At 39.7% G+C, this 144179-nt stretch overlaps 1 protein-coding gene and 1 long non-coding RNA gene across 6 annotated transcripts; one reads left to right on the top strand and one right to left on the bottom strand.

Moving 5' to 3' along the window:
- On the bottom strand, positions 45536-53160 carry LOC110398186. Its single transcript, XR_002438253.1, has 3 exons — positions 47608-53160; positions 46660-46725; positions 45536-46557 (listed from the first exon to the last, which is right to left on the bottom strand). It is a non-coding gene; the product is annotated as an uncharacterized LOC110398186 (long non-coding RNA).
- Positions 47398-133403, top strand: SPSB4 (splA/ryanodine receptor domain and SOCS box containing 4). 5 transcript variants are annotated; one of them, XM_021395619.1, is made up of 6 exons: positions 47398-47683; positions 53183-57436; positions 57673-57832; positions 65777-65965; positions 66211-67058; positions 132092-133403. In XM_021395619.1, exons 5-6 carry the CDS (start codon positions 66365-66367, stop codon positions 132217-132219), a joined length of 822 nt encoding a protein of 273 aa, XP_021251294.1. In that variant the 5' UTR covers positions 47398-47683; positions 53183-57436; positions 57673-57832; positions 65777-65965; positions 66211-66364; the 3' UTR covers positions 132220-133403. The 5 variants fall into 5 exon arrangements, with proteins under 5 accessions (XP_021251294.1, XP_021251293.1, XP_021251290.1 ...); XM_021395618.1 differs by lacking the exon at positions 65777-65965 and having other exon boundaries at positions 57673-57828; XM_021395615.1 differs by lacking the exon at positions 65777-65965.

Below are 144179 nucleotides of genomic sequence, written 5' to 3'. Positions count from 1 at the left end.
CTGTGCTGCAAACCTAATGCTGGTAAGCGTCCTCTTCAGGAGTGAATGAACAAGATTTTCATGTTAGATGGGAAAAACAAAACAGAACCGTCACTTCTACTAGTATACTGTACTATACAACTGTATAAAATACACATGACTCATTCTCTTACATTTGTTGGTTGATTTGGGAGAAAATAGGAGACTTCTGTCTGTTTTAAAAAACAAAACTCTACCACCAGCAAAGAAAAAGCAGCAATAATTTCTCCTTGCTGAGATGTTGAACATTGTATTTTATGTTTGGGTTAATCACTTAAATACAAGAATGAATGTATATTTATATTCTACCCTAAAAAGTAGGATCCCATTTGCTAGTTAAATACTGTGTTTCAGTAAGGAACGCTGAAGCATCATTTCTTCCCAACAGATGTTATAGCTCCTTTCTGATGCAGTGCAACTGGGACTCATACTAAAACATCACTGAAGGTGAGGCCTCCGAAGTCTCACAAAGTATAAAATTGGAGTAACTGCCAAGGTTGGAAGGTTGGTCTGTATTTTCCTACTCACGTTCAAAATGGAATTTGGGAAAGCTTGTACATACTGGAGCCTTCTAATATATTATTAGTATTAAAATTTCTAGGTAATACTGGTTAGAGAAATAGGTAGGTGTATTCATTGGAAGGGTTTTTAACATGGAGAATAAGATAGGTTAGCAACCACTTGTAAAAACTGTAGATTTTATGCAAGTATATGTCTGAAATAACTGTTTTACATTGACGATAGATGTGTAATTCAAACATAAGCTACCTGCACAAAATACATAAACTCTATGCATTATTCCACGATCCAAGGAAAATTGATGTAATTTTATAATTTAAGTTATTAAAAAACGCTTAGCATTTTTAATTGCTACAATTTAATTTCCATAAATCCAATCAGCAAGAAGATTGTTCTTTAGTGATGATAATTGATGTGTCTTTAAAACATTTTCTTAAAAATACCTTAGAAGTATGTTTAAAGCTAAGTCACTACTGAAGACCAAATTTGCTGAAAATAGGTAAAGTGAAATTACTGTCTTTGACCTGATATTTGGCAGAGAAAATGCCATTTTTTTAAAATAGAAATGTTTGAAGACATAAACCTTGAATATAATAAAGTATCTACAGTATCTGCTGTCAAATTTGTATTCTAGACAGCTAAACAGTTCAGAGCTTATATCTATACATGTTTTTTTCCTCAGTTTTCACTTTTTTTCCCCTTGCTTTCAGCAACTACTGTTGTCAATGAAGTGCTTATGATATTTTTCTTTTTGCACAGAAGTGTTGATAGGTTGTAAATACTGCTTTAGGGTTAATTTTCTAAAGAGATGTTTTGAACTGTAGTTATTTTTGTAAGTCACTAGGCAGTATAAACCCGACAAGCTAACAAAATGTGAAATATTATGGCTGCTGGGCATAGATTGAAGGCTAAATATAATTAAATTGAAACAACAGGATGAACAATGTCAGACTCAAAATAGAATCCACATAACTTACAGTCTAGTTTGAAGCACTCAGTCTTACTCTTGCAGCTCTAGGACAGCGAGCAACGGACGTTTAGTGGTTATTATTTTCACTATTACTAGAAAGAGGAGTTCAGTAACAGAATTTATTGCTTTCTTAAATGTAAATGATACAGTTTAGTATAGAAGCTAATTACTGTGGAGCTTTACTTGCTAAACATGGGGTAAAAGTTAAGTATATTTGGGCCAAAGACATAGGGAGTAGCTTGTCCCTTTCAGTATAAATCTCTCTGGGAGAAGATCAGGAAAGCAAAGTGGAATTCTGATTTCTGATGTAATTTCCCTAAAGCATAAATCTTAGTGGTGCAAGGAGACATATGGTTGTAGGTTAGTTTTTTTGTTTGATTGTTTGTTTAAAGCAAAGCGTGTGTGTGACTTCTCTGGGCCTTCATCTGATCTGGGTTTCTTTACTCTGTGGTAAATGGCTTTCTCAGAAGTGGCAACCTGCCTGTAGTCAAAGGGAATCTCAGCTGTAGAGGAAATGGTAGAGAACGTAGTACCTGAATCTAGTCGCCCTCTATCAATCAGAAATGTAGGAGATGGAGATAACTTATTGTTTTGCCCAATCTCACATGAGGACAGCGCTTCCCATTCAGTCCTTCGACTGTCATCGTCACTGTAGTGCCTTCTTCTGTTCTGAATGAGGCATCTTACTGCTAGAGAATTGCAAAAAATGAGCCTCATCTATGGAGACTCCCATGAGCTCCATGATTCTTCCCTTAGGAATGGAGGCTTGTCAGTGTGACTCCCATCTACAAGAAGGGTTATAAGGAGAATCTGGGGAGCTACAGGTCCATCAGCCTGACCTCAGTGCCAGGAAAGGTTATGGAGCAGATCATCTTGAGGGAGACCACATGACATGTGCAGGACAACTGGGGAATCAAATCCAGCCAGCATGGCTTCACGAAAGGCCGGTCCTGCTTGACCAACCTGATCTTGGATTGTCTCCTCTCTAGTCTGATTACATCCATAGCTGTGAACCAAGTTCACAGATACTTATCACGGTGGCTTGATTTTTGCTGAGTTGTATGAAGAATTCAGGTTCATCTCTACCTATCCAAAATGCATTTGCCTGTAGCTATTAAAAGTGACCAGTATAAGATATTTGAAGATAAATACGAAGCCATTTGCCCACAGTTCCAAAAAGTGAGAAATCTGATGGTTTTTATATATGCATCAATATGCAGGTATACACAGACACACACATACACTTAATCATTGCTTTTTATGGACATTTGACTGTATATTTGTGTGTATATATGTGTTTGTATATATACATTTCTATTTTTTACTTGTTTTTTATTTGTTCTTATTGTAGAAAGATAGTTCTTATACTAGAAAGATAGTTTGCTAGCTTTTTTTAAAAAAGAAAACATATGGAGAAAGCTCTAGAAAGCCAGAAAGATTTGTTTAGCTTTCAGCTAGAATAAACATGTTAAGTTAAACATCCTAATATAGGCAATTTGGTTCAGCTCTGACATTTTTGCCTTTGGCAGTGATTGGAGAATTGTGGTTTATGTCACAACCAACCACCTAAACTGCCTAATTTTGACCATGTAATTTCCAAAATCAACATGTTTTACTTTGTTTTGTCTTTGAAATGGAAACCTCCTTTTTGATTGTTTTTTAGCTAATTAATATTTTCCACTCTTCTAAAATGTTTATACTTAGCTTGAAGTAATGAGAAATTGTCCCTTCTGAGAGGCAAATGTAATTTACATTGAACTCTTTGAGATAATTCTTTTAAAAATATTGCAGTCTCTATCCATAGTTCCTCTTCTCAATTAAGACCGCTCCCAGAAACCTGTCCTGTATTTTACTAACCATTCACAAACTCCTAGGAAAACCAGTATGTCATTCGCTATGAGGCATCAGGCTATAAACAGTGGTCCAGGGTGAAAGGATGAGAAACAATGAGCATAAATTTAAAGAAGAGAGGGTCAAAATGGATTCAATGTTTTTATTTATGTATTTTTATTATTATTGTTGTTTATTTTCCTTTACAACCTGGAAAACAGTGAAGCTATGGCACAGGTTGCCTAGGATGACTAAGCAATCTCCACCCTTTGAGAGTTTCAAGATCCAACTGCCTATAGTTTAAGCAAAGTGAGCTGACTGTGCTTTGAGCGGGAGTTTGGACCAGGAACTTGCTGAGGTCCCTTCCATCTTGATCATTCTGTGACAAGTCAACCAAGTGAACTTACTGATGTGCGAAATCAAACTTTTTTTTTATTTGTAAGGAATGTGCACACATGTTGTGTATGAAACACTTGATCTGAAATTTAATATTGTTGGTAACAAAGCCGTACCTGAGACATATCAGTATAATGGGCAATTAAAATTGTACCTACTTATAAAATATACAACATTTATAAAAAAGCAGGCACTTTCTTCCCTTTACAGTTATTCACTTTTGGGAGCTTTTCTGCTTTTCCTGCCGTAAAGGCCTGTTGCCTTCTTTCTTCTTTCTTGTTTGCTTAATCAGATGTGGAAGCATCCTTCTCAGAATTGGTTGTATTTGACAGCACACTGCAACTTAATGCTCCTTTCTCATTGTACGAGTATGTTAAAATATGCATTCTGGGATATTGACAAATTAAATTTGTGTTGAAGCTGTTTTTTTTTTTTTTTTTCTGTGAATGTAAAAGCCTGTTTGTCTTAGGAAAAGAAAGTAAAATTTTAATAGCAGAGATTTGACAACTGCTTATAGGGTGCAGTACTATTAAGTTTTTTGATTTAGGACCTAAGAAGGCATGCATTTACATGCACTTTTAAGGAATATTCTTTAGTCTCATTTAGGGCTAAACAAGATGAATGAGGATGGGTTTAGGAATGTACAGACCACTTAACTTGCTGTGAAATGGCTATATCACGGGTGTCCAACCTTTTGGCTTGCCTGGGCCAGATTAAGTAAAGAGGTATTGTCTTGGGCTGCATTTACATAAGTTGCTCTGAAAGTAATGCCTCCTATTTATTTCCATGGAAACTAGAACCAATACAAAGAGCACAATAGCACTATTTGATAGAGTGCATTCTCAGCTACAAAACACTCCTTTTCAACATAGTCACCATCATTAGCTATGCATTTTTGCCAGTGATTAACAAGAGCCTGCAAGCCATGCTCACAAAAATCTGCACCAGCAGAGGTGACCCACTGTTGCCAATGCTGAAATGCACCACCCACCACCTCACTGTGTTCATATCCACTGTTTGGTCTCCAGAAACATTCAGCAAGTATCCATGAATGTCAGTGGGTACAATTTTTTCTGCACGGAGGAATTCAGTTCCACACCTTTGCTTCATACACACTTCCATGTCAGATGCCATTTTGTCAGACTGCCATCCCACCAACATCCACCTCTGATGTCATGGGCCTACATAATAAAACCAGAGGCATTACTTTCTGAGCAGTCCTTGTAAAATACATGACATCATTAGTATATAAGTAATAAAACATTTGAATTTTTAGTATTTTTCTTAAAGCATTGAAAAGAGAGGAACAAAACCATTTAACTAGTGGCATACTTGACCATGTTTTTGTGAAACTAACATATCAGCCTTGTTCAGTGGCAATAGTTGCAGTCCTTAGTGAGCTCTCAAGGTGTTCATCAGAAATTTTTGATGAAATTTTGCTCTTCCTATGCTTCATCCTTGACAATTGTTCAGAAGTGTATGTGCTACCAAAAAGTGATGACATGAATAAGGTGTGATTGTGAAGCAAAGGATATTTCTCTCTGGTAGGAGAGGTCTTAGAAAAGTCTGGTAAAGAGACATGATCAAATTTTTGAGTTGAATATTTGATTGCAACTCTGTACATTCCATTTGAAAATTTGCAGGTAATGTACTTATATCAACTGAAAATGGTGACACAGACATAAAATGGTGATTTTTTTTGCAATCTTGAAACCTATTCTCAAAAATCCTTTATCAAAATGGAAAGCACAGCTGCATATTCTTCTCTGTTCAGGGTGCTGTATTCAGCCAGTGTAACAAAATACATGCAATTACTTGCAATCACTTGAGTCAGCACTGCACAGCTCTGCCCTCCCCATGCCCTGGTTTCAGTCAGTACAGTGTTAATAGTGCACTGATGGTTTGATTGCTGAGGAGAGATGGGTGTGTGCCTGGGGCCACTGCAGTGAAGAGCCAGCACTTTTATAGCACGAAGCAGGGTGTTAGCTGTGTGTGGGCCATGGGTTGGACATGCCTGGCCACCATACCATACATTATAAGCACTAAATGCTTGGAGTTTCTGTTAGTGTGAATTGATGGAGGGGAGTAGCAGTAGTATAACCAAGAATAATCTTGAGTGCTGAGTGGCGTCCTGCAGGACAGAACTGCAGCTGTCTTCAAGCAACCTTTTTTTTCCCACTTTTTTTTTTTTTATTATTTCTTCTCTCTTTCCCCTTCCCTTGGTCTGTTGTACACATCTAGAGTTTGCTGCTTCTGGCATTGGAGGTCTAGAACAGCAACAAAGCAGCAGTGTCAAGCTGCAGATACATATACTGTGGGCACCAACACACAGGAGTGGGAAGTGGGGACAAAAAGTGAGACTCGGTGTGTGAAAAAGTGGACAGAGACAGCATTTCAAGCTCTTTTTAACTTGTATGCATGTTAGTGTATACCCAGGCCAGCTGATAACAAAATGGTACCCAGTTTGCCTCTAAATGTGCAGCTGGTAATATAAGAACTATTGAACTCAAGGAGAAAGATGAGAGATATAATTGTGTGAGAGGATGATTACAGAACAGAAAAGGAAGCAAACTGAAACTGAAGAAAAATCATCTCTTTGCTAGAAAGGATGTGGTCTCACTACCGTAGAAGGGTTTAATTCTAATTCTCAAAGCTTTGCACTTCTTGGCTTCCTTGAAAATGAATCCTGCTCTGTTCATGCAGACCCTTTTTCCTTCCTCTTCACTTGAATTCCATTCAGACTTTTGTCTGTTAGTCTGATGAATTTTCCTCTTCCCCGGATGATTATACTTTTTAATGTAATTGTTGTATTATTTCTTTTTGAAGTCTGGCTTATGATTTAAATTACTTAAGAAAAGCTCAGAGAGATTTCCCTGAGCTTTAAACTTCAACTGACAAGACAAGAAGTGCAGCCACACCATTTTCTCTCTCATGATATAATCAAGTTTTGTCAAGTTTTAAATAAATTGAATCTTACCTTCTTTTTGAAATTAAAATAAATGAATAGATTCCCTGTTTTGCCCTAGGATCTTTAAAGAAGTGTAATAATGATATCAAAACAAGCTTAAACTTAATTTGTAGCTTTCTCAGCTCTCACTTCTGGGTACAGGAATGTGAAGTCTTTAGCTAATGAATGTATAAATATGTATGTGGGAGTCTGTGTATATAAATACATTTACAAAGTATGTATATATAATGAATATATGTATTTTTCCCCTGAAAGGGTAACCACAAAATAAAATTTCTGTTGTGAACAGATTTTATTTACTTAGCTTATTTTATTTGTTTTCACTTACCAAAGGGAAGAACTGAATTAAATTGTAGTTCACTCATCAGTAAGGTTTGTCTGAAGGGTTTCACGGGACAAAAGTTTTTTGGGCATTACACCTCTCCAGTCATCATTTACCACCAAGGTCGTACTGGCCCTTCATTTAGTTGTTCTGGTCCTGCTGCTACCAGGAGAGTTGAGCTAAGGGATGCTGCTGTGAGAAATTCCGTTTTGTAATTTTCTGTGACGTAGGCAAAACAAGTATATTTATGAACAGAAAAGAAGGGGCATAGGGGGAATAACACATTGTGGCAATTAGTTTCCAAGGCCGTTTGTTTGCAGCGCACACTTGGCAACTTATTTCTCCAATTAAAAAAAAAAACAAAAAAAACTTGTAAACAAGAATTTTCCAACAGTCAACACAAAACCAAGTATCCAAACAAAAAAAAAGACCAATTAACAAAAAATTTTAAATATCATGCTTCTTAGTGCTGGTTTTACCTGGAGCAGCTGCAGTGGTAATGAGAAGGCTCTGTGAATGCTTGGCCTCTGACTTTCGTGAATATTCGCTGCAAAGTAAATAATACTGGAGGAAACCTATTCCTCTATCTGTCTCTGAAATCTCTTTTTTAAATTTTGTTTTAGTGTTACACTTTTAGATAGATACTCTCAAACTCAAAGTTCATCCTGGAAAGAAATCTAGTTTTCTCTTGCTCTATGAATGCCCTCAAATGGTGTTAGCATCCCCAAGTAGAATCTGTTCTGTGAGCTATACATGCTTTAAATTATTTTTACATGAATTAAGACTTTGATTTACATTGTTTTGAGAAAATCCTGCCCTTCCTCTCATATGCGTGTGTAAAGATATTCTGAACTCTGTAATTGCTGAGCATACCCAGACTGACATGGATCAGGGTCAGTTGCATTGCTTAAACTTGTTATAGAAAACTTTGTTAGCCTGCAAAAAGAAATGTGAAGGCTACACACACAGTTACACAACAGAGCTTTTCTCAGGGAGGCAGGCTGACATGGCTGTTGCGATGTGACTGTTGTGACATTACTTGTTTCTGCCCATTCCCATGCTGACCCTCAATTATGGACTAATTGATCTGCTCTCACAGCAGAGTAATTACTCCCTAATGAAAATTTACTTCTGTTTTCCCAGAATAGAGTGCTTGTATGAATGCTTGGGAAAGAGGGGCTCTTGCATTATTGCTGAAATAGTATTGTAATAGGCAGTCTCCAGCATGTATAATACATACAGCACATACTAGTGCTGTACCTGAAGGACTGAGTGAGACTCATTAAATTGAAGAACCAGTTTTGAAGAAAGCGAGTATTCAAGGGATTGGAGCTCTGCTGAAAACATTAACCATACCATACCATAAATTAGTTAAAATAAAGCAACATCAATAGTATGGAAAGGGAATGTACGTATTGGTTGAAATAGAGTTCAGGTTCCCATATTTCTTAAAATATACAAAAATATCCAAATTATTACTAATATGTAGCCATATTTGACATCTCAGCATCTTTGTGCTTAGATGGGACCTATTCTTACACTGCAAAAATGTATAGGTCTGTATATAGCATTCGCATAAAACATAAAGCTGTATTAATAGAGATGTAGAAAGCAGTTATATCTGAATTGTCTTCCAGCGTCTGGAAAGAGTAGATCTAGTTTCTCACACTAATGCTGTTGTCTGTGTTTACCTGAACATGTCAGATCCTGTGCCTTGTGTTTTGCTATAGCTTCGGGGGGCGAGAATCACGCTGTTCCTTCAGTTTCATGGTGGTGAGCACTCTTGTCACAGCCTTTCTTCATTATCCTTCTTTTTTTGCCTTTCTTTGGCTGAAGTATTTGTTTTTTATAACCTTTAACTTAAAAGAACACATTTTATAGAGAATAAGTTATGTAAAGCCCAACTGAAAATGTGTACAAAAGTTTTATGACCACCACACCACTTCTGTCTTTCTTTTAAGAGATCTTTTTGGTCTTAAGAAGGTCAGCCCTTCTTATCTGTGTTTGCGAAGCACCTATGGAGTCTCTTAACATAAGGCTGGGACTCCTAGATATACTAGGTCCGAAATTTTTATAACATACCATACTTCTGGGCCTGGCAGGTGGATTGATGTACAGAGTTTGTGCTTTGTCTGCTTGTGGGAGAACATTCTTTATACTCACATTTAACTTGTCAGTAGTGATTAGACATCTTGTGGGATCTCAGCCACACCTTCTATATTTCTGTCACTACTGCAAACGTGACTGCATGGAAGTGTGAAGAAAAAAAATATGATTTGAGGATAACTTGATGGAACTTGATTCAAACACAGTTGATGCTGTGTTTTCCTTATAAGGTTCCTTAAACAGTCCACAGTATTCTTTGGGAATCACAGAATGCAACACTGAGTGTGCCTGAAAAACACAAAAAGAAAATAAGTTATGAATCCTGAGAAAAAAGAGTTTCCAGCATAGAAACTTTCTTCTATGCTGCTTCTTCAGAGTAATTTTAGCACTGGATGAGGTGACGCTTCTAGCAAACTACTTCACTCCATGTTTTGTTTTCATCTTTTTCATGTCTGATTGACAGTCCCAACAAAAAATAACAATAAAAAATTCATGAGGTAAATCCCCAAGTGATTCAGAAAGGACTTTCATGGGATTGGACAGTGGCAGTTAAATTTCCTGGGACACAAGTGTGTTTTGAAGAAAGGGGTAAAAAACATTATTCTCAAGATAATCCTGACTGAAATATAAAGGATCATTCTTGGTGAATAATTAGAAAAAATGTCCTAAAACTGTCTTTAATGGGATAGCATAAAAAGCAGTATTAATAGAGATGAGAGAAATATTTTTGTTTTGTCTACAGATAAGTGAAGGTTCTATCTTCTCTTACTTACACAGGATGATAGCTTCTATTTTTGGCTCCCTTTAGTGAGAATGATCCAGTAACTTTGGCTCATTGAGTGAGGAGAGCACAGAACTATTAACTAAGTCTTAAGATATTTTTGTGTTATGATATAATGGTTAATTCTTGTATTTTCCTTCATTTTCTCCTAGGGAAGAGTGTTTTCTTTCCCTTTTCTGTTTTTGTTTTATTAAACAATTGACAGGGAAATACCAGAATAATGTCTGTGACTGATATTAATTTGTATCTGTGATCTGCACTGCCAGGAGATAAAGAGCTCTTCGTTCCTATCTATTGCAAATCATGCAGACGTATAGTTACAGAAGAATGAGGCTGCATTCACTTCCTGCCTACAATTCATTGTTTCGTGCTGCAATCAAGTACTAGGCTTGCACTAGCAGGAGGTAAACACATGTCAGGAAACCAAATTTCTGTGACAATCTGCTGGTGCTTTTGGAGGAACTTTCTGATGAAGGCTGTGGCAATGGAAATTCAATTGTAATGACATCACATACCCAGAGAAAAGCTGGTTTGTGGGCTCCAGGAATAACCACACAATCTTTCTCATGATGCATGGGAAAACGATTCTGTTTTCAGCCTCTGTTTTCAGATACTGAGAGACGAGCAGCACAAAAACATGCGTGCCCAAGGGGTCTGGCCAGAATCCTTGCATGTGGCAATGGTGCTGGGTATTGAGTCTTCACTGCATCTTTTGGGTTTCTCTTGGATGGTGGGAATTAACTGAGTTTTGGCAGGTCTTTTATGTCTTTGAGGTGTCAACAGTTACGGTGTGAGATTTGTCTTAATCTCACTTATTTGTCCTGCATAAATCTTGAATTGTCCATTTTCTTTTTTTCTGTTTGTAGTCACTTTATGGCTGCAGTATGCCTTCCTGCTGGGCTAACAGGATGAGAAGTGATACAGATTGCTTCATCTTGATGCAAACATCATGCTCTGGTGCTCGCCACTTTGATTGATGGCAGTCAGATTATCAGCACTTGCCACTGTTCTGACTCCCAGCATTTGTTCTGGTGCTTTTACACGCAGAAGTTTCTATTCATGCTTCATTCAGACCAATCTTAATGTTTCTGTTGCGGCTATTTCCATTAATGTTTGTTGCTCATTGGTGCTATATTCTGCTTTCTGTCACTAAATATCTTTTTTCACTGGGAGCAGGTGAATTATTCATTAAGAGTGCTTAGAAGAAATGTGTGTTTGACAACAGGATTTGTTGAGTTGTTAGGTTAAAATGGCATTTACCTCTTGGAGCGCTGTCCATCCTGTTGGCACTTGCTAGCAATGTTTTCTTCATTCCTAGTAGCTTTGGAGAAGTTCTGTTGAAGTCTGTTGTAGTGAGTTGGGCAGCTGCTTCCACGGAGTCCTGCGGGTCCTTTTTGCTCAGCACGCAGTAAGCTTCCAATTCTCACAAAGTGAAGGAGCATTAGTAACTGTGAAGAATCACTCCACTGCCGACAAGTTCTCTTTCATCTTCTTGCCTTCATTCATCTCAGTGTCATATTTTGTTTTTATGGTGTAGGTGAGATCTTTTTAAACAGGAAGTTGAATTTGGTACTTCAGAATCACTGTGATTAGAGAACTTACTACCATGGTGGCTGTAAACCTTTAGAAACTGCTTTGTCCAGAGGAAGAATGTAACTTTTATGTGGATAATTCATGTGGGAACTAAGTTTTGTGTTTTCTTGGAATTGTTTTGGGTTTTGTGTTGTTGTTGTTGTTTTTTTTAAGATCTCTAGTATTTATGATAGTTGTTCAAACTAATTTTGAACAGTTAGGACATTATCAAAGCAATTACCTGAATGTTAGTGCTTTCTTTGTGTTTTGCTTCTCTGTCTATCTACATTTACCTATGGTTCTGTTACAGCACAAAAAGGTTTTGTATCTTTAAAGTTTTGATTTTATAAAATAAAGTATTTCCTTCTGTGGGAGAAAAAAAATGCTCCCTTCTCCTGGTATCTTGGCAGTGTGTATTCTCTGCCCATGTACTTCTCTCTGACAATCATCCTTGCTCTTCAGCATGGCTATTTTGGGTCTGCTGAGATTGCCTTTTTCAAATAACTGATGTATAAATAACACAGAACAGACTTGCTGTGTTTAGTTTGCTTTGGGAAAGCTTGGAATATACTCAAAGAGAAAGGTTGCAAAACCAATTCCCTGTTATCATTCATGTGGCACTTACTGTTTCTACTACTGCTTGGTTTATTTAGGTCTGCAGCTATCAAAAAATGATTTTTATGATTAGCTTAGTCTTGAATGTTCTCAGAGCATCTGGATTGCCTGCTGTTGTTTCATCCAAATTCACTTTCTGCCTTTCAGCTTGCTCTTCATCTCATTCATTACAGACAAGAGCTGAATTCTTTAAAATGAGAGGAAGCAGAGGGTATGAGCACTTTGATACTTTGAGCATGAACTCAGCTATTTCACAGAAAGTCTCTGGAGAGATGTTGGTGGTCTGAGGGGTCCCACAGTTGGGTGGTCTGCAAAACAGCCCACCTCGAGTCTGGGTGAGGTACAAGAGGAAAGAATGCAATTACAGGCTAATTAGAAATCCAGATACTCTTCTGCAAAATGTGAAGTTTCCTTTTCTGCCTCAGAAGTGAAACAGACCTTACAAGCACTTAAAAACCAACTTACCAGCAAAGAAATGACATAGGCCAAAATAGCCGGTAACGAGGGAATCTATTTTCTCTTTGATTCACATCTGCAATCTCTAACTACTCGCCTGTAGCTACTCTGGTGGGAAAATAGGGCCCTGTCACAAAGATTTTCTCCCACAAAACCTTCTTTAAAAAGGATCCATTCCAAGAAAAAGGTTCTCTTTCCCCTTTGCCTACTAAGTTTTTTTTTTTTTTTTTTTTTTTTCCCTGTTCGTTTTTTTTTCTGGTTTTGCTTCACTGCTAAGAAGTGAGATAGTGTGCTCTGGGCAATATGGCAACTGTACTTTCTAGAGAAAAGACAGTTGCTTACAAACATGATTAATGACAAATCCATGCTGTGAGGCTGGCTTTGTACTTGCTTTGAGTGTTGTCTAAGGATTTTAGTAGTGCGTAGAAACAGTTTGTAGAAAGATCAGCTTACGAAATGTGTCTGGCAGAGGTTTTCTCCAGATTTATTACATATTTTTGGATTGTAGGAAAGCATCTCTCTTCAAATGTGTCATCAGATTCCTAGGGGAAATATTTGTCAGATGTTCACAGTCAGCTTTTATATTTAATGTCTACATAAATGTTAAGTAAATTTTATTGATTATGTATGTTAATTCTAGCTGTAGATGTCTCTGTTCATTACAGGGGAGTTGGACTAGATGACATTTAAGCGTCCCTTCCAACTCAAAAGATTCTATTTACTCTAATTATACAATCAATAACCTTTTAAAATGTCAATTCCCAAATTGCACAGTTCTCAGATCATTTAGAAGCTGAATTGTTGTCCCATTAATTTGAAAATATTTCCTTTGATTTAGTTATCCCTCCTGAATCTAACCAAGGAAAGTAGAAAGCAACAGTACCATGTTGGGCTGTGTGAATCATGAGCAGGAAGGAATATTTGACCTTGGGGCAACTTCCCATTACTTCCTACGTCTCGTTCACTGTCATATGATTAAGTATCTATGAGTCCTGTTAGAACTAAGTTGTGGATAATGAATTTCCAGAATAGGGAAAAACTCAGTGCTTCCTATAGAAGAAAGAGCGTACAGAAGATCTCAGAATGATTGAGGAAGATCTGTTTTAAGACTTAATCTTTCAACTCTAGTCAAACAGATATTTTCTATTTTAGTATCCTGCAAATGAATCTGTTCATCTGCCAAGCACCATCCAAAGGAGATTGTTTACAGAAATGTGAGTGGATTTTGTGAGGGGGGCCTTCTTAAAGCAAGAGAGGAAATATTGCTAACAAAATTAGGATACAGCTCTCACTTGCATTTGTTTCCTTCCTCAAAGTTTTGCAAGATAGACTGTGGATGTAGTTAACCTAAAACTATTTTGTCACTGTGAGCATGACTGGAACACTCTGTATTGGTAATTGACTATTAAAAAAAAATGAGCAGCTTAAAATATTGAAAGGTGGTTAACACACAAAGATGAGGATGTCATATGAATGCCACTGGGGCAGGTTGGGAACAGAGCAGGCAGTAATCCTGGGCCATAGCAGAATCATGGATTCCAGACAGGATTTGGAGTGGTCAGCTAATCCACTCGCTTGCCCTGGGGCAGGATTGACTTCATTTTGCGGAGTTTCAGACAAAATGGTATGGAAAATGTTCATTTATTTACAGAACAGCAGAATGTCAGTCCACCCAGATTACAGAACTAGTTGGTGTATTTATAACTTAGAGGAATGGAGGAAATTGTGCTCGGAGTACTTGCCTAAGTTTGATATCTGCACACCTCATTCTGTGTTTCATCAGATACTTTTGTTGATTCTATCTTGTACTGCACAGTGTTATAAAAAAGACAGAACTAGTTGTGAGCACCTCTTAGGCCCACGCAGATCACTGGCGCTGTGCAAAGATGCTAGTTTTCATCCTTTGAAAGATGGCGGATTCTCAGTGGCGTACATAACTTACTGAGTTTGCTAATTCACAGGCAAAGCAATACAAATTATGCACGCTGGCAATGTCCTCTTTCCCTGATGCTATCGTTGCAGTTGCTGGGTTTATTTTGAAATCTCATGGTCAGATTTGATGGATGTTTGATATTTGGTTTTGTTTTTCACTGACCCTTTTCCTACAGCTATCACTAGAGATACATGGAGGTATCTGCTCACCAGTAACACATTGACAGCAGCAGGGTTTCTTGCTAGTTAGCACCTGTAAACAAGGACAATGCTAATTTGCATTTCTAAAGGTAAATGTATAGAGCTATATTTGAGGTTTGGGTGGTGTGGGTTCTTTGTTTTGTTTAGAATTCTGTGCAGATAGCCTGTTTTCGCTTCCTTATGTTCCTTTTTCAGCAAAGGAACTAAAACTATTGAACTAGTGACATAAACTAAGCTTCTTTTACTATTTTTGCTGAATTCTACTCGGTTTAGCCTGAATCTGAAGCCCTTTGTGATAGCTCAAATTACATTTAATGAATACATTTTTTTCTCCTGTATTCACTTGTTTCATTTCTTGATGTTAAAGTGTTTATGTACATACTTTGTCATAACCTGTGAATAGCTGCTTTAGTGAGTCTCAGAGATGATGTTAGTGTGAAGGTATTACCTGTAGTATGGCTTTGTTTTTTCTCTTTGTTCTTCATAAGCTGTCATGGATTCTGCTATACAGTCAGTTTAGTGTCACAATTAGGCTAGTAATATGCCTATGTTGCTCTTTATCCTCTCCTTCTAAATCAGGGAGCCCTAATGGAAGAATTTTATATTTATGTAATTGTGATTTTTTAAAGGTTTTTCATTTTCCAGCATTGTTGTCTTGCTTAAAAACAATCAAGGAAGTGAAACAAACAAAGCAGCAACAACAACAACAAAAAAAAGAACAGTGCAGTGGTGACGACCACCCAATAAGCAATAATGGACACCAGTAATTCAGCATATGCCAGTGGTACACTGCAGCTGTTCCTCATTCTAATTATATCAGAATTTACCAGCCCAGTCAATACATGATATAAATTCTTCCTGTTATTCACCAGTGCTGAATCTTGTCTCTCAAGCTGAATTTAGGTAGATTCTTGTGTCATCTCTCATTTCATCCTTTTTAAATGGTGCAGTAGTGATGCCTTCCTTTGCCACTTCCATTGTTAATGAGTCCAGGGCAGATCGGTGAGTTCCCTAAAAGCTCCGTGGTGAGTTGATTGCTTTCAGTCCCGTTTGAAAGAGACGGTTTTGTTACTGTGCTAACCAAGGCATCACATTCTAACAAATTCAAGTAAGCATTTGCTGATTCATGTAAAACATAGATTCTCAGCTTGATATAGTTTGATGTTGGTAATAACTAGGTTCTCCTGAAGTAACATAGATTTTGATCCTTTAAACAAAGCACTATGAGAGCAGGTTTTACAGTGGACAAACAAGGGATATGTATTGCTGCAGTAGTTAATGTTGTTCTCTGCATTTTAAGAACATATCTATGAATGACAGCTTTTGTTTTATTTTTTTAAATTATTTTTATAGAAATCATTGCTTTTGAGCAACACATTGAAATATTCTTCAGTATGCCCCCAGTAAAATAAATAAATAATAAAACAAATTTATCTACAACAAAATTAATATGAGGGTTCAAGATATTCTGTACAAGAGGTGATTTTGTGTGTGTGTGTGTTGTTTTTTGTTTGGGTGGTCAACGTTTTGTTTATAACTCTGTTAAAAATTGAGATAGCAGCATTTTCAGTTTCCAAGTGTACACCAAAAAGACAATTTTGAAACTTGAAATCGGAGACAGAATTCCCACTGATTTTACTCCTTTTTATTACATTCTGGGAGTTAAACTAACCAGAGTAAAGTAGGGAAGGCAGCAGAGAGCATTATTCAGTTCCTAGCGCTACATGTGTCTGAGACGTAAATACGAAAACTGATTTTTTAAATGAGTGGGACTTCAAGACTAGTTTATAATAGATGGAAGGCTTACTATTCTCTCTGCTCATACTTTCTGCTTTATTTCTTGTATTGATGCAATCTTGACAGTTTATTCTCTCACTTCCCCGACATCATCTTTGAACACTTGGATTTGATAGTACTGCAACCTCCAGAATTTGCCAGCAAATCAAAAGAAAATAGATAAGAAAAACAAACAGCCCCTCATAAATTATTTAATTTGCATCCCGTTTTTAAATTTTAAAACAATCTGTTACAGTGGTAAAGTAAGTAGTCAGAAAATTTTTGAGAACGTAGTGGGTTTTTGACAAAGATGCTTCTGGGGCAATGGTATTGTTACTCATTTTTTCTAAAAGATTTTGATCCCAAATAAAGCTAAAACCAATGTAGGCTGTTTCAGCTTATGAGTAGTGTTCTCACTCCCTTTACAACATTTATTGTCAGAGTGTACTCTGGGAAAATCCTCCAGCAATACTCAGATTAGTAAAAGGTTTAACAAATGATGAGCTGCCCTACCTAGAAGGAAATGTATTAGCAGTAGTAATTTTACTGCTGGAAAATGTTGTGAAAAATTTAATTTATACAGAGGCACAGAACAGGCAAAAATGTTTGTTTTTACACCTTTTTCAGGTACTGTTCTTTTTTTTTTTTTCCCCTGTATGGTTGTTCATGTACTACTGTTAACATTCTTTCATTTGTGTTTTTTAAATGCTTTTTTTGGAAAAGGGAACTAGTAGAGACTTTTTTCTTATTTGGATTTTTATCCTGAATATTCAAACATGCCGTTTAGTATAGGTTAAGTCACATTAACTAGCATTTGGATGAACTTTCACTTGATTGAGATAGAATCAGGAGGAGCAATTAAATTCCTGTAAACTACGAATTACTTCTTATCGATTGCTCTCGTTTGAGATCCTCTAGGGATTTAAAAGCAGACTTTTCCTGTGCAGCCTCTCATGTCTATGGATATCTTTATTTTCTGACAGAAGAGTCATTTTGTCCTGTGGCTGGATACAACAGTGATATTCCTCAGGGTTCTGAAATGTTTACAAATGTTCACGAAATTAAATATTAAAAAATAGATTAATGTAAAGTAATATATTCAGGTAAGAGAACGATCTAGTCAGTTTCAATCAGTTCTATGCAAAATCTACTCGTGTTGAAGTATTCATGCTTACCTTATGGCCTTTGCCTGTAGCAGGCATGTGAATGTTACTACCCAGCTCCAGAAAGCAGGCACCTCACTATGAGCAGGTGGCTTCTTGGACTATTCTCCATGCTTTACTAGAAGGGAGCTCCAACTGCTTTGGTGTGCCCAGCCCAGTGGCTTTATTTTGTCTTAAGGCAGAGTGCAGATTTTATTGTCTGAAATGGCAAATGAGGCAGGAAAGGGTTAAGAAACTTAGCTTTAACTAGGCCACACACAAGCTGAAGGCATTCACACTTCCCTGTTATTCTGATCCAGATAGCTGAGAGACAGGGAGAGGTGTCAGCCTCCTGCCAGGGTTAAACAACAAAATCCTCCCATGCTCTTGTTGACAGGCTTCAAAGGTGGCCAAGAAACCCAAGCCAAAAAAACTTAGAGGAGAGACAACCTGGAGACATACGCTGGGCCAGCTGAAGGGAATAAAGAAGAGGCTGAGGCTAGGATTGTTTAGGTTAAAAGCTCGAGCAAAAGGATTTTTATGGACACTAAGGCAGTGCTTGTTAGCTGGTATTTCTTTATTATGCTCGTTCAATTGTTCTAGTATGGCAAAGTGATAAAGTAGAAGATGTAGTTACAGCAAATCATCTTAATTACTTGTTCCTTTTTCAGAATGATACACCTGCAGATTGCTGCTAGTGGTGGCTGCAGTATGATCAGTTAGCAAATTGGCTGTCTACATGCTGTTATGTTTGGCTGCATGCTCATCACAGAGGGAATGGACTAATTATGTACTGTAGGAAAATATGTTCAATGGAAAGTTTTCAGAGTTACAGAATTTTGCTTTAATAATATGTATCTGTCTTTTCCTTCCCAGAAATCTAGTTGCAGTTCAAGTCATGACATGTATAAACCAAGGAAAAGCAAGTAAAGGAATGGATGTGGGAAAGGCAGGAATCTTTAAAATAAAGGAAAAAAGAAGTCATCTTTTTTTGTACATGTGTGTACAAACTTTTTGTTTTATTGCTATTCATATTGTGAAAAGAAGTTTTATAAGAAGCTCATCAGTGGGATGCAGCGGGACTTGAGGCACTCAAGACGTTAATAAGAAATGGAACAGCTGCATGCACCTTTGCAGCTGAAATATTATTGGCCAGTTAGAGAACTTAGCTGTAAGTGGCTGTATATTTTCAAATGCTGTTCTTGGATTGCCAGTGGCCAGATAAGACATGCCACATCATTTTTTGCTTATTTATAATGCCTTTCTTTATCAAATAATGTAGTGCCTGTCGTAGTAAACAGTGACTACCAAATTAATCTCACTGACTGCTTTGTTCAGATGTTTATCTGTAAACAGGTCTAAATTACTTCAGTAATTTTTCTGTTACTAAAGCAGAATATATACTGTCTCCAGTTGCACTCCCTGGTTTTACTCAGCATTGGGCTGCTTTGCAGGTTTTCCATGCAGAAGAAACTCAGAGGAAGCATTGGTTTTCTTTTTCTGACTGATCTCAATAGCCTTTTGTGCTTAGGAAGCATGTAGTAAATCAGAAATAAATGCTAGCAATCTTAAAGTTAGATTTGTTCCTTGCTTTCCTTGCAAGCATCAAAAATAAATGTAAATACTCCCTGAAAGTGTTTTAACTCTTTGTGTTAAATTACTTGGGAAATTGGAATTGCTGTAAATGCATAATTGCAGTTGGAAATGCAATCTCTAGCTGACAGAAAGTGTATTTTAAGGGACACTGAAAAAGGTAATGGCTACGTGCATCCCTTTATGCATGTGAAAGAAGTCTGTAATCACGAATACTTGGTGCAAACTCTGAGTTTACCACTTTCTGGGAAGACTCGAGAATAAATTTTATGGTAATCTTGTGATAATACAATGAATTTTTGTAGTAACTGTGAAGAGGAAATGACACAAAATTAAATAATGTTTGAAATACTGAGACTAGAACTGTGTACATCATTTAAAATGTTTACACTTCTACTGTCTGTACTTAAGCGGTTCGTTTTTAATTCTTTTAAATTCTGGGGCTGCATGTCAGGTGATGACTTGTGCCATGGATAGCTAATTCTTATGAAGGTTTCTTTCAGTGAAGTTTGGTAGATATCGTGTGATTGAATGGATTGTAATGGGGTTGAAATTTAGCAAGAACATCTGATGAATTTAGAAACAGTGTTGTTCTCTCCTACAAGTTTTAAACTTTCTGAAGGAAATGCATTGGTGCCACAGAATCCTATTACATTCTGTAGAATAGTTTTGAAGTAACGCATATTTTACTATTTTATAATTTATGATCTTATGTTAAGTTTTGATATCATACACATCTCCAGGGGTTTCTCCTGAAAAATTCATAATTATCTGTCTGTGATCAGCGGACTGATTGTCTTTTAAAATTCATTTTGTAATTCATTTGTTTTTCTTGCCTTTTAGTGAGGCATCGGGACAAGAGCCTGTTGCTTTAGCCTCAGCTTTAACTGACGCTAGCAGAAAGGAAGGATTCTGTAAACATCTATACACTTGAGTCTCACTGGAAATTCATTTGCATACAAGTACTCAGGTAATGTTAGTGTGTGAAGGAGGAAAACAAATGAACTCTAGTCAGCAATTGTGCCAATACTACTTTTTTTTTTTAAACAGTACATGGTGAACTTAAACATTATGGGTATGTTGTAGTTACATTACATCATTTATTTATTTTAAAATATTTTTAAAAGAATCTTGTAACTCTTTGCTTTTACGTCATGGATTTTAATTTGTTTATACAAATATTGAAAGTTTATGCTCAGTTCAACAAAGTTCAGTTGAAGCTGATGAAAGTTATGGGTCTCTTGTGAAGGACTTCCTTAATGGCCTCTTTTTTTATATATGTGAAGTAAATAGCCTTAAATTATTTAAGAATTCAATGTAATTTTTTTTTAAAGATTTTGAATGATATACTGTGGCACTGATCGTCTAATCTGGGATGCTATTGATTATGCACTGATGCTGACAGAACTATTTTTCTTCCCTTTGTGATTTTTTCACCTTTAGAACTTCCACAAGGTGATTCTGGTATCCAGAGCTATGTTCAGGGGTATATAAAATGGGTGAATTATAAATCCCCAAGCAGAGTCTTAAATTATAACTTGAAAGATAGTTTTTTTTCACCCAAAGTTTGTAGATTTTCTTAGGTAGCCAACAGCATTCTGATTTGAAAAATCCTGTGAACTTTATCATGTATAAAGAATGACCAAGGAAGTAAGCGTTTAAGCTTTTTCTTACCTTGTAAGTATCAAACACAAAGTTCCTTGAAAAGTCCTCATCCGGATTTCTTCATGTCTCAAAAGAGAAGAGCTATTTTTAGCATTTCCATGTAGCTGCATGTTCTTTGTTTCCGCAGACCCTGTATTGTTTAAAGGTACTTTTTGAGCAGGTGCTTCACCCTTCCTGTGGTTAAATCTGTCAGGCTAGTTTTGTGCCACCGATGCGGTGCCATCAGCATCCCCTGACTCCAGGGGGGCTGCTCCCAGAGGTGGGGAAGGCACATGCACTGCTGGCCTTGCTGAATTGTGCTTCCAGTCCCAAAAGAGCAGGGGGAGCACGTGAACCTTTCCAAGCTGCCATTGGCACCTGGACATAGCGCTGTTCCTCCAGCACATCCCTGCAGCACAGCACAGGAACAGCTCCTGCCATCACTGCCAGTATAGGTAGCCTACCAGCCCAGTTGCCCTGTTTGAGAGCTTACAGAAAGGCTCTGCTGCCTCCTTAGCTATGTGTTCACACCAACTGAATAACCACCATTCAGGGCGTTGATTTGTTCCCAAGATTGCCTCATGTTTTTTCTGTCAGAAATATAAAATCTGTCTTAGGTTTTATAGGAAGTCGCAATTCACAAAAATGCCAGATATGACATAATATGGAGTATACATAATCAAAATAAAATAAAATATTTATTTTGAGGCTTATGCAAATTACTTTATTAGCTGAACGTATGCACTGTTATTAGGAGGTGCAACTAGCAGTCTGCAAATACACAGCTGAAATCCCGTATCTAGTTGTACTTTTGTGCTTGCAGCAAGCAAGTGGAAGAAGTAAACAAGAACTTGATCCAAACTCCTTCAGCCATCTGCTTGGAGAACTCTATTTGAAATCTGTGGGATGGGAACCCACTAATAGTCACTTTTCAGACTAAAAAGCCATTGTAACTCAGTGAACACATCACTAATTGTAAATTAATTGAAAGAATATTGTGCTTCTTCATCTTTATTTTTACTTATTGCTTTTCAACAGATCGTGGAGAACTTACTGTTTTATCATTTGTTTGTTATTTACATATTATTTCAGCAAACTACTGCTGGCTGGCAGGTCATTGGAATCCTTGCTGTGAAAATTTGTTACTCATTTTATGGTGCTTTGAGATTTTGTTCTGCAGAGTTTTACATGTATAGGATGTTGTTTAGTTTCACGCTGTTATGGTAAAAATAAGGAGTCATATAGTAAAAGTCATATAGTGAAGTGAGAGTAGAAACAAATTAACATCTCAAAACTGTCGTAAAGGAGGTATAATATTTTGATGTATGGTACAGGAACCTTATATAACTCATACTTTTTGGAAAGAACTGTACTTCATGTAGCCTGTACAAAATCAGAGACTGAGGTAGTTAGAGAAAAGGAAATGACACAATAAATTTTCCAATGTATTATTCTCATTCACTTATAGTCTGAACTGTCTGGAATTGTAGATTATTTATAAACTGCAGAAATAAACTATACAAATCAAAATGTAGAAATGTCACCACGCAACTCTTTTCTGATGATTTTCTACTTAAAAACTGCAAGGGTATCTTTTGCATCACTGTGGCACAGATTTTACTAGTGTGTCAGTGAAGAGCTGGGCAGTTGGTGCTAAAGGTGTTCTAGCCTAATAGGTATGCTCTGTTTTGCCTCATTAATGCTACATGTTCCATTTTTCATGAGGAAGGAAAGAGATTGATGGCAGCTTAACAGGCATTGCAATGTATGCTTTGTAGCCTACATATACAATTTATTTTTGTTATTGTTCTTGGTTTTTTTTTTTTTCTAGAACAGGTGGGATATACAATCAGTAGCCATCAGCTTTTTAAGGAAATTGCATTTTATGTTTTGATTTGCAGTCTATTTGCACGAAGCATAGGAACATCTTTCATTAACTTTATGGGCAGAGAAATATGACTTAAATTCTGGTCTGTTTTTATTTTTTCTTCTTTGCAGAAAGTGTACTTAAGGTATAGCTTGTCCTCTTGTTCTTTTTTCTTTTTATTTTTCAGGGTTTTTGCCAACTTACTGCCACCACTTCCCCCCAAAAATCTGAATTCCTGAGGAATAAAAAAAGTGACGTCTTTTTAGTATCTAGACAAAGTGTCCTAAGTTAGCAGGAAGCATTATAATCTTCCCATTGGATATGGTAGGAAAGCATCAGTGTTACCCTGCAGTAGAACTCTGCACAGAGGTTATTGGTTTTACATGAAACATCATATGTTAAAAAAAAAAAAAAACACAAAAGGATTACATGAGTAAGTTTTACATCCACTTGAATGTTTCAGGGCTTTAAAGTGTTAGACTTTTCCATACTGTACTCAGAGAATGGCCAGTATATAGGCATGTTGCTCAAAAAGTAATGTCATCTATTTATTTCTGTGGAAACTACAAGATAAAAAGAGCACAATAACACTATTTGAATGAGTTAGTGAAAGCACATTCTCAGCTACAAAACACTACTTTTTCACATAGTCACCACCATTAGCTATGCATTTTTGCCAGCAATGAACAAGAGCCTGCATGCCGTGCCCATAAAAATGTGCACCAGCAGAGGTGACCCACAGTCACTGTCACCACTGCTGAAACACACCACCCACCGCCTCACTGTGCTCACATCTGCTGTATGGTCTCCTGAAACTGTCAGCAAGCGTTGATGAATGTCAGTGGGTGCCATTTTTTCCACACGGAAAAATTCATGATACCCCTTTTCTTCATCTGCACTTCCATGTCAGATGCCATTTTGTCAGACTGCCCTTCTGCTGCCATCAGTCACATGGCAACAAAAAGTAACAGAATATTGGTGGGAATGTTCAGCCTCTACTGCCATCCCGCCAGCATCCGCCTCTGACTGCATGGGCCAATGTAGTACAGTTAGGAGGCATTACTTTTGAAAGCAGCCCTCATAGTATTTTACAGTATGTAGGCAGCTGTGTAACTTGCCTTGTACTTTGGTTCTGCTGTGCAGAGCTGGCATGCTGTTTGTGTTACTGCTTGAGTTGTCATAGAGCTAAATCCTATGTTTGCATTTCTGAAGTGACTAGCAGTAAGATATCCTTTGCTTGGTATCTTCTCTTCCACAACTACTCTAGATTTCATGCTCTTATCTGGGGTGTGACTGGTAGTGCAGTTTGCATGCAAACTATGAAAATGTTTACATTTCAGAGGACTGAAGAAGTTGGTCAAGGCTATGTGGCTGGAAAAAGAAAATGGTTTATGCCTTACAAAGAGTCCTACACTTTCTAAACTTTTGAGAAACCAGGACTGGCAGCACTTGTGCAGATGTTAAATATGTATGATTCACAGGAAGATCACTATCAGAGGCAAGGCAGGAACTCTGTCGCTGTATTTTGTTCTGCCCTTTAGATTCATCTGCTTGTAGAATGGTACAGCCGATGAATCCTTCATCTCTGAAGTACAGTTGCTTGCAAATACAGTTTTTTCTCCTCAACATAAAACATGATGTTAATGTTTTAGAATTTCATCTTGTTATTATGTGGAGTCTTAGTAGTTGTAGTAGTCTGATACTTTTAGTGCACATGTGCCATTTTCTATAGCATGGCTGTTTAATATATGTCCAGAAATAACATTATTACATGTACTGATAAATAGCTGCTCTGGGGAATAATAAACAGTCACTAATTCCCCATTCCACGTATCACTGCAGTAGCAACAAGATATAAAAAATACCTTGGATTAAAAGTAATTACCTTTCTATGTCTATTTTAGCTGAGTATGCATTGAAATAAAACCCCCGTAACTTCAGTCCACGAGAAATGTCCATTACTTATGTATGCTTCTTGATTTGAAATCTCTCAGTAGAAGAACATGGACAAATTCTTGAGGAAACAGAAATACCAGCATACAATAAGTTCACAAAGTCATGATGATGAAAGTGAAACGTTTGCAAATAGTGTCTGCAATACTGCCCGTGCCCTGATTTGTTACTATCACCAGGTGTGGCTGAATACCATGAAAGTTCGTTGTTTCCTCCTCTTTTTGTGTTGATAGGTATAAGTCTTACGTGTGAAGAGTATTTGTCAGCAGTAAATGTGGCTCATTGAGGCCTCATTAACTTCTCAAGTAAATGAGGTTGCCAGGTCTAACCTACTTGTGCCTTTCATTTGATGTGTCAGGGGTACACATTATATTCAAAAAAACTCCGGTATGATTCTGTGTTCTTGAGTTGAGGGTTAGATGAAGATTAGGGAGAACTTCAAAGCTACAGTTAATCTGAGGAAAGATGAGTTAAAGCCAAGTCATTAGAGATCCCTTTGAAGTGTTTTCAGATTAAACCCTGTCTCTTTTAAGTGGGATACTTATCTGCCTTTCAATATTTAAATAATAAGACATGACAGGCAGTGCTTTTCTGAAGGATTATTGTATGCCTGCGGTGTGTTGTAGAGGCATGAGGCCAAAGGCAAGGAACTTCAGTTGTGGAAACACTGTAGTAATCCTTTCAACTCACTGCCAGAATCCTTCTGCCAGGGTTAAACGGTTTGGAGGTGAGAAGACCACACACTGTATGCACTTCCAAATGAGTCTTGTAGATGATTGTGTGACATTGGCATTAGCTAGAACAGAGTGTCACTGTCAATGTGATGTTTATGTTTTAGAAGAGATAATGAGATGTTGTAATAACATTTTACAAGAAACAAATATATTAACCTTAAGCAAATTAAAATGCTTCCTTTTCTTGCTCCCCGTGCTGATCTGTTTTGGCCTGTCAAGCTTAACACAACAGTTAAAACAAGCACACGAGATCTCCGGACTGCGATCATGTATATGTTAATGCAAATGAAAGCAAACTGAATTTTAGAGTGCTTTTCTGTATAAAAAGTGACAGATGGCTTTGTGTATGTGTATGAATATCTACATGTTCAGAAAACTCTTAACATTTCTACTGGTTATTCTACATATTCATAGCCATACCTAGAGTTACTTTTTATAGTGTGAAATCAAATTGATTATGTTTTGATCTCTGTACAAAGAAAAGCTGAGTACAAAAGTTCGTGGAATTATGGAGTAATTTATGTTGGAAGGAACTTCACAAGGTCAAGTGGCCTACCATCCTATGATGAAAGACTGCAAATGAGACAAACAGCAAGCAGGGATGGAATAATAAATATAAATACAAAAAGTGTGCAGTACTCATTCAGGCCCAAGTTGGTCCACTTGCTTTCTGTGAGCTGCTGAATGCAGTCATCTGTGTATTGACAAGTAGTGGTGAGTTTCCTTGAGTCTGTTGAAGGAACACTGGATTAGCAGGTGCACTGCTAAATCCATTGCACTGATGGGAGGGGAAGGTTTCTGCATTCCATTATAAATAAATAACTGACGATTTTATAAAATTAAATTCACATTCTGTTGGCAGGCTTCTGTGCTTGCTTTTAACAGCAAGAATTACCTATATGTACTGGAGTAAGATCTAAACTTATTTCAAAAAGTGAGCTGTATTATGAAAAATAATCATAATAATGGCTGTGCATATCATGTAAACATGGTATCCCAGACGAAGCTCTTCTGTGTGGTCACGTTGCTGCATTTGTATTCATCCTTTCCCTTGAGAGCTGTTGCAATAAATTCTATTAGGTCACCTCACAGATTGTTGTAGATGAGAATGTGCTAATGCTGACAGTAATTAGTGTTTTAACAGGAGATTGGTATTAGAGAGGCTGTTATCTTAATTTGGCTAGGGGCGTAATGTTTCAGAAATAGTGATTGTAAAGTAAAGCTTAATCTGTCTGAAAGAACCTTGAATATGTGCATATACCTACAGTGGGCATCAATCCATCCAGGCTGCTTGTCAGCAGAAACTTGATTGCATGAGAATCTCTTTTTTCTGATCATACAAAGACCAAGATCTGATAACTGAGATGTTGCTAAGCAGCTGGCACGCTCCCTTGATTTCAGAAGTCTTTTCCAAGTGGATTAGTATTACAAATCATTACCTGCAGATCTTAAAGTCTTTTTTCTCAGTCCTAGGCCTGCTAATGTGAGCATTCAGACTCAATTTATATTTTGTTTTTTTTTATAGGTCACTTTCCATAAAGACCTGTATTTCACACCTTTGTTTTCCTATTCCATTATTTTCAACACAGTTTAAAGAAGAAAAAGGAAATTCTGTTTCTGCTTTTATGGAAGGCAAATATTTATTTTTAACATGGTGCCATTCAGTCCTCATTTGATGACTTTTTAGTGTGTAAAATTTTGTTAGAGATGCAGATTATTAATCTGAATGCTAGGAATATTGAATTGCATTTATTAAGGTTGTCACTGCTGGAACTGAAGGTGTTTAACTGTAATGCTGTTCGTATGACGAAGACTGGATAGCTCCGTGCATGCCTCATCATCGCCAGTTTGGACGAAGATGCCTGGGGAGTTATCGTCAGGGGTTCCTGAAGCAGCCTGCTGGTTCAGAGGATAACTCGGGATTTTCTCTTTTTCCTGTTTCAGATTTTGTTCTCATATAAAGAAAAAAAAAAAAAAAAGCAATGTGATTAGCAAATTATTAATATGATATGTAATTTATCTCCCTGATAATTCTTGAGTTCTTTAGGAACAAGTGGTTCCTGATGTCCAAAGCCTCCCAGTCCACTCAGAGTGATTACCAGTTACCTAAAGCAGCAGCTGAAGTGTGTGGGCAGTGCCACTGCACGCACATAGGTTGATGTGGATGGTGGTATGCTAGAGCTGCACCAGTGTTACCAGCCACACCCCTTCAATTTTGTATTTGGATGCATCAGGCTCCTTGCACAGGGATGCCATGATGCAGTGTATGTGTGCCCCTCTGTTCATGTGGGAGCTCTGAACTCATGTGGCATGGAAGTGTGGTGTTTTTTGTTTGTTTGTTTGTTTGTTTTTTGTCTTTTTAACAAATATTGTTTGCCAAAATGTTCAAACTAGATCCCAAATCAAAATCCTATGTTGTGATGAAATTCCTTATGGCTTACTATCTTAACAGTAGCTGTGGAACTGGCAAATGGTTTCCTGTGTACAGAAGGTTATTCTTTGATAATGTGTATGACACAGTATTTTCAAGGTAATGCAGTTTTCTGCTTGCAACAATTAAGTGCACAACATTTGGCAACAATCCTTCTAAGGAATAGAACCATAGCAGATTTCTTTTTTTTTTCTTTTTTTTAAGTAAAAAATGAGTTTGGATCACAAGTCAGACAATATGGTATCTCTATGATGTTAGCTGTGGAAACTACACCCATATGCAAACTTCCAGCTTATTCCTGTCAAACACAAAGGTACTGCATAATGAGTTCTGGTATGTGAAGAAAGTAGATACACAGAAATTACAGAATTTTCACAAATGTTTTAAAGTGAATTAAAAAGTCGTTGTTTTACACATCCTATTGTGTATTATGTAAAAAGTTTTCACTCAGTGAGAGGATAACCAACTGTATCACGTAATTTGAAAATATATTAATTATTCATGAAACTTTTATTGACTGTTTCCAAATGTGCCTTCATTTATTACCAAGACGACACGGGCAAAACAACTCTGAGGGCAGTAAATTATGGCAAGAATCCCAAGTTTTTTCCCCTGCAACTTCAGAATTGCTATGAGCTCTCCTTGTTGAAGGGTCAGCTGAATGTCCCTCCTGATAGGTAATATTTTCAGTTTCCATGCCTTTTTCTCCATTCCTCTCCCAAATAGTCAGTATGATATATGTTTTAGTGGAAAGCAGGAGAACACTTGTGTTTCGTTGTGTTTAATTGCTAGGTTAGGTGGATTGTAGATGTCTCTCCCTCTGTATGGTATGTAATGTCAGTGAGGAATATTGTCTGCACATATTCCAGTTCCTAATCTGTTTGCAATTTAGCTGTTTGAGGAATTTACAATAGATGGTGTTACTTTAAAAGTTTTTCTTCTTTTAGTACTCTTGTTGTTTTGGAACTGAAGTAGAATGCTACTTACTGGTCTGGAGCTTTCCCTTCCCTTTATATTTCTAAAAATGAGTTTTAGAAATATTTCAGACATATTATAAGCACGGCAAATCTGTTCACTCAACTTATAACTCATATAACTAGAATATCTGGCTCACTGAGATATATTTTGTCTGCCTGCCCTATTTGTTTCACTTGGCAGATAGAAGGTGGTAAGAAAAGTTTTAGGATAAATCTTTGGATTGAAGTTGTCAGAGCAGCATCAAGGAATTCAAGTGGCCAAATCCCTGTCCTAGCCAGGAGCTTTACAACCTTATTTTATTCCAGCCTATCAGCTCATCAGCAATGATGAGGCCAGATTAAGTCTTGCCATTCAGTCAGTTTCTGGGGGCTAATGTTTACTAAGCATTTGACAGTGTACCACTGGCTTTTTTCTACAGCACCTGCTGTTACACCCCAGGGGTTTCCCTTTCCATCCAACTGCTAGGCAGGCCAGAGTCTGCCTAGCTATAATGTCAGGTGCGTTCAGCCCCGTATATGATTGTGTATATAAAATATCATTTGCTGAAAATGTTCGCTTTTGGTAAGATTGAATTTTCCACTATTGATTTTTATTGTAATAAGGGATTGTATTACCTGAACATAAACTGCTATTGGTTTGAATAAACTGATTTGGTCTGGTTCATATTGTTTAGGATTGTGCCTATAAAGGTTATTATTGACTGGAACATTGCAGATGTCTCATTAAAAACATTTGTCATTGTGCATTGCTATCTTTATTATGTAATAAAACTGCAATATTACCTAATGTTTGATTTTTCACTCTAACGTGGTATAAAGCTAAATCTTGATTTCCTTTCTAACGGTAAATATGTAGTTTTATACTCGCAATATTAGCGCTAAACATTTCCAACCTCTGCCACATTGCACAGAGGAAGATGAAACGAAATTCAGTGAGATTGTTTTCAGGTAGAATTCCGCTTTTTAATTGTAGTCTCTGCCATCTAATACATAGTTCGAGGCAAAAAGTCTGTTAGCTGACTCAGAAGAAAAAGAACTGCCTGATTTAAATTTAAATTGTATTGTTCAACAATGCTGTGTAATTAGATGGGAAAGCAGGAAAATCCTTTTATTAGAGATGTCTTTGTAGACAGTAGCCATGAAAGCCACAGTGGTTGATGCTAATTACCATATTTTGTTTAAACTTCTATCTAAATGAAAGGATCATTCAATTCAGAAGCTGCAGCCATACAAAAACCACAAGTGCAGTTGAATTGCTGCTGCCAAGCAGATGGGCTTTGATCAGAAAAGTTATTTGCAGCTTTATTGTCTGGCTGCCAGGGTGGGGCTTGTATTGAACCACCTCGAGCAGAAGGAGAAGAGGAGAAAACAGTCTTGCTGATCTGAGAGAAGTTTGGGGCAGAAATTTCCCATTCTTAGTTTATTTTTGCATATGAAAATACAGACTTGCAAAGAAAAAGTAACATCATTGGTATTGGGCTACACTAATGCATTAGATGGTTTTGTTTGGAACAGGTGGTAAGTTTGTTTTAGCTTGAGGATGGGAAGAGGGACAATCCTGTTTGTGGGCATGTTAGTGCATGCTTATGCTCAGAGAGCTTGAGTTTTGGCCTTCACCATGCATACGAATCTTGATAGTGATTTACCCCCTAATAATAATGCATGGTCTTAAATCCAGATGTTCAGATCAGTGTGATTAGTACAGTTGAAGTAGATTGGAGATAAATGTTTAGATTTACTGAAACTCCCTCCAGACCAGTCTTCTTAATATACTTTGTATTGTGTTTTGTTTTCCTTATACCCCTTCCTCTTTCCTTTCTCTGCTTGTCATCCCTGAAAAGAAGATCTCCCTGGTGCTTTATACAACAGAGAGTTTCAAAAGAAAGCTAGCAATCTAGTCTTTGTATCAGGCTATTTGAACAAAAGCGTAATAAAGTTTAAACCCAAAGGGTAGTTCTTAGCACTTAAAAGTTTTAATGATGGTTTGTAAGTCATACTTTTAGAAGTTTTAGAAGCACAAAAAGTTCTAAGTAAATGGAGTGTTCTTCCTAAAAGAAATAGATTTGAAAACTATTTTTGCAGCTAAAAAAAAAAAAAAAGTAACTTAGATTTGAAATGCTGTGTTTAGTTGAGCAGATTTAAGATACAAATTTCTAAACTCAGTCCAGAAATTTTACCCACCTTGTCTCTCAGATGAAACCATAACTGAGAACATGCATTAGTAGCTTAGGCAGTAGAGTGCTATCATTAGTACTTGGCTTTTCTAAACATAGTGAACATAGAGTTAAAGAAATTTAAAAGAATTTCCAACCATCATAAGTGGTATGGCAGCACATGAATGAGACACCCAACAAATCTCCAGCTCTTCTGCAGAGGTGACATGCAATAAATATATACTTTAAGTAAAGCATTCATATACAAGTTCCAAGATGGTATTCATCTAACTTTCTGAAAGATCGTAGAAGACTTGGGAACCTCTTAGGGCGTAATTTTTGGAAAGACTGTGAAACAGTAGGACAGGTCTTTTTTTCCTGTCTGTGAGAGTGCTAGTGGATAAGCAAAACCTTTTTGTCATATTTTTGGCAGTAATTTAATTTTTTTTAAATTTACTTTCTATAAGTTTTGGCTTTTCTCCAGATACAGAAGGCATCGGTGGTGCTGGAGAGAGAAAGCACTGGTGGCAGGAAGCAAGTTGAGACTCGGAGGGGTTCACTGCAGTGGGAAAGGTTTCAATTTCACTTAACTGTAGCATTTGACCTGACAAGAAGTTATGAGAAAAGATTCATGTTTTGATCATACGCAGCCTTAATGCAGTGTACTTCCATCAGAGCAAAATAGTTTGTTGCTCTGTGGACAATGCACAGTGGAGTATTTGAATAAGCATATCCAGTGTCTGCTGCATACTTGGGCTCAGGGGCAAATATTGGAGAATGTGCACTGTTCCAGGGGATGAGCCTGCTGCTTCTCGCTAAGGATTTTGTCACATCCAAGAGCATTTCTGTGCTCAGTAAAAGCTTTCCATCAGGAAACATCCAGATTAGTCCTCAGACTGAACTTACAATTTACTTGTTGCTGCATAGCTGAAAGCTTACTATTGAAGTAATCCTCAAAGTACAGTAGGAAGTTGGAGTGGTAGAGAATATGTCTCCACACACTTCATTGTTTAAAGACCAACCTGTGCAGCAGAAGGACAGTCATAACACTGATCTGTGCGTGAATCTAGGGACTGATACTGCATTTTATTGACTTGACAATACTATGAACATTGCGAATTTGTGGCTTTAGGGTTTAACACGTGAAGTGATAAAAGATGTGATAAAGATTATAATCTGTGTGGAGTAACACGGAGGAAGACAGAATTGTTTCATTTACTTTCATCCTAAAAAAGCATTTGTTTGGCATGGTTCTAGATGTTCAAATGAGGTTAAACAAATGCAGAAAGTCTGGGAAAGCATGTTAATGAACTAAGAGTATTTATCATAGATGTCAATTTACCACCAAGTTATGCTATAGATCAAGTTATTATCATCGCTGGGTAGTTTATATCTTTATCTACTGTGTTTTTTACAATAATAAAATTTAAAAATATTTGGTAAAGAGCAGCATACTCGTAGATAGCTTGCGTTCTTTTTACTTTCTTTTTTGAAAGACCAAGATATTTTATGAGCCATTATCACAATGACCTTTTGATTCACAAGTTTCTGTTCTCATTAGTGGTTAATTTAAAAATACAAGGTGACTGCTGTGTGGTTGCTATAGTGATGGTTTGAAAATAAGTGCAGAGGGTTTATTTTAACTAGGAAAGAGTAAAAAGCAAACCAAAATCCTGATCATGTGTAAATAATCTAAAACTGGCAGCAGTTCGGACAAGAACTTCCCAAACTGTTAAGCATGGATTACAGCCATTTGGCATGTTTTTCTCAGTTGCGCTATGTTATGTAATACAGTAGCTGGATGATTATTACATATTTTGGGAGACTATGTAAATACTTGAAAGCTTTCATGTAGTCACCTCTGTCTTTTCAGTTTCTCAGGAAATAGTTCTATTTTTGAATATTCTAGTTTAGCCAGCGTCTGTGAAAACCATTAAGGAATCCTAAAGCAGTAAGCTCCCTGGGTTATGGATTTCTGTTCTTTAGTATCTGCAAAGCAGCTGATGCATTTTGGGACAGTTTCTGAGGACTGATTTATTTGGGGAAATGAATGTTCCATAGGTTGAAGGAGAAATTACACTGTATTCGTGCTGTTGTATTTAGCTTCTGACTTTAGCCTCCACCTATAGGCTCTGAGGATTCTTATATAACTAAGACATAATAACTCCAGCAGGTAGTTTTTTAACATGACTATAGTTATAAAATAACTCAGTTCTCCTGAGAAGTGTGTCCATTTCCATATAGGAGACACTGTACATGTATCTTAGTGTGGAGTTGTGAGGAGACTCCTAACTTAGGTTCATAAAGTTAAAGATCTAGAGTAACTACTGTGAGTATTGCCCTTTGTGTAGAGCATATAAAATGACATTAAATAACGTTTCATGAAAAATAATTGTGCAAATAAATGCTCCCAATTTTCACGGCAAATTTGCCACTCACTTCAAAGAGAGCCTGGGTATAAGGCAAGGTCACAGGTAATAAAGGAAACTATTTTCAAAATACCTGATCTGACAGATAGCATTAGTTATGAAAAAAAATATCAAAACTTGAGAAAATTGTTTGGGGGAAACTTGAGTAAGGCATCAGTAGAACATTTAATTTCAATATATGTTTCTGTGATAGATGCATGAAAATTCATAATCTAATTTTTAAAAATAAGAAATGATACTGCTCCTAATCTAGGAAGGTTTTCTTATGTATTACTAAAATTAATCCATTTCAGAGTAGGTTCTCAAGAGCAGTGAAGAATTTAAATAAACTGGTCCTTTTTGCTCTGCAATAAAAAATGTATGTGGTTAAAAAATTGCAGTTAACTAATGCATTAAGAATTTTTTTTAATAGAGAACACCTAATTGTGCACTTAGCTACTTTCAGAACAATTTCCTTATTTAAAGCAGAACTTTACTTTTGCAGAAGCTATAGAAGAGGCTGGATAAACTATATAAAGGAGACTGGGAGAGCTTCCTCTGGGTTGCTTTCGTTAAGGTTTTTCCCTTATAAGACTTATTCTTCTCTACTGGCTCAGTGTCAGCCAGTGACTTTCCTGGCTCACTTGAAGCACAGCAGAAATGAGAACACACTTCTGGAAATGTCTGTTGTCTGTTGCCCTTGGAACTAGTCCTTAAGAAGGCTTTTGTCCTTAAAAAGGCTTTTGTCCTTAAAAGTGTGGAGGAAGAACACTGAGCCTCAGCTAAATTTTCACTTGATTCACAGTTTCTAGACAGAGAGGCTGTATGCATTTCTTACGTTCCTTGAAGATTTCTCCTCCCTCTTTCCACTCCTTCGCTGATCTTGTGGAGGTATTTTGGCTGGAGCTAGAGCTGTAGTTGCAATGGCTGACACACGGTAGTGGAAGAGAGGGAGATGAAGGCCTGAACTGCTCAACTATTGAGGCTGTCCTTTGGTATTTGCCAACCTTATTTCTACTGAAGTTTTACATTGAATAAGACTTCAGTACATTGTCTTGAAGATTAGGTGATGCTGTCATTGCATTAGTGCTGCTTACTAATACAGTTAGCAGGTATTAATCACTTTACTTTTCTTAGAAAAAAAGAGCAATAATAGAATTTCCTTATTAAGTCATTTTCACAAGCTGAAATCCTGTGTTATACCTTTATAGAAAAGTAGTACAAATGTAGTTCTATTTGATTCGAAAAGTCAACCGCTAGATTTGAAATGGCTTAAAATGCCCAAACAATACACTTGAGCTATAATCGTTTTGGTAACCTGTTTTAGGTACCTGGACCAAATCTCGATTTTTAAAATTTTTGTGCTCGGAAAGCAACACTACTTCAAATTACAGGTTCATTTATAAGCAGCATTAATTAATGTTATCAGTCAATCTTCTTTTCTCTAGATAGTTATTTTCTAGAGAATGTATTTTGCTTTGCTGGAATGAAAATAAAACTGATGCATTACTTTGTTAAATGAAGGGTAAAATTTTGCTACGTGTGTGATTTGGCTGTTTTTCTGGTTTTGTGTGTGTGTGTGTGTGTGTGTGGCTGAAATTTCTTATAATGGGTCACAAACTAACTTTTTTTGTTTCCCACCAACATCCTAACCTACCTGTATCATGGTCTCGATGTTATGTAATTCAGATCTTAATAAATGAGATCTTAAAATTGTTTAATTTAAATGTTGATAGCTATATTTTCATCTTCCCTTTGATAACTTTGGAAAGAAATTATCTTTTACTAAGGAATCAGCAAGTATCTTTCATTTTGTTGGCAGAAAGACTATAGATTTGAATTTGGCTTTATCCTTTAGATGTAATTTTTGAGGGAATTATTTTTAGTTCTTAGGATATTTACTTTTGTATGAGGAGAAATACCAATAATTTTTTTAAATTATTTTTCTTCCTATTGTGAGAATCTGTCAATACATGTATTAGAGTTAAGATTTAGAGATGCTGGTTGAATTTTATTTAACCTTTTCTGTTCTCTCGATCCACCATCAGAAGAAAAAAAATAAAAAGAGAACAAAGTCAGGTGAAACTACCTAGCACCTGGCAGTCCTGATTTAAAGAATAGAACAGATGCCTGCTCCTTAAAAACAAAACAAACACAAAGCAAATAATAATTATTAAAAAGAAATAAACCCTGAAACCTACTGTTTGTAAGAAAGTGAGTTACTGCTTTATGAGTTTGCTTGTATAAACGCTCACCAGTTGAACAATATCATTAAGTTTATAGTATTCACTTTAAATAGATGTTCTTTGGTGAGTACCTCTTTTACTGAATATGCTTTTTGTTGTTTTTAGTTTCCCAGTAGCATCATCTTTTCATCTTCTAGATTTTGAATACGTTTTGACAGCATGATATGTGGTTTGGGGGGAAAAAAGCAGCTCAATGCATCTTGTATGTGGGACTCTTTTTTTAAGCTAAGAAAATTGTAAAGGATCTTGTCAAAATTGACTTCTTTGTGCTGATTTAAAGAGCTCGAGATAACAGCTTTTAGAAGCGTTAACAATTTATACGGATGGCAGATCAGAGCTATATAATAAATACCTAGCTGATTATATGTATACTTCTAAGAGCCTGCCGTTGTGTCATTTACATATCTTTTTAATTAAAAAAAAAAGAAACTTCTAATATACCTTGTAGTAACATTGTGGTATGATTAAGAGAAGTTTAATTTGAACTTGTATTCATTTACTTACCAATGTGAAAGTAATTTTGGCAACATACTATTTATCTCTATTTCTGAACTGAGCTTTCTGCATCATAGTAATATCATTGCAGTTTAATTATATAGCTGCTGACTTGCAATTTCACTAGCATGTGATTACCAAGCTTCTTGAGCAGCCTGCTCCTCATCCAGGTCACTTATTATTATAGGCTGTGGGCAACTGCCCCAGAGATGCCTGATACTCTGTGCTCACAGTTCACTTCAGCATTCTGCCACAAAGTACTTGAGAGAGAGAGGCCCATGTTCCTGAATTATTTCTGAAGGGAAGGATTGAATATTCTATTTCTGTTCTAGTATATCAGGTTCTAACAAGGACCACTGAAGTGCTGAAACAGACAACAGAGTTATCTTCCTCCATACCCACCCACTCTGTGCAGTTGCCTCCTTTGCATGCTGAGGACCAAGCTTCGCTTTCCTCCCGCATAGCGCACAGGGAAGGGGCATCCTTGTAAGATCACTCCTTGCCCGCTGGAAAAGGTGGCCAGTGAACACAGCCCCATGCTCCTCTGGGCTGCCGCACCAACAAGAACCAGCAACCAGCCAGGGCTGGTTCTCCTTCCTGCTTTGCTGCCACTGGGACTGAGGAGCAGCACCGACTGCAGCCCAGCAGGGGTTGGTGTCTCGCTGGAGCAAGGCATTCAGTTGGTTCTGCTCCTGCTGGAGGTGTCTGGAGGTTCTGGTGGACTCATGCCCAGCCAGTGGAAGAGATATCCACAGTGCGCTACTGGACAATCCTTCAGTCTGGGCTACCTAATTCTATGTTGCTGAATATGAATGTTTCAAGTCTTATTCAAACATGAGCTGATTTTGTGATAAGGTACTGATGTAGCATACCACTGAGCATCATTTGAGATTTAGAGTTAGCAGTGGTTCTCTAATCTTGTATTTTGGAATTTGACTGATGGCTACAAGATACAAGAAGGAACAAAATTCATTTAAACACTCTCCCCCACCCCCCTTACAGAGGCTGCATTCAGAAGAGAGTAGGAATAAAGGGGTTCTGGCTTCCTTGGAACATCAATCTCAAAGCTACACATTGCCATTAACAGAATATAGATGCTTAATGAGAAAATTCAGAATTTGTTTCAGGATAGGTTCTTGACCCTTGTCTTTAAACAAAATGAAGCTCTTGCAGTAGAGGATGTCAGTTCTTCAGTGCTAATTTAAGAATAAAATGTAGTTTCCTAACCCACTACTGAAACAGTTGTCTTTCACATGCTCTTCATGCAAAAAATCTGACAGCAGTAGTTAAGCATATGATCTCCAGTAACATATGGGATGTGTAATTTTGATTTGGCTAATGGTAACAATGTTCTACTACATGAAAACAAGGAGAGGTGACAAGGTAACAATCTCTCCTTCCCTTTTTCGAATTAAGAGGGTAGTTCCTATCTGTTTCATAATAAGCCTTTTAAGTCCCTTGTCTTGCCTCATCAAATGTTCACTCACAGTTTTTTAAGTATCCCAATAACACTGCACCTTTAGTTCACAAGGAACGCAATTGCCTATACAGAAAGGATACGTAAACATCTTTCTGGCAGAAATTGGGCTTATCACAGGAAAGTAAAGTTTTGTCTGTTTTCTTTACTTGTGTATGTGTATATATGTGTTGAAATACATATATATGTGTACTTAAAGATTTTAGTGATGTACAGGCGTACTGTGAAAGATCTGCTGGTTTGTTTTGCAGCTGTGCTACACTGTACATCTTGTACTGCTGTGAGATGAGTGTGGGCTTGGTGGCTGAGAGGGGCATGTCGGATTTGGGCAGTGAAGGGCAGAACCAGTTAAACTTGCTTTGCTTAGATCAAAACCCAGCAAATGAACATTGGGGAGCATGTTAGCATTTTTGTGCTGAGTTTTTTTTTCTATATGGTACCTTATGTGTTTCTAATAAAATGGAAATGGAGCCTGAAAGTAGTATCAATTATCCCCAAATATGTTGCTGAGTGAGTTTGTTTGCTTTTTTAAAAGAGTTTCTGATTTTTAGTATTCTCTATGTCTTCAAGACAGGTTTTATTGTTCCAGCAAACAGTCATACGATGGCTTGAATATGTAATTGTTATCAGCTTCTGAACTCAGACGATGAAAAACATAAGGTTTCTGTTACATTTTCTTTTTTTCTTTCTGGGCCAAATTGTACTTCTGTCATATATCCAAACTGGGAAGAAGTTACTGTTCAGATATAATCACTTTTATTGACAGAACAATCTGAAAATTTAGATACTAAATGCTGGAGCTCATGTATATGGAGTCCATAACAAATATTTTGTAATATATTTTAGAATTTAGTAAGGCTAAAATTCATTAATGCAACCACACAATGCCTAATTTGTTTCCATTAAAATGTCTTTTAATATGTTTCTGATGAAGCTGTAACTTCCTCCAAAAAAGTGAAAACAGCTGAAATGCACCAACTAGTAGAATGCCATGCAACTGTAATTTTATATATGAAATAGGTCATCTTTCAAAGGAAAGGAGGTCTTGGCATATCCAATTCTATGTCCTAGCTATGCTTCCTAGCGTCATTGATTTCAGAGTGTGTGACAGCACTTTTTCCAGACAAGCAGTTCTCAAGTTAAAATGTTTGGATTATGGCATCCAGGAAGTAATCAATTAGAGGTGAAACACTTGGAGGTATGAATGCTGTGTTGCAATGTGTTGATCCAATTAACTGGAAAAAAAAAAAAAGAATAAGAAACCTAGAGTTTATGAAGTCACTGTCTTATGTCTAGCACTGAAAAAAATGTTAGTTTTTCCTCTTTCCCTCTCCCCAGTTTCCATTAAATCTCTTTTGCTCCCCATGAATTCAAAGAAACTCAAACTACTAACTAGCTTGCAGGATGGTGTCTGAAGCATGATAGCATTTGTTTCAAGCTAAATGCCCGTAAACACCTGGGAAATGAGCTAACCTGAGAGACAAAATATACACCAGCATTAACTTCTAAGAAAAGTAGATTGATATAATGGGAATCGATATAATGGGAATCCTGCCTAGCTCTTATCTTCATCAGTATGAACAGCACATCTGCCATTGTGCACATGCTCTCATTTTCAGTTTGGACAGTTGGATTTCTGTGAGATAAGTGTAAAAGAAATGGTGGGTCTCTAGGTATAGGGGCTTTTAGACCAAAACTGCTTATAACAAAGGGAACTGTATGTTAGTCCTGAACTACTTTTCTCTCTTTTCCTAAATAAATTTATGTAGTTTCGTGTGATTAGTTTTCACATCATTAAATGCGCATTGTATCTTCTCTGCATTAATATGGCACTAATGTATTTCTAGATTTGCTCATCTCAATCTCCATGAAAATTCATGTGCTTCCTCAACATTAGCTCTTCTCATTTTACACTTCGTCCTTATTCTTCTGTGACTTGCCGTACTTGCCTGAGCAGCTGTTCCTGCTGCACTACCTTTTCTCCCATCTGGAAGGCAGATGGACTAATCGTCAAAGAGACAGTATCTGTTCATGGATTAATTTTCAGAGAGTCTGAAGTGAACAAGTGACAACCTTCCCAAAGATGCTGACCATGTCCATGCCTGGGTAATATTCTGCAAATCCAGAAAAGACTTTCAAGGATGCATAGGTTTTTGTGTGTGTGCATATATACACAGAAATAGGAAGACAGGCCACAGTATTTTTTTTAGATTAGAAGATCACTTTGTACATAGCCTTATGCTTGCATTTTATGTCTATGCATTTTTAATTTCATTCTATTTTTTTTTAAGAGAAAATATTATGAAAGGAAAAAGGAAGGACTTTTTTATTAGATGGCAGGAACTGCAATAGTGAAAATGTGTTACAAATTCAGCAAGGATTGTGCCATTTCAGAAGGCTGTTGCCTGTCTGTATTGACCTATGATCTCAGATTTTTCAGTTTTCCTATGGACGTCTTACTTTTTATTTAAATATTTGAGCTTTGTTGCCTGGAGAGTCGCTATATCCTTGCAGTTTAAATATGGTATAAAACTATTTTATCCTCACTTCTCAGGAACTTTGGAGAAGTGCAAGATGAGCTAAAGGTACACTTAGCCATTCAGAGTTTTGTTAGCAGTGGGATATATGCCACAGCGTATCTAGTATCATGTAAACTGCTTATGCATTACCATATGGAAAAGCTCTGTCCAAGGGTAACTTGTTTCTTTATGAGTCCTATTTTTAAAACAATCGTAATGTATTAGATGATTGAAAAGTAAGTGAATAATGTTTTTCAGGCATATCTTGGGTGAATTAAATGAAGTTGTTTCCTTTATGTTCTCAGACCTCAAGTTTCTATTCTAAAAGGCAGTCAGTGAGTTGTGTTCCCCTGACAAATGATTGTGCCAAACTAGTATGTCTGTAGCAATATGCATTGTTTTCTTTCCCAGAGACCTGTGGGTGCTGCCAGTTAGTGCTGGTAACACTTCACAGACAACACGGGAAGTGAGCCTACATGTACTGTGAGTGATTGGGAAGTGGGCCTGTAGTTGTGAGAGTCCCAGAAAGAAAATAATATGTTTTGGCTGTGGCTGTTGTAACTGAGGAGTGAAACTGCTTCCCTGTACAGAACGGCCCTGATGCTTTGTGTGCTTTTCACCTTTGTTCACCATCTGTCCTCACTGGAGCTGACGTCTGCCATCTGAGGGCTGCCTCTCTGATGCTTAATTCTCTGATTAGATGCTTATGGCACCTTCAAAAAAAGCATGAAAGAAAAGACAATTGGGTGTCTTTGTGTGGTACACACTTCCATATCCCCATGGTGCTTTTGTGCATGCACCCTTAAGAACAGCCTTTTGTGTGCCCATACCCCAGATGGTTGCCTGCAGTCACAGCCTTTAGTAGAAGAATCATATTCAAATGGTTTAATGGATAATAAACTGTACTGACTTTGCTTTTGATGTGAATGGATGTTTTCAAGTTGAAGAAACAAAAGATCTCCTGGGGAAAATTGCCAAAGATATGTATCATTGTAAATCTTGAAGGGGGTTGAGGGCAAACTGAATAAATTACATCAACTTAGTGGCTTTGCTGTGAAAACAGGCAGTGCTGAAGTTAATAATTGAAACCCAGAAAGTAAGGTGGATTAGCAGAAACTCTCGTAATCCTGTTGTCTAAGTTATTGCACCTAAGCAATTAACACAGACTTTTTTGTTTGTTTTGCATTCACGCAGGACACACGTTATGCCTGGAATACTTAGTGATTTAATTTTACTGAAACAAAATGCTTTCAAGACAAAGACTTCACACTTGCAAGAGTTTTCCCAGAAATGTACAATAGTGATAGCTGAAAACCCTCGAGGCTCTCTCCCCTCCCCTCTGCCCTTCAAATCAGGGAACTGAAATATGTGACATATTCTAAAAGTTTCAGATGGAGTTTCCTGGAGTTTCAGATGTTGGTTATCAGTCTGTGTAGAAAAAGGGTCTAAATGGATATTAATCAAGCTTAGGTGATATCTTTGAGTAAGTATTCCAGGGCTGGGAAAACAAAGGGTTTTGTTGACTTTTTTTTTTTTTAGAACATGATGGAAAAATGTAGTAATGTTGATATCTCTTTTAGCCCTGAGGCATGTTGCTAAAACACAATGCTTTTCTAATAACAAAACTGTAGTTTTTATGGAAGTAGCAATTGACACAGGATTTTTTTTCAACATAGTAGGATTGTGAAACAATAGAACTCATAGATGTAACTAGTATTTGAGGAACATTAGGAATATATGGCCACAACAACCCCAGGCAATGCTACGGGCTTGGGGCAGAGTGGCTGGAAGACTGTGTAGAGGAAATGGACCTGGGGGTATTGGTCAATGCTCAACTGAACATGAACCAGCATTGTGCCCAGGTGGCCAAGAAGGCCAATGGCATCCTGGCTTGTATCAGAAATAGTGTTTCGAGCAGGAGCAGGAAAGTAATTGTCCCTCTGTACTCAGCACTGGTGAGGCAGTACCTCAAGTACTGTGTTCAGGTTTAGGCCTCTCACTACAAGACACTGAGGCCCTGGAATTTGTCCAGAGAAGGGCAGCGAAGCTGGTGAGGGGTCTGGAGCACAGGCCTTATGAGGAGCAGCTGAGGGAGCTGGGGTTGTTCAGTCTGAAGAAGAGGAGGCTCAGAGGTGACCTTATTGCTCTCTGTAACTACCTGAAGGGAGGTTGTAGTGAGCTGGGGGTCGGCCTCTTCTCTTGTGTAACTAGTGACAGGACAAGAGAGAATGGCCTCAAGTTGCACCAGGGGAGATTCAGGCTGGACATCAGGAAATACTACTTTTCTGAAAGAGTGGTCAGGCGCTGGAATGGGCTGCCCAGGGAGGTGGTTGAGTCACTGACCCTGGAGGTGTTCAAGGAACGTTTAGATGTTGTGTTGAGGGACATGGTTTAGTGAGAACCATTGGTGATAGGTGAATGGTTGGACAGGATGATCTTGTAGGTCTTTTCCAACCATGGTGATTCTATGATTCTGTGATTCGGTGTAACAAAGTTGAATGTCTGGAATGTTTTTGGTAACAGCAATAGTGTATATTTATAGGGAGGATGTGAATAAATCTGCCTTTGGTTATCATAGTTTCTCAAAGTTTTAGAAAATGCATGATTTTTCTTCAAGAATCAAGGCAGGATGCAGGGTAAATTCTGTCTTTTCGGGAGAATAATCTGGTTTGGACCTTCCTCTTTATTTGTTTGATACCTGTCTTCTAAAACATTGTGGAAATTATCCACTAAGTAGATTTGGAAAGCAGTTCTGAAACAAAAAGCAATCTGCTTCAGCTAAAAAAAAACGGTTACTGACTGAGATATACATATTGCTTAGATTTCAGAAATGCATCATGTGGAAATCTGGGTGATACATCTAACCACATCAGTTCCTTGTGACCGTATTTGATATAACAGCTAATGTGCTATGGATTTGCACTCTGTAGTTGCTTGTGATCCGAAGTATGCATCTTGCGGCTTTCCATAAGTAATTATTTTGGGGTGTCTTATTTACTTCAAAAGAAAAAGACGAGAGAGAAGGATCATTACTGTCACTTCTTGCTAACTGTAAGGTTGGCGCTTTTCCCATGGGAGACCATAATGACTTAGTTTCTCACTTGACCAGTTCAATGGACAAGTATTGATATTATCAAAACCATCAATAACAGTTAAATGAGTTTCCTTCACATATGTAGTAGCTGATGTGCCAGAATGGATACACAGTGGCCTTTTAATCCAAGGAGTTTGGATAAGTCATGATTCAGTCTAAATCAAGCTAAGATGATCCCAGTGCTTCAAGAAGCTTCAAGAGAGCTGAGTTCTCGCACCCTGGTCTGTCTGTCCTTTTGAAAACAACAATAAAACCAAAAACATTATCTACTGCAGCAACAGCAATCTTGTATACTAACTTCATTTCAGATGTTCCTGTGACAGTCATGGTCCCAGGCTCTATATCCATTGCTTCTTTACTGAGATTTTTGTGTTTGATTTCTCTTTTGAAATTGGCCTTTTAATAGTGACATGTGATTGCTGTAATATAGTCTGGAAAGTGCTATACAGTAATACCACTTGAAAATTAGAAGTTGTACAAAGCATGATTGTCTGCATTAGCACATTTCAAAGCCAAGAGTACAACACCAGAGTCCTGTGATGCGAACTAGGGGCCAGTCAATTTTTGATGAGGTTTGTGACACTGTAATGACTTCAAAGCATTTAATGTAGTTTCAAAGCAAGTTCTAATGAACACCTACTTGTCCTGGGTTGCAGCAGGCAGTGGAAGTGGGCTCTCTGACTTCCCAAACAGGAACTGCCTCCTCAGAGGTCATTCTCAGTCAGAGGCTTCTGCATCAGAATGTAACTGCTAGAATTTGCCCTTTTGGTCTTGCAGAATCCAGGATAAGTAAGTAGAATGAATTTTTCATTGTTCTCAGTGTTCTAATAACTGCTGCCATTGTTTATCAGTTGATTGTGTTATGTCTTCTGAGATGTCTCTGCCTTGTTTACTGCTGGCAACAAGACAAGCAGTCATCACTGTGTTCAAGAAAAAAACTTCTCTAAAAACCTTTGGCTGTCTTGCTTCTCTGTTGGTGGGAACTTATGGCTGCCTCTGTCCAACTAAATTTTGCATAAAGGAAACACTTAAACACCAGCTCCACAGAGAAATCAGTTACTGTAGTCCTTGAGACTCTGGGCTCTGGAAATAATATATGAACAAAAAGAAAAAAAACACGAACAGCTTTCTTCTAACTTGTAAGTATTGTGCTTGTGTAGTCTGAAAGTAGAGTTGTTCTTTTTTTTTTCTTTATCTGATGTGTTTGGGAAAGAAACTTGTCTATTTTATAGGATATGAAGTATGTAGTAAGCTTTGGAAGTACATTTGAGAGTACGGGTGGCTCAGCTTTTAGATAGACTGACTTGACATTTTAAAATAAGCTATTTCTGCAGTATTAAGTGTTTCTGAATGTCATCCTTATTTCTCAAATGAGGCATTCAGAATCTTTATCCTCTGTTCAGAATCTTTGAACTAATGGTACATTTATGCAAGCACTGATTTCCTAATCTGTATGAGCTTTCATTTTTTTTTTGGTTCTACAAGGTTGTACTTGAAGAAGTAAATTCTAACTTCTGCCCAGTGACCTGGGAGAGCAGATCCCAGTCTTGTAGCCATTTCTCAGCTCACTGAGATGCAAGTATCTTAGCTTCCTGGTTAATAGCTTTGACTGAGTCCAAGTAGTTGTGGTAAAGTTTGAATTCACTGCTATAAGGACAGCTATGGTAGAGAAGTGATGTCACCAGACAGTGCTTTTCATGTGGATTTCTAAAATCTGTGAAAACAAGAAATTAACTCATCATAATTTTCAACTTTTGTTCCATTATAAGAACGATGATTCTAGTATTGCTATACTGAGGGGGTTAGAAAAAATACAGATTTCTTAAGTACCTTAAATAGAAAATGTGATGCAAGAAAACATAATACTTATAATCCATAAATCTCAGTTCTGTGTTTGTGCTGTCCTGTGGATTTAGAGATGGGCTTTGTTTGATTGCTTGGGCTGCTGCAGGAACCATAGCAGACGTTGCCTTTTGGATATACCCAGAAATCAAGAGATAAAAATCATAGTAAATTGATTTGTTGTTTAGAGGGATTGTTGGGTCCGAGGTCAGTACTTATTATATGTATGTAGGAAATATTTCCTAATCATTTTCATGTGGAGTTGAGGGTGGATGAAGGTTCAACCATCCTGTAAGTGTGGAACTTAACATGGAGATGAACGTGTATGGGAAGAACCAAGTTCGGCAGTTCACTGCTTTTGGTCTGTTTGCCAAGCTCAAATGCCAAGATACAACTTCAAACTATGATTCTCATGCATGACTTAAGCAAAAACCAAAATATGGCCTTCTCCAATCTAAATCAACTTTCATTTTCTTACTCATTCCTAGGCAGCAGTGGGCAGCTTCCACTCAGACAAGTCTGCCTGGCAATTCCAAGCAGATAGATAGGGCAAAAGATTTTCACCTGCAACTCACCACCTCACAGTGGTGTTTCCCAGTCATATTGGGAACTTATGTATATTATTCTTAAGCTTTAATCAGTCATGTATATTGTTCTTAAGTTTTTCTTTCTGAGTGATTTTTATTTTGTGAGGTAAATAGAACAAGTGGAATATGTTGGCAATGTGAGTAATGCATAGTATTTATGACAAGTCTGGATTCTTCCCTTCATGGTGTGGAGGCCCAGGAACTGCACCACATGGTTGATTTTGTTGCCTTTATACATCACATTGTTTATCTTGAAAGGTTCATAATGCCGTCATAAAAACCTGTGCCTCTTTCTCTCCTCCCCTTTTACTGTATGAGATCAGCTCAGAAGAACCTGCCATATTTATGTTCTGTCCTGCCCATGTGGAATATGTGAAACAAACGGTCATTTGTACTGCAGCTCATCCTGAGGTGTCTTGGCTGAAGACTCAAAGAATCTCCTCTCCATCATTTATGATGTGAGCATAGGTATTTCTCTTGTCCTGTTCAGTTCTTTGAACTTGCTAAGGTCTGAAGACTTCAGTAAAACAAAAGTAATGTGAAAGTAAATATCATTATGAAAATTGGTGTAAAAATTTCTTGCACTCTTCAGCCCAGAAGTGTAGAGCATACACAGCATTTGAGGAAGTAGAATTTAAGGAAAAATACCAGTGGGAAGTACAGTAAGTTGTTCATCTCAGTAAGCTTTTATTGTCTCTTCCCACAAGAGACATCTATTTAATGTCACCCCTGAGGAGTGCAATGTAAGGAGTGCTACTACGTCTCTGTGAGAGGTTAATCTTCACTGGTTCCCTCCTTATAGTAAGTTTTGGGGAGGGACGTGCACAGGCGGTGTGAGGAAAAGCTGCATCTGAACTGAGATGTGTGGAGCTCTTGAGCCAAGCAGTGTGTGTGAGGGAAAGTGCACCAGCTGCATGGTGTCTGATGATGTTCCTGGAAATTGGGAATTTAGATCCAGGGTTATTAAGATTAGAAAACACTGATGTTTCAAGTTAGCATTTAGAGATATTAATGAGCAGTGATGGAAACACTCACCTTTTCACACTTGTGTAGCTTGCAGCGGCTTGACAGAACTTGCTCTGGCCGTGACTCAGCGCTTACCTGGAAGCACGTGTTTATTTTTGGCATCCCAAAGTGTAATTCAGATGCATCTACACAGCCTAGAGAGATGAAATACAGCAGAACCCCCCCGGCCAACCCCACGCACACGCATGCTTGCTTAGTTTTTGCGGACAGCTGCCCGTGCAGCGCTGCACGCCCGTCCCCTCCCGGTCAGCATCCCCGCGCTCCCTCACGCCGAGCTGCGCTGCCCCGGAGCGGGCTCGGGGCGGTTCCGGTGCCGGGCGGGTAGCGGCGCTCCGCGCCCTCCGTGCAGCCGAGCCGCGGTGCCCGGGGCCGAGCTCCCCCTCGGCGGGGCCGCCTGGGGCGCCCGCCCGCGGACGGGAGGGCCGGGCCGGGCCGGGGGGAAGGGGCGTCGCCATCTGGTGTTAATTCCCCGGCCACTGGATTCGTGACCCGCCGCGATGAGATCAGCGGGATCGGCTTTCGCGAGGGGGCACGGCGGTCCCCGCCGCCGCTCTCCGCAGCTGCGTCGGCTCTCGCATGCGGCGGCGGCGGCGGGCGGCGCCGGGGGAGGCAGCGCGCACAAAGCCCGGTAGCCGCGCCAGGCCGCCTCCCGCCTGCACCGGGCACCGGGCGGGGCTCCCGGGCGGCTCGGCCCGACCCAGCCGAGCGCGGAGCAGCCGAGCGGGGCGCGGCGCCCCGGCCCCGCCGCCCACCCCGGTGCGCCCTAGCCCGCCTCGCCGCTGGGCCGCGGCTCCGGGCAGCGCCGTGCGGCAGCGCCCGGCTCGTCTGCGCACCTCCGGGGCAGCTCCCGGTGTGGCGGGGTCTGCCTGTCCCCGGGGGAGCACCGCGTGGGGAAGTACTCCTGCGAGTCGCGGCGAGTTTCTTTCTTCTTGGTCTTCTTTGAGTTTGTTTACTTACAATTCGCCTCCTCTTCTCTGGATTGCCCTTCTGGTCGCGTAGCGGATCCGTAGAGTTGCTTTGATGGTTCTTTATGGTAAGTTTGGGACGGATAGCTTTATCTGCTCGTGGTAGTTCTGTGTTTTGTTGCACGGGAAGCCTGTGGAGACGAGGTGCTTTTTTACACAGTGCTGTTTTCCATGCCGGTGTTAGAATAAATACATTTCTGGTATGTTTTCTGTTTCCTAATGTAACGTTTTGAAGAATAATTACTTATTTGAGTTGTGAAAGAGAGTTATTCCTAGACGTTAGCATAGGTGAAGGTTTAGGTTTCTTATGAACTTGAGTTTATTTGACTTTGCACTAGTGAAAGCAGACCCTCCTGCCTAACGCCTGCTGCAAGCTAGTATTTGGCAATTTTTAGTTGGTACTTTTTCAGGTACTAAAATTGAACCTCGGCTTCACCGTTCAGATAGGATGGAAATATTGAGCCATCTCTCAGTGAGGGGAAGAGGTAACCCGGTTCGTACGCGAGGCTTGACTTGCCACAAAGAAAGGTATTCCCTGAATTCGTCCTCTTGTTACTTCTAAAAACTCCTGCTGCTGGCGGTGCTGGCGTACAGCGATTTCTGCAGCCAAGGGCTGGAGAACTGCACGCTGTGCTCTGCCCCATTCATTCCCGAGGAGTGCCTGGGTGTCAGTGCGGTAGAGGAAGTTGATGTGGCAGTGTCCATGCTGGCAGCGAATCACTTCTGTTCCTTTGTGTTTAGTACTTACAGCTTGGATTGCTATGTGGAGAAAGCGTCCTTTCTGTGGGGATGGCTGGTCACTGGTTTGATACTGGCTGCAGAGCTTAAGTTGTTGTGACTGATACTTTCACAGTGCGTTTGCCATCGGTGACAGAAACAATCCCTGATAAGGTGTCTGCTGGCTGTGAAAGACTTCATCCTCCAGGGAGGAACGAGCCCCGGGGAGCTGTTTATTGTGCTTGGGGCTGGAACTTGCCCCGCTTCTCCAGCTATTTCAAAGGATGCTGCATTTTTAATGTTGTTTCTGTAACTAAAGCAGCCTGTCGGGGACGTGAATATCAAATTGCTCTGACATTATTTGGTGCTGCTGACAGAATAATGCCAGATACCACACGTTCTCTCGACAACAAGTCAAAGTTTTGTAACTGGCATCGGTAATAGTGTGGTTCTCTTAGTGGCTGATGTGCTTCATATTCCCACTGTTGGCTGTGCGAGGCTGGGTGCAGGCCCACAGCTCCCTCGTCACAGGGGTGAGTGGCAGAGCTCCACAGCCTTGCCAAGGCCCTCCTGCAGGTGTATGGGCATTGCTGAGCTCTGTCCTGCAGGCCCGGCACCAGTACAGTCTATGGGTCTCTGGTTGTCTTTGCTTATGTCACCCATACCCGCTTCGAAGCAGGCTTCCTGTCCAGCTCCGGCTGGAGCTTTGATGTAATCAGGCAGTTCTGCCTTTTTGCAAGTAGCTGTTAGAGAGTTGAGGGTTTTGTTTGTTTGCATTGGATTTTTTTGATTGTTTTGAATGCAGAAACACAAAAACAAACAATGAAACCCCTACCCACTAGTGAAGTACTGTTTGAATATCTTGCTTCCTGAAGGAATCAGAACTGGTGATTTTTGGTCTGACCATATTAGTCACCCTCATGACTCGTATCCTGTGCCATGCAGGAATTTCTGAGCGATGGGCCATCTCTCCCATGACTCCCCATGCAGCAGCTCGTTAACTTATCAGGCCTCACTGTTGCTCTATGAACTTCTGTAATGGATTTTCCATGTACCAAGAAAAATCAAGCAAGCTATTTTTGTCTCATTTTCTTTCACAATCGCCATTTGCCCCTCTTCTGTGGATAGGTCATTGCCCTCTTTCTGTGGGGAGGGAGAATACTTGGCACAGTGGAACTCAGTGCCAGACTCCAGAGTGCTGTGTGAGGGTTACTTTGGTTGGGTCTTTTTTTTGTTGTTGTTTTTTTGAGTTGAGACAACTGGAGACTTTTCCTGCGCCTACCCACTTATGGTACAGTAACAACAATGGAAGAAGAAAGCAGAGCGTGGTTTTCTGATAGGTTTACAGTTAAATATACTTGATTAAAGTGATTAGCAGCAGTAGTTAGGTACCTAGCTGTCCTGTCTCTGTAATTTCTCTTCACCAAGACAAGAGTGAAAAAGAGGGTGAAAAGAAGCTGAAGGGATGCCTTAACCAGAGCAGAGTTCTGTATGTCAGTTTGCATTGTGTCTGTATTTTCTCTTTAGCTCGTTTGGCTGCTCACTGCTGCTCACTGACATCCTTTACTCATGTATTTTCGTGCTCAGGCAACATCTCTTCAGTGCAAACATGAGGCTTCTAGAGCGCTTCCGGGTGCTATGTATCCCAGCTTGAACAATGGCAACATGGAGCAGTGTTGCTATTCACTTCCATTTCCTCCTTCGTCTAGTGACGATAAGTGTGCTCTTCTTAATATAATATACAGAAAAGGGAAATGTAGAGGTTTGATGTAAATGTTGCTGGACTTCATAAGCCCTGGCTGAAGGCCAAAGAGAGGTGACTGGCAGAGGGAAGCACAAGTTGGTGTCACCTGGTGCTGCTGGCTGCTCTGTGAGCTGGGGCGTCATGCTGGTGGAACTTGGCTCAGAGTGACGCAGCTCATTTAGTTCCGTTTTGCTGGGTTACGTTAATACAGCACACAGCTTGAGGCTAATGGAAATGTAGGCCACACATGTTGTCCTGGGGTCTTAAAGTATTTATTAAGCCAGTACAGATCCATTTGCTGTTCTGGAACCAATGCTTAAAAAATGTGGTTATTTATTCAATCAGTAGCCTTAAGTCAAAGCTCAATGTATGATTGTTATGCATAGCTAAATATTTGCTGATAATTCTGTAAATTACTGTTGTTGGACTTACTGTTAGGAAAATAAACATATGCTGTGGACTGAAGCTTGCCAGACCAGACAGCTACCTCACCCACACGTATTTTTCATGGGATTGTATGTATTAACATATGTATATGTACACATTAGCATATGTATATGCTAACAAATCTGTGTTGCTCTCGGCAGCATACATGTCTTTTGGCGATGACTTAAAGCTGTCTTTCTAAAATGCAGTTTAAGATAGGGAGAACTCTGGTTGATGTATGAGCGCTGCTCTGAAAGCAGTGCCTCCTATTTTGTGATGTTGGCTCATGATGTCAGAGACGGATGTTGGCGGTATGGCAGCAGAGGTTGAACCTTCCCACCGATATTTTGTTACATTTGTGACTGAATGGCATCTGACATGGAAGTGTGTATGGAACAAAGGTGTGGAATTGAATTCCTCCATGTGGAAAAAAATGGCACCCATTGACATTTATGGATGCTTGCTGAATGTTTCTGGAGACCAAAAAGTGGATGTGAGCAGTGAGGCTCGAGCAGGACTTTAAGCTAAGCACTGCCAGAATCTGATTGGCAATATTTGCTTAAAACATAATGGCTATGTTTCAGCTACCTCATTCCTGTTACAGACTCTGCCTGTGCATCAAGAGCATTAGGAAGAGCTCACTTTTTTCCTTTCTTTGCCTGCTTGTAGATCGAAAATGGAATAGTAGGTTCTAGCCTACTTCTATTTGTACGTGTATTTGGGACTCTGTGCTGTTTTTCTTAAAGGGATATTTTCTTTGCCTCAGAGACCAATGCAATTCAGCCCTTTACGCATTCTCTTCCTTAGTGAGAAGCATGGGTGTTCAGCTTTGACCTAGATCTGTTCATAATTAAGTCAACTGAACTTGAACCAAAGCTAAGCAGCAGCAGTTATATTTCCTTCTCTTTTGTGTATCTTTGGGTTGGACGCTGTAGGCTAATCCTGTTCGTGATGGGTGTCAGGTACCGAGCTGGATTGTGTTGAGCTACAGAGTGAGGGTGACTTAGCAACTTTATCTTTGAGGATTTGTCAGAGGCTGAATGACAAGTAAGCTTTGGTGTGCAGCATAAAACGTGGCAATGAAATCCATCTTTGAGCTGACTGCAGATGAATTCTTGCAGAGCCATACAGTAGACTCTCTAGTTGAGTTCGCTTTCTTGTGCGTTGCCAGAAGAATGTTCTTGTTCGCTACCCAAGTCTCGAATGCACTTGCATGCTGTTAGACTGGGCTGTCCCTTTCTATTTTAACAATTCCTAAGGAACATCTTGCAAAGGGATTTTGAGAGATGTCCCACCTTTATGCTACCTTGCCAGAAGAATGAGGATTTTCTTCCTGCAGAATTAGGTCCGTGTCCCAGGACATAACCAGGATCTGGACTGCCCTAGCTCTGTCTTCTGTAACTTTTCCTTTGTGATATCTGCTGATCCTTCTCAGCAGCTAGGTGCACTAGAAAGCCTGAAACTCTTCAATCTTAAGTCTTCAATAAAGAATTGTAAAAGGACTGTTGACGTGCACTTTGCTATTGCTGTTTCCTTAGATTTCGGTATTGTCAGTCTCTGAGGCTGCTAACATCTGGGTAATATTAATTGTGATAGTCACACTTGTAATTCACAATGTACTGATCATTCATTAAATATTTATATAGTCCTTGTTTTTGATGATGCAAGATAAAAAGGATGTGTTTTCTGTCATCTTTCCTATTCAAAAGCAAATAGCGCGTTGAGGCTGCTGGTTACTTTAAATGTTTAAAATATCAGATAAAGAAGTTCCTCTGTACTTTGGTCAGTGCTAACATAACTGTTTCCTGTAATCTTAAAAATCTTACATTTAGTTCATTGATGACTTGTATAAAGTAAGATTCAGCATTGTACGTACAATGATCATCTACCAAGTATGTGAAAATGTGTATGCATCTGGAGAAAAGGTGATGAATTCAGTGAAGCAACTAAGTCTAAAAATTAATTGGTTTTAAGAAATGAAATGTGAAGTGTAAGCATTTTTCATAGGCAAGGGGCACAGATGAAATCAGCAGTTTCTGTGAGATACTTGTTTGCTTGAAGTCCTTGTTGTGGGACATTAGCAGTGTCCCTCCCCTTGCCTGCTGCAGCGGCTCCTGCTAAGTGGCTCTGAGAGGAGAGGAAGTGCATGAGGTTGCTGCCTTGAATTCATGTCTAGGGATACGGTGATTTTTCATTTTACAGTGTTTTTTCCAGCAAGCCATCTACATCATTGACAATTGGCTTGAGTTTCCTGCCCTTAGACACTAACAAGAATTAGCAGTTTATTCACTTGTATGCACCTCATTCCAGCAAAGTTGAATGAAAATGCAAGAGAAGAAGAAGTCTGTGTCTGCCAGGCCATCACAACTTGACTACTGGAAGAAAACTCCAAAGGGAAATTGAAGCTGAAATGTATTGACACTCCAGAGACACGAGACTTACTCTGTCCACATTCTGCTAATAGAGGGTGCTGGAGGAGGAAGTCTCAATGAAGCCAAGCCAACGTGTGCTCCCTTTATTTTTAAATTTTATTTTTTCATTGCATTGAAATGGCTTGGAACTCATGGGAGTTATGCCCAAGGTGGGGCAGAAATGTCATGAAATAGTGAGCTTAGACTAATGTGGAATTACTAGCTAATGTGTCAGGAGATGAGAGGAGACTCTTTCTCTTGCCCTGCAGCTAGAGATTGCTGAGACTGATGGACTGTTGCTGTAATGTACTACAGTTTGCTCTGCCTGTGCATGGGGATCTACTCCTGCTTCTGCGTATGGATGAAGATAAGTGAATTGATTGATTGTTTGTTTTAATTGTTAGAGTGGGAAATATGCTGCCTAAATCTGCCATCCAAATTTAGATGTCTGAATTAGAAATGCAGGAAACATAGTAGTGAGTATAGCAAGTAGCTTGGTTCCCCAGGAACTTTGCTGACAGTATAGACACTCGGACACTTACTCATTCAAGCATCTAAACTGTGCAGAGCAGGCATCTGTTTGCACCTGTTAAGAAAAATGTGTGTGGGATCCTTCCTCTGGATATCCTTACACCAAGGCATAACTGACATTTAATAAAACTTTCATCACAGAGTTCCCTCTTAAGTGGCCTTCACAAGGGATATTCTGCTTGCATGTTTTTGATCTGAATATTTGCATACAGTGGGTTTTGCTTCCACAGCTGTTTTGTGTTTGGTTTCTAAAGAAATGTGGTATGCTAGAATCAAAGCTGAGGTCTATTGTATAAAACAATTGTAGGGGAAAATTTAGCGATCACTATTACAGCAAAGGTGTATGGGTTGACAGGCTCTTAGCAGAATTCAGTTCTTGCATTTAGGTCTCTAATGGTGCAAGAAGATATTTTTATTGTATGTAATAATTCGCTTTTTCAATAAAGCGGGATATCTTTTAGTTTAATCACTCTGCCTTATTAACAGGGAAAAAAATGTTGTTTTGTAAGAATTCGAACTCTGCTCTGTGTTTTCTCAAATGACACTTTAATTGAATTTTATGTTTATTGCACTGATAATTGTCATTCTGGTGGGTTCTTACCTGTTCATCAGCCTACAGAATCAGCTGTACTATTAAAGATGATAAACTTCTGTCCTGTTTGTCCTATCAAACAAATTTTCAGTAGGAAAGGAAAGGAAATTACTACTTCTACTGGTTATTTTTAATTTATAACTCATGTTCAGCTACACTTTTCTTGTTAACACAGAACACTGTACAGCTGCTTCATATGCAGTACATGAATAGCTTGTAAATAAATAACAAAAGTAGGTTTAAATTTCATACGTGTACTTAGCAAAACTAATGGCTGGTAATCAGCCTAATGGCTGATGATAGATTGTGCAGTGCCAGCAGGGGAGCTTGTGCCCAGGAAAAGTAACACAAGATTGGGAGTGGCTAGAGAATAGCTGGTGAATCTGGTGCTTTTTTAATTCTCTCAATTAACTTGATTAAGCAGCTTAATTTAAATAGGCGGAATTTGAGGATTGGAACTTCTCTCTTGTAGTATTTTCCCACTGCCTTAGAAATTAATTCCTTTAATATTTTGTTTGTGTAAAGCAGGCAGCCTTGTTTGCTTCTGTGTCCTGTGCAGACATGAAGCAATGTACGCCTGATATGAGAGGCACACACAGCCTTTTTTCCTCTGCAATTGGATCTAGGCAGAAGTCATAAATCATAGTGATTTCTGCACAGTGCAGTTGAATGGGGACTGACTACCGTATTTTATTAATATTGAAAGTTCCCTATGCTTACATTGCTATTAATTCTTCCTTGCAGAAGAGCATGCTGTGTTTGTTTCTTTCCTTTGCCTTTCACTCTGCTTCAGAGGTGTGTTTTGCAGTACAAGATGAGCTCCAAACACAGTCCTCTGGTACATGAGCTAGTTTTAGCTGTGGTAGAGCCTCGTCAAAGCACTGCCTGGGAGAATTTTAGACATGAGATTCCTCAGTGAAGAACGCTGTGTACTGTACTCCAGCTATAGCATTTGAGGCTATCTTTTCTCGTTGCTCTTGGATGTCTGTGTTGGCTGCAGCTGTGGCACAGTTCCATAAATTGTTTTCCTCCTCTCCTTGCCTGACTGATCCTGTGTTCTTCTGACCACTAATTTAAGGCAGTGGTTCCCAAACAAGGGAATCTTAGCAACCACTTGGGAGGATATCTGAGATTCCTAGCTTCACCACCAAGGTCCTTGCCAGGTACATCCTCTTTCCTACCCAAAGTCTTTATCTAATAGCATCAGATAGGGAATTGGGATAGGGATGTTAGGAAAGGTAGATGGTAGCACAGGGTTCTATCACTCTCTGCTTTCTAGTTTTCTCCCTTTCTAGTAAAGGTGGTGGTCATGTTAGAGGATGTTACAGTGTTCTCTGTTTTTTAGAGCACTGAAAAGAGGCCTGAGCCAGAAGCAATTTCTGCATGTCCCACAGCCGCTGGTGGTACTTGGGAACCCACCTGTTAGTAGCTGCTGCAGCACAAACCTAGCACTGACTTTTGGGCATTGCAGTCTGGAGTTCAGTGTGACTGATCTCTCCTGTTTAAAGCTGCTGGCTGTGCGAACTGTTCATTTCCTAGTTATAGATCTTTCCTTCTGGTGCTGGCTTGCCCTACCAGAAGGAATATGCCTCAATTCCACTAGTACATGGCCTCAGATGATTTTGAACAATTTTCTGAATAAATCGAAGTAGTTCTGCAGTACTAGATGTTGTGATGTCATTAGGTATCACATTGATCATCATTAAAGCCATGTGGTAGCTTTGGAAAATGGGATCTGTGCTTCTATCTTATTTTTTTGCTTACAAGAATATCAGGAAAGACCTTGACACTAACGCAACCTTATCTCTTCCTCTGGCTTATACTGTGCTACCCAAAAGCCATGACATAATGTTTCAGTAATTACAGTGAGTCTGTACATTGTCTGTACAAGTATATGCTGCCTAATGAAAGGTGGTAGATGAGTGCAATTCTGTGGTCTGTCTTTTCAGCAGTGCCAGGGGGCTGCAGTAGCCTGAAAAGCCTGTGTTGTGGGGTTGGATTTAAACATCTTAAACTAGTGCTAAACAGCAGGAAGAATGTCAGAATGGTTTTGGTGGTCTTCATATATGCATCTGTTTCTTCCCCATTCTTTATGTTGCTTATGAGAAGAACATTGAGTTAGTGTGTTGGTTCTGCTGCTGTAGGAGATGAATTCCACTGTCTCCTCTAATTTTGGAGAAGAGTCACTTTTTATATTCATTGCAAATTGGACATTTACAGACTTTACTTTTATCCTAATGATGAACTCATGTACATCACAGGATCTAAATTCTGTCAGATTAATCCCACCCATGGGTCAAGTTAATGTTTCCAAATGACAAAGTCGGCTGTAAATAAGTGAGTGCTCTTTCAGGAACTGAAGTGGGCTGGTGCCAGAGGAGAAAATAGAAACAGCATCTGCTGGAGATTCCCTGTGGTTATGAGTCTGAAGGGAGGTCAGGAGAGCTTGTATGGAGAGGTGGGGTGGAGGCAAAACTGTGGTTCTTAGGAAGAAGGAAAATTCTTGATGGTAACACACGGAGGTCTTTCCTTCTGTTACACAGCTGGGATGAGTTTGGTGTAGAAGCTTGTGTCTCAGTGACTAATGAAAGCTGGTTAGCCTTTATAAACAATCTTTCTTAATTGCAATTACTTTGAGGATAGTTTTTTTGGTGAATTGTTGAGTCCTAATATGAGAGCCAGATGTAAGTCCACTAGGAAGGCTGCATGAGAAAGTAAGCTGTTTGTCACTTCCAGACTTCTTGGGAGAAGGGCTTCATGGTATTGAACAGCTGACAATGTGACATGCAGAGAAAGGATGGAAAGGAGAGGGAGGCTATGGGGAGACAGGGACTGTAAGGGGAAGGCCCTTTACCATAAATCTGTTGTGAAGAAGACATGCAATGAAACTAAAATATCTGTTCTTTCCTTCCCTCACATTGATGAACTCTGTTCCCTCCTGTCTGTGATGTTCTTGAAAATGGTAAAAGAAACCAAATCCAGTTCTGATAAAGTTGAAAAAGAATAATTTTCCCGGTGTTTTCTTAGTAGTGTAGGCCATATTGAGTGTGTTATGGTTTTATAACTCATCGGGAAATGGATATTTTTTTTTCCTGAAGGTAGTCTAATAATTGTAAAGACATTTCTAAATGTCACTTTAATTCTTTTTTATGGTGGAAACCAAGGTGGTCTGTACATCCCATTGTAGTCTAGGGTTTCACTGCTTTTTCCAGAAGTAAGGACTCTGAAACAAGATTGCATTTTTTTTTTCTCCTCTCTGTTGCTGGAGTTCAGTTCTTTCATTTTGTATGTAGTGCTGCTGATCCAGACTTAGACTGAGCATATTCTCTCCAGGGCAAAGTGAGGCCTGCCTGAGTTACTACAGAACTGGTGCCTGGCAAATTTAGATGATGGCCTGAAGGTACTTTACAATCATATCAAATATGTTTCTTTCATGTAAAGTTTAATTGGAGGATGCACATTTTTGTATAGCTTTGGCAAGGCTTCCAGAATGTTTTGCTAATTGTTTTAGTTCACTGGCAGTGTACATAGACATTGAATACTGGTATCTTTTTATTACTATCAGGAATTGTATTCTGGTGCAGCTTTTTTTCCAAATCATTTACTTTTTTTTTTTCTTCCTCCCTTTTCCTCCAGTGCATTCAAGAATGAAATAAAATTAGTAATGAAATACTGCTTGAAAGAAAAGTCTCTGCAGAAGACTGCTTAGCAGCAGGAACTGAAGTGGGAAGTTATTTTGAGAAACACAGGCCTTGCGCTGGAGCTTATGGATCAATCTATGTTGAGACTCCTGTAGGTAGGCACAAAGCTGATTTATTTCTGTCCATACCTCTATCAGGAAGTCTCATTGGTTGTTTTCTTTTAAGTACTTCCCTGTGGTCAGACATACCTGGAATTGTTGGCACATGTAGCATGAAATTCTTGTAGGATGTGCTCTGTTAGGTCAGTAGTAAGGAGATGTAAACAATTCTCAGCGTGACAGCACCTTTCACTATGGCTTTTCTCAGTTGGAGGCCCTCTCTTGTTCCAACAGTGGAAAGTCTAGGTAATGGGGATTTTTCCTCTGTAAAACAGTATTTGTTTGAGAAGTCGGCCCTTCTTCATCTGGCTCTAGCAAAACGGAAGAGGCAGAAAGGAAACAGCGGTATGCCTGGCCTCTCCCATGAGAGGACCTGTCCTGGGTCCTCACGCAGGCAGCCCTTGTGCCTTCAGGAGTCAAGAGATGCTTACTGGGGGGACTTAGGTGGCTGTACAGCTTTAACTCTTTAAATTCCTGTGGCCTTTCCCAGACTCCTCTGCATTACTAAATGTTCTGCTTCCTTAATTAACAGCAAACACAAACAAAATACGACTCTGTAAAATGAGGAAGCTTTTAAGTGTATGAGAAAAAAATAATTTTGTTGCTTGAAGTTAGTTTGTTTCTGTTTTATTACTCCTTCATTCCCATTTGTCTGTGCAATTGTTCACTACTGACAGATGGGCTTTAGCAAAGGCATGTTCAAGACGGATGAAGTTCACTGCTGTTGCTATTTTTTCCTATTTCTTTTTTTTTTTTTTGAGAAAATATTTGTTTATTTAAGAGGAAGTTGTTTGGTCTCTTTGTCAGAGCTCAAGACTCTGTGTCACTTTGTAACCTCACTTGGGAAATATAAAACCATCATAAATCAGTTCACGGTCTGAATTTCTGATGCTGCTTCCTTAAGATGTATAAAGTCTGTTTACCTCTGTTCTTCAAAAGAAGTCCCTCTAGAAACTGTAGGACTAATGAAGCGTTTCTTCCTACTCCCTCCAGGACTTGACTTGAAGCCTGCAGGTTGCCTTGCCTGCAGATACAACTTGAAGTAAGCTCATTGGGTTTGGTGCTCCTTCTCAGCCGTTGGCTAGCAGTCCAACCTGATAGTCCGTGCGGTCACTTGCAGGGTGCCTGCCCACTGCCCAGCTGCCCCTTTAGTTGTAATGTAGTTACTCTGAGCTGCTGCTGTTCAGACTTGGCAGGGGGTGACTGCTGGCTGAAGTAGTTAAGGGGGAAGGGTTAGGAGGGATGCAGATGGTGTGATTGTGTAAGCCTATTTTCCTATTAAACAAAAGAATACGCTTTTGTTCAGAATGGAACTTGTTCTCGTGCATTCATCCTCAACATGTTTGCAGAGTACAATGGCTGGGTGCACTCCAGCCCTGCCCTTCCCCCCTCGTGACGCCCTGTGTGCAGCAGTGGCTTCCATGCAGCCTGTCCCAGCTCGCCTTGCGCCAGGCTGAGCAGCTCGCTGCAGGGAGCCCATCTTCAGCGCCTGGCCACTGTGTTTGGCCAGAGACACAATATGTTTCTGTCACTGGAATTTGGCAGCTCTGCTGGAAGTATTAAAGCCATCCAGATCAGATCAGGAGCTGCCTAGTATGTGCTGCTTCAACTGCAGTGTTGGATGTGTTTGCCCCTGGCCCACCAGCAGTGAGCATCTGACAGGTGTTGTTCTGAGCTGCTGCTGCAATTCAAATGAGCATTGAGCAACTTAAGCCTTCAAAGCGCTACAAGCAGATGATCATAGTCTGGTCGTTCCAGCAGCATTGCAACTTTTAAGCCTTCGTTTTAATAAATGGTACAGAGACTACGAACTCAGTTTATTCAGTGATGGCTGAACATGCAGACAGACACTGTGGAGATGGAAAACCTCTTGCAGAGTCTGCTAAGACTGCAGCAGCCTTGTGATTAAAACCAGAATGTTATTCCTTACTCCCACCTTCATCATGGGAGTGCCCCTTGAAAGCCACCTGTACACTTTGGCTTCCTCATGGTTCTCAAAGACTCGCCAGACGTGGGGAACATTGAGTCATGCACTGACTGAGCCTTGAGCTGAAGGGCCAGGTTTTCACTGGAGTACGTTATTACAGTTTCTGCAGTTGCCGTACATTTCTGGAGAACAATTGCATTAAGCTAGCGGAGTTTGTCTGATAGTCGCTTTCTGCCATCTTTGGAGCTCCCCTCAGCCCAGGGATCAGTTCTGACACATCCCCTGTGATGTGTAGCTGACTGCATGACCAGCATGGTGCTTTCCAGTGGAGTTTTTCTCATCTCTAACTTTTTTTTTTGCATTTTAAAGGCCATCTGATTCCACTGCAAGTTACATCAAAAGAAATGGAAGCAGATGGAGTGTAGTCAGCCACATCTGCAGTCGGAGTTCTCTGTTTTGAAACCAACTCTATAAGGATATTGATCCTATATGAAGCTGTGGAGTTAAAACTGTAAAATAAATTGGAAAAAAAAAAGTGTTAGGCTGGTGAAAAGTAGTAATGACTGGAGAGGAATTGAGATATTAAAGCTTAATTACTTTTTAAGCTTTAAATCTTGTGTGTTCTGACACCTGTTGGCATTACTTAGTTATTTGGTGAAGCGTGGCTGAGTAGAAATGTAAAGTGGGAAATGATACAGTAATGCAAAATGGAACAGAAAACATAATTCTCCATTTAGTGGTAAGCCATATTCATATATTAATTTGCTCTTTTAATATAAGCATGGCACTTGAACATTCAAAATGTCTGCTTTTGGGAGGTATTGACTACAGGGGAGGGGTGGCTGGAGGCTGAAAGATGCAGGATGCCTTGCCAGAAGGGTGCAGAAGGTGTAAGCTCATGGCTTGAATTTAGATGCTGTGACAGAGCAAGTGTTTACAGGACTGTCTGATGTCCCTAATCAGAGGGCTCATACACTTGAAAATAGCCTGGCAAAATAAAATGCAAGATTTTACCAACTTCAGTTTCCTGAGGCAGACCTGTTTCAAGGGCATTTGAATGCAGGTGGCTGAAAGACAAAAAGGGAAGAAGGAATGGGTGGGAGTGGTAGGAAAGTGTAGCAGCTTGAACATGAGTAAGCTGATGGTAATTATGGAATCACATGCGTATTTGTGTTAAAAACCCTGAAACAAAAGTGTGTTTCTTTTCAGTAATTTTCCAATGGAATGTTTTAAATAGTATCGCATAGCAAAAAATTATAAACTAAAATTCATTGCATTATGTTACTATAATTGTTTTTCAAATTGTATTACTGTATTTGGAGAAGCCATTATGCAAACAAACAGAATAGAAGTGTTTTTTGTCATCTTAAACGTTTCTTTGGGAAATTAATGTTTCCATCTAAAATCAACTTTCAGTACTGGAGAGTCGAGTTCTGGAAACCTGCAGGGAGACAGAGGGCTGAAAAACAAACTAAAACTTCAAAACAGCTAAGTTCCAAAATACAGTCGATGGAAGCATTTCAAAGTATACATTCCACTGTATTCATAGCTATTCAAGATTCTTTCTGAATTCTTCATCATCTGACTAAACTGCTTCTAACTGTGGTGGTACAGATGGTGTGGTATTTCAGATTATTCTAATTCCAAGCAGCTAAATGCACAATCTATTTTAACAACAAGCTTATCTTGAATTTTGAAACAATTACATTTTTGTAACATTACAAAACAAGTTACCCTTTATGGATGCACATCCTTGGGATTTTCGTGATGTGCATTCCTGTTTGAGTTGAAGAAGTCACGACTTACTGCTGCAGTGTTCATCCCACATGTGAAATGTTCTTTTGCTAAGTGTGTTGCGTACACAGAAGTTATCTGTAGCACAGGATAGCTCAGGGTGTCCAAGCATTTCTGGCTGGTTGCGTTGTTACTGTATATTCCCAGTTTGACAAAGGAAGCCAACATTGTTCAAAATATGCAATACATCAAAAATGTTGGATGGCAGGACCTATAGCTGAAACCAAGCTGGCCAATATTTTAGGGTGCCAAAAATGTACTTAATTCACTGTCACCTTCAGAGCAGTGTTGTCATGGTTTCATAGCTGTTTGCATGCTGCGAACATAACATTGGGCCTCATGCCTTTACATTTTCTGCACAGAGCTAAAAGTCCTTGTTCTTTAACTTGTGAAATTCTTTTCATCAGCTTGTCCAGCACAACAGAGCTTGTGTTTTTCTTCTCACTGTCTCATCTGGAGAGAGGCTAGAACCGGATTCAGAGTGCTGGAATGCTTAGGGGATTTGTTCTGTTCAGGCACCTGGCAAAAGAACAACGGCCATGCCCAGGGTGAAGAGGCTCTGGTTGGGAGACTTCTGTTACAGCCTGTACTGTCCGGGAGCCCTCGCCTGCTGGAATTGGCCAACGGCAGCAGGAGCAGTGCTGCAAGAGCTGGGTGCACGAAGGCAAAAAGCCGGCAAGAGGCAATAGCAAGAAGAGTGGGAACAACTGCATAGGAGTTTGCAGTCCTCATAGGCAGAGGGGTCACTTTCCTGGAGAGATTATTGCAGTATTTTTAGGACTTGTCTCACTTTATTCACTTATTTTGGTGCCACATTAGAGGAATTGACCTAAGCCTTAGCATGTTCTTACTGTAGTTTTGCATTGTTTCTGTGTTATTATTTCTTATCTGTTTGTTTTTTTCAGTTTTTCTGCATATGTGGTTCATTGTAATTGATGGGGAAACATAAACATGAATGCTGAAAGCTGACTTTGCAGAAAGCATGTTTCTTTTATCAGCAGTTGTGCTCTACTGATGCCAACATACTGAACTGCTAAAAATGCACTGTATTTAATTACAGTGAAATGATATCCCAGCAAGCTTTTCTCTGCTAAGTATAATTGGTGTTTTTATTGTGAATAACTTCTCTAAATATTTTGGCAGTCTGCATGAAGACACAGCTAAGCGACGTTGACACACTTTTCCTGTTAGGAGTTGGCTTGTTCTTGTACAGTATGCTTAATCTAATCATCAGATCTTGACAAAGCATGGCAGGAGTGTGAGACTGAGACATAAACACTTCAGGCTGCACCAACTAGCAGTCTTCTCTGCCAGAGCTTTCCAGTTGCAAAGGGACAATACTGGTATGATTCTTTTTCTCTTCCCTTGAAAGTACTATCTTTTTCCACAAAATATCTTTTATCACAAGGATATCTGATGACATTTAATGTTTCAGTTTTAGCCTCTGAATGGATATACTGGAGAGATCATGTGTTATTATGCCAAATAAGAATATTTTCTTATTTCTTAACTGTTGTGGTGGTTTGAAATTGCTGGAGGAGCAGCGTTCTTAGAAAGCAGTGTTTTCAAAATCAAATTTGACATTTAATTTGCATTTAGAGCAAAATTATACAGTGAAAATGCATGTTGCTTTAATTTTGGAACGTTTATATGTCTATATATATTGTTCCTGGTAATGATTTTTGACTTTGAGAAGACAGGCAAGGAGCTGAGTTTCCCTAAGTAAAGTAGCATGAGGTCACAAAAAGTCACAGGAGGTTGATGACAGTGGTATGCTTCAGCAAGTTTTCATTATTTCAGGGGATGGTGAGAAGGTTTGTGACCAAATACTTCTGTTAGTGGATTGAGTAGAGCTTAACCTGAAAGGAACAACCTTATCCCCTCTTATCCGTTGACCCTCAACTTTTCCAAATTCTGTGTTGGCTAGCCATTCAGTCCTGCAGATTGGAAGCCAGTTTTCTGGTGTCTTTGCTGGGGAAGTTGTTAGCAAGTAGCTCCTCTTCCGCTTGTGAGCATTTGGTCTCTCCTTGCGAGCTCTGTTTAGCAGTCAGTTAGTAGCTGTGTGATGAGGAGCTGCCTGGTGCTGCTGACAGTGGTGGTGAGCGGGGCACTGCCAGGGCTGCTGTGCTGGTGGTGCAGTGTTACCCAGGAAGGGGAGAGAGCAGCCAGCTGTGCTCCTGGGGCTGCACCCCAGAAAGCTGCACTCGTCTGGCAGGATGAAGGGTGAGGTGATGCCTCTTGCTTCTGAGCTGGTCTGTGCCATCTGTTTGATGTTAAATGGGCAGGATGCTGACAAGGAAAGGGAATGGATGATGTTGGCTTGGAGGCAAGCTGATCCTGCAGGCAGCCAGAGGGACTGTTGTGGTCTGCCAGGAGCACTGTCTGCGTGAGTTGCTCCTCACAGGGCTCAGGTTAGTGGTGCATAGGCTGTGAGCAGAAGGTGTGTGCTGCAACCTCAGATAAAGATGACGTGTCTGTTACTGCTAAATGCATATTATCAGAGCTGTGAGATAGCAGCTAGCATGGGGTTACACCTGCGCTGGTGTAGCAGTACAAGTTAATGTTGAGTTTGTTTTTGCTTCTACTTGTCCAAGTCCTCTGACAACTGAATGCTACAAGTGTAGTTACAGCTGGCCTTCTAGCAGAAGCTGAGAACAACTGTCAGACATGCAGAACAAGAATGGGAAGAGCACAATATGTTCCAGTGGATGGGAGAAAGTATTGATGAAAGGCAGCTTTGAAGCTCCATGGAGATCTTATCTTTAATGCATCTGAAACTATAAAATCTTACATTATCGTTCAGTCCTGTGTACATACAAAGCCGTTTGGCAAAATGTTGCAGTGTATAATTAAATTGTTTGATCATGTTGATATGTGAACAGTGGTGTTCGTGTCTTTGACCAAACATTATGAGATGCATTTTCAAACCAAAATAATTATGAAGCACATCCCAGAGTAAATACACAATTATGCTTGTATCAAGGTACTTACCATGATATATTTTACTCCTCTGAATTGCTGATCTGTTTATTAGCAACCTATTTCTGTTGTAGTTTGGGGCACTTTAGGAAGAACGTTTGTCTGTCGCTTGCCAAGTGAGTCCCTTCGGTGTTTAAAATCTCTTGGTAACTTGCCAGGTAAATCTCTGTGCCGAGGTTAGTTCCTTATGTGATCGGGAAGTGAAATGTGAGGATGCAAAGAGGACTTCCCTGGCTGTCTCCCCTCAGCACACCAGCAGGAACATGGCAATCACCTTGTGCTTTCGAGATGGAATTTTAAGAGACATGTTGAGTTAAAGCTCTTCCAGGGATCACTGGGTTCCTCTTGAACAGCTGACATTTTCTCTTCCCATATACTCCTGTCAAGCTCAAGTAATCAAGCACCTTTTTGAAAGGAGCCACCCAATTACTAATCATGTGTCCTTCTAGGAAAGCCTGCTTATCTGATAGTATTTACTCCTTGTCGCTTCTGTGTTTATGTGTTACAGTCAGTATTTTGTTGCCCTCTGGCGAATTAGTGTGAAATATAGTACCGACCTTGCTTCAGCAGACCACATTCACCATCGTACCTTTGAGTGAGCTTTGCAGAAGCCTGTGAGTGCTTCTGCAAGTTTGCAATGGCAAGTGTCAAGTCTAACTGCTGTTTGAACTTTGAGATTCTCTTTAAGTGGTGTGGAAAGAAGGAAGGGATCTTTCAAGTTGATCTCACGTTGGGTAATTTTCGAGTTGCAGTACTGTTTTATTGAGAAGGAACTCCTGGGGAATGTTCTGAATCTTCCTGCAAGCACAATGTGAGGGACTTGGGCACTTAAGTTCAATTTTTATTGTAATTGTTGAAATCAAATGTTTTGATTAAAATTAAGTACAAATAAGTTTTCAGTTCTGTGCACATGCCTGCATATACCTGTGTGGGACTGACTTTCCACCAGCCATCAGGAAGTAACTTACATGTTGTATGGATTTAAAAATAATTTTTAAAAATCATTTTTTGCTTCTTTGTTTTGGGAAAAAAAATACCCTTTCATATAATGCAGACATTGATTCATTTACTTTCCCTGTATCCCTCTTCAAAGTGATAGAGCTGAGATTCCTCTCTGTCAGAGATGCTTTCACGCTTTGCTTAACAGGGTACCCTAAAAACAAGCATTTAAAATTCTTCCGCTATTTGCTGTTGGCTTCATTTCTTCTGGAGGAACCCAAAGCTGAAGCCCTGTTTTGCAGGGGCCTGGGTTAAAGGACAGCTGGAAAAGGAAGGAGACATAGCACATATTTCTAAGAGTATGAAACAAAAGAGTAAGTGAAAGTGAAGCTGCAGCTGGACACCAAGTTTATTGCTGTTGCTGGGGAATACCATGTGCCTTTTTCAAGACTGCTGAACCTGGCCAGACAAAATGGGTAGAAGGGCAGAAGGTGAGGAATGTCTGTATCCTATTATGAATTGGAGGAAATGACTGTCTGTGCTGTATGTGCTGGTGGGCTCAGAGTATGCTGTCATCAGTCTGGTTAGCGTGGTACGTTACTGAATAAAAAGTGGTGATTTGTCAGCTTTTGTGTTTCAAATAACTTCCAGGGAAAATAAGTTGTTCTTTAAAAATATGCTGTGGGTTTTCTATTGACTTTCTTAAACTAACTGGAAACTTTCTGCTTTTTTTCAGGAACATTTTTTTCTCTGCTGCTAAAAAGCTCCAAACAGGAGAAGTAAATTCAGTCAGCTTGTCAGGCCACTGGCTCAGTGTACAAGCGCTTTCATGAGGTAACATTGGGCCAAAGTCAGCTTTTCTTTCTCCTTCGTAAATCTGCAGCCAAGCAATGGGCCAGAAGATCTCAGGGAGCATAAAGTCTGTGGATGTGAGGGAGCCCCCTTTTAGGCCAGTGAAACGAGAGCTGAGAGGCCCGGATTTTTGTAAGCCTGCGCGGCTGGACATGTTGTTGGATATGCCCCCTGCCAAGCTGGAGATCCAATATAAACATGCTTGGAACAATGAAGATCGCTCTTTAAATATATTTGTAAAGGAAGATGATAAACTGACTTTTCACAGACACCCAGTTGCCCAAAGCACAGATTGCATCCGAGGCAAAGTCGGCTACACCAGGGGCCTCCATGTCTGGCAAATCCACTGGCCCACGAGGCAGCGGGGAACTCACGCGGTGGTGGGCGTCTCCACAGCCGAAGCGCCACTGCACTCAGTGGGGTACACGTCACTGGTTGGCAGCAACAGTGAGTCGTGGGGCTGGGATCTGGGACGCAACAAACTTTATCACAATTGTAAAAACCAGCCTGGGGTCACGTATCCTGTCTTTTTGGAACCGGATGAGTCTTTTGTACTCCCAGACTCCTTACTGGTGGTTTTGGATATGGACGAAGGAACGCTCAGCTTTATGGTAGATGGACAGTATCTTGGAGTGGCTTTCAGAGGACTAAAAGGGAAAAAACTTTACCCAATAGTCAGTGCAGTTTGGGGGCACTGTGAAATTACAATGAGATACATCAATGGACTTGACCGTAAGTCTGACCGTATTTCTTCATTACCCTCTTTCAACGCTTCTCTTGTAGAATTTATCTTTTTATCTTCTAATTGTGAACCGAGTGTACTAGAGGATGACTGTTGGCTGTGAGTAAACTGCATCCCGTAGTTACTGCTCACAACTAGTATCTATGATGATGGTGACGATTGCGTCAATATATTTTTTCTTGTGACAATTTTCTCTTTCAGCAAGCAGAGTGGTAAGAAATCTCCAATGGAAGTGAGTAGACTGAGGAAAAAAAAAATATTGAGAAACTTCTGGATGTATTGAAGAGTAAAGCTCTTGTTTACTTGAGGATATGTTTTAAATCTGTAGTTCTCAAATAGGATTTGTGAATCCTATAAAAGTTTGCCATGGTAATGGGAACTCTTGCGTGGTGTGTAGAAACATACATGAATTCAGACCGATAGGCTTTCTTTTCATAGTTATCTTTCCTTGTCCCTCAGAAGCAATGGTTGATTCCTGAGAATCCGGTCAGAAACTGCATTCAGCATTTTTTTCTGAAAATGAGCCCTTCTCTTCATTTCAGAAGGTGCTCTTTCAGGGTATTTTCTTCTCCTGAAATGCAGTTTCTTGGAGAAGAAGCTTAAGCTTTAGCTATTTTTGATGTATTTTTGATGTAGAGGGATAATATAAAATTAAATACTTACATAGTCAGGAGCAGCATCTTGCTGTTGTGTCCCTAAAGTAGCACACCAGCGTACGCGTTGCAGACCGAGTTTTGTCCAGCTCTTCTCACTGCTTAGGAAGGAGCGAACTCTACCAGATCCAGCTGCAGCGCAGTGTACGGTAGATTATACCCAGTTATCTAAAGTCAGCTTATCTGCTGCTGGGAATTATGCAGCAAAGGCTGAACAAGGGAGTAAGTGGAACTTTATTCTTGTTAATATTGTATTGTCTGACCCACCATATGAGCTCTGAATATAAATACATAGAATTAGCAAAAAAGATTACGGAACGAAAATTCCTTGATTTTTGAATTTGAATGGAACTTAGTCTTGTACACTTGCTATTAGATTATTCTCTTTCTACAACACCTGCGCCTTTCAGTTTGTGATTAATAAAGGAATTTACTCTTCTTTTCCGTGGGGATGGAGTAGTCTATTTTTTTCCATCAAATTAATTCTCTGCTCATTAGCATTGCATTTGACGTACAAAGTAGAAACATAATTAAAGAGTATGATGCTTCTTAAGATTACCCTTTTATAAGCATCTGTAATAGGCACTGGGGGGGGGGTGAAGAATCTTTATCCATAGAAGCCCTGCTGCAGGTTATTATAGTCAAATGCTAAATAGCTTCTTGAGTGCTTTCATACAAGGGACTATCAGAGGATCCTAAGTATTTTGCAATTACTCGGACATCGCACAGTTATGTGCTGACAGCTTGCTACAGACTTTTTTTAGAGGCTGGTGGGGCTGGGATGCTTTTGCAAACTCGAGATTTGTGTGTGAAAGCAGTTTTTATAATGCTGGGAATATCTGCCAAGGTAAGCAAAGTGCAGCTTGGCTTGGTCTGCCATGTCCACAGGAGGAGCCGTCCCGCATTCCTTTTGTGCCCTTTGCAAGGCTGCTCAAGGGAGCGCTAGAAAGATGGAAACAAAGGAGGAGGATGTGAATGCATTTGGTAGAAATTATAAAATAAAAGGAGATAAGTAGGGAAGCATAGCTGTGGACTGTGAGACAGCGGAGAGGAAAATTCCCATCTAGTCTCTTGTGGGTTATTTTGGCTGCAAAGGCGGGATACCTTCCTTAGATGATCCCAGAGGAAGACAGAATAGTCTTTTCCAAGCGTGAACCCATGGCTAAGAGCAAACTTGTAAACTAAGTTTTTATGCCAGCATGAATGCTGACCTGATCATGTGAAGAGGAAGTTTAAAGCTGCTTTGCCGTGAGGCACTTTGACATCCTGGAATCACGTCATTTGTTATCACATGTTCACTGGTCCCTTACTGTCCTGCACAAAAACAGCATTCAGGAAACCAAAGTAGCTTGTCTAGTTGGTGCTCTAAGTCAAATACCTTCTCTGTTAAAAACTTTTCTATCCAGTGTGTTGTTTTGTTGTTTGCTTGCTTTTTAACCTTGGGAATTTTTTTTTTCTGGAGGTATCTCATGCTGCTGGCTGCAGCTTTAATAGATCTGGAAGTAGTAACTTGGCTGCTTATGAAATTGTGCTGTTAAACAGTGACTTGTAACTTGCTGTCTAGTGATTGATTGTCAGTGCTCAGTGCACATCACAGCTTTGGTGTCTGTTTATGTGATGTCTTACAGAGCAAGTGGGGACCTTGGCAGCAGGGATTTTCAGCAGTTCAAGTATTACAGAGTAAGGCTGCAATTTGAATGTGAAGAGTGTGTTTTAGACTACACAAGTTAAGAATACCGAATTTTGGCTTGTACCTGTTGTATAATTTTAAAAATCTACATGCAGTGTATTCTGATGGCTGACTGTGATAAACAGAAAACACAGATCAGAGTTTTTAAAATTACTTTATCTAAAGCAAAATATTTCTGATGACTGTAAAATTCTTGTTTATTTATTTTAGAAGCACAGATATACGAAGTCCTCTATACCATACCATAGTGATTATCATAGGATCTCTAGAGAGTTGGTAAGGAATTCCTCTCTTCCTTCCAAACTATTTACAAGTGTTGGATATAAGAAAGAGGTTGTTTGGTAGGAGAGCAAGATTACTTTTCTTTTTTTTTTCCTTCGATACACATAGAATGAATAAAGGTGTTTCCAAATCTTTTAAAGATCTTCATTTTTTAATTTGAACTTTATCCCAGTTTTCAGAGAAATTTCAGAGGCAGAGACGCCCTTTTTTTTTTTTTTTGCCTGGCAAGAAACTACTTTCTGATAATATGGTTCACAAGTAGGAAAGTTTTTTCTATCTATAGATAATCATTTCTGTGGTGACTTAAATGGGTATCAGATATTTTTGTTTGTTAGATTTGTTTGTAAGATTTAAGGAAGCAACTTTGAATGCTCTGTTGTAAGGCTTTCCAGAAGCTTCAGAAGCTCCTTTGAGCATCACCTGTTGATGGGCAGTGACTTTCACAAGACAGCCGTCTGCTCACATTTGAGAGACCAGGAGCTGCAGATGTTGGTCCAGGTTTGGGAGGGAGGGGAGGTGGACAGGATGGAGAACACTTGTCATAAGCATGCTCAGTTATTCCCTGGACAAACTTCTTTGATCAAATGCTATCAATATTTGCCACATAGACTCATAGAATTGTAGAATTGCTCAGGTTGGAAAAGACCTTCAAGATCATCAAGTCCAACCGCAACCTAACCATACTACTCTAACTCTAACAACCCACTGCTAAGTCCTGTCCCTCAGCACCACATCCAAATTTTTAAACACATTCAGGGATGGTGACTCAACCACCTCCTTGAGGAGCCTGTTCCAGTACTTAACAGCCCTTTCTGTAAAGAAGTTTTTCCTGATATCCAACCTAAACTTGTTTTTCAGATGCTTTTTTTTCATCAGACTCAGGTGTTTTAAAAAAATGCTGGGCTATTTATGTCTGTTGTCTGATGAGGAATCCTGGAGACTATTTATAGACTAGAACAGAGAAAAAGTGCTGCAGATCATCACCAATACATCAGTACTTGTGTGTTTAAACAAAGTGGTGGGAGGACCACATAACAGTGCTGTGGTGGGAAACTTACTCCTTGAGTAAGTGAACTGAACTCAATGATTTATTTTGGTCCTGAAAGCTACCTGACAGAACAGCCAGAATGTGGAATTCCAGCAGAATGTTTTACAGAAGAACATCCAGAATACAGACTGTCCGCATTAGTAATAATAATACATGATCCGCACATACACATAGGGAATTTATTAATGAAATTAATGGGTACAAAATTTAGAATTTAATATCTTTCTAGGCAGAATGCAGAGAGAGGCTGCAGAAAGGATTTCCAGTTATTGTGCAATACAACAGAAGTGTTTGAATGGAAGCTCTGCATTCCCTGTAGCTGCAGACTGGCAGGAGCTCAACCTGGGAGCTGCTCTTTGTGCCTGTGTCAGAAGAAGCAGCTGGGTGTGTGCATCAGTGCTGTCCTTCTGGCATGTCTGAGAACACTTTCTGGTATCACTTCCAAATTTCTTCATCCTACAGAGCATGCTTCCACTGGAAGTGCAGAGCAGACTATCCCAGCTGCTGCTTCAGGGTGAAGTCTGCTTGGAATACATGGTGGGATGCATCCTCATTAGAGACTCCATCTCAGTGTGATCCAGACAGTGTTAAAGAAAGCTTCAGTGTGCCATGGTTATGCCTAAACTCTTCATTGTTGCGTGTTTGCATTAAAGAAGGATGTGTCAATGTACAAATCAGCTGTAAAGGTCTTGAAATTGCATGTAGAAGGAAAGAGCCCTGATTTTTTTTTAATTATTACATGTTGATTAAACGATAGGAATTGAAAATCAAAAGCTTGCACCTCACTGTCAGTATGTCTGTTTCTGATTATAAATCCTTAAGCTATTTCTTTAAGAATGAATAAATTTGACAAGATGTGGGGTTAGCACTGCCCAGGCAGCTGTTCAGTAGCAGTGTCTGATGTCCAGCGGAGTCATGATTTACTCCTAGAATTCTTTTGCCTCTCTAAGTTCTAAAAAGGCTAACTCATGTAGCAGAGAAAGTCAGGCTGGGCATTGGAGAAAGGTCTTTCCCATGAGAATGCTCAAACACTGAATAGTCTTCCTAGATCGGTCGATGCCCCAGACCTGTCCAGTGTTGGGCAATGCCCTCAATATGGTGCTGTAAGTTCTGGTTAGCCTTGAAGTGGTCAGGCAGTTGGACTTGATGAGATCTGCAGATCCGTTTCAACAAAACTATTCTACTGTATTCTAAATTTACCTACAGTGAACAAATATAGATTAAAGCAATCATCTGAACAGAAATTCTGGGCTCTGTTTCACATGCTAACAGTCTGTTGTCTGTGACTGGGGAGAGCTGCAGCAGACATAAAATTGAGGCTGTTCTGAGGACTTTGGCTTAGTTTCAGGGTTCATGTCAGTTTCTGTGTTGAGGCTCAGGAGCAATAATTAGAGGTTTTGGATGCTCATCCCCTGGGCTGCCTGGGGAAGAAGCGGTCCTTGTCCTTTTGGCTCCTGCCTTCCCGCAGGTTGACTGCTTATGACTCCATGACTCTCTGGGTAGGAGGACATAGAGATTGTAGGCCTCTGCAATGTCTCAGGAGCTGCAAGAGAGGAGGGGGCTCAGTGTAAAGTTGCAGAGGCTTTAGGGCATGGGGCCTGTTCAAACCTTATCCTCCCAGCCTCATGGAAGACCACAACTTAACCCTTGAATGCTTTCCAGGCCTTGGGTTCCAGTTCTCCAGTATGCTTTGTGGACTGTATATCTCAGCTGAAATAACAATTTTGGAGCTCTGGGAGTTAAGCACAACTGCTTTCCTCTTTCACATTATTTTAACTCACATTGGTCTGCCTGTGAGATATTTATAATTAACGCTTTCATATGGACTCTTCCCCACAGATGCCTTTTTGCTAAGAAGAAATCTAAGTCAAACCTGCAGAATTATGAACTGTCTGGAGAAATATATAGTTTCTCATCAAATGCACTGGGTTTTCCCCCAGGTGATTTTCAATTACAATTTTAAATGAATATGTTCTTTGTTTAGATAAACCTGTTCGTTTTATATGGTGTTTAAATAATGTATTACTCCCGAGGTTTCAGTGAAATAATGTACTATGAAAATGCAGTATTGTTAGATCTTAGGAAGAATTTTCCCTGCAGATGTGCAATCAGAAAATGAAGTGGTAGTAACTGAGCAGGTAATGCTAAGAAGAAGCAATCTTTTGTTTTCAAGATAATTTAACAGAAAAAAACATTTTCAATTCCTGCTTGACGAACCAGGTAGCTCATTGCTGGAGCTTTTTGTTTTCATTGGAATATCCACGTCTTCCCCTAGTTTAAGCACATTTCTTGTCCTCCAATCCTAATTTGTTGACATTTTCTAATTGATTTGGATTTGCAGCCTTTTCTCAGAAGCTTCAAGCCACTGCCTTGTCACTTGAATATGCCACACAGCAAATTGGCTTTTTGCCCCAGCCACCTCCTGCCCCTTCCATCTCTCTTTGAGACGCTCTTTTGGTGTTCTTCAGTCCTCCAGTTTCTTTTTTCCCTTCCCTAAATAAGTTTGTCTCTTTTTTTGTTACTGCATATGCCTATTAAAAATTAACTCTTACCTTTCTTGTTGTTGTTCTTAACTTCAAGTAAGGCAGGTTTTTGTTATTAGTAACAGTGGAACGTCAGGTGCAGCATCACTCTTCCAAAGACTGGAAGTACCAGATTTGAGTGCGTGACTTTAGCTGCAGTGGTGAGTTGTCTTTGAAGTGGTCTGTTTGGGTGAAAGCTGAATACTTCCAGATTTTTTTTCACTTGTATAAATTTACTGTAATAACACATAGAATCACCAGGTTACCTGAGGCTGGCAGTAAATAGTTACTTAGTGTATGTATCCAGAAAAACTTCTGAAGCTCGTACTCTTAAGATTAACCACGTCTTGTTTTATACAGCTTTCACCTAGTAAGACCTCCCGGGATAGAGATGCCTCAGGCAATTTAAGGCACGCATTAGTTTTACAGATATCAAGGTTTTCTCCTTGCAGTCTAATCTAGTCTGTTTATTTAGCAGGGAATCCAGTTGTCATTGACCTATAACATAAAAAGATGCTGATATACTTCTAAGTTCAGTAGTTCCTGGGGTTAAGAACGAGCTTCAGCAGTCCATGGCTATGTGATGGTTTATTTGTATCCTGATATACGTGTGCTTTTTCTTCCTTCTGTTATTCATGAGGATACCATGGCACCTGCCAAATCTTAATTTCAAGGAAAAAACAGAAAAGCATGCCGGTCTGCTCTGTTCACATCTCCGTTTCCATTCTGAAAACTGAAGTGAATGTTATAATTTAATGATACACTTTGAATATCATACTTATTACTCTAAATTAGCAATTAAAAATTTCATAGCCTTGCTTAATTCTTTTCTGAATTTGCTGGAACTGTTCAACTATGTGATTCTCAAAGGTTTGTATTAGAAGCTGTGATCTGCAAGCAATGTTTCTTCTCAGATTTGCTGTCTGTATTGCTGTCAGGCACAGCACAGCATAAATCCAACCTTCCATGCAAATAACTATGCTTGGCAATAGATTATCCAGTGTATTTATTTTGTTGTCAAAAATGTGCTTTCCCCCTGTCGACTATCATTTCATATGAGTTTTCTCATGAATTACATTTCTCCTTAAGATATTACTTTAAGTGTGTCTGTAGCTCTGGAAGTTTCTTTCCTTCTGTAACTGTGAACTCCTGGTGCAGATGGCTTTAATTTTCTTCTACAGGCAGGGTAGCTGAGGAGAGGCAAATAGCAACCTGACTTCTTTTATCCAGGACAGTGTTTTGCTTAGATAAAAGGTGGTAAGCTCTGCTGCAAGCCGTCATTTTTTGTGTTCCTTTTTCTCCCATACTGTGTCCTTGAATCTCCTCTCCCTTGTGCTGTGCGGCTGCAGGCACTGGTGCACCTTGTAGTACCCTGGGGCTAGCCACCAGGGAAAGTTCTGGCATAGCATGTCAGGCCCTGTGCTCAGGTTTGGTCCTCTGCTGTCTTTTGAAGATAACAAATAAAAGTCCTGTTAGCAGTAACAGGACTGGATCAAAGCTCACCCTCACGTTATTTGATTCACATATACGGAGAGAATGTAAATAACTTGAGTCTTTCATTTGAAACTGTTTTGGGTGGGACTGATTAATCAGATCTATCTTCAGGCCTGTTATCAAAACAACCTTCAATTTATCTGAAAAACCTCCAATACCAGAAGTGTGAAATGGACGTCAGCGCTGAAATTCAAGGTTCGGGCAGGGGAGATGTAACAAAAAAATCACTGACAGAACTGCACTTAATCTACAAGAAGTATGGGCGTTCTTTCCGTTGTTTAGATATTAATTTTAAATGTTAGCTGGTGTTGAAATACAGGAGATAAAACGATGACACTTATTCCAGGATTTTATTTGACATTCTAAATATTGACCAGTATTCTCTGTGGCTGGTTTTGGGTTACTCGTCTTTAGCACTGGTGCTGGTGATTGTCCGTTATAATAGGAGCGTTATTCACTGAGAGCAATGGATAAAATAATGGCCTTAACTAAGCAGTAATAAAGCAAGGCAGTGTTACTTTGTATCAGTTAGTCAAAGCAAAACCTGTATTTTCAGGTGGCCATGCCAAAGAAAAGACAAATGCCATAAATTTGTCAAACTCTTAGGATGTAAAACAATGCAAGAGCATTTCCATGTCTTATGTGAATGTTTTTAGAAGTAGTGAACTTCCAGAGCTGGCATAGCTTTTGGATCTCTTTTTAAGACGAAGATTTGTTAGAACTGTCTCTGTCAGTTCCTTCACCTCGCTGGAGGATATCTTTCCTAGTCATATGTTTCTATTCTGAACAGCACAGGTTGGTTAGATGTCCAGTGTTAGTTTCTTGGAACCAGTTGCATCTGTCCTACCAGATGAAAATTTACCGTGTCTCTAGGAATGTTGTAGGTATGACATCGTTACTATTTGTTGAAAGAAGTAAGTTTTCACACAAGTTTGAATTAGACATTTTCTGTCTGTGTGCCAGCAGGCACAGCTGCCATTAAGCACATAATACAACAGATTTTACCAAAGACTGTAATAAGGCACTGATCCTGTCTGGAAGGACTTATTTGAAGTAGTCCTGCAATGTTTGCAGTTTGCATCCATCAACCTGTGCATTTAAACTTGCAGGGTATAAATGCATCAGTGTTGCAGAGCGATTTTGTGTTTCACAGTACTGTTATTTGGCAAAACAAATGATCTTGTTCTAGAATAAGCAATTTGTGAGAACCCAAAATTTATTTTAAGCACAGAGTAGGCAACATTAAAACAAGAGTTTCACAGATTTTCTCAGAACAGGCATTTTTACACCACATCATGCTGCATCTCCTATGCATCTGGATATTAGTGTCTACATGTGTAGCTTGGACATTAAATTTAAAGGTGAGACAACTGGTTTGCAATTAAAAGTAACTGTAAATACTTAAAATATCACTCTTGTGTATGCCATTGAATTTTTTAAAAGCCTTCATGCAGCGCATTGAAGCTAAAAGAATTTCTTCCTCTGCTCTGGTTTCAGCCAGCTTGACAGCTGAAGCATATTTAAGCAGGACAAAGTGATAAGTTTCCTTCAGATCCTGGTGCTCTTCTTCATTTCCTGAAGTTGTTACATTTCAATTTTTTGGCTTTCTCTTGAGCAGAGAGCATGTAACTGCTCTCAAAAATACCTTTCTCTGTCCATCAATACAAAACAAAGAACATGGAGTTAGATTAGTACCCTGTTCACACTTTCACAATTGAAGTGCTTAATGTTTCTGAGACTGCCTTAATTCAGAATCATTTATAATAATATAAAATGTAGTATTTGATGAGGCTTTTTGTAAAATCTTTGTCTGTAGAGGTTAGAACAATTTTAAAGGCTTAGAAATCAAGGAATGTTTTAAAGCATTTAATTTTCAATTGATGAAGTTTGGTTTTAAAGTTAGCATAAAGTACTGTGAAGATAATATATTTCCGCTGAACAAAGAACTCCCGAGTCTGTTGCCTCTGGTGACACGCGTCATCCGGCTGTGGGCACCGGGTGCGGATCTGGTGTCTAAACAAATGCAACTGACTGGCGCACTCAGAGCACGCATGGAGTGTGACTTCGGTGAGGGCTGCTCCTCCAGCCTCACCTTGTAAATCTTTATATTCTCTGTGGTGATAATTGCCACAGTGCTGAAGTTGCACTTAAAAGTTGATAAAAATTTGACACTGATGTTATCGAAGACTGCCACTTTTCTGGAAACGAGCGGTGCTAGAATTAGTGAGTAGCTTGGGTTAGACCAGGCTGGAACACGTGTTTTGGCTTCTGAAGAAATAGCAGTCAGTTTCTTACTTCATACTGATTTTTCACTGCACTGCAAGGTCTCCTGATCACATATGTGGACCCTCTGTATGTTTGTTATTTTGACTAAAGCAATTGGTTTAATATGCTGTGTATGGCTGTAGTCTTGACTGCATTTCTACTTGATGTGTTCTTGCCATATGTGTAAACAATTTGCTGATTTTAGTGGTCTGACCTATTGGCCTCTGCCTGTATAAACAAATGAAAGCCAAAGTTCAGAGAGATCAGAGGGGGAACTTTAAACATCCTGCAAAACCTGCAGTCCATTAAGTGTACATTAGTATTTGGTTACAGCCAATCCTTTTGTGCTTCCAAATAATTTGTTCATAACACATTTGGGAAAACAGGATAGCTTCATCTGATGCATGGATATTTCAGGGAACTTCTGATTCTTTTTTGCTTAGAGGAACTTCTTAATCATGTCAGTATGTATATACATGGAACTGTATTTCTGTAACTACAAGAATTGCAGAGTATCTGTTTTCATTCTGCTGACAGAGGGCTGAAGCCCAGGCTTGGGACTTTCATTTGCGTAAAGGCCTTACCTGAATTTGCATTTCCGTGTGTGTTTGGTTTTGTTCCTTTGTTTAACTCTTTCTTATAGTAGTGATTTCTATACCTCTGAAGCTATAGACAGGGAATAATCAATAAGACAGAAATTAGGTTAGGTGGAGCACTTGGAACTATTTGCCTGCTGAACATTGTGTTCATCTCCAGTGGATCGTTTCAGTTGGTAGTCTGCAGGGTTAGGTGAGTCCTTTCTTCCTTAGTCCACTCTCTTCACATGCTCAGTACATGGGTGTGATGGTTTGGCGTTTGTTGAATGTGATTCTGAGTATTGGAAATAGTTTCTCAAAGAACAAAAATAGTCCACTGTTAGTGAGATTTAGCAGCTCTGACTACAACGTTTTTTGCCTGAAAATGCTGTAATGAACTTTGATTACCTTTAATAATGTTGTGCTGGCTAGTTCCTTTAAGGGACAGTAAAGAAGACTGCGTTGCTAAGTCAATATCAAAATTCTTACATTTCCCAGCTTTAGAAATCATCTAATCCTGCTAGCAAACTGAAAATACTCTGCTAATGAGTCACAAACTTCTTTCAATTTTTAAATTTCCATTTCGTTTCTCTGTCTTGCAGTTCCAAATGTCGTTGGATTTTAGCTGATTTTTCCTGTGCCGAAGTTTGCACAGTGTGCTTGTAAAATAAATAAGCTGGATAAGTAGATGAGAGTGAGGGCTTGCAAAATCAATTTTTTTTTTTTTTTTTTCTGAAGATATTTCTGTGGCTTCTGGACACAGCACTATTACCAGCTTAGTTAGAGATCTAATTAGATCTATTCTGATTGATGTGGGACTTTCTTGTCTGTAGATTCTTTGAAAGATAGCAACTTTGTCAAGTGATGCTATTGCAGGGTGCTGTCTTAAGAAACCAGCTTTCAGGGGCATTTTCTAGTGTCAGAGGTAATGCTAGCATATTTTACTTTTCATTTAGAGATTTAAATGTTAAAGTTGGAGAGAGGCAATTAGAAAAGGGTCTGTTGTGTACAAAAAACTAATGATAGCATGAGAGACAGATGACCCATATGCTTAAAAGAAATGTGTGTCAAGAGAAATAAAGCGAGAAGTGCCAGCAAGATATCTAAAGAAATGGCTGAAAGACAGAATGTGAAGAAGGCACTTGTGCTTGAAAGGAATAGGGGAAGACAGGGAAGTGTGGTGTGGGTAAAAAAAATGCAAAGCTGCTGATATTTTGACAGAGAGAAATAAGCCTGGTTGCAGTAAGCTAAACAGCACACAGAAAAGTCAGGTCAGGGCTGTCCAAGTTCCTAAACAACAAATATCCCTACTTCACTTTTTTCAGTTTTTCAGTCGGGAGCTCATATTGCAACCCCAGCTTTATGAGAGGGACTGAAGATTCACTAAGGTCCTCTTGGTGTCGAGCACAAACTTGCTGAGCTTTGCTAACTACTGATAACTGCTTGTTCTGTAACTGAACCAAGAGTCTGTAGAAGTCAAAAGGACTTGGCAAGTGTTTGCTGCGGCTTTCAGTACTGGCTTCTCAGGAATCACTGTGATGCTGTTGGCATCTAACAGGGTCTTTGTCATTTGTGTCTTATCAACTGAACTTTTCAGTTTGAGCAAAAATGAGTGAACTGTACTGTATCTGAGCCTGAGAGGCCAAGTTAACCCTACAGATTCTTCTGACCTGAAATATTCTTAATTTTTGACCAACTTCGGTTTCTAAAAGTCTTCATTAATTTTCTGAAGTCTTACTAAAAATTGTTTCTGTGTAATAGATCCTGTATCCACACAAAGAATTCTACAAACTTCTACGTATGACTGATGAACAATAAGAAGTTTAAGGTTTTTTGTAATTCCGTTAAGAGAATAAAGCAGAAGCTAAGTCATCTGTAATGCAAACGTTTTCAAAATCCAGCGCATAACTTGATATGCTTCAAATACTCGGGTATTTTATCATCACCCCTGGCAATATTTCTGAACTCTTTTAAATCAGTGGTATGAACAGTGGCTGCACATGCATGCAAACAATTTCCTGAAAATGCAGATTTTTTTTTTTTCTAAGTTGCTTCTGCGGAGGGACTTTCAGGTTTTCTCTGTCTCATTTCTTTGCAATAGCTTTTCATGTTTAATACATGTAAATGCATATACTGAAATCTTGAAGTGTTAATGAAAGTAAGTTTGCCTTTAAAGCAGGAAGGAGGTGAAACAAATCCAAACAACAGTTTGGGCTTTGTACCAAATGGGGCTGTGTTTTCAGCAGCTTCTGTGACTGGGGAGTAGAAGCAGCTGTGTACTTTCACTTCTTAGCCATCTATTGTTTCTCTGTTTTTCTCAGTGTAACAAATCTGCTGTGGTGTGGAGATGCAAGATTTGAGAACTTACCTGGATGTAAGAGTGTATTTGAGATGCTGCACACAGGAATAGTTAGTGCCTGAAAACTCACAGCTAGGAGGAGAAATCGTGACACTGTTGTGGAGGACTTTGTCCCTTGTACTCACTTGTACTCACAGCAAACCCTTGCACTCACCAATCAACTGCTGGAGCATCCGATAACTGCTCATCAGACCACTCACCAGAATCATGGTTGTTTCTGTGTTGTTAGAAACCTACTTAAAATGTCAGTATCAAAAAGTAACAATGTGTGAAACATGAATGGACATGAAATCTAAATGTCATTTTTAACATAACATGCTACTTCCCATATTTTTGAATTACTGTAACTTTTATTTAATAGCAATTCACATTAAGTGTACCAGTTCTAATTTATAAGTCATCTTAGTAAACCTTATAGCAAGCATAGTTATAGTTGCATTAAATAGGGAAAAGTTTTGTTTTTCCAGGTGGTGAGTAGCAAAATTCTGCATCTGGTAAAGATGTCAGTTTTCCTTCCTATACTGTGAAGAGAAAAACTTACCTGCAAAATATATTGAGAACTCAGCATGAGCTCTACCAGTAAGTAGCATTTACTACGTATAGTAAGCATATGCTACATATATGCATTTTATATTCAGAGATCCTAGCTAGTCCTATAGATAGCATTCTGATTTAATCAAATTTTGCTTGTGTCAGAAGGATGAAATCCTTCACATTGGTGAAGACTATTATATGAAAATAGGAAAAGCATGTTAATATCTAGGCAGGGGGAAGCAGAACTATCATTATGCACGTCATTTTTTCTGTCATTTATTATTGCTTGTAATAACAAATGTAGTTATCTGCTGTTTTGCCCTGTTGTAGTCACCCTATAAGTGCAGTAAGCTGGAGATCAAAACCCCATTGTATTTAATGTTTTCTGGATACACTATCTCCTCAGTACACGAAAGAGATAAGGCTTTTAAACCAGAGCTTTAGGGTAACTCTACATGGTTAGTATTTGAAGTAATACATGAAAGTGGTTGTTTTGTAGGAACCAACCTGCCTTTAGTGCAGATCAAAGTGGCAATGAAACATTTCCTTTCTTTGAGAAGTCATTCGGTATTAAACAGTACAGCTGATGATGAAGAAAACCATTTTAACTTCCATAAATAATATGAGAACACAGATTAGATGTTACAAAAATTTGTTTTTCAATCTTTTAGGATTAAGATTTCAAGCCTAAGAAGCAGATGGTATGTCCACTTCCCAGTGCTACTCTGGCAGTAATGTCCTGATCCTCTGTGGAGCTCAGTAGTGCTGTGTGCTTCTCTGACTTCCATAGGCTGCTGGTAAAGGGCATCTCCCTGTGCAAAGTCTTCTCTGCTGCTTTGGCTAGTGATGGAGGAATGCCCTTGCCAGCGAGCAGGTGTGGGTAATGCTGTTTCCCAGTTTTGTCTGTAGTGAACATTATAAAATAAACAATTTACTGGAAAAAGACAAAAAGAGCAGTATGTTGTCCTTTTTTTGAGTGGAGGGTTGTGTGTCATCTTCTGCTTCATTATTTTTTTGTTTTTATTAATCTGTGAATGATGCTCTGTTTCTGCAGAGTTGAAAAATGGTCTCTGTCCAGCTGATTCTGCCAGTTGTTTTGCAAAAACATCATTGCAAATTGGTTTTTGAAGTTTTTTGTTTGGTTTGTTTTGTTTAAAGAAGGAGGGAGATGACATCTGGAGAATTTGAGGTAAGCCAAATGAGTCATAGAACTGCAGTTGGACAAATAGATCTAGATAGGTCTTCAGTACATCTAACTTTGAATTCATTCCCTACAATATAAATGTTATAATTTTTGTTTCTGAAAAAAAAAGAGAGTTTTCTCTGTCTGTCGAGAAGTCATTAGTTTTGTTTAGTGTCGAAAATCAGAATAAAACAGTTTCAGTTGTAAAGCACTCACTTAATGTTGCAGATTAAGGAGAAGCCAAGGAGAGATGGATTTTAAGCTCATTGATGCTGGAGGCACTGACCAAGCACCTTTCTGGACCTTCCTCCTTCTGGCACTGAGAAAGGGCTGTTCTGCTTTTCCTTCCAAAAGAAAGGGTGTGTCAAAGTCAGTCTTGGTCACAAGATTTCCTAAAGACTCTTGGACTTTGTTTGGCAGGGCCTACATAGCTTGCTTTTCCTCTGTTTTACCCAGAGTCCAGTAAAACAGTACACAATTGGAACTTTTTTTTTTTTGCATAAGGCCTGATATTTTGTGCTGGATGGTACTATCAAGAGTGAAATGTTCTGGATTAGGTAGGATTAGATTTGTAATTTTTCCAGATCTTTATCTGTTTGCCTTTTAATTTTCTTTTTTTTTTTTTTTCTTCTAAATGGCCGTGTAGGCTATCCAGAATGAATAGATACATACATACATACATATCACTGGAATAGGCTCCTCAGGGAGGTGGTTGTGTCATTGTCCCAGAATGTGTTTGAAAACCGTTTGGATGTAGTGCACAGGGACATGGTTTAGCAGTGGGTTGTTAGAGTTAGGGTAGTATGGTTAGGTTGCAGTTGGACTTGATGATTTGAACGTCTTTTCCAACCTGAGCGATTCTATGATTCTCTCTCTCTATATATTGTCTGTCTGTATAAAATTCTTACCTGTTTTAGGACCTATAATGAAATTCTCATAAAACGCATTCAACTCTTATTGAGAAAATAAGCAACTGCTTCATTAAACGTGTAATTGGGTATTGCAGACAGCAGTCTGAAGACGTTCCTACCCTTTCTGTGAGGTAATTGTAGTAGGGAATTCAGTGCCCTCTAGGGCATTTCTCTTGCTGTCTTGTCTAGTGTTGTTTCCTGCCTCACAGAAAGAGACAAACAGTAAATGATTTCTGGATTTAATTAACTTGACAAAGATGTGTGCCCTGAATACATTAGAAGGTGTAATCATTAAATGTAGTGTCCCTGCAGGCATTTCCTGGATGTCCCTTACAGTTGCTTATAGGCCAAGACTTGCTGTTCAGAAGGCTGTGAGGATATGCATGCACCTCCCTTATGGCTCAGCCTTGCAGTAAGATGCCATCTCTGGTGGTTTCCATGGCCTAATGCTGGTGGCTGTTCTCATTTGGAACTGGGTAGCCCTGCAGAACCTCTCTGCTGCTGCTCCTCGCTGCCTGCAAACAGCCTGCCTGAGCCTCTGAGTTCAGAGAAGCAGTAAGTGTGAATTTGGAGCTGTAACAGGCTCTGCAGTGAGAGACTTCATTAGCAGCAGTGCACTGTGGCTCCTGAAAGCGGTGTTAAATTGTCCTCCTTCTGGCTCTTTAGAGACTAGGGATTTATTTTTATTGCATATTTACAGCTAAAATTGTACTCAAATGATAGTTTTTAACAAAAATAATTGGCAGCGGTGGTATTCTTGGTGGATGATAATTTATGCTAGTCATATCGAGGGTTTTTAAGAGTTTTTCAGCCATTGCAAATTTAAGAGTCTGTTATTAATAATGCATCTCTGAAACTAGAACTTCACCACCAGAATGGTGATTCTGCAGCACTTTTGTTGGCATTTTTGTGCTCAGAGTACAGGCATTTTCGTGTTACTCCCATTGAGGCCTCAGACCTACTTTTTCAATGCTTTTCAATTTATCTAGATGTTACAGTTGAGAAAACAATTGTGTTTCCAATTATCTAGTTAGCATTAAGAACAACAGATTCCATTACTGAGGGAAACATCCAGTTTTTGTTTTTCATTGAATCAGTGAGGAAATTTAGTGTTTGGATTAAGAAAATATTAAAAATTTAAGAAAAAATCGGTCTTTTATTAGAATCTGTAATAAAGAATAGAATTATTAGACAAGAGAGTATATATGATGATAATTGTAATTGTTTCACAGAGGGGAGTTAATGTAATGCTTTTCAGAGCTCTCTGAAGGTGGCATCGTATGTGGGAATAAGGACAATTCTCTAAGTTTTGAGAATTCATGTACTTTAGAGAACCTTACTACAGCCTGCTTTCCAAAAACAATTGTACACCATTAAAGTTTAGCAACTTAGTTATTTAGAGAATTTTCAGAAAGATAGGAAACAAAAGATAGAAGCAAATGTTTGGATTTTAAGATGGAAGATTATTACAAGGGTCTCTGCTGAGATCTACTCTGCTCAGTACATTACTCATGAACTGGAAAAGAATGTGGTGGTGTAAATTGGAACAAAATAGGAAACCTGACAATATTATTGTGGCCTGCTTACATCTTGAGTACTATTTGCTCCTGTTATTCATCCCTGTGTTCTTTTTCCCCTCTGCAACTATGAAAGTAGTAAGTTCAAAGCTAAATAAATACTAAAACTTAGTAGGATGGATAAGAAGGACAGGATAGCTTCTGTTCAAGGAAAGAATAAAGCATGTAAGAGAGTCTGTGTTGGATGTGACCGAAGGTCCCCTCTGATCAGTGTCCAGTCTTCAGCAATTGCAATTAGTAGCTGGCTAAGGGAGAGTATGGGAGCTGGGTGAGCATACGGGATATTTCATCCCATAGCCTCTAACCAGGTGGATTTCCATGGCTTACTTAGCCATATATATATGTGTGTTTAATAATTCTCATCAGCTCATTTCCTAAACTCTCTAGTTTCCTTTTGTGGAGATGTGTAAGTTTTTCGTATCCAGATCATGTTGTAGCAGCTTATGTATGTGTGATGTAACAAACACCTCTGTTGGTTTGTTTTGGCTAAACTCCTCATCCTCTAGGAGAAATATCTGCAGGAAATACATATATTAAAAAAAAATTCTCTGTTGTCTTAAATAGTATAGGAAAAAGTGACTGTTGAAGATCTTTTGTCAAAATATGATAACTGAAGATATTTCAGTGAAATATCGGGTGTCTTATTTGAAAAGTAAATTTTGTGCATTGAAAAAGTCAATCAAATGAGTCACTGCAGTAAAATTATGCGGAACCCAAAAGTATAAATAAGATTAAAAGAGGATTACATGTATTTATTATGGAACCCCTGATGTTCGTTGAACATGGCCATCCATCCAGTTGCCTTCTTTACAACAGGAAACCTTTAAACTGCTGGTGATCAGAAAATGGAAAACAAAGTAAGTGAACTATAATAAAATTACATACTCATAACAAAGTTGAAATTTCATGTGATGCTTTCTTTTAATTCAAAATAAATATGTGATTTAGCTATGTTTACTAAGATTAAAATGCCAAAAGGTAACAGAAAGGAGGTTGTGACTCTACATGTAATGATAGGAGAGAGCTTGTATTTAGTATTTTACTTACATTTAGTAAAATATCAAGTAATATTGAAGAGCAGTAAAGCTGTTACGTGAGTTCCAGCAGGGATTACAGGATCAGTTTGTCTGGTCATATAAGGTGAATTCCATTTCCACTTTGCCTCTATAAATAAGATCAGAATAAAGTATGGAAGCACTGTTAGAATTATTTGATATTTTGTTACTCACATGTGTTTTCCATTACCACCTAAATGCTTAAAATAGTTCCAGGAGACTGAAAACAAGTTTCTGTCAGTTTATAAAATACATTCAGCAACTTAAAATGGAAATAGCTTAAAGTGGATTATTGTAGGTAAAGCTTAAAAACTACCCTCAGTAAAGATTAGACCATCACAAAGTTCCTGCTGTTGCTCAATAGTGGAGTTAATTCCACTTATTTCTTGAGCTGAGTATGGATATGTATTCAAATTTAGGTAACCTTTAAACCTAAAATTAAGCTATGTGTGCAGTTTGCAAGGTATCCTTAGAGCCACTTATGGTTTATTCAGAACTGCTCTTCACAAATATATTGTAAATATCAAACCTTCCCTTCTGAGGAAAAATGGCAAATGTTTTGTATTCTGTCTTTCTAGAGAAAGCAGACACAGCCCAAGCAGAGGAGAAGGAAAATGTTCCGTGTAGAATGGAACTGGGCTGACCTAAAATCCGCCTATTAAATCTGTCACCAGTGCATCATCAAATACCTGCTCCTGACTAATTTTCTACCTGCTTGATTAGAAACAGCTTTATGAAACATATGGTAGTTGGTCAGTACTGACAAAGTAACTATTTAGTACAGCATTGAAAATATAATTAGATTCTGAAAATGGATAAATTGTGAGATTACTAAGATGCTCAGTGGTATCTAGGGTGGTCAAGTGCCCACCTACTTCTTCCCCATTTTTCACCATCAGCTTCATCACTGAAGCCCTTGACCCACTGTCATCCATTTTTCCCTGGTTTGGAAGATTCCTGTTGCTTATTAGGCCATAGTGAGCCACTTTTTAAAAACAATGTATGTGGAAACCAAGGAAAATGTCCTTGCACATTTTGAGGCAAAAGATAAAAGTATTCTATTATGTTCTCAGTGCGGAATTATTGAGGAAAACAAGGCTATTCACCCACTAAAGCTGAAATGGCAAGTTTTAGAACTATCACTTATGGAGTCTTTTTGCTGAACTAATATATTGGTTCTCAAACTAATGTATTAATCCCTGTTGCTAAACAAACCGACCTATATCAGTAGCTTTCTAGGTACGTTTTGTCCAAGTTCACATCAGACTTGCCCTTCCTGATTTTCTTCCACTCTGTGTATGCATCAGTCCTTTTTAATGATCATGTATTGATGTATATCCTGAATTAAACATTTGGTAACAGATACTAGCCTGCTCTGTCTTGTTCTTGCATATATTTGGAGACTGAGCTAAAGTACGTCCTTTTAGCATGATGCGGCATATGCCAAAAGCTTCCTCTTGCCCAGTCTTACCTTGTGGTGTTATGCACTGTTACTGTGAGCGCTGGTGCAAGTTTGGTCCCAGGGAGTTGGTTATGGAATATACCTAGTAATGCATCCTATTTATTTCCATGGAAACTACAACAGATACAAAGAGCAAAATAATACTATTTGATAGAGCAAATTCTCAGTTACAAAATACTCTTTTTCACCACCATTAGTGGTGCATTTAGTCACCGCCATTAGCTATGCATTTTCACCAGGGATGAACAAGAGCCTGCATGTTGCACTCCTAAAAATCTGCACCAGGAGAGGTGACCATCTATTTCACAGCTGCTATGATGATGTCACTGCTAGGAAAATTTTGCCTACTCAGTCCATCTTTCATTGGTCTGAACAGATGGAAGTCAGAAGGTGCCAGATTTTGACTGTATGGTTGGCATGTTAGGATAGGCTAGCCAAGATTGGCGACATGCTCTACAGTCTTCAAACTGGTACAGGGCCTGGCATTATTGTGTCCAAGGAGAAAGGTTGTCTTCTTTGGTCTGACTCCAGATGTTTGTGCCTTTGTTTAGTCAGCATCTCTGTGTAGCACTCAGAGTTGATGGTTTTCTGGGTTCCAGGAAATCCAGAAGAATCACCCCTTTCCTAACCCAGAAGATAGTGTACATCACTTCACTTGCTGAGTGCTGCATCTTGAACTTTTTCTTTGTGAATTCACGTATCTCCACTCCATGTACTGCCATTTTTACTCTGGCTTGTAGTGGTGTCGCCATGACTTGTCACTAGTAATGCTGCAATCCAGGAAGCTATCACCTTCAGCCTCGTATTTGTTCAGTAGGTCCTGACAAACTTGCGTACAGTGTTCTTTCTGTTCCTCTTTGAGCATTTGTGGGACCCACCTGGCACAAACTTTGATAAATTCCAACACTGCTACCATTGTTTTCAATGCAGTGAAGCCAATATTCAGCTCCACACACGGTTCCCCGGTTCTAATCTGCCAATTTGTGCTTATGAGCTGATTGAGACACTCTTTATTTTGGTGGCATGACATGTGTGAGCGGGTGCCTGAAAAGTGGCTTGTCTTCTGTGTCACTGCCACTGCTGAAACGCACCACCCATCATTTCACTGTGCTAACATCCACGGTTTGGTCTCCAGAAATGTTTAGCAAACAACCATGAATGTCAATGGGTGCCATTTTTTTCCACATGCAGGAATTCAGTTCCATCTCTTTGCTTCATACGCACTTCCATGTTAGACGCCATTTTGTCAGACTGTCCCTCTGCTTCCATCTGTCACATGGCAACAAAATAACAGAATACTGGTGGGAAGGTTCAACCTCTACTGCTATCCCACCAACATCCACCTCTGATGCCATAGGCCAACATAATAAAATAGGAGGCATTACTTTCAGAGCAGCCCTTGTAATTGCTTCAGGCAGGGATTAAAGAATCAAGGTGCCTTTGGGGCAGTCAGTGAACTGCTGCAAATCTTCACTTTACCCTATACTTCACTGAAAATGCATCCCCAAAATAGTGTCCCAGACAAGCTGCCAGTTAACATCATCGTTGTTTTATAAGGAGGTGCACTGTAAGAAGAAAAAGGCATACGTTTTCTACTTCTCTCCTTTCTAACCATGAGGACTCAATTGGAAAAGATAGTTTTAGAAAAAATTATTTATGGATGCATTGAACAAACTTGGAGTAGTTCAATTCCAGATTGACTTATCTACTGGTAAGCTTAATGTGTTTGATGTGCATTGTTCCAGCCCGTAAAAGAAGGTTGCTTTTTTCATTATCCCCTGGATTGGAGCTCAAGATCGTGAACTGCCCAGCTTTGGCAAGGTCTTATATTAGATAACCCAAATCTTCTGGCCCAGAATGACAACATCACCCCCCCCTGCCATGTTTCTTCTGTGTTTTATCCTTCAGTAGTACCAGATGGCCAACAGGCAAACCTCATGGGACTGTTGAGCATTGGACAGTTGCACTGGAGTGTTGAGGAGGTCAGCAACTGACCTATTAAAAAAAGGAATTAAGGCATTTAATTGTCCTCTGAAATTGATTATTTTTCAGTGACACGTGAAATTTGTGTGCATTTTTTGTTTAATTCTGTGTGAGAGAATAAGCGAACCAGGGCTGGTTTGATACTGGCATGTAGCGATAAGTTGTTAGATAAATCAAAATGACTTCTAATTCATGGAGCTGGAAAAATTGTAGTAGCTTCTGTTCAGTGCTTTAAAGTATTACTGGAAGCTTGCTACTGCATTTTTTTAAATTCAGTATTTGTTCGCTTTCACTTTACGAGTTTTTCTGCTTCTGAGGTACAGATGCAGTGGGCAGCCCTCTCAGTGGCTTCACATCAGGTGCTGACACGTGCACTGAGCTGGCTGGTGTGCAGGGTAGGAGTTCGACCGGCTGTATGTCTGTCCTGACCACTTTTTCCAACTTGCTAAGGTTTGCAGAGTGTTACACAGGCTAGGATATAAGGTTAAATTATGCTTGGTGTCTGGTTCACTCTTCTGGCTTTTTTACTCTTTTAGTTAAACTCATAAATCTTAGCTTTCAGTATTGACATCTGTGTTGGAGCTGTGTTCTTCTAGAGGAATTACCTGAACTCAGTATCGTTTTTTTTCTTTCAAAAATGCTCTTCTCGTCTAAGTGTTATTTTAAAGATGGAATGTAACTTGACAGTGCTGTCTGCACAGTCCTCCCTCTATGCTCCCTGGCCCTGCTGTATTGAGAGAAACTGATCTCTTGAAACCTTGCAATGTAACAATGCTGTGATGATGTTCTGGCTTTGAAATGTTTAATGTTCTTTCCTGACATTAAGGTCCCGGTAAGATACCAAAAATACCAAGGAGGATAATTGGTAACATGTTACACACAACACACAACGGATTTGGCTATGAAAGTGTTTTTTTCCTTTTTAACGTTGATGTTTTGGATTTATTGTCCATCTTGTTAGCAATCGTTTTGTTAGTTGTCTGGGTTGACCTAGGACCGAGGAGGGTTGAATTTGAAGCAAACAGTTGCCTGTAACTAGCCCAGAGCATCTGAGCACAGCAGAGGTCCAGTGTGATGAGTTTGCTCCCTTTTTTTCTTTTGCTCTATCCCCTCCCTGCCCCCCGCTCCAATTTGTGCAACGTACTTTTGGGTCAGTTTAGCTATTCCACAGCCATAGTTTGTGTTTTTTATCCCTTCCAAGCATAATGTTTGCTTTCCCTTGGGATAAGGAAAGTATTGAAAGTAAGCAAACTTTGCACTGGCAAAATAAAAAGAGACTTCTGGGGTCAGTATTATCCAATGGCATTTACTGTTTGACTGGAGTGCTGATGGGGATAGAGCTGAGTTCAGTTTCTGATATGGTGCTGAGTGTATTGAGTTAAGCTTCATTGGCAAAGGAGAGCATATGAAATCTCACAGGATAGATCTTATTTGTAAAGCTCTTGTTCTTAAGCGTCCAGGTAGTGTAATGTGCAGTATTTTACCCTAGGTTGAAAAAAGGGGAGGATAACTTAATTCTAGGTATAGGATGATTTGAGGGATAGGTTTATTAAATGTGATTTCATTAAGAAGAAATTATTTGATTTTTGTATTGGGATTGACTCACGATCAAATGAACAGCAGTGTATTTTAAAAAGTTCTGCAAGAAGTATGAAAAGGGGCCTTAAGACTTTATTATGTGGGAATCTGTTTTATCCGATGCCTGTTTTCACTGGTCTGCATTCATGTACTTTTTAATTTTTGAAGCATGTTTGTTGTTTAAGCTCTCTTTGCAAATGTTTACTTGCTATTAAATTTTATTACAAAATTCTTTGTACTGGAGTACAACTGTATTAGGAATGCATACACTATTATTTCACTTCCTCCTTGACATTACTTTGTTGCAAAGGAACTTTTTTGCAGAGAAAATGGTGCAGTCTGTCATGGTTATGGGGGCTGTGATTACTGTAGAGTTAGCATGGCCATGTGCTCCTCAAAGGACTGTAAGGCAAGGGAAAAAGTTTGGCATATTTTAGCTGGAAAGCTTGTGTTGGGATGAGGCCAAACTAAACAGCAGTACCTCTCTGCATTTATGATTTGCATCTTTTCAGCTGTTTGGGTTCCTTGGTTGCAGTGGTATTTATACATACCATTGGTGAAGGTCTGCCTGCAAAGAGAATTGCTCCCATTATTGTGTAGAACAAATACATGGGGCACATATGGGGAGGAAGAAAATTTCTGTTCTTGGTTTTCTAAAAGAGAAATTTTATTGCATGTACCTTGACAAAGAATTCCTGGAGATAAGTGATTATCTTTCCATGAGTGGAAATTTGGGAAATATGTGGGTATATCCTCACATTTTTCCACTACAGTTTACATGTGTGTTTTCAATATAAGATTTTATAGGTATTTTAAAATTAGTTGGTATACCTTTTTTTTTTTTTTTTTTTAACTAATTCGACTTCCCTCTCTGTGCATCTACATACCTATATTGATATAAATAAATCAAACAGCAAGTTCTTAAGCTTGGAAGAACCATCTTCTGTCTTTGTCCATCAGAGACGAAGCTGCAGCAATTTTGATCTCTTTTCCTGAACTGTGCTGCTCCTCACCCAGTACTACTTCAACCAGAAACTGCTCCACAGTTCAAGAGTTGGCATTCAAGGAGAAAACTAATGATAAAGAACTCTTTCAGTTAGTGTGCACAGGCCCCAGAAGGATGTGCTGGTTAGAAGGAAAATATGAACTGGAGGTAAGTTACAAGTTTTAATAGTGAGGGTTACTTACAATCTTCTGGAAGGTTTCATCAGGAGATATAAGTCTCCTTGATTGCGGGTTTTTGTCATTTGAGTTTGACCACTTTGATAAAAAAGTATTACAGTCTTTGTATCTGATGGCAGGATTACAGGGTTCTGCTTTACAGCTGTCACTGCAGGGGCTCATGTTGAATGACTTTGATTCTTCTGGCTGAGTATGAGAAACTGAAATTCATTCAATCTCAGCCAAAGCAAGCACTTGTTCAAATTTGTTCTGCTGCAGTCAGGTGCAGTTCTGCTCCTGGTGTTCCAGAGTGACCTTTGGCAATGCCACCTCTAGTCCTCTGTGCAGTTCCGCGGCTATGGAGCCTGTTGCTGCTTGGAGGGGGTCTGCAGCTTTGTCAAGTAGTGTTCTGCATTTCAGGAGAGGCAGATCAGAGTGGGCTGGTTTTCCTTCTGCTCCTGGACACAGTGAGGCAGCCAGTAGTTGTTCCCTTCATATGAATTCTGGAAGTTAAAGGTTTTCAGGAATGTACGTTGCACAGTAACCTTTAATACTCAGTGATTTACGTGGTCAACTGGACAATGCACCAAAGATGTGACAGTTTTCTGGTCTGTATAGCCTATGAGTCCTTGAATAATGCATGGTGGCAGGCTGGCAGCTGCTTTAACAGACTCTTTGTCAAGAGCAGGGGTTGGCTGCTCCAACTGGGCTCACCTCTGAGGATGGCAGTGCAGAATTCTTCTCTTTTGGTCATTAAGTCATGTAGTTACTAACATTTCTTTTAGACAGCACCTAATGAGATTATGGATATTTTATGTCATCTCCACATCAATAATGCAGTATGGGCCATGTGAAGAATTGATTCATCTTGTTTGGGGGGGGGGGATGTGGAAAGATAATTTAACTCTTGGAAATAAGAGATTCATTTTAGTAGCTCCAGCTTTAATGTAAGTTCTAGCTATGACCTTGAAGTCACAAATGGAAACAAGGAGGCTAATTAGCAAAATTTTGTAATGACTTTGGATTGATCCCTAAATTATAACCATGCAATGAAATCAGTATTCCCTTGAGCAATGTAAGTTGTACTGCGGAGGCAGATTAGTGCTTAGGAATGTACTGGCTGTGTTGCTCAGCTATATATCAGTGTTTCATTGTATCTGAAAACTAGGTTATTCTGTGTTTGTTTTTTCCCATGGGGTAGCCTGTGAGAAGTGTTAATTCTTGCCTGTGCTATTTCTACATCTGTTCTCCTTCAGTCAGGGAAAGTCAGCACTTCTGTTGGCTGGTGCCAAGCGTGCCCTTTCTGAGGATCAGTGGAGTCCTCCAAGCTGCCCTCTGGAGGGAGGAGTCCTGCTCAGCCCAATTGCACCCCTGCAGATGGCAAGGAAAGGCCATGATTTAGCAAAATGATCCAAGGCAGAAGAATATTAAAAAGAGTATGGTAGTGCCACAGTGCTGCAGAAAGCACTGGGATTACTTGTATCATGTAGATAAGGAAGAACTGTACTTAATCAACTGTAGTTTTGGTTGAGAGAACTTCCCCTGAAGGCTGACAATTAACTTTTAATTCAATATTCAGGATTTCAGAAGTCTGAATTTTGTATGCATGAGTTAACATGCTTGGTTTTGTTCACCCTAGGTGTTAGGTACTGAAGTAGCAGTATTGACATGTTTATTTCTGTAATTGTCAGGTTTTGTTGTTGTTTGTTTTTCATGCTGTAAATGTATGTTCAAAAATTTGTAGCAAACTTGCATTTATAGCAAACATGCATTTGAGGAGATGGTATACCAATAACTGGGATGATTAACACATAGTAATTATTATTAATATTTTGAATGAGAAAAATATTTTTAAATGGAGCTTTTGCTCACTGATGTGGCACTGGAAGCTTTCTGTTTGAGATGCAACATTGAAGTTATTGCTAATCCATAGTTTTAATACAGAGTGCTCTGAGTGTTGATATTCCTAACATAAATTGCATAGTCATGGTTATATAAAGGATAATGATTTAAAGGTGGTTCTTCACCTAAAACTGCTAAGGAGAAGGTCTTCAATTTATTAATATTCATAGAAATACATTTTCCTTCTCTTAGACTCAAACTTAACCCTTTTTTTCTTTGATACTTCAGTTCCTTACACTTGTAAGGAAAATAATGTTTATGTACCTTCTTTTATTTTGTACTTCTGGACTGACAAGGTCATTTTCATTTCTCAAATCTGCACCCATCAATTGCAAGGTTCCTACAGCTCATGAAAGATGAGTGTACCTATGCTCAGCAGAACACAGGGCCAAGTGGATAATTTGTTGGAAAAAAACTTCTAGCATTTCCTTTCTACTGAGCAGGTGATTGTGGAGCATATGAAGGAACAAAAGACAGCTAAATTTGTGATTAAATCCCTGTTTTGTTGATGTGAGGTATATTTCAGGTAGCATTTCTGGGTTAAATACTCTGCTTTTTATTTTATGAGGTGAGGTGATGAAGAAAATAAATTTATGTGTTTTCTAGTGGTTTCTGAGTAATTGCTTGAACTGGGAAATAAGGAGCTAAAAAATGAGGGAAACAATTTTGGTGCTGAAAAAACCCCATATGCTATTCATTTCAAAAGGAATGTTTTTGGTAGGCTAAATCTTCTGTTGGAGTTGTGTAGCATCTCTGTTTTGACTTCAGAGAGGCTTCAATCATGAAGAAGCAAACTTTACAACTGTAGAACAGTGTGATCAATACTAATGCATTGGCTGCTTTTACGGAACACACAATATTGTTTTATTAAGTCCTATAGATTCTAGTTCCATGTTATGCTACAGACCACTTCCTTGTATTGCTCAAGATTACAGAGAAATGACTCCTGTGTTTATCCAGAAGCTATTCATCCAGTTCTTACAGGCACCGGTACAGTACAAATGTAAACCGTACCAGTCATTGTACCAGTCATTGGCTAAGGCATATTTGGATAACTGAGAAAAGCTGAAAGTGCTGATGCTATGGTTGTGTGCTAAGCCCCGAAGCCAGTTTAGGAAATAATCAGTATTTACAAAATTTTCAAATGTTTATTTAAGTTTCTTTGCAGTCAGTGGCATGTAGGTGAAAGCAAAATAGTGCTCAAGGGCCAGGCACCGGGAAGTCCAGATCTATAGAAAAGAGATCAATTTACCAGTGGCAGAAATATGCTATGTGCACATCTTATGGAGGCAGCTGATTCTTTAGTACTGACTAATATTATGAAAGATTTGCTCTTCTGTTGGTACATAGTACATTAGAGTAATCAACTGTGATTATACAACAACTTATTTGATTTAATAAAAAGCACGAACAAAATCCAAACAGAAAAACCCAACCACTGATCCTTTTCAGTCTTTCATCAAAAATGATTTTGCTGACACTGACAGAAATGAAAGGCAGGCACGCTATGAATACACTTACCCTCTTTTAAATTTGTCAGTGATAATGAAAACTCACATCCTTTCCCATTGACACAAAGAGCGCTGCAGACTTGCTGAGTTAACAGTCTGACTCTATCACCCTGTCTGTGCTACCAGCCTGTCATTTTTTCATACCTCATTCTAGCTGGCAAATCTGCAGTTGCCAGAGAGTTGGTGTAAAAACTCTAGTTGTGGTAGTAGCTTTGTTCCTACCAACACTTTATCTTCCTGGGATAGGTGTGTATTTCTGATCACTCATTCTGAATTTCTTGTATTCTGTTTAACTTGTGCAACAGTGAGAAAAGTGCACTCATTATGTAGGAGGATTTGCCTTTGCAAGCATGCTGGCACTAAATTTACTTGAAAATAAATACTTATTTGCTGGTGGGTTTACATACACTGAAATCTCAAGTGATAAATTTTCTAAGTTTTTTTTTTTTTTTACCATCACTAAGGACTAATGTCAAAAATATTTTAAGCACCAGGCATGATATTTGTGAGCTCACCTCTCCTTATGGTGGGTTTCTGCCGTAGGAGAAGGGAGCAGGCATGGGCTGGATGGATGCCCTGCTCCCTCCAACTGTCACCATGACTCCCTGTTACTTTTAGTGATTTCAGCTGAACGGGAAAAAAGGATGAGTCAGCCATCAGCTTATTGTAAGACAGTGTAGACGGTTGTAAATATAACCTGTCTGGAGATTTGGTTCCAGTAATCAGCACAAAATAGCCGTAGACTAAGTGTAACTTGGAGCCCTTCTCACTGAAAAAAAACTGGGAGGGATGGGAGAGAGAAAATGATTAATGTTGCTTAAAGAGTAAAGTGTAATATTCATTGTTTAGAGTGTGTATTTTCTTGTGATATTCATTGCCTTCCACAAAAGTGGAAACAATTAACTTGTAGACTATTGCTCTGGGTTAGTATCTTCCAGTTCAATGCAGCTTTTTAAAATAAAACCCTAAGATAATAAAAAATCTGAGCCTGAGGGTACAGGCTCTTCTGTGCCTGGGGAGAAACTTATGGTACAGGGAACAGGTTTCTCACAGTACATTTCATAATTGTAGACAACTTGGGATGAAATCTTGAATTTAGCTTGCAGAAATATTTGAGAAGGATGTGGTTGTAATGGGTGTGTGTTTAGTTTTCATGAGCATGGCTTTTGTATTTCTGTTGATAAAGGCTTATGAACTACATGTCTCCATTTGAACTTTGCAATAAGTGGAAGTGTGTGAAGTGAACCAGTTTCCCCTGCAGACCTTCCACTTGTTTATTCGCAATGCTTAAATCTACAAGGGCATAAAAGCAACAGAGCTGCCTCCAAAGGCAAAAAGCCTTTTTAACAAAAGTACAACAGCCATGCAGATAACAAATACATGAGCTGGGCTGAGTGAGGGAAAGATAGAACCATTCTCCATGTACCTATAGGCAGCTGGAGTTTTCTTTCGGAATAGGATTTTAACAGTTTGGGTGCTGACTGAAGCCCTTCTTTCTTTCTAACTCTGTTAATGTGATTAGGATCACTCCAAAATAAATGGTCCAAAACAGCTGTTAAATTTGACATATTTTCTTTCATCCAATATTTTGTATTTCTTAACCTGTTTAATATGTTTACGGGGTTAATTAAAGATGTAGAATTCATTTGAAAAAGCTGATTTGTAACACCTTGTGCAATCTCTTCAGGAAAAACCTCCAGCAGACCGTTGTGTACCTTGTTTCTGTTTCTTTATCCCGAAGCCTTGCACAAGACAAAACAGCAGAGGCATGTTGCCTCTGCCTGGCATATGGAAATGAGATTTATGAAATAATTCAAACAGTGATGTCTAGATTTGCTATTCTGAAATGGAAATGGGTTGCAAAACAAAGATGTTGCTTTTATATAGATTTCTGTTAGTCCTGCTAGTACTGTTCCAGGAGGCAGAAATGAAATGTAAGGCATTAAAATAACAAAACCAACAACTCCTTTTTTTTCTTTCTTTTTTTTAATCCTTTCACCCTACTTATACATAGTCCATTTTTGAAGTGTACTTACTCTGTCAAAAACTTCTCAAATTAAGATGAAATCTATGACTGCTAAACAAATGTTTAAAATGTTTCCTTCAAATTAATATTCCCAGCAGAACCTGCACAAGTAGGTCTAGAGAGGGGAGCTTAAAGTCCTGCCTGGTTTGTGGCTCTGAAGGCTCTCACCCTTAGAAGCCTCTGAATTCACTATAAAGAGACTGGTGTCATGGGCTCTGAACAGGCCCCAGGTACTGAACAGGAGTCCAAGCATGGAGGAAGCTGAGGATACTAGACTGGGGATTTAAAAAGCCCATTGATATGGAAATAAGTGGTTTCTACCCTGTGAGTATAAGTTAGCTAATCAGTGCTGCTGTGTATACAGCCTCTTTCTCTCTGAGGTTTTTGAATCTAGTACTGTAGAAGGTAATTTTAGCTATTTTAGTGATGGGGTGTGGCAGAGTGTGTGCGGTGCGTCTCTGAGGCTGGAGCAGCTCAGGAACAACCCTGCTGTAAATGCTGGGGACAAAGTATAGGTGACTACAGCCTACTGAATGAGTTACATGGCAGTGCTGTTAATACAGAGCAGGACTTGAGCCTACCAGAGCGCCCATCCTCTGGCAGACATAAAGTGCAGATAATGAAAAGTTTCCTCTTTGGGATCATAACAGAATTTTCCAGACATTAAAAATTTAAAAACAAGATGAAGTTGCTGATGGTGTGTGGCCTTTCACAGAGTTTCACAGAATCATAGAATTAGCTAGGTTGGAAAAGACCTACAAGATCATACAGTCCAACTGGCCACCTACCACCAATAACCCCACTAAACCATGTCTCTCAACACAACACCTAAACGTTTCTTGAACACCTCCAGGGACGGTGACTCAACCACCTCCCTGGGCAGCCCATTCCTGCGCCTAACCACTCTTTCAGAAGAGTAGTATTTCCTGATGTCCAGCTTGAATCTCCCCTGGTGCAACTTGAGGCCATTCCCTCTCGTCCTGTCACTAGTTGCAAGAGAGAAGAGGCCGACCCCCAGCTCAGTACAACCTCCCTTCAGGTAGTTACAGAGAGCGATAAGGTCACCTCTGAGCCTCCTCTTCTCTTTCATATTGAAAGATGTAGGTTAATTGCTGAATCGTACTCTCAAGGATGCTTTGCACTTAACTGTATCCTAAAAGAAGTGAACATACTTTTTCAGTGAGGTACAGCATAAACATAGCAGCCTTCTGTAGGACCTTAGTATTGAATTTTGCTACTTGCTTTTTACAATTTATTTAAAATTTTATAAGTAAACCAGTTAATTGTTGGCATTAGCATGTGAGAAGAGAATGCTGTTTCCCAGGGAGAGTTCTCAACTGACACTTTAAAGTTTATTCTTTCTTCAGCTACCTAATTTGTTCTGATGACCTGAAAGGCTGCCAGTGTCTCTGCTGATTCAGAACAAGCTGACAGTGTTCTCCGTACTGCTGCAGGGATAGCTGGGTCTTTGGTGACTGTCCTGAATGAATTAAGGCAATGTTTATGGGCTGGAGGCTGTGAAGGCAATGTAGAATAATTTTGAGAGAGCAATTGCCTCTGTTCATGTAAAAGCAAACAAGCAAAATGCCCAACACCCTGCCTGAAACAGGCCAGCGAGACTGCAGTGAATCTAGTGGCAACAGAAAGTGGATTTCATATGCTTGTAATTAGGGAATTTCATCGGGGCATGGGGCAGATGTTACGGCTAGGAATGGTCATGAGTGGATGGTGACAGAGAGTTGGATGCTGTGTGTGTTCACTCATCCCGTGCCAGCTGGAGCCGTGGGCACTGCGAGTGTTCTGCGGCTGCTGTGCTCCGCACAGCTGTTGGCTGGCACTGTTCTTGCGTCAGCGTCCGTCCGGTTCTGGGAGAAGTTTTGGCATGAAGGAGAATATGCAAAAAGTTATTTAAAATAAGTATATGAAATTTGAAACGTTCAATTCTTCTTTCTTTGGGCAGAGATGACTGTTGTATGGTACTGTCATCTACTTATTTTAGAAACCTGTGTGTGAGTCAGAAACACGGCAAGATGTCTGGTTTTGTTTTCTGGTGGCTTAATTTGGAAGGTAACCCTGCTCTCCTTGATGACAGCAGGATGTGGAGTGAGTGCTGTGGACACCTTTCAATGCTGCTTTCGTTTGCTGCTCCACCAATTCTGGGCCTGGCATTTTTCTTGAGAGCATGCTGCCCTTTTTCTTAATGCTTCCAACCCCCGAGCCTTCTAGGTTCAGTTGATGTATTGCAGATCCCTGTACTGGAAATATCGGAGAAGAGCACGTGTTCAAGCTCCCCAGATGTGTTGTCGTGGCTGCGGATAACTGTTGTCCTTCCATAGCCCAGGAAGCATGTTCACAAGCTTGGAGTTGTGTTGCCTTCAAATGTGAGAATTCGTCTTTTTTTTTCAGTTTCTATTAATTATATTAATACTAATGTAGTTCTTGCATAAGAATTTACAGGAAGTTTTCAGAAACAGATTTCCTTCTACTTTCTCTTTTATTAAAAATGAGTTTAATACTGTAGTGCTTTCATTGATAATGATTTGCACTTAATTGTTGTAGGTTTTAAAAACTGTGATTAGACAGTCTGCTTTAAATTGCCTGGTGTTTAATTTGTGATGTCAGTGTGCAATTGTGTGTGCAACACAAATGATATATATTCAATACTGGATTTGGATTTCTAGTATTGCAAAACGGTGTTTGCTTCAACAATATATCTGTGCTCTATAAAATGTATTTGTATAGTTATATGATGCAGAGTGATAGACTCTTTGAAAAATTGGCATCTTCACATTGTATCAGTGCAGTCTGTTCAGGATTCAGGATATTTTTGCAACAAGTTTGAAGAAACAAAGGCAGAAAAATGCACCAAATCACAGAATCACAGAAATGTAGAGGCTGGAAGGGACCTCTGGAGATCATCTAGTCCAGCCTCCCTGCTAAAGCAGGTTCCCTATGGTGGGTTGTAGAGGAAAGCATCCAGGTGAGTTTTGAATGTCTCCAGAAAAGGATATTCCTCCACCTCTCTGGGCAGCTTGTTCCAGGGCACTGTCACCCTCAGAAGTTCTTTCTCATGCTCAGATGGAACTTACTGTGTTGCAGTTTGTGCCCATTGCCCTTTGTTCTGACACTGGGCACCACTGAAAAGAGCCTGGCCCCATCCGCGTGACTCCCATACTTGGATGTTTATAAGCATTGATAAGAACCTCCCTCAGTCGTCTCTTCTCCAGGCTGAACATCACAGGTCTCTCAGCCTTTCCTAATAAGGGAGGTGCTCCAGGCCTCTTACTATCTTTGTAGCTCTCTGCTGGACTCTCTCCAGTAGTTCCCTGTCTTGCCTGAACTGGGTGAGGAAGCAGGCGTGGTCTGTGCAGCGAAGACATGCTGCTCTGCAGAGAGTGTTGCTCTTTGTGTCTGGCTCTACGCCGGGGTGGCTGTGATCTAGGGTGATGGAAGCCCATTGCTGTATCAGCTTTTTTTGTATTTAAATCCCAGGAATAAGAGAGTCAGGAGTAACAATCCTGTCCAGGTCGAATGTCTGTGGATAATGGCCCTCAGGAGGACATTCTCAGAGAACAAATCTGTTTTTCTATGAACTAGCATCTGTTGCTTTTCATGAAGTGCTAATCCTGGAGCAGGTGCTTGCTGGGAGCAGTGGTGTCAGTTCTCTGGCCCTGCTGTTCGCACAGTGTGTTGAAGACCCAGTGCATGGGCTCACTGGTCTTTATAAAATGAAGGTAAACACAAGCAGCACTTGGAGACATTTGCAGAAGGCTTGTTGCAGCTCAGCAGAAGTTTCTTTGCCTGCTTCAAGAGACAGTGTCAGTCATTGGCACTGGAAAGCCATTCCTGGCTTTCCTTGACTCTGCAGGGTATAGCATCACCTGAACATTGGGCTGGGCTCTGTCTACATCTGTCCTTCCATTCCATCCTCTCTTGAGGACCACATATAAGTGTTTTGAAGTGAATAAAGGTGTATATTTCTGTTTCTTGAATTTGATTATTAAAATGTCACAGAATAGGTAATGGCCAGAATGAGAAAGGCCATTTCTGCTGCCCGTTTGCCTGTGTTTCTTGGGAGATATTACTTGGCCGCCCGTGGGCAGCTTTACTTATGGAATGCTATCTTTATAACCAGAGGTAACATGGTCCCTCTGTCTTCTATTCTTCTACCTGTGCAGAGGTGTAAAATGGCATGCATGGCATATGTAGACACAGTTCTTTTCTTATAAGCAGAAAAATAAGGGGATACTGCTTCATAGTTGATCACTACCTTTTTTGTGTGCCTGTTGAAGAAGATCCCATGTGTTATAAACATGCATATATGTGTGTATAGATGTCTATACAAGCCCTCCTAATATCAGGACTTTCAGAAGGTATAGTAGTTGGGCTGATCCAGGAGGAGCAGAGATATCCTGCAGGGCCTGCAGAATACTTCTTCATTCTTGAAAGCTCTCTCCATTCCTAGTGCAGTTCCCAAGGAAGTAGTCTTTAGGAAGAGGTTTGGAGCTTTCTTAGGTATCTAAAGATCACAAAGCACATAGCCATGTGAAATAAATTAAAAATGCTTTTTTCCCCTCCCCTTCCTACTGTCTCTGCTTCTCTCTTTTGTTTGTTCTGGGATGTGTGTGTGACCAAGATCTACTTAAAAGGTTTTTTTCTGGAGGGTTGTCTGGCTCTCTGGGTTTTATTTATTTGGTGCTTTTGTTGTTATTGATATTTTGTTTGGTTTGTTTTAAATCAGTCAGGGTATTCCCCTAATGTATTGGAAATCATTTTCCTTATCAAGATTTATCACAGTGTTTCTCAGAAAGCTGGGAGAAAAAACAGGGCAAACAAGCACTGACTGTTACATGGTGACAGGCTGTACACGTAGCTAGCCATTCAGATGGCCAAGCTCTTATCCATGCTTCAGCTTTTTTTCTCTTTAAAATACAAAAGGCAGTTCTTCAATTCTTTTTGTGCAGAGGTGGCACTGAGATACGGTTTGTGAAGGCCAGGCAGCATGGTTGGTCCTTGGGCTGCTTCCTGCAGCTGGAGCGGAGCACTGGGGCGTGCTGCAGGACTGGACTTCGAGAATGAATATTGTGACTATTCCACATTGAACAATTTCCTTCCCCACTGGAACATGTCATTGAAGCGAACCGAGATAGCTCCTCTTTTTCTAAGATACAAGCCAAAATCTGTCCCAGAGGGTGAGCTGTGTTTTAGCAGAGCAAAATGCTGTCAGCTCTGAAACAGTCTCTAATGTGTCTTGAGATGAAGACTGTTTCCCATGGGGATTCTTTCATCTGACATCAGTGATTACTCTGAAGCATAAGCAGGAGGTATCTAAATACTATTAGAGATAAATATATGATTTCTTCAATATAAGTTGGATGAAAATCCTCATGTGGAGGTTTTCTATTGCTCCTCCTCTGTGAAGTTTTGGTGAACCGCAGTGTTTCTGTTACCTGGGGTGTAACATTTGTCAGTTTTTCAAGGTGAAACATCACAGTATCATCAGTCCCAAACAGTGATTGTAACAATAACCTTTGGAAAGTGCCCAAATGAGTGGTGGTTGGCAATGCTCAAACTATATCAGGAGTAAATAAGATACGTAGTACAGAAAGTAGGGTACTTCTAGTCTGAACTTATAAGAAGGATGCTGTTGTTTCATTATATAGAAAAAGAGCCAGGATCATCTTTGGAGACTTACAAGAGAAATGGTTTTTTGTGAAACCCCTTTTCAGGGGCTTGCAATGCTCTGGAAGGTAGCCGAAACCTAATGCACAGTCTTAGCTTACTATATTTATTTGTTTTTTAAAATGGGAATAAGGGAGTAAACCAGTTCCATTGGCTGTGTTACTGTTGAAGTTTTATTCAAGACTGGTAAATGCTTGTGAGGTTGATACGTAGGCAAAGGTACAGGACTTTGAAAACCAGCTGTGAAGGGAAATGAAGTTGTTTGGGAGTGATCTGTGCATCTCATAGCACCCAGTACATTTGACTTTCAGTGTAGTGTGACGGAGAGGACTTCTCTTGTTGGACAGGGCAAGGTAAGATGGTGAATGCATCTTCTGAGCCTGAGAAGCAATAGAAATATGAGACCACTTTTCAAACCGCTTTTTTTTTTAGGATATTCTGGGTCTGTGCCTGCGGAGAGATAAACCTTTGTCTGTGTCTATTGTCCTGATATTCAGTGGAGTTCTACTACTGACTTCAGTAGCAGCAGATTGAGCCCTGCCGTGTTCCTAGCAGCTGTGGCACTGTTTTCTGCCTCATTTCCCAGTCTGGCAGCATCTGGTGAGCATCTGCTCCCTTTGGGCTGGAGCCACAACAATGAGGCTTTTGTTGCAGTGAGTATTTTGGAAGGGGAGGAGGCTGCGAGAAAGTTAGTTTTGGGTAGGAGGTCATCACTGTTCCCATCAGCCTTTGGTTGATGCTGCTGATGCAGTGATACATTGCCTGGGAAGGAAAAGATGAACAATTTTTAAAAAATAAAAATAAAACAGTTCCCTGGGGCTGTTTGTGTTATTGAAGTCTCCTCTATGACTTGGAGTTGGGATGTGGTCAAGCTACAGAAATATGGGTGATGCAGTGAAACTCTTCCTGCCTTTGATCTCTGGTAGCTTATGATTCAAGTATTGGCTTTTGGCTGCTCCTACAGCCAAGTTTGGAGACATTGGCTGATTAAATTATTTAGTAATTGTAGGTCTGAGGTATTTGCATATGAATTTGAAAGAATAAGTAAAATGCCATTCTAGGTGGGAAAGAATATGTGGAGTTGATGATTTACAGTAATGTGAGCTATTACAGCTTACTCAGAAATGGAGGAGGGGAGTTAGTCTGGAGACACAAACTCTCAATGTCAAGGTTATTGCTTGTTATTAATATTTATATATGAGTGATATTAATGTGTCCTATAACTGCTGTGCAGCTGGATGAATTCATTTTGCTTAGGCAGAAGAGCTGGGCATCTGCAGTCATCAGAGAGCAAGGCACAAAAGGAAACCATTAGAGGCATGTGTATGTTTGCGGCCCAGCCTTTTTATTGCAGAGGGAACCCAGAGCTGTGATGGTACCTGCTTTTTTGTTTTGCTAGATAGGTGACTTTCATTTTGTTTTGTTTCCCCCGATCTCACAGTGGAAGTACACAAGCAAGGAAGCGCTGTCCTGTTGGAGATGGGGCAATCTGTGTACTTGGCCTTCCACACGGCCCTTTTGCTGCTCACGTTGCTGTCCCATCTTCCCTCAGTGGTTCTGTGCCCACCTGATCACCTAGTCCCCTAGTCCTATGCTCACTTACAGAGTTCTTTCTCTGCATGCATGTCGAAAATTATGTACTTTGATTCAGTGCTTTGGAAGTCAATGAAATTTCTACATCTAAATGTGTTTAATAAAGACATAGTGTTTTTATGATGAAGGCTGAGCAAATTCTACAAAAAGTTGGAAAGGGGCTCCCTTTTTTTGGAGTGACTGGGCAGCCAGTGTGAGGACTGTTTGATTTAGTGTTGGGGCTGCACCCTGCTGTCACATGTGACCCTGGGGAGGAAAGGAGTGACGCTTCTTCCCTACAAAGCAGCCCTGCATGTCTGGCCAAGGAGAATCTTTGGAAGTGTTTTTGGAGGAACATGAGGCCAAAAAGGAGCCTGAGCTCAGAGGATTCGGGTGGCTGCTGGGAGGAGCGGGAAGCTGACGCGTGGCCAAGGATTGTGTCCCTGAAGGGATGGAAGAAATAGCTTCTCCATGGACATGCTGGGTGGAATGTGTCCCAACCCAGAGGATGTCTGAGTTGATTAGCTTAAAGCAAGCCAGAAAGAAAGGCCTGGCAGGAGGAGAGGAAGCTTCTTTTACAAGCCTTTAGCATAAGTTCTGTTTTATCCATGAGCCGAATTCCTTTATCTAATATTATCTTGTTGTAGTCTGTTCTGATGAAATGAACCTTTGAGATTTCCTGTGGTACCCGGGGAGTGCTTGCTTTAGAGTAAAGGTTTGGGAAGATTTTTCCCCAAATGTTTACTGAGTTGCTGTAAGCACCTATTCTAGTAAACTGACCAAGGATTTTGCCTATTTAGTTTTGAAATTAGTGTTTCTAACAGACAGGTTTTTTTGGGTTTTATCGGAAAAATGCGTGGATGAAATCTTAATACAGGTAAGCTTCCTGAGAGTTATTTTGGGACTGTGATTTGTCCCTTTGTTTGTTTGTATAGACTTCTTTCTTAGACACATGCTGAATATTTTATTGTGTTTTCACACAACCTTATACTTTCGTAGTGCGAATGCTATTTTTTTCTTTTTCTGTGGTATAAATTGAAGAACACTGTGGTCGAGTAAATCTTTTCCCTAAATAGTTCTGGAAGATAACCTCACCATGTGAACTAGTCATGAATGTTGCCACTCCGTTTAGAATGCACTGTGCTGCCTTTCTACTCCTTTAATGCTGCATCGGTTAAGATGAGTGAAAATGTCCAAGAGAAAAAAATCAGATTTAAGCAGGAAGAGATGATGGGGTGCTTGTATTTCTGCATTTTTTACAGAAAAGATGAGGGTATACTGCCTGTTACACAATGTAATATATAGTCACTAAATTTTATCCTAAGGTAAAGATGACAGCAGTGGTTAATTTTCCCTTCTTCTTTGGCTCCACTACCTCCTCTGTGGGCCCATGCTAACACAAGATATTTATTGTGCAGTAGCAGTGTGCTTCTTACTGGAGTTGACTTACAGGATTTCTACCAATTGTACTTCTGGGAGGATTGCCACGTTGGCCCTTTGAAGTGAGAATAGAATCAGTGATGCACTCCCAGACAAAACACAAACAAAAAGCCCTTTACAAGCATTTTGCAAGGAACAAATGACTGGTGTTTATATTTCTGTTTTTATGACCATGAATACTTTGGGGGGGAAAGCTGCTACTGGGAAGTTGTTTTCAGTCCTTCTAAAAATAGATATATTTTTCAAAGTAAGTCGCCAGTATTCATGCATTAGATATTACTCAGTAATCATAGAATCATTAAGGTTAGAAAAGACCTCTAAGATCATCTAGTCCAACTGTCCGCTTACCACCCATGTTGCCCACTAAACCGTGTTCCTAAGTACCATCTAAGTGAATACTTTCAGGAATGGTGACTCAACCGTCTCCCTGGGCAGCCCATTCCAGTGCCTGACTCCTCTTTTGGTGAAGAAGTTTTTCCTAATATCCAACCTGAACTTCCCCTGCTGCAACTTAAAGCCATTCCTTCTCATCCTATTGCTAGTTACATGGGAGAAGAGGCCAAGCCCCCACCCACCCACAGTCTCCTCTCAGGTAGTTGTAGAGGGCAGTAAGGTCTCCCCTGAGCCTCCTCCAGGCTGTAAAATCACGATTCCCTCATGAGGGAGTCTCATAAGACTTGTGCTTCAGACCCCTCACCAGCTTGGTTGCCCTCTGGACACACTCCAGGGCCTCAATGTCTTTCTTGCAGTGAGGGGCCCAAAACTGAACACAGTACTCGAGGTGTGGCCTCAGCAGTGCTGAGTACAGGGAGATGATCACCTCCCTGCTCCTGCTGGCAATGCTGTTTCTGATACAAGCCAGGATGCCACTGGCCTTCTTGTCCACCTGGGTACACTGCTGGCTCGTGTTCAGCTGAGCATCGGACCAGCAGCCCCAGATCCTTTTCCCCTGCAGTCTTCCAGTCACTCTGACCCAAGCCTCTAGTATTGCATGGGGTTGTAATAGCAAAAGTGCAGGACCCAGCACTTGTTCTTTTTGAATATATTCTTGTTGGATATACTATGTATATATTGTTGAATATGTTGAGTAATATTCTTTCCTAACTGATCCTTATTTTCCAAGTATTAAGGAGCAAGTAAGTTTTTAAAAACTAGAATCCAATTAGGAAAACAATGCTTTTGTAAGTGCTGCCAATATCACCAACTTTTTTGTTTCACATTTAAACTTTTATTTTCATAAATCTATTAACATATGAGAGGTAAATGATTTAATCCAAATTAATGGAGATCTGCAGAATGATGTGTATATGTAATGAATTGATTGGCTCCAGTTGGGATGTGGTGAATATGATATAAGATATTGCTAGCACGGTGCTGGACTGAAGTTTACACTCACTAATAAGCTCAATGTAGAGTTTTGTCATGGGACTTACATGTCTGTATCCTCCAGAGAGGAGGGCAGGAATTTGTGAGGGGTTGCACAGAAAAATGAGCAGGGGATCTGGAAGGTCTGTACTGTTGCTGAAATGAGGCAGTAATTCATCAGTCTGGTGGCCAGCAAAGAAGATCTGTGGGGGAGGAACTTGGCTGAAATGATGTATAGCAGGCGGTAAGTGCAGCTTTTCTGTACATTTACAGCATAATAGAAAAATTGTTATTGAGAACAAACTCTACATTTTAATATCTTGGTTAAACTTTCATTATACCAGATCTGCCTCCACCACGTGTGTTGCTGGCTTCCCCCATGCTCATTGCTTTGCTGTGCGTGACACTGGCACTGTCTGCAGAAATATACCTTCTGAAACGGAAAGGCTTTGGTGAGGGAAAGTATGGGCAGATCTTTTGTGAACAGTGAGACTACACATTTTGGTAGTTTGGCCAGGAGGCTCTGGAGGCTAAAGCCATGCTCCAGCCGAGGGTGGTCACTGGCTGCCTGGCGTTTTCTTGAGAGTGCTGTGTGGGCAGCAGGGGCTGGAGCTGGTGGAAATGCGTGGCCCTGCAGGCCTTCATGATAAGGAAGGAACTGTTATGCATTGAAAAATGAACTGGCAAAGAGGTTTGCATGGTCTCAGAGAAGCATAGGTATTTTTCCCATCTGTTTGAAAAGAATTGTGTTCATAGTTTTTGATTTTAAGGAATGAGAAAAATCAGTTAGAGTTTGCTTGCAGAGCACAACCAATACTACTGTTGACTAACAAAACAACCAAGGACTTGAATCAGGTTTTCCACTGCAACTGGGTTATGCACACCCCTTTAGAAAGTAGGGAAGGTCTTTTTCTGGTGAACCATGTTGCATGGATGCAGAGGGCTCTTGGCTGCAGGATCTGGTCTCAGGGAGGGCAGGATGTGACAGCAGCAAGCAGTAGGACAACGGATGCTGGAAGGGAGAACCAGATCCTTTGCAGTGCCCTTTCCTTGTGGAGTACAGCTCAGCATCTGATCCTGTATTTTTACTTAGAGTTTTGCTGTCAGAAAACTGCCATGGGACAGACCTGCAGCGGTTCTGATACAGAATGGCAGAAATGGGGACAAAGGGTGAGCTTGTGCCCTGCCTGAGGCTGTACGGAAAAGGATATTTAGGAAATGGAGGAGGGGGATGCGTAGCCAAAGCTGAAAATGAGTGAAGGAAGAGAGAATCAATAGTTCATTAGATTTGTAGAGTGGAAGAAGGAGAAAGGATCAATAGTTCATCAGATCTAGCGATACAGCTTGGGAGATGTGGTTGCTTAACACAAAAACGTTTTGCTGGAGTCATTGTTCACGTTCCATTTTTTAACTAGTGCGTGTCATGCAATAGCACGTGTAGATATACATAAAAGAGTAATGGGAAAGTAGAAATTAAGGGTAGAAAGCTCATAAAGCCTATGCTAGGGGAAGGCCCTTGAAGAGATCCTGCTGACAAACATGAAAACATTCTTTTATCTTCTGCCTTCTTTCCTTCACCAGCAATGTCTTCACTATGAACAGCATTGCTCAAAATTGTGCAGTTTTCAATTAGGATTTTGGTGAATGTGAGTTTTGTCTGCAAGATTTGGCTTTGTGGTTTTAATGGTTTACAACCCAGGTGAAAAGTAAATACTGTACTGTAACAGACGGATTTCAGGCATGAATGTGAAAGTTTCTACAAAATGAGCTCACTTATTTAACACATGTGGGCTAGAAGTAGTGCAGGCATGGTTTCCATGATTATGCTGTAGAGAAATAATAGCTACTATACTATAAAGATGTATTTTTAGAAAGAAGGTTGCAAATACATAGTATCAGATTAGCCTAGCCTCCTTAGTAGATGTAAATAATTTAATCAAAAGGGGCTACTTTTATGACAAAGTAGCCACTTGCTATATTTTTACTAATTTAAATTTCTGTGTATTGAGTCAACTTTAAATGGTAAAGGTTTCATTAGAGTCTATGAAAATATGCAGTATGATATCTATAGACACCTTACAGTAATACAGGATTTCTTTCTTCCATTCGGGAACATCATTAGGTTTAAATATTTCTGTGTTCCACACTTCATAGGGAGAACTCTCCAGTACTGTATGCTAACTACAGCAGGAGCACCCGCAGTGCCTGTGAGAGTGGATGCCATCCCTTTGCGTGCTTGTGGCTGTGCAAGAAATGCAGCAGTTAACCTGTCATTTGCTTTCAGATAAAATAGTGCAGGCAGGCTTTTAATGGCTGCAGATGATGAGAGCCTCAGATGCAGAGTTCTCTGTAGCACTGTGAGCTGATGAGTGAACTCCCGTCCTCTGTGCACGAATAATGCATGGCCTTGCTAGCCTTAGTAAGATACCAGTTAATTCTGAATTTTAAGGTTTTTTTCCTGCCCCTGTTATTAATTATCTGCCATCCCATTTGAAGGAAAATAGTTAATAACATGTCTACATGTGCTGTTAAATTTAGGGGACAATTACATAGTAAAGCAGATTGACTATTCTAATCAATGTTTTGTCTTCCCAGACTTACTAAATGTCTCCGTTGTGCCATAGACATAGGTAGTGTACTAACACAGATGATTTTGTCTTTAGACAAAAAGCTGCTGTGTGCCTTCCACCCTCACACCCCATACTCCCTAGCTTGGGGGGGCAGTTGCCATTTGCAGTGCTTTTTGCTTTTGTGTCTTTCTATGCCCCTTCTGAGGCTCAACAAAGTAAATGCGTGTTGTATCTCTAACATCATTTCTGAGCGGGTCAGAAACACAGATGTACCTTCCTAGGATTGCTAGGGAACAGTCTTGTGCTTCTGTCTTTGTTTATCCTGATGGAATATCCTTTTGAATGTTTTAATTAAAGCTTAAATCTGTTCTTCTGCACTTCATCCTGCACAGCTGTGGAGAGAATTTTAGTGCGCTCTGTTGATTTTAGCAGGATAGTTTCTTGTCTTTGAGTAGGTAAGGCAAAAATTCGAGAATGGCAGGGATTGACAGTGCACCTGCTAAAACAGACTGCTCTTTATAATCTGTAATTCACATGTTTATTTTAAAAGGAAATACTTTTCTTGGCAGGCTGTGAAGTGTGTGGTGATAGCTGAGTAAGCCTAAGCCTATCTGGATGGCAGGAGGTAGAACCAGGTCGTGACACATGCTTTTTCTCAAAGCATGATACTCAACAGTTTTTCAGCTAGTTAACTTGATTTGCAGACATCCATAAAGAATAACTGAACCCTAACAAAATGGTTTTTGATTCATCATGACAAGCTGTAGCTGGACTGGAGAATGGAGAACATTAAAATTCTTTTGTAGTATCTAGTGACATTTACATACAGTCCTAAAATAGTTGAGAATAGGTGAGATTTATTGCTATAACATGCTAACAGCTCAGAGTTTCATCGTAGTTCTTATTCATTATATAATCTATTGTGTCAATTTATTGTTACTACTGTTATTGGCAAGGAGGAGACGGAGGGCTGGATTCACTGCTGGTGTGGAGCAGTGTAGCTTTGGCTTGATCATGTTGTTACAACAGAAGCTTAGGCAATAAAACTAAGAATTCCACACCATGTAGTTAGGCCCTCTCTGTTGTATCCAGTCTGTCTGAAAAGTTCTCTTGTGAATAAATTGTTCTACTTGCATTGCTATTGCCTTCCCTTCTGCTGCCACTTGAGTTACATCCCAGATCAAATCATTCTCTTTTGCTGTTTGCTCTCAAGTTGAGAGGTATTCAAGGACATTATTCTGTGCAGAAAGACCACGTAACATCAGGAGCGCACGCTGGTTTTCATTAGAGCACTGGATGGAATGAGTTGACGCTGGGGATTCTGTGCTGACAAAACTGTTCTCACCTCATGTGTTAGATTCTAAATGTGGTATTGTGGGTTGGCTGTAATTTACTCACCTTGTAGTAGTCATCACTATTGTGCTAAAAGCATGTAAAGTGCAATAAATTATATGGCACCAACTAATTTAGTAGTCCAGAGCCAGTTTATTCCTTGTATATATGGCTCACTTTGTTAAGGCATTGCCATAGGTGAAATCAGGAAGGGAAGCCACTTACATTATTTTGTACTGCAGGAGGAGCATTAAAGAAAGACATTTGGTGGTGGCAGAAGCAGTCATTTAGGCTGACAAAATTATCCAGTGTTTCCTGTGCCTATTCTGACTTTTTTTTTCTGAAGAAAAGTGGTATTGTTATATAAGATAAATCCACAAGCTCTGCATGCTATATATGCTATGTCTGGTTTACATTTTTCATAGTTCTAGCAATTGTTTAAAATTGTTCTGTGTAAATTACTTATGCTTCTTGTTCTTCTTCCTGACTGTGTTCCAGTGAATTTTGTAAAGACTAATTACTGTGGTCCCAGCTAGAGATGCTCTTTTACATCAGTGTTCATTCACAACTTGCTAGATGCCTGCAGCTACAAATAAGCAACCCTGGGAAGTGTTTTGTCATTTATTTTTCACATTATACATCCCATCTGGTAATGGAAGAAGCTAATAGTTATAAGCATATTATCAACTTGAAATCAAGTCATTTCTGAACCACTGTAATTACCAGTTCCTTCAGCCACTACTGTTGACTGAGCATCTGCACATGTGCTTCTGTGTGCCTATGAAGGGCAGGGGCTTTCTTATCTTTCTCTTTTGCTGCACAAAAGATTTAGAAAAAGTCCTAATAGTGGCCTTCCACCATCTGGGCAGTGCTATGCCATTTTTTCACTATGCCAGCTGCAGTCTGTAGATGCAGCCTCTTCTGTGCGTTGCTGATGGTGCTGTTTGGTAAATGGCAGCATCACTTTGCAGCCCCAGAAAACAGGCAAAAATGGTGTAAGTGTGTGAAGAGAACTAAAACAGAAGTGTACTTCAGAAATGCGAAGTAACTCTTTTCTGTAGGTGGGACAAAGCTTAAGCTGCTCTAAGAAAAGGCCAGTTGGTGAATGGAATGGCTGTATTGCATTATCTACAGTAGCAAGATACTAAACTCAGCAACTGAATCTTTTTTCTTCTTCTCCAAGTAGCTTCTGTGCATCTGCTCCCCTCCGACCCCCACCCCCTTCCTTCTCTGAGACAATCTATGAGAATTCTATACTCTGGCTTAGGATGTTATTCCTCTGTTCATTTCTGATATTCTTCCAAAGCCACTTTTATTCTGAAGTTGTATGGTTTCCTAAGCAGTTGCTTTATATGCTGAGTGTTACAATCCCTGATTTTGGTCTGTCCCCTCTTCTCCCCATTGCTGCTTTCACTACAACAAGTTCTGCAGTGCAAGCTCTTCTAATCTCTTATTTCAGTCAATCTTAAATCAGGCTTAGAAGTTGGATTACTGCATAAGAATGTTAGAAACACTAGAAGTGCACAAATGGAATCAGTTCATTTACCATGTACTACAATTTAAAAATTCTGTAATAGGAAACTGAATTAAGGATTTCATTTTACACCAAATCTGAGAAATTGAAGGGTGATTTTTGTTAATTTTTGTTACAAACTGAAGAAGAAGAAGGTGTGATTGAGCATTTGCATTTGACACGTGCTTCTTAATTTGCTGCAGAAAGATACTATCTCGGTCTATCCCCTTGACACATTTTGCTGCCCATGTTAAGAATAAGCCATCTGTTGTTTTCTGAGTATATTTCACAGTCAGTTTTATTCAAATGTGCTGAAAGCTGCTAGAGGAAGCGATTTTTGTCAGGCACTTAAATATGGCTAAGTGGAGTGACTGACATCCAGCTTTGCTCCTCAAGAGTGAGGAGGTCAGTGATGGAATTAGGCTGGGCGCATCCTAGCTAGAGCTCTGACACTCTTCTTGTCTGCATGAAGAGCTACTGTGATTCCTTCCAACTTGTCATGATAAACGAAACTAAGAGTACTCATTGTATATAATTAATTTGACAGGCATTTTTGCTACTAACAACATTACAAATATTGCCAGCAGTACTTACGATGGCTCTTGATGCTGGCATGTGAGTAACCTCATTTCTGGGCATATTTGCAGCAGCTGTGGACACGTAGGTGAGCCCTCTTCTTTATACCTACTTGGGGAAAATATTCCAAAAGCTTTTTTTCCACCTTTTTTTTTTTAATCCCCTAGTGATTGTGGTTCAAAGACAGGGATGCTGACAGATCAGTGGAGTGTTGTTGATAAATAATTTAGACTGTGATTGCCACTGGCTCCTTAGAAGGTAAAATACTAGTTCAGTATTCATGAGCAGTGATAGAACGTAACAAAGGTGAAGCTTGATTTTAGATTAGAGGAGGTTGCAGAGGACCCAGCTTGCAGACACACTGCAGTGGGTGAGCAGGGTGAGCTCCCAGTGCCTCAGCCATCCCAGGCACAGAGCAGGGTGGTCTGGCAGTGCGGTCACTGCACTCATCTCTCTTCTGTCACAGCAGTGCATGTTGTCTGCCACCTGTAGGAGCAGCCTCATCCTGAACTCTGCAGCCCTTCGAGAGGGAATCAGATGTTATTTGTCCAGCTTAGATATTATAGCATATGTCTGTGTATTCTTGAGAAATAAAGAACCAATCACTCATTTTTATCTCTAAAAAGAAGTAAATAAGCATGTGGTCTTAATGCATCAAGTGCCTCCCTCCTCGCTCCTCCCGAGTGGCACAGCTGGCTTCCTTTCAGACCTTCTTTACTCAGTGCTGTTTTATAACTGAACAAACTTCATTTCATGTTGAAGGCTCTGCAAATGCTCACTGAGTTAATACCTTCGGAGAGTTTTCTCACTGTGTGAAAGCTGCTGTAATGGAAGCCAGTCTGGCAGAAAGGTCACCTCCTTTTAATGACATGCTTTTTGCTTTTCTTTCTCAGTAATAGCAATAGGAAAATGCAAAAGTCTTTAGATATTGGACTTTCAGTGTATGTGCTTTGGAAAGGAAATGAATTTTTCCCAGTGAGGAAGACAGATAATGATGATGCAATTTCAAATGTTGCTTGCAAAGGTCTGCTCCTAGCTATACTTTCCACTGCCGGTATCTGTTATACTATATAGTCCCATTCTACAGAATGAATTTTCAGCAAAAATCCCCCTAAAATTGAAAGTACAAAATCTTGTTCTTTAAAAAGTGGCTTTATGAAGTAAAAATTGTGTTAAAGCCAAAACCAAAAGGGAGGTTATAGAGACCAGTACAGCTTTCATGTTGTCAACTCTCCATCCTTCACTGCTGTAATTTATCAGCAAAAGGACCCATGTGAGCCCTTCTGGGTGGAACAGACTTGCCTCCTTTGACTTGCCTGAACCAGGTAGGTTGCCACTGCCAAAGGGAAATACCTGTTCTCTGTGGGATGGAGTGGCCTCAGGTGAGTACCATTGGCAGATCACTGTCACTGAATCACTGAAACAGAGAACTGTTTCCCTGCCGGAGTCCTCCCAAGGACTTTCATGGGGGCGGTTTCCCAAATGTTGAAAAATAAATGCTTTATTCAAGCAACAGTTGTAATAGATTTTGGATTGCCATTGGTGAATGCACCAGCTGCAATAGCACTGTTATATGACATAAAATAAATACTATCCCTGGTATTCCTCATCAAGAGGTAGAGAGACAGTGCTTACTTTCCCTTATCCTAACCTTGCTTAGTTTCCCTGTAAGGGATGGCTTTTAACATGAGTTGAGTGGGGAGTTGAGTACTACCATAAAACCATAGAATTGTGTTGGAAGGAATCTTAAGGGTCATCTAGTTCCCACTCCCTGCTGCAGGCAGGGTTGCCGCCCACTACATCAGGCACCAGCTCAGGCTGCCCAGGGCCCCATCCAACCTTGCCTTGAGCACTTTCAGGGATGAGGCATCCACAGCTTCTCTGGGCAGCCAGTGCTGGCATCTCACCACCCTCTCAGCAAAAAATTTCTAGGATGTCTCTTGTAGTTTAAAACTGTTCCTCCTTGTCCTACCACTTTCTAACTGTGTGAAAAGTTGATTTCCCTTCTGTTTATAAGCTTCCTTTAATTTTGGAAGGCTGCTGTCAGGTATCCGCTGAGACTTATGTTTCCCAGGCTGAAGAAACCCAGATGCCTCAACTTTTCCTCATAGGTGTGGTGCTCCAACTCTCCAAGCATCTTTGTGGTCGTCCTCTGGACCTGCTCCAGCTGCTCCAAATCTTTCTTGTGCTGGGTGCCCCAGGCCTGGATACAGTACTCCAGATGGGGACTTGGAAAAGCAGAGTTGAGTGGGACATTCCCCTTCCATGCCCTCCTGCCAGCCCTCTTCTGATGTAGCTCAGAATACTGTTTGCCTTCCGAGCTGCAGGCAAGCACTGCTGGATTGTGTCCAGCTTTTCATCTAGCAGACCCCCAAGTCCTTCTCTGCAGGGCTGTTCTCAGTGAGTTCTTCTCCCAGTCTGTATACGTATCTGAAATTGCCACTTGACTGACAACCATTGACTGATGCTTGATGAAGGTTCTGGCTGCTGCCTGGTGCTGATGGGTTAGGTTCTCAGCCATGTGGTTATGCACTCTGCTCCCATGCTAGCGTCCTGCCTGAATGTTGCCTGAGCTCAACCTCTGCAGGAACTTCCATTGTCTGTACAGCCTCACAATCATACTTAAACTGTTCCTTTCATAGTATTTTGATACATTCCCCAAATCTTGGTTCTATCCTTATGATATTTATTCTGTTTCAGATGCAGCAGTTTTCCAAAAGAGCGGCTAATTCAACTTCCTCTTACAATAGCCTTTAAACCATGTAACAATTAATATAGAAAAAGCAATATACAGTTTGCTTCTGCAGATAACCCACACCATTTCATTTTGAAGATGCTAGTAAAGCTTGATGGCTTACCACTTAGGAACATATCTTAAATGTTCAGAGTACACGCTATTTCCCTAGAGTGATTTATAATGGAAAGTTAAAAACGAGGAGGGTTTGGATGGGAGTACTTAAAATTTCTTGGCAGAAGCTTTTTGCTAGGGAAGCTTAATTGTTTGGGTTTTTTTTTTGTTTGTTTGGGTTTTTTTTTTGCTCATTTTTTTTCCCCCTTTCCTTTTGGGAATGAGAGATTTTGAGGAGGAACTGGCCAATCTGGGTTCCTGAGAGTGCTTTCTGAAGGCAAGCTTAGAACGCAACCTCATTTACATCCCAGACCACGTCCCTGTGAAAAATGCAGCATGAGCTCTTAACCTGCTGGACTTGGCTGGTGGTGTTGGGAACGGAGCCACCACGGCTATACAAAGGCAGCTGGCGCTGCTGCTGACCACGGCTCCTGCTCTGCAGAGGGCTCGTAGCCGAGCCATAATGAATTGCCTTTTTCTGCTGGACAGAGTGAAGTCATGAAGATGTAACTAGAAACCTACCTCCTTGTTTCTGAAAGCAAAAATGGAAGACTTGCGTAAGATTGAAAATATTCTGTCATTGCATGAACAGTGCTATTTTGCTCTTACCAGATGCATTTCAGGTTTCCAGAGTGATACTTTGTATTTTAACAAATGGTAGATGCAGAGATGACATCATAGTTATTGCATTTTCCAAAAATACTGAATCTCCAGCATCACAGGTGTTACCTTCTTTTGGGCAGGGTTTCCCACAGACCTGTTTTAATGCTGTGGCAGATAGAGTTTCACTGAGACCCTTGTCGTGCCTTCAGCGCCACTTGCGCGGGGCAAGGCGTGTCTTTCAGGGGTTCCAGAAAGAGTTGAAGGAGTCTGAGAACTTCTGGTTTGCTTTCTTCTTGTGTTCTGTGTCATTCCTTCAAATTCCCTTCTTTGTAGTCTCTAGATTACTTTGTGCAAACAAATATAATTACTTTGCACATCAGTGCTAAAGTTTTCAGTGGTAGGCTATAGATTTATTGCAGGTTTGATCTGTGTGGCAACAGATTTAACTGTAGAGCAGCAATGTGTTTGTAGCCCTTATTGTAACTATTGTGTGCCTAATGTGCCATTTTGCACCAGATGCTTGTCTAGAAAAAGTAGAAAACCAAAAGCATGGCAGGTATTGCTGCCTTTCAACTCAAAGTAAATATGAGATTGCCCTTTTGTGACTTTCTGTGTGGTGATGTTTGCCTTTATTTTCTTTGAAACTTAACTTCGTCTAGCACAACAAATGTAGGAAATGAGAACTTGAACTGTGTAGTGGCTGCTCAGGAACCAAGGCAGCAGCAGCTACTTGGAAGAACAGCGCTGCAAGGCAGGTCCACTGGGAGCTGTCTGCCTCCAGAGGTCACTGTGCTTTGGGATCTGACTGATCATAGAAATGCATGGAGGCTTTTTCTAAGGTCCTTTTTCTGTAAAGGTTTTGTTAAGGCTGATAAACCCCATACTGCCCCTCACTTTCCCCCATCATGCATTTGTTTTAGGAGGAACCTCGACGCACAGGCTCAGTCAGAATTTCTGCGGTCAGTGCCGTTGTTTAGGCCTGGGAGCTTGAGGAAGGGCTGCATCGTGACGAAACCTGAAAAACACCCACACAGATCTGTGTTTTAGTGTGAACAACTGGAATCATCTTGCCATTACAAAGCAAAGCATGCTTTAAAGCAAGATAAAAAGTTAGTTGGCTGGTTTTTAGAAAGGGAATGTGTGCAGAAGCAAATTTTCAGAGCAGGTTTTTAAAGAAGATATGGTAGTCAACAGAGGATGGCAATTGTATGTGAAGACAGCTTTGGTCTGTTCTCTGTTCGTGTTTCATGACTAGCAGACAGCTCAGCCTTTTGAACTTCCTATATTTGTGGCAGGGGTTTAGCCAATACATTATTACTTGGGAACATGTTCTCATTGCCGAACTCCTTGAAAATGTTTTTCTGTAACCAGTGTATGGCCATAAAGCGCTTCCCAAAAGGAAGCTATTTCATGAAAGAGAGATTTCATTCAGATATTCTAAATAGCCTCAATGCTAAGGCAATTTTTGTAAGATACACGTGTTTGAATGGACTAAGCTGAATCTTTCATCAAAGCTGGACAAAATCCCCAAGGAAAAATGCACATAAAATTAATTGAGCTCTACATATTTGAAAGCAAGGATTTGGTCCTGCTGTGACTGCTGAGCACAGAAGAGGAACAGACAGTTTTGGAACAGACAAAATTGTGTGACCTTTACTGTCAGTAGTAATTGCTAAATCCACATGGATCACCCCAAGCATGGATTTGATGAAATAAGGAATATTATACACAACCAGCTTTTTGAAGGTATCATGCATCTAAGAAGCAACCAGATGAACTGCTTTTATCAGGTTTGTCTTCAGGTTGTGCTGACATCTTCAAGCAACGATACAAGTCTCTTTCTATGAAGTTTGCTTTTGCTGAAGTATGCATCTTCTATTCAGGGCTGTATGGGGAGAAGAGGGGCCCAGTCCTGAACAGCTGTCACATGGTTTGATGTTTTAAAGAGAATAATGACCTGGAAGCCCAATTTTAATTGATGTTACCAAACAAGTGAAAGGTGCTGATGAATTGCGTGTAGTCCTGCTTTTGTCTTTGGAAGGTACATCAATGCAGGACATAATACAAAAGCATTGCCCGCTTTTACTAAGCTGGGAAGTTATCTTAGAGTCTGTGCATATTTCAGTCTGTACCAGGGCCCTGAATACTCAAACCCAGAATTCTGATTATGCTTCTGTGAATAAAATTAAAGCAAATATTATCGACCTATGAATTTAAATCATTAATAGCTGAGAAGATGTGTGTAGTTCACACTGATAATGAAGCACAGGGAGAGGAAAGAAGCTTTTACTTTTCTTTTTCCTTTGCTGACAATTTTCTCAGGTCTTGATGTAGTGCTTACCACTCCTGAGCAGCTTTTGTCTTTTGTGAACTAGTAGCATTGTGCTCAGTCACTACAGTCCTGACCTCCCAGTCTTCTCAGGCAGGGATGAGCACAGCCTGCCTGCAGCCCTGGGAATTTCTGCAGAGGAAACCAGGAGATGCAGATGACAGGTGCCCTTGCTCCATTGCCAGTGGCATGGTTGTACTGAGCAGCATGTGCATGGGCCAACTTCTGAGTTCCTGGCAAGCAGGCAGGGTGGTCACTGCCCTGCCTTCCTTGTTGCCTCTTGAGTTGGAAGATGCTTTGGAAGGATCCAGTCAGTCTGTTTCTCATTGCTGCAGTGGCACGAATCTTCACGTTTATGCTTGCTTGTTAATTCTGCTTTTTGAATAAGTTTTTCCAATAAATATGGAAAAGACAAGGAGATGCAAAAATTATCAGCACTTTGGGAGATGAGCATGAGTGGGCAATGTTACCCTGATCTCCTAAGTTTTCTTGCCCCTGGTGCTTGACTACAGGCTTCTTTGGACTTAGAGGTTTTGACTCTAGTTGAAAAAAACTGAAAACAAGCACAGGGCCTTGACTTCTCCTCCTAGAGAAGGGAGTAAAGGCATAATCAAAATAGGTAACTCACTAATGTGGTGGGTTTAGAGAACATGTTAAATCGAACACTTCCTAGGAAGTCTGGTCTAAGTGGCTGTTTCCACCCATAAAAAGAATGATTCTGGAAACGTCACATTTCCAAATTTTTACTCAGTCATTGTGTGCATGATTGACTTAATTAGTTTAGAAATATCTGAGACATCACAATGACATGGGCTTATTCTTACATCTGAGGGATTAGTGTTTATCTCAAAACTGTGAGTACTTAGATAGAAAAAAGTATATCCACTTAATCTTACAGGCAGATTGACATCAGAAGAGACTTGACAAGGGGGGAAAAGGCCACATATCCATGGGTAAGGGACGCCATTTAGCAGTATTTATGCTGGCAAAATTCCCTCTGGCTTTGCTGAGAATGCTGATGGAGTGAAAAAGGCTGAGTCAACACAAAGGAGAAGGAATTTAGTGGGAAGCATTCTTTTGGGCTGTGTGTAATTCTGAATCTGTTTTTAATATTTTAGGGTTTTGTACTCTGGATTAAATACTGAGTTGAAGAATTTGTTTTGATAACTGAGCATTTCATCTGCTGCAGCATTATCACCTAGGTTTTAGAACAAAAAAAAAAGCAAAATATACCACTGTGCCTGATGTTTACAGACCCATGGGTAGAAGGGTCTTTCATTGTTAAACTCGAGTTCACTGAATAACACTGTTTGCTCTGAGAATTTGAGCACAGAAGGAAAGCAAGGAGAGAGCTGATAAGATATACTTAAATGGTTTATTAGGTCTGAAAATGTGGTTGAAAAGAAAGCAGTCATGGTGGAGTTATTATTATAAAAAGTACGTATACGTGTTTATACATACCAAGTGTAAAATTGGACTGACATTTGTGTCTCGCCTTTTTTAACTTACATAAAGAAACTGATAAAAAATAGTGTTCAGAATGTGAGGCTGATAGTAAAGGAATCTATGTCCAGAATCTGTTAAAACATAGTGGTAATTGAGCAGCAAACTAAGATTTCACTAATGAAAAACACATACACACATACCAGCTGTCTTCCCCTTAAATCTTAGTAAATTGTAATTTTGAAATTTTCATATCTCAAACTGTTAATAAAATATCAAAGAAAAAGATGACAAAAAAAAAAAAGGAATCCCTTCTTTTGGACTGGAAATGGTATTACTGTCTTTACTAAGTCTTTACTAAGCTCTGCTCCCTGTTCGGCGCTCTGATAATTCAAGTCATTTATTGAAGTATCTAAGTATCGGCTTGCATAAATCAGCTTACTCTTGAAAACTGTAACCTTCACATTTACCAATTCCTAGATAAGAAAATATATCCTCTTGTAGCTAATATCACGTTGAATTCAGTTGATATTTTTGTACTAAGAAATTAGTATACAACTGCTCAAATTGTAGAATACTAGAAATGTATTTTTTGTGTGTTAATGACAGCATTTTCCCAATTCCAGCTTAATTCCAGCATATACATACTTCTTTTTATGTTGGAAGGAGAGGGTGGTTCAGATTTTTTCGCTGGTGTTCATCCCTCCTTTATGTATCATGCATATAAATATATATATATATCCACACACATAAGAGTTGTAAGGTGAATGCCTCAGACTACTGCTCTTTGGGAAGCTTTGAAAACATAAACATGTAGAAATTTTTAAAAGAATTTTAGTGCATGCTCTCTTCCTTTCCTTCTGTATTTATGTTTGAAATTGGCACTGTTAGTGGGATGATGGGATTCCCTTTCCTATGGAAATACATGAAATACATAAGGAGTACATAAAGAGATGAGTGAATTGCTTAGCTTTGCTTTGTCCCCATATGCAATGCTTTTCTTAATTGCCAGCCTTATAGATTGACTTTGGGATCTGAAAACCTAGATAAGGTCTTTGTTCACGATAGCTTCTCTGCAGGCCAAATGACATTCACCTTTGCAGCTGCATCAACCAGCTGGTAGCTGCGGGTGGGGGGGCTGGAGAGAAACATTTACTGATTAAGCTTATTTGACAGTGAATCAGTAAGGAGCAATAAATGCAGATCCCTTATGGTGTTTCATAGTTCCTTCCAGAGTGCAGCCATGCTGCTCAGTATGTCAGCCGTACTAGCTTTTTCCTCATCTTGTTTGACATCAATTATGTCTTGTGCAGATGATGGTCATAAAACTGGGGGGGGATAGCACAAGCACAGAAGGATCAAACATGAAGCTGGGAAGCGTATGTGGAGAAGGATACCCAAACAAAAGGCACTGGACTCTTTTTGCTGTCTTTCTCTTTGTGTCTTTATTCTCTGGAACAGCAAGCTAGCACTGTCAGGGAATGAATCCTTCTGTGTCATCTGAGAGGTCCAAAGAAACTGTGTTAGCTGGACCTGGTGACCTAGAGGAGGACAGGGAAGAGGCTGTGGCTGATATGCTGCTGCCAGCCTAGTTCTCAAATTTCATTAAGCAGTGCTGTATGGAATAGAGTGATGGGTGTATGTAGAATGACAGTAGCTTCCAACCACAGCTGCATCTTCTCTTCAGCCACTTGGGCCAGTGGAGACAGCTCAGAGAGGGCTTCAGAGTCTGCAGAAGGATCAAGTATGGGTGAGCTTTGCCTAGCAGTTCTGCTCTGAAGGGGTGGAGAAATTCAGTGTGAGCAAAATTCAAGTTATCTATCAGGTTCCAGTAATCTCATATGAAAACCAAGAGATTTTTCTTGAGATTTAATGTTTTCCCTCATATTGGATTTCTTGATGTGCTCAGGATCATGAGAAGTCACATCAGTAGCAAATCATTCTTACTAGGTGATCTGCTCAGCCTCGCCTTCAGTACTGTGTGCAGTTTTGGGTGCTACCATATAGGGACATAAACAGAGCATCCAAAGGAGGTCCACAAAGATGGGGAAAGGTCTGGAGGGCAAGAGGTATGAGTGGTTGAGTTCCCTTGGATAGGTAGGCCCAGAGCAGAGGAGCTGAGGGGAGCCCTTGTGGTGGCTGCAGCTCCTCACAGGGAGCAGAGGGACAGCGCTGAGCTCTGCTCTGGTGACAGCACCGTGGCCCAAGGGAGTGACATGGAGCTGTGTCAGGGGAGGGACAGGTGGGAGTCAGGGAGAGGTTCTGCACCAGAGGATGATGGACACAGAACAGCTCCCAAGACAGTGGGCAAGGAGTTCAAGGAGCATTTCGACACCACACTCAGACCCAGGGCTTGGTTTTGGGTGGTCCTGTGTGGAGCCAGGAGTTGGACCTGATAGTCCCTGTGGGTCCTTTACAACTCAGGAGGTTTTGTGATGCTGTGATACCCCCATCACCCATCCCTTTTCTTTCAGCAAACTTTGTTTTGGTGCTTAAAAGGCTCAGGGTGTGATAACACATAAACTAGAGCAGCTGTAGGAATACGTAATAAGGAAATCAGCTCTCCATACTTTTTTTCTAACAAAGTGACCATTTTCAATACGGAATTGCCAACTGTAGGCAGCGGCACAGCAGTTTGAAATTTTAGGCAGAGCTTTCCCAAGGTTGAAACATGGTTACAGGAGCTTGTGATAAGAAGAGCTGAGCAATGGTGAGTAAAGACAGCCCTGTGTGTTCAACTTGGGGTATCAGAGTGCTTTGCAAATGTCTTCAGAGAGCATCAGCTGTGTTTGCCTGAAAGGAACAACAACAAATCATAAATTCAGTATGAAAATCTTTCAGATCATTTCTAGTACCCATTTTGTGCTAATTAAGAAAAGTCCCTTTCAAGAAATGTAAATATAAATAGTAATGAAATAACAGGATCAAATTGATGTATTGAGTCTAATTTGCAATTTCATTGCTCCGGATTTATTCCAATGTAATTCTATTAATATGAGAAGTAGAGTAACAAAGTGCCAAATCAGGTCTGTTGTTTGCAGATCTCCCCCAGAGCTCATTAGCGTGTATACGATTGCATTAAAATTTAAATGATGCACTACTGCTAGTTTTTTGCTTGGTTTGAGGAAATCTGCATATGTTGGAGCCTCCGGGTAAGTTAAATTGAAGCAAGTGAGAAAGTGTCATCTAGCAGTGACACAAGGAGTGTAGTAAAATACTCATTGTCTCCGAACAGCTCAACACAATTTTTATAAATTTAAGCAGGATAGTCATCAGTTCTGTCACCAGTCATCACTTCTGTTAATTGTGGCAAAACTATGAAGAAAGCAACAACGGGGTACAGAAGATGCTTTAATTCCATTTCATTGCCAGCTAGAGTAAGTAACTTTATTATCTAATATAATATGAAAAACTCATATAGAAAACTACTGTGGTAGGTTCCAGCTGAGAATATATGAGCTGCAAGCCATAGAAATCTTGAATGAACTTGTACTGGTTTAGTGTGATAGCATTTAGAAATTCCTTTGGGGTTCCAGAGGGCAAGATGACAGCTTAGTGCATCGCCCCACACAACAAGTAAGTCATAAAAAATGTAACAGGTAGATAGAGTAGGCCAGTGGGCGAAGGGCAGACGGAGAAGTCAGACAACCAGATGGGTTCAGCATACATTTGTGATGCTTTGTCTTTCTGTATGCCTTTCTCTCATCCACACATTTTTTCTCCCTTAATGATGTGTTCTTGAGGAGATGAACCCAGAAATACAAAGTGTGCTAAGAACAACAATGAAAACTTACAATTTTGAACATTAGAATATTCTAATCTGTGTGATGATGTTTTGCACCACAAAACTCTGTCATCTGCTCTTACACTGTTAGGACAGGAATGTGCTAGTGAATTGAGGGATGGTCAAAGCTTTGCATAAAAACAGTCTGAATTTCTGTCTCCAGAACAGTAAATACTTGTTCACAACCATAGAAATTGTTACAGGCAGGTGTGTAGGGGTGTTTTATATGCCCATTTACAAAGCATGTTTCATGGAGAGACAAAATGCAAGAAATGTTCAGCATATTTCAGTCGTCATGTTGCATATTGTTTGCACTGTGTGACTACCTGTTACAGGAGTTGTCTGAAGTGGTTCATCCTTGAAACCTGAACTTCCCTTCAACTTTCTCTGTTATTACTTTGCCTATAAATCTATCCATAACTCCCTGAACAACACTGTCTTTGAACCCCAGTGTATCTACTCAGTGAAATTCTCATCCAGGCTTTAATCTTCTCACACCTAGATATATTTTTAAGTTTCATCTTTATGGCCTGGCATGCACAAGCTGAATTTAATGGTGATAAATGTGCTGAGAGTAGAATCTATAAAGTGTGCATTAATCTCTGACAAATTCTCATTCCCAACATGTTCAACTTGAGGAAGCTGAACTGGGAGAATCTAAGAAGTCTGTTACCCATAGCTTAGGCTCATCTCTTATACAAGCACTTTTTCTTTTTTTTTTTTTTTTGGTGGTTTTAAAACAGTATGTATTTATGTTAGGTGTCTTTTCTACCACAAAACCAGTTAGATCATCACTGAAGTAACTGTCTTAATTTACCTTTATACTGTGTTCGGAATGAAGTGAAGAGTTGTTTTGTGGAAGTGTTTGAGGGTAGGAGAAGAGCAGAAAAATCTAGATCAGAAAGCAAATCTTTCCATCCTTCCTATTTGTGTTTTCCTGATAACCACAGGGAATGAAATCATATGCACACTTCCTCTTTCAGAAGAGAAGTGGCCATGGTTCTCCCTGTCCCTCTCTCAGAGCACGTAAAAACAGCGTACCACTGAGCTTTGCTGCATTCGTTTGCTGGTAAAAATTGTCATTATCTGGATCTATTTTGCAGCTTCTGAGTAACAGAGCAGTGCTAGTAATCTGTAAGGTGGATGAGTAGTGTATTAAAATATTTTCAAATATGAATCATACCTGTAATTTTTATTACTGTAAATGGAATTATTATAAATCACATGTGCGTTTGAATTACCTTCCATAATTCAGATAATGAAGGTGTTCTGGAAAAGTCTCATGTGTGTTGTCAGTGCATTTATTTGTAGATTTATCCCAGATTTGGGCTATGAGCCGGACTTTATATTGCCCTATGTTGTAAGTGTGCTTCAGTTCACCTATTGCCTTTATTAAGCTGGACCGTAAACCCACCTGAATGGTAAGAACTATGTTTAAATGCTGTTCAGACAGATGCTCGCTGGAGTCATGATGATGAGCTAAAAAGATCCTTGAGGCATAGTTAAACATTTGCTTTTGAAGCACTGTAATAATATAAAAAATTCAGTTGATGATACAGCAGCTTACACCATGAATGTCTGCTTCTTTAAGAGTTTAGGATAACCTTTGCACTCAAATAGCCAACGCTGCCAGTCTTTTTAGGTGTTTCATCAGTTTGTGGGTGAGATTGCTGAGTTTCTGAGAAGTAGCCTGGTTATATTGAAGCTACTATGACCAGCCCTGACAATTAGTGCTATTAAACCACGAATTATCTTGCATTTCTCTCCTTACATCTGCAAGACCTTTGTATTTGATAAAGTATTTTGATTTGTCCTAAACCTGTGGGCACAGCTGTGTATGAGCAGTCATTTTCTTTATTAATAGACTGGGTAGGAAACCTCTTGGGTAGAGTCACACAGTAAATTGCATCATCTTGGTTTGTTGTCTTGTTTTTTTTAACTCTCTTTGCTCCCAGTTCAGTCTGGGGAAGAGAACAGTCCCTGGGCCAAGGCATTTGTTTTCCTTTCTTTTACAGTAAGGAAAGGGGAGAATGAATGAGTGAACCAGCTCTGGTTATTTAATTCTGTGAGGGTAATGGACAGTTTTGCTCTCAGATCGTCTCAGCTCCATAAGGCTCACCTGAGGACTTGAGCTTTCTGTGAAGTCCCTGGACAAGGCATTTTCCCACTGTTTATAACTATCCTTTCATTAGCGAAACAAATACTGTATTACCAGTCTCTGCTTACCACTTGCAGGGACCAAGACTAAGTCAGTATTTGTGGAGTACATTTGAGCTTTCTAAAGAGGGTTGTTAAAAGTATTTAGATATGATTCTCCTATATAGCCTTCCTACAGCTGTAGACAGGCAATTACTTTTCTAGGGAAAGCACTCCTGTAAGCAATGTGCATATGGCCTGTGCTTAGGCTTACTGAATTGAAACTAGGAGTAATTGCAAGTTTGCATTGAATTCACTGGATTTGGGCATGAGCTTTCTGACAGCTTGTACTCTCTTGTCTTCCTCGTAGCAGATTGCAAGCAGTGAAATGTGAAGAAGAGATTACAAGGAGGTGTGTACTTACAGTCAAATGACCCATTCTTTATCAGCCTTCTAACAAGAGGCTGCTAGCTTTTGGAAATTCTGGGGGGTTCATTTTTATTCTGTTCTCCTTTCGTCTCAAGAAAAGTACAGCTGGAGAGCATAAGCTGAAAATAAATGATACTGCAGAATATCTGTTTGTTCATTGCTGCTCTTTGAGCTTAATTCTGCTAAACATTGCCTGACTGAAGCTTTAAACAGCATGTAGCTGTGTTTTACGTTTACAAGCTGAAGGTATGTGTAAAATGATTCCCCTGGCTCAGCAAATAACATGCAGGCAATGGGGGCAGAAGTTTAACATGGAGTAATTTCTCTCTCCGAACTTCTTTACCTTCCTTTCCTCTTTAACATACTTAATTTCAAGTACCAGATTTTTGGAGGAACACATGTTAGCTCAGCTAAAAGGGGAGGGCTGCTGACATTATATTTTTCCTTTTTTTTTTTTTTCTCAGTCTGCTAAAAGCAAGGTGCTGATGTGGTGCTAGAGAAGGTTTTATTTGTCTTGGAAGACAATTGCTGGAGATGCTGCCTATCAACTGATAACAAAACCTCCCCATCTACCACCTGCCATGTTTTGCAGAAGGGAGCAGGATGGCTTGCAGCTGTCCATGAAAGCACCGCAGGGCAGCACGGGGATGGTGGTGGGGCTGCAGGATGTGTGTTCTGCTCCCAAGAGCCTGCTGCTTTGGGCAGATGTATCTGGGAAGGAGAAGTGTGACCATGTGCTTTGGTGTGCCCTTTTGAATTACAGACTTCTTGGAAGTGTTGTTCTCCTGGATCTCCAGAACTGTGACTAAAATGTGGTGTTCTGAGGTATTCTGTTTATGTGGCTTGCTGGGTTAGACTGCAGAGCTCACAGACATCTATGGGAAAAATAGATAAGTAATTTCTTTTATCCTGTTATGCTTTCACAGAATTTTCATTACTGCTAGGAGATTTATTAGTATTTTTTATGACCAGTCATAGCCTGTGTTCTTTAAAATATTATTTGCAATTTCCTTTCTCTAGAATGTGCCATTTAAAGAACACAAGTCAAATTTTCCATCAGTTGCATCAGGGAAGTCATAAATATGTCAAAAGGGGTGTATTTATGTATCGTATTATGTGGGAGAAAGAATTTGGCCTGTACTGTGTAAAATTAAAACAATAATTAAGCTCTGGCAGAATGGTTGGAAGGCAAACTACTACCTTACTTATATCTGTATGTTTATTGTATGTGATATTTCAAGGGTAATTACAAATTCCTATATACCCTAATTCACCTTAATGGAAATACTTGAGTCATGTTACCTTTTGACAGGTGTTTTAGTATCTGGAATAAGAGGAAAAAATTAAGAAAAAGATTAAAAAGGAGTGCTGTGGTCTGAAGCGTGGTGGACTTGGTGCCCCTATGGGGCAGAGGACCACCCAGCAGCACAGGCAGGCAGCGGGTAGTAATGGAGGTTGCAGAGTGTGAGATAGAGACTGAGTGGTTCAGGGCCGGGGCCTGAATGATGTGGAATTCCTGGTGGAGGGGAAGACAGAAGGGGGAGTTGGTCAGTATCCACCAAGTACACAGCAAATAGAAACCATTATGCTAGGTTAAGGTCCAAACAGAGGCATCGTGCATCTCCTCAGTTTCTACGTTGCAGAGGTTCTTTTCTTTCTTTGTTTTTGAGGCAGTGTGGCTGCACCTGATTCCTCTGGCGAAGGGGTATACGTTTGGGAACAGGAACAATGTTAATGTTTGTTTATCTTTTATGGCGAGAAATACCAAACTATAAGATAATTCGGTGGTTTAGTGAGACATCAAAGTAACTTCTAAAAATTCTTAAATTTTTGCGACAGTTGTTCTCTCAAAAACTTCTTTTTTCCAACCAACTTTAATATTACTTTTTTTTTCCCCCCAGACAATTGTTATTTTATGAAGTAAGATAAATTGTACATCATAGATTAATGAAAACTGCAAACATTATGGGTTGCTTTTGCTTTAAAAATTTCTTTCAGAAAATGATTACTGTCATTTGGCAAGTAACTGCCTTGTGCTGAAAGCTGTTCTTTTGTGCAAGCATTATGTAATGTGGCAGTTAATAACATTAATGTTATTGGATGTTAGATGACTTCAGTATCTTGACGATAAAAGCCTGTTTACAAAGATGAGGCATTCTTGCTGGAGTGCCAGATTGTTAAGTAACCACAGGTTGCCAGCGCTAAATGAACTTGCAGCCTGTAATGATGTGTGAATTACTACCGCAGATGCATATTTATTGGGAAAATGCTCACGAGCACTTCATTGCTCACAGTTATAAAGTATGCCGTTAGAATGTAGACATGTATGTGCAGCTCGGCATGGCTCATGGTGGTGTCAGCTTCTTTGGGCACCTCTTGGTGGCATGCAGCTCTGTGCTAGGGCTGGCAGTGCTCCATACCCCTTTTTAAATGGAACTTTGTGTGAACTGCTGGGAGATATGGGAACTAAGCTGAGTAGTGATATTTTTTTCACCATTTTTTTTTTCCATTGAAAAATAGCATTCAGTGATAGAATCATAGAATTGCTGAGGTTAGAAAGCACTTTCAAGATCATCAAGTCCAACCGCAACCTAACCATGCTGCTCTAACAACCCACCGCTAAATCATGGAGCACCACATCCAAATGGTTTTTAAACACATTCAGGGATGGTGACTCCACCACCTCCTTGGGGAGCCTATTCCAGTGCTTCATCTCTGATAATCTACCTTTAGGTAAAGAAGTTTCATACTAACCCATAAATGGGAAGATTTTTGGAGATGCATTCAGAAATGGGACAGCAATTTGGAGGGAGCCAGACCTGGAAGTTACCAGCTAAGCTAGGGCTGTTCTTTCTTCTTGAAGTTCTGCTGGAGCCTGAAAGGAAACTAAGTTTCCTGTGCAAAGCTTGCTACGGTGTGCTGGAATATCTCAGTCAGTTTCTTAGTCTGGTTGGGAATTCAGTACAAAGAGCCATTCTTGTGAATCATGTTTCCTTTACAATTTTGTATTTCAGCTCAGCAATTCATTCCTCCTTTTTCTAATGGATAGAGTGTTACTGGAGTGCACACACCTTCAGTGAAATGGCTGAGTATTCCTTCTTTCTGGAAGCTTGAATTGCTCCAATTTTGTTCCATTTTGGGTTATTCTAAAAATAAAACATTTGTTTAGAGTGAGGATAACAAGTAATGCATATTAGGTTTACTAAATACTTTGATTTTGAGTTATCGTTTTCTGCCCTTGCTAGGACACCAATCAGTTAATATCCTCATATTTAAAAGTTTTTGAAAGGTAAACATGCAGAAAGTCATCTTTCAGTAGCCACATTTACAAATTACCATATGGCTTCAGAATATCCATTTTGCTATCTCTTGCATGTTGGAATATTCTCTTCTTTAGTATAGGATGAACTTGCAGTTTTTGTTGTTGTTTTCTTGGGTGTTTTTTTTTAATCTGTTTGAACTGCTGTTGGATAGAAAGGAAGATAAAGATAGTGTAGTTAAATTTTAAAGCTGGAAAACTCCTTCAGTATTTGTGATTTAGCAGCTGTTGCCAACACTTGGGGATGCTTCCTTTAGCATTTCAAAATTCCCTGTAGAAGTGAGAAAAAAAGAGGCTCACTTAGCAGTTCAAACTTGAAAAATATTTTAACCTTTCCTTAAAATGTGTTTAAAAGTTTAGAATTAACTCTGTTCCCAGCTGCACAGATGGCTACATTTTGTATATTCCTTTGTCTAGGAGAACAAGACCATGTGATCAGTTAATAGCTTAAAACGCTGTTAGTCTTCATTTTATATCTTCTTTATGGGACCCTCAGGGATTGGGGCAGATACTCGGAAAATTGTTGTTTACGATGTAAGATATGTGATATGTGATATGTGTTGTGCTCTGTGTCCTGGAACTCATGAGCTATTTTTGCTCCTACATAGTAATCCTGGTTAATGAATTTTACAGCTTCATCCCTGAAGCATCAATATTCATAATTCTGATACTTAAAAGTTAAAACTAAGATCACAAATGTATACAAAATATTACTTTATTTCTACAATGTGTTGACTCTCTTAAAAAAAAAAAATCTTTCAAAAGTCAAAATTTCACATGAAGTAGAAATGGATTGTAAGAAGAAATGGACTTCATATCCGAGTCACAGAAGTGGTTTTAAAGCTAAATATGCTTTTTAGGCTTTCAGCACACTGCAGAATGCTTTGTAGGCTTTTTCCCTGGACAGTTTTTGGAAACGCCATAATGAACTGTGGACTCTACAAATCAAATATGGTGCTGGAATAAGTGACAGAAAATCCATGAAGCCAGTGATGTGTCAATTTTAGTATGTAAAACCAATCCTGAAGTCTGGTATTTTGTGCTCTGTAATTGATGACTTTTGTTTTCAAGAAGATTTTAAAATGATACCAACTGAAAGATTGGTAGATTAACTTTTAGATGTGTAAACCTACATACGTGGAACACATAAGAACTTCTGACAAAACAGTTGAGAGCTGAACAATTCTGAGGGCTTGTAAAAAAAAAAAAAAAAAGGTGTCAAGTTCATAAAGGGCTCTTGCTATTATATAGGCATGTGACAGATTTTTTTTCTCACATTTTGGGAGCACTAGTATAAATACTACTGTTTTTATCCCATAAACACAGAAAGCTTCCTGTAATCTTTAAAGCTGTTATATTTTAAAGCAATGTGTGCAGCCAAGTGCATCTAGTTAAAGTTGTTCTTGAAGATGGGCATAGCCTACCCTTACAGCTTTATTCCCATTCCAGCTGCAAAACAATGTCCATTGCAAATCCCACATTTACTGAGGTCATTCACATTACTACTGAAAGGAAATGCTATGATCTTTCTGCAGTTCCCCATGGCTTGCACATCAGGATAGGAAGGAGATAGAGTTAAGATGGTTTGAAATGCTGTCGTCACTGGATCTCCAGTCTTAACTTCTATCCATCGGGAATTTCAGTTGTTTCTGTGTTTTGAGGTTATTTATGTCTGTATGAGAGCAAACACAGTGGCTTCCCGTCTGCTGAATTCTCTTCCCCTCGTTTTTTCATGGGGTAAAGGTTAAATTCCCTATGGGTTTTTGAGGGTCCTTTATTTATTTTTTTGCTTCCGATGAATTTCCAAGAAAGGCAGGCTAAGAGAGTGTCACAGGAAAAGCAATGTTTGCTGAGAAGTCTGGTTACCCTTAAGTACCATTTCCAGTTCCTAATGCACAGAAGGAACTGGTATGCAGGGGTCAGAAGTTGCCAGTTTAGTTCATGTTAACACAAGATACGGAATGTTGTGTTACAGAGCAGAAGCTCTTTGTCTTATTAGAAATCTGGAAATGTAATAACTTGTTATGCTGCAACTTTTGAAGTGTGAAAAGAGGTTCTGTGTTATTTTAAACCTTATAGCTGAGGAAGCTCAGCCTGAAATTGTGGTCAGTTGTTACGGGTGAAATGTACGGAATTCTCCCTTTGCTTCTTTAAATGTTCTCAGTTGCCTTACGGTTGACAGGTTTTTCACAACACCATTACTAGCTTTAGAACTGCTTAACGCAATACAGAATCTATGTTAATAATAACACAGACTGTAAGTGGCGATGCTGAAAAATTAACTGTATCTTTTTCTTTTTTTTTTCTCCAGCGGAACCCCTGCCTTTAATGGACTTGTGCCGAAGATCAATTCGTTTTGCTCTTGGCAGAGACCGCCTGCATGACATAGAAACTCTACCTTTGCCTCTGTCTCTGAAAAATTATTTACAGTATCAATAAGACGTCTAGAACCCTCTGGCCTCACATTGGACTACATCAATGCAAATGGCAGAAAATTGTTTACAGCAAAATATAAATTTTCATGGTGGACACTTAAGTGTTATTTAATTTTTAATATATATATTTTTTTCTGAATCAGTGAAAGCAGATCACTGTGGTGGACTACTAAAGAATGTGAAAACATTGATTTGATCAAGATTCATGTTTTATCTGTTGCCTGTTGTGTTTACAGTCCTGAAAGCCATTATCCTAAGCTGTCATATATTGGTTTATTGTTGATGCCTCTAGTAAATGCCAATAGAAAATCTGACCTGCAAGACCCCCTGTTATGCAGGACAGAGCATTCTTCAATAATGTGCGTGTTGTTTTTTTTTCTTCTTTTCTCTCTCCTATATCCCACTCCAATAGCTATAATCAGTTAGCAAAGGAAATCTTGAAAAATGCTTAAATCTGACCTTTCGTATCCAGAGTTGTTAAGAGCTTTGAGTGTTCTGCACCCAGCATAATCAGCCTATCAGCCTGATAGTCTAAAAGCTGTGACATTTGGGGGAAAAAAAAAAAAGAAGAAGAAAGCAAGCAGATTGTCTAGAAGAATGTGTGATTTAAAAGCACGAAAGGAAAAACTGATATATGTGTCTGAAAGGTCAATTTTTTGACATTGTACGTGAGATGCAGTCCATTGCTTTCAAGACCAAATCTAGTCCCTCCAAAGTTCTGCAGTCTGTAGTGAAATGCTCACTATCCCAAGAATTTAGAATACTCATATTTTAGAAAGCTTGTCACTTTTTAATTTCAACAAATTTATAATTTTATGTGGTATGAACTCTAAATTCTTGGTTCTCTCTTAATGTATGTGTGGCTATAATGTTTATTTATCTGTTTAGAATCTGTGGAGTTCTCATTTAACTGTTTCCCATCTTCGGGTTACTGATTTTGTGTTTTTTTTTTCCCAACTTCACCTGAAATGTTATTAATTTTTCAGGCTCATCCCATTTTTAAGATGCTGCTTTCTATTTGCATTTCTTACATGTTTCAAATTATTGGCCTGATCAGTTATCTAGTTTTTAAACTGGAAGTTGTTATGGCAGGATGTCAAATGTTTAGACTGAGCTGCCTTCAGCATATTTTAATGTGAATTTACTGATGAAGAAAATTTCTAATAAAGTCTACTGTCCAAAATAAAACTCAGGTCTTCCTTGATGAAGTGTTAAATAACACAGCACTGCATACGGAGTTGAAGTTCAGCTCCTCCTGCAGCTTTGTGAGTGTTTGTGTCCAGGACTGTTTTGGAATTGCTTCTTTGGGTTCATGCACAAGAGAAGATGATGATACTGTAGGCAATGTAGTGTCCTGTTCCTGATTTATCTCACTCACTTTGAATATGGTTCTACTCAAGTCTTACGCTTTTAATGCATTTCTAGCCAGGCTCCTCTAACCAACGCCTCAGTTATGTGCTAAGTTGTACTTTGAGATGCAGTGATTGTGGTAACTTGATGTTTAACTGTGTGTGATACAAGCAAATACACTGACATGGAGATGGTTGTCCTGCTCCCAGTCACCCTAATTACAAATTCAATCTGAAAAGAGAAGCCTGAGGTAAAAATACAGCAATACGAGCAAGAGTGGAAGCAGCAAGAGCAAGGTAATGTAGTGATGTCAAAAATGAAATAACAAAGATTTGCTTCTCCTGAGCTTAACTCTGCAAGTTGATGACTATTTCAGCACTGATTTACATTTGGACTTGCTTTCTCTTGGGATGAGAAGTACATGCTGTATTTCTTTCTTCAGCTTTGCAAAGGGGAAGAAATTACAGCTGTGGTCTAGATTGCATATTTTCCCCATTTGCTTTGCTTATAATTTGAACCTTTTGTCTTACTAGGTCCAAAGGAAGAAGGTGATATAAATATATAACAACTCACCCAAAATGTAAGACAGAGCAGTCCCAGGTGATCTTTCATAAGCCAAGCAGCTGTTCAGGAATGGCGTAGTAATCATGGTACACCTTATTTTTCCACCACTAAAATCCATTTTAGGTAAGCAGTTCCTAAAATTATTGTTTTAGGGTCTGTAACTGGACTTCAGGTTCCTTTGAATAGCTACGGTGATGCAACAGTGGAATTGTTCTTATCCTCTGTTCTTTAGCTTGGCCCAAGATAACAGCCTTTTAATGTGACAGTAATGTGGGAACTGATACTGTGAGAAAATGAATGGTGCCTCTGTATGTTAATTAACCCAGTTATTTTACAGTAGGATTGAGATTCCAGATGGTACCTCTTTCTCTCTACCAAATGTCCTTACTTTAACTTTCAAACATTTTTTTTCTAAACATGTAACAGTCATCCTGGCTTGATTCTTTCTCTGCTATGCTTTGTGATGCTATGGATGGTAGTTACGCCCCCACACATTGGATTAGGGCCCTGTTCTGGGAGGTTCAAAATCGTCTGGGTTTAGTTTTCTTAGTCCACAGAAATCTTATAGAGTAGGATAAGCCAGGGAGAAGTGCCAGTGTTCGTGCTAAACATACCTTTCCAAATAGATTCTCTTCCCAGAAGGCTGTAGGGAAGCCAGAGTGTCTTTCAGTGTAGCTAAGACTGAGACAAGCAGTGAGGCTAAATCAGAATGCCTCCTCAGAAGAAGTACCAAATCAGAGCGTGCTCTCTGATTTGCTGAATTCCAGCTTGGGTGTGCTCCTCACATCAATTTGAAAGGCTCACATTACTGGAATGCAAACATTGTCAACTGTTTGCTTCTGGAGTGACTTGAGCAATAATTTATAAGGTGCTGATGCATTGGCTTTCTCCCAAAACAGAGGTCAAATACTGAATTATAACACAGTTGAAACTTTTCAGTCTTTCTGTCCTGGAAGCCTGGGTGTGTCAAGATACCATACCTACCGAGAAGTCCACCCTCTGACGTATCTAACAGAGAGGATGACCGCTTGTTATAATGCTGTACTACTTCCACATTTGCTTTAAGAGCTCTCTTGTTTCCGTATTTTTAATTTACAACCACTTCAGCTTTCATCACACAAAGAAACTGGGGCAGTAGTTGCAGTGACTTTCAGCTTTTATGTCCTTGCCTCTGTGCAAGAAGAGCATAGCTTTTGTAGTCATAATCTGGAAGTTTTCCTATGGCTGATACACCAAGAGTAATAGAAACTATTTATAGCAAAATACATGAATCTTTCTTGTGTAAATTAAAGAAAAAAGGCATGTACCTAGGAGCTGTAACCAAGTTGTGTCATTTGTGATAGGTAAATGCTTATTAATGGGTTGCAGTAGGAATTATTTCACCTACCATTTGGTCTTTAATGTGGTCCCTTCCTAGGAAGTACTGAAGATACAGAGTCCCTTACCTTAAAGCTGTGGTTAAGACTGTGGATACGTGGTCAGCTTCTCTTCATTATTTTCCAAGCATTGCCTTTCTTTATCATTCTGCAGGTGTTGTAGAGGAGGGAGCTGGGTTTGTCTGCCTATAGGTGTTGCTTTCAAGATTGCAGTTCACAAGAGCTATAACCTCAGTGACCATTTGTAGAACTCAACTTTTAAACTTAGTAAAGCTGTAATTTCATAACACCTAAATTTGGAGTCCAGTTTGACAAGCTGTTGTCCTTCAGAATAGCAGCTGATATATGCATGTCCCTACTGGTCTGACAAAGCTGGTACTATTAAGGCTTTATTTCTTCTTCAGATTGGAGCAAGGAAAATATACTGCAATGTCTGCATTTTCATCCAGAGGTAAACAATCTGTAGAGAAACTGCAACACTTAATTTTAGACCTCATGTATAGTCTTCTGGCATTCCATGTTTTTATCTCAACAAATTCAATGAAACTGTTTCTGTTGTGGTAGATTCTAACTTCGCAATCATTTTTCAGTGTTCACTTGAAGCTGGGAAAAACTCTTATAGAAGCAGATTTGTATGAATCCTTTGAGCATTTCTGATAGTTATAAAAAAGCAGCAAGCCTGAAATGCCAAAAAATTTCCTCTTCATCTCCTTTACAGATGGTATTATTAAACTATAACCATATGTTCTCATGTCACTCAGCAGCAATCACTACGCAGCAAACTTTGTATCAGATCCAGCAGTGCTCATTCAGGTACAGTTCCTACTGACATCGTGGGAGATCTGCCTGAGTCAGCACTGCTGATTTTGGTTCCCATGTAAAGACCCCAAACATTTCCAATGCATTGTATTGAGTTGTATTTTGTTATATGTACGCAATGTCAGGCAGATGGTTTCTGCAGAAGTTTTTCTGATTTGGAAAAACATGCTGGCAAAGTGCAGTTAGGTGAGTGTTTTGAGAAAGTTAAACAAAAAAATGGTGTCTAGTTGAGACTGGGAGTGATATTCAAAGGGGAAGCTAAACTGTTTGGCTCTGCTGTGGTGATTTTCAAAAACATGTTAGTTTATAAACCTCACAGTGGTTTTAATTCTGCATGCTTAAAAGAATTTAGGGTCTTCATTCATTTCTGTTTATCTCATGAGAGAACATCTGATGATCATGACGTGGAAATCTTTTGTTTACTTGATTCAGAAAGATATTAAAAATTTTTATTTCTTAGGAAATGTTCTTTATAGATATAGAACCATGAGAAATATACAGCACACAGTGGCCAAAATGAACTGCCTCATCCCCCCTTTTTTCCTTTAGATTGCAATTGTTCCTACAAAGAAGAACTGCAGTGTTTCACAGGCAATGTTTAAAATAAGCTGTTAGGAAGCATCTGGCACTAAGCAGAAAACCAGCCAACTGCAGGTACCTTCGAGCAAGTAGGAGCGTACTATGGTGAGGGCAAAGCTCTAGAGAACAGCATTTCCAAATGCAATGGTAAGTAGTGCTGTGTTTCCGTCTCTTCTTTTAGCCCCCGCTATGACGTACAAGTAAAATTCAAGGAAGGCTATTCATGCTTCTGTCACCACCAGATATTTACTGTTGATGTTTAAAGTTTAAGCATCCTTTTCCTCCCTGAATATTAGTTGCACAGCCATAACATCATGAAGCGCTGGCCCTGACTGCATGTGCCTCAAGCCTCTGAAGGATTCTGGATTCTCTGCTGTCATATGAAGTCACACCTTGTTCCACATACTGGAACTTAAGGAATTAACTTATAGGCACAGAGCACAGCTGCTCTGTCATTATTGCTATAACTGCAGAAATGTGGGGGTACCCAAACTAGTTAAAATACTAGGCAAATAAATGCGGAGTAAATGGCAGCTTCACCTGAAATTGCTGTCTCATAATGAGCACAATGTTCATATAATATAAAACAAAAATTACAGAGAAACAAGTAACTGGTTCATACATACCTGGGAAACTAATGCGTGCTTTTAATTTCAGAATGCTTCTACCTGTTTAGTCTTCACTGAGAAAATCAGTTTGGCAAGTTTACTGCTTCTCCTATAACAAAATGTGAACAGCTCTTAAGGCATGTGGCCAGAATTTCAATGTACACTTTTAGAAGTGACTCCTCAAAAACAGCGGAGGTACCTGTGGCATTATTTTGAGGCATGGAGTCTTGCTTTATGTATAGATAAATTATAACTGCATCTAATTCATGGGAATTAAAAGGATATGGATCTTGCTGAGTTAAGTATTCTATCAGGACTTGTTTAGAGATGGAACAAAACAAAACCTAGCTACCTGGCATCAGCTGCTACAGCTATTAACATGTTTACCAAGTTCTATTATCTATTTGCATAAATAAACCTCTATTGGATAAAGTCCTCCAAAAAAAAATGAGGGTTGTTTTGATTAAATTGGTTTCCAGAACACCTAAGTTGAAATCCAGGTTCTGCCGGAAACGTTAATAACAGAAATGGTAATGATTTGCTGATTTTATTTTTCATTGTTTCTTTGTGTGTACATCCAAAGTAAGTGACATTTTTCTTCTATTTCTTTATAGTTCATGTCTCTGTAGGTTCTTATCCCTTTGTATTAAGGACCATTGTTCTATATGTAGTGCTCTAATTCCTTCTGAGGTGCTGTTGTAAAGCAGACATACATTGTTCCACAGTCACTGGTACCAACTATGTTATGCTATGAACTTGTTGATTTATTTGTGGCTGGCCTAGTAGAACAAGGATTTCTTTACACAACAGTTGCTCATAGGAGCAGACTCATTTCTGGTCTTGGCTAACTCACTGCTAACAGTACTGAACTGTGGACAGCATTGTGTTTGGCTCTTTCAGTAAACTTACACTACAGTATATGTGGCTTTGGCTCCAATAAACATATGTTGCACTTAACACAGCCTAGTTTCCATGAGTCTAATGCAGCATCTCTGAAACCAGCCAATGCATTAACCATTAGAAATGTTGTAGATAGGTGCTAGTTAATACACCAGCTGCCTCCTAGTCTGTAACAAGGACTGATGTATGACTTGGTTTTTTTTCCAGGTTTTTTTTATTCCTAGATTTTCATGAATCAATTTATTCTTTTTTTTATAATATTGTGTTTTTTGACTTTCGCTGATATTTGGGAATCAGACTCAGACTTTCATAGAATCACAGAATGGCTTAGGTTGGAAAGGACCACAAAGATCATCTAGTTGATGAAACTGCTCGACAAGTCAAGCTTTTCCACGTTCCCTGCAGACTGATTACATCAGGATCCCAGGCTGAGTTTGTATTTAATCTCTCAAAAGGAAATAGAAGCAACTGCTCTACCACCAATTTCAGGATTGCCAATAATTTATTGACACTTCCAAGTTTTCACTCCCACACCTTCTCTTTGGCAGGAGGAGCAGTCAGTCTCAGCTCTCTCCTTGTAGGAGAGATGTTCCTGTTCTCCTCCCAGCAGCTTGGCTGCTGTTCATTGGGCTCTTTCCAGCATGCTCAGGTCTGTGTTGTACTGGGGAGCCCAGACCTGGATGCTGGGTCTCACCGGGGCTGAGTGGAGGGGAATGAGAGATGATTTTGAGCTGCTGGCAATGCTTCTCCTAACGCGGTCCGGGGAAGTGATGTCCATGAGAGCTGAGGCAGAAGAGCTGTGCAGTGCCTCAGCCTTCTCCCCTGCCAGCACTTTCCCATTCCCGTGCTGTCCCCAGGTGAGGTCGGGCCGCCTGCTCAGAAGTGGGGCCTGGCGCGGTGCTGTGCATGGTCCCCGGAGCCCAGCTGCTCCTCTTGGACCCGTCTCAGCCATTGGGTGTCCTCAGTGTCCCGTGGTGGCTGGAACCGGCTGTGCCCATTCAGCTCCCACTGCCAGGAGAGGCTGCGGACGAGCTGGCGGGGGGGCCTGGAGGGGCTGCGCTGTGCGCGTCGGGGCGAGATGCTCCGGGACCGGTGTGGAGATCTTCTTTCCCGCCACCGTTGTCTCCTCTGGAGCCTTCCCCGCAGCCGGGGGGTGCTGGCGTTCGCTGGGGGCCGTGGCACGAGGCTCAGGAGCATGCCGATGAGCCGGCGGCACAGTGGGCAGTTGGCCCTGTCGGCGGCCCAGCGCTCAATGCAGCCCCTGCAGAAGATGTGCCTGCAGGGGATAACGCGGGTCGCGTCGGCCAGCGGGCCGAGGCAGATGGGGCACATCTCCTCCTCGTGGGCCTCCGCCGGCCGCGCCTGCACCTCCCGGCTCCCGTTGGCAGCTGCCTCCTGGCTCATGGCCGCAACTGCCCTGGCACGGAGGTGCTCAGAGGACTGAGTTGCTGGAGGCTGCCTCTGGCAGAGCAGTCAGTGGCCTCAGGCCCTCAGCACCTCTCGTGTGTCCCACCAGAAATGGACACCTCGTGTGTCTCTGGCAGGACCTCTGACGTCTGCTGTTCCTTGAGCAGGATCCTCGGTGACTCGTAATCCGCTCGTGGGACTCTGACGTCTCACGCAGGGCTGGCAAGGTCTCGACGTCTCGTGTTCCAATGGGAAGACGTTGACGCCTCGAAAGTCGCCAGCAGGACTGAAGGTGGGCTGGGTGCTTGAGGCATTTCTAGGCCCCTGCCGTGTTGTGAGGTCACGAGGTGACTGTGACTCTCCAGTGGCATCACAGGGCACACACATAGGCGGAGATTTGCTTTCTGGTGGTAGTTGTGTTAATAGCTTTGCTGTTTCCCTGCCAGAGTCTACCCAAGGACTTTCACATGGGCTGTTTCACAAACATTGAACAATAAATGATTTTTTGAAGGATCAGATGTAACAGATTTTGGATTGCCGTTGATAAATGCACCAGCTGCGATAGCAGCCGGGACCAGTGCGGAGATCTTCTTTCCTACTGCCGTTGCCTCATGTTAAGGTTTTAATTTGCCAGGATCCTGAAATCCTTCTGTGCAGGGCTGCAGATATAGGTGTGATGTGGAAATATTTGCATTTTTCAGGCAGCATTGTAAGTAGTAGAAATACAGACAAACTACATTTGAGTTCTGTCTAATTAGTTTGAACCTTTGCAGTGGAAAGATAGACTTGTTGTAGCATGTGTGATCAATTTTAGTATAGTTGCAATATATCTTGCTGTACCAGATCTAGCATTTCTTCTCAAGGATCATTTTTCCCTCCATGTTCATTCTGTGCTGAAGTTTCTGAGAAGTAGTGACATCTGGATTTCTAAATTGTTCTTCACTAGTTACACTAGGGAGGGCATCTTTTCTCTTGAACTTAACTGCTGATGACTCTGAGAGCCTACCTAAAAGCATGCTGAGTAGTGTCTTAACTGACCACATTTCTTTTTTGGTTCCAATAGCCCTGAATGGCCTTATTCTGTACATAGAGACAAATACACAAGAGACCACTACCATTCTGCAATTTGCATTTTACATGCTCTTAATCTTCTGCATTTTGTTTACTTGAGACATGCAACTTCTCTTGGGTCTTCTATTGAATCCTCTTTCTGGGAAAAAAACAGTGTGCTCTTTGACTTTCAGTGATCTTAGTTTAAGTTGTCTTTTCAGAAAGTTCAGCAGTACTTCAAAGAAGAACTTCTTTTAGACTGAAGTTCTAGTGAAGTATTTCAGAATATTTATCAATTTTAATAGAAGTTCTTATTGTTAGCTACACACTGCAATGCACTTCAGTACTTCTCTCATCTTTACCTCTTCCCTATTAATGAATATTATTCAGAGCCTTCCTGTCAGTGATCACTGAAATGTTTTAAAAATGTAATAATAAAGAAATCTGTAGCTGTGTCTCAGAAAGTTCTTCCTGTGTGTGAAAGCCACAACCTCCAGCTTCCTGCTCCATCTGACCTGGAAAGCAGAGATCTGGAGATCCTGGTTTCCTATGTTACTCCTACATTATTTGTTATTTGCTTTCTCGTTTTGGAATTTACTTATAGAAATTTAAAAACACTCTTCTTTGTTGAGTCTCCTTATTGAACCTATGTGTTGTTGAATCTATTGGAAGAAGTAACATCTTTTATGAGACCAACTTGAATTGCAAAGGAATAGACAAACTTTCAGACACAGAAATGTTTCTTACACAAATGAGAATTTTCAAAGAATTAAAGTTTTAATTTTCAGATTAAGAACTGTTTAAACTTGATTAGTATAATCAGTAGTTACAGTGCAGGAGACAAGGAGATGAAAGAAATGATTCTGCTACACAGAAATTATAGTCAATAATATATGTGTTATAGCTGTTGATCTTCCTCAACCTCCAGCAATTCCTCTATTTTCTAACAAAACACACCTTTCCTCTCTCTAGTAGGATCTAATGACTTAGCAAGTTTCCGCTTTTCAGTATTTTGATAGTCAATTTGCATAAACTAAACTTGTATCACTAATTTCAAGTTGTGCAGATATATGTGTTTTGATTCGAGGATCAAAGCTTCAGCCTATATACCCTGAAAGTTTGTATGTTTTTAGGCTATTGCAATTCTCTCATTGAAGATATTATCTCTGCCTACAAATTCACTCCTACTAGGAACAATTGGATTTTTTTTTTGACATCTGCATATCACATCTTTTATTTCAAATTGTAGAGTTGTATTCACTTTTAGTCAGCATCTTAGCTTTTAGTTAGAATCTGCATCTCCTGGTACAAAACTATGCCCTCTTAGTTCCTCTCACTTATGCTGCCGGTTCCTGGAATTTAAAAGTTCTTTTTCAATTCTTTGTTTTCTTTTGTTCTTGAGAAACTCCCTTTTCCCCCAATCCTCTTCTGAACCAAAGGAGGACAAAACTGATGCCTCCAGGCTCATCTGGAGGTGATTCTCCCTCTACTAGCAGAAAACTTGAGGAATGGCAGGAAGAAAGCCAGGAGAATGCAAATAAACCAGAATTTATAATCTACATAGATGGGTTCTTAAAATCACAAAACCTACATGACTTGGAAGGCTGAGTTGGATCTAATGTCCAGTTTCACCCCTAATTGGAATTGCTAAGCAAAGCTGGGAAACAAAGTTCCAGCACACTTCTCGGAGTTCTGTCAAAGCAGATTTTCAGCAGTCAGTGGTTCCTAACTCAGGAAATTCTAGGCAAATGAATCTGCTCTTGGCCACCTGTGGCTCTCCCAAGGTCTCTGTGCCAGATGCTTGCTGTCTCTGCAGCACACGCAGAGCAAGGAGGTCCCAGAGCACTGTTATCTGAAATATACATTAAGTAATGCAAAGAAAAAATGTAGGTTCTTTTTTGCAAGCTGTTAAATCTGTGCTGCCTGCAGCTGCTGATGAAGGGAAGGAAGATGTTGATGGAAGATTTTCTTGAGAACAGGTTTTATTTCCATAGTGCTCACGTGGGACTAAAAAAAAAAATAAAATCAGGTGTTAAGTCTAGAAGAAATTATTAGCTCATCTAGTCTTACAGTTTTTAAAAGGAAGGTCATAACATCTCACTTGAGCAAGTCAAAACCCTTCTGTTTGACTATGATACCTAGTTGGATGACAATAAATGTGTTTCTCATTCACTATTTTTAATTATATCTCATTCTAATTGTGCATAACAACAATTACTGCTGAGAAGTTGAGGCTTTTTTCCCACCTAAAACTGTCTGCCTTGAGCTGCTATCCACTGCTGATTCTTGCCACTTTTTTCCATATAACTAAAGAATAATGTAGCATTTAATATTGTCTTTCCAGGTTGCTGCATGTACATTGTAAGCAAGCCACAACTTGATTGTATTTTTCTGAGCTAGACACATAGTTAAATATTTTATTAGAAGGAAACAACTCTAACTTTTAATAAAAGTATATCTCCTGCCTATGTGCCAGATTATACCTTCTCTTAAAACTGGTTTTGCTAGGCAGTGGTCTACAGGCAGGTAAAAAAAAGGTCTTTATCTGGCCCTGTTCCACACTTGATTACTTGTGTGAGGAACACATTATCCTTGCTTTTTTTCCTTCTTTGTTTCATTTGCTATGGCATTGCTTTGAAAATTCATATTTTAGCAGCATGTCTATTTTGACCCTTATGTTTTTTAGCTGCAATTTCCTGAAATAGGCTCTCTCCTCATAATTAGAACTTGATGTCTTCTTCTTTGATATGTAACTTTGTTGGCTTTTATATCAGCATTGTGTTTGTATACATCTAATTCTTCAAGTGATCTCAATTTTTCTGTGCAACTGCCTGGTTCTCCCTCATTGTCTGTCACCCCATAAGACTTCTTCTAATCCATGAATTTGATAAACCATGATTTGATAATGTTGTAATCACATCACCAAGGACACTTCAAACAGCACTGAAGTTGACTGAAAATATTTTTCAGTAACAACTAACTGTGGATAGCCTCTTTGGGGACTGTCAGTCAGCCAGTACTTAGCCTCTGAATGTGCGCATTGCAGAGGGTGCAGTCATTTGCTAAAATAAGGCATCACGTACTAGATCAAATTATTCATCAAGGAAAATGTATTGCCTTCGTTTAGCAGCTTAAAACAAAATGCAAAAGAGGAGAGTTGTGGGAGAGGTGGGTAAATAAAAGTGTGTAGTTGAAGAATGGAACCAAAGGAGAGAAGGTCGTACCAGGAAAAAAAAGACAGATTTGTTACTAAGGAAAAGTATAGATAACTCTCCTGCTGACTGTTATTCTGTGACTTAATGGAGTCATTA

This window comes from Numida meleagris, chromosome 4 (assembly GCF_002078875.1).
Source record: "Numida meleagris isolate 19003 breed g44 Domestic line chromosome 4, NumMel1.0, whole genome shotgun sequence".
Lineage (NCBI taxonomy): Eukaryota > Metazoa > Chordata > Aves > Galliformes > Numididae > Numida > Numida meleagris.
Note: the sequence above shows the minus strand (reverse complement) of the source record. Positions and strands in the feature narration are given on the sequence as shown.

What these genes read in the sequence shown, in the direction of transcription:
- SPSB4 (XM_021395617.1), top strand. Translation starts at nt 66,365, where the DNA reads ATGGGCCAGAAGATCTCAGGGAGCATAAAGTCTGTGGATGTGAGGGAG. An exon ending in ATACATCAATGGACTTGACC is followed by an intron (nt 67,059 to 132,091) that starts GTAAGTCTGACC and finishes TTTTTTCTCCAG; the next exon opens with CGGAACCCCTGCCTTTAATG.